Genomic DNA, 144179 nt, shown 5'->3' with positions numbered 1-144179 from the left:
AATGGCAGAGCAGGCTCGACGGGCCAGATGGCCGACTCCTGCTCCTACTTATGTTCTTATACATATATTTATAAATGATTTGGATTTGGATGCAAATGTAGGTGGTCTGATTTGTAAGTTTGCAGACAAAACGAAAATTGGTGGAGGTGTAGATAGCGAAGAAGGTTGTCAAGGATACAGCTGGATGTACATCAGCTGGAAAGTTGGGCAGAACGGCGGCAGAAGGAATTTAATCTGGACAAGTGTGAGTTTGTGCACTTTGGGAAGTCAAATTCTGCTAGGACATATAGAGTAAATGGCAGAGAACTTAGGAGCATCGATGTACAGACAGACCTTTGGTGCTGGTCCATATCTCCCTGAAAATGGCAACACAAGTAGAGGGGGTAGTGAAGCAGCTGTTTGGTATGCTTGTCTTCATAAGGTATTGAGTATAAGAGTTAGGGGGTCAGGTTACAGTTGGTTAGACCACAGTTGGAGCATTGTGTCCAGTTCTGGTTGCCACGCTGCAGGAAGGATGTGTTAGCAATAGAGAAAGTGCAGAAGAGATTCACCAGAATGTTGGAGGAATGGAGGGCTGTAGTTACAAGGAGAGATTGGACAGGCTTTCCCTGGAACATAAGAGCCTGAGGGGTGACCTTACAGAGGGTTATAAAATTATGAAAGGCATAGTTAGGATAGATAGTCTTTTTCCAAGGGCAGGGGAGTCTAGAACAGAGGGCAGAAACATAAAGAAGATCTGAGGGATAGGTTTTTCACACAGGGTGGTGAATATCTGGAATGAGCTGTCAGAGGAGGTGGTGGGGGCAGATAAAAATTACAGCATTTAAAAGGCATTTGGACAGGTACCTGGATAGGAAAGGTGTAAAGGGCACCGGCCTAATGCGGGCAAATAGGATGTAGATAGGCATCATGGTCAGCATGGATGAAATGGGCTGAAGGGCCTGTTTCTGTGCTGTACGGTTCTATGATCCCATGTCTCCCCATCCAAGATGTCTTAGATCTTTTTATAGCTCCAGTAAATTGTCTGTGCTAATTACTGTGCTTATAGCAAAGAGTGGCACGGTAAACAGATATGAGTGGAAGACATGTAGTGTAGGACACTAGTGTTGGAAGTGTATTGAAATGCCGAGCTGTTGGGGAAACTCACCAGATATAATGCATAATAGTGCATGTCTCAATAATCAGACTGTCAATTTCAGTCAGATCGCTTTAATTAAAGGTCTAAGGTCTCCAAAGGCTCTAAAATACTCTATGTTAGCGTTTAGTGGATGACAGTTATGTGGCAGAAGACCAAGAGGGATTTGCTTTGGAACCCATTACAATTATTAACATGATTTTCATGGAACTAATTAGATGAATGCACATTTAGCATGGTAGATGGGATACTTACTATTTCCAAAGACTTTGATCAGACATACAAGGTTATTAAACTTTGTCTGGCAATGGGAACAGATCCACTGTGTAACATTGTTGTCATCCCTGGGCACTTCCTCCCACTGCCACTTCATCAGCCTTTGTGTTTCCTGTCCCCAAGCAAGCAAGGCTTGTGCGGATCTCTCTGAAGTAATAGAAAGGCAACGGGATGTGGTTGACAGGATCAAGAGTACTACACAGGGTGATTAGTCAACAACTGCATTGTTTTGGTCTCAATCAAGCCACTTGAACAAGTGGGGATTAATAAGAAAATATCAGCAGTTAAAGCAAATCATGTGCAGGGCATGTTTGTGGGGGTGGAGCAGAGGCACACAGGGGCTTTGCAGACAGTGCAGCTGTCTCACAGCTTCAGAAATCCAGGTCTGATTGTGACCTCCGGGTCTGGCTGTGTGGAGTTTGCACGTTCTGCCTGTGACAGCATATGTTCCCCCGCAGGTGATCTGGTTTCCCCCCACACCCCAAAGGCATGCTAGTTGTTAGTTTAATTGGCTGCTGTAGATTACCCCAAGTGGGTGGTTGGACAATCAGTGGGGTGTTAATGGGCTCATGTAAGAGAACAGGTTATAGAGAAATAAGATTTTAATTATAAAAAGCATGTGAGATGTGGTATTTCAGGAGTAAAGTACAAGATTATAGGTTCTGGAGTAGAAGCATTAAGATGCCCATGGAATAGAGAAGGTGGTGAGGGAAAATGATAGGGGGCAGTGCACATGCTCCATCAACAGTGCTGAGGTGGAGAAGGTTGAGAGCTTCAAGTTCCTCGGAGTGAACATCACCAATAGCCTGTCCTGGTCCAACCACATAGACGCCATGGCCAAGAAAGCTCACCAGCACCTCTACTTCCTCAGAAGGCTAAAGAAATTTGGCATGTCCCCGTTGACCCTCACCAACTTTTATTGATGCCCCTATCCAGATGCATCACAGCTTGGTATGGCAACTGCTCTGCCCGAGACCACAAGAAACTGCAGAGAGCTGTGGGCACAGCTCAGCACATCGTGGAAACCAGTCTCCCCTTCATGGACTCTTGTCTACACTTCCCACTGCCTTAGGAAAGCAGCCAACATAATCAAAGACCCCACCCACCCCCGATATTCTCTCTTCTCCCCCCTCCCATCGGGCAGAAGATACAAAATCCTGAAAGCACGTACCACCAGGCTCAAGGACAGCTTCTATCCCACTGTTATAAGACTATTGAACAGTCCCCTAGTATGATAAGATGGACTCTTAACCTCACAATCTACCTTGTTATGGCCTTGCACCTTAGTGCCTACCTGCTCTGCACTTTCTCTGTAACTGTGACACTTTATTCAGCATTCTGTTATTGTTTTCCCTTGTACTACCTCAATGTACTGAGGTAATGAAATGATCTGTATGGATGGCATGTAAAACAAACTTTTTCACTGTACTCCAGTACATGTGGCATTAATAAACCAATTTACTAATTTATTTAAAATATTGAAGGGTATAGATGAAGAGAAACTGTTTGTATTATCAGAAGAGTCAAGAACTAGGGGACACAGAGTGAGGTGACAGACAAAAGAACAACACAAGGAAAAGCATTTTTCCCCACAATAAGTGATTAGGGCTTGGGTTGCACTGCCCACTGGACAGATAGTTTTTTTTCTGTACTTGACTGCACCTCACCCCCACTGTACACCTACTCTATGTCCCATCCTGCTGCCAAATCAGTTTAAAACCTCCCCAACAGCACGAGCAAACTTCCTAGCAAGGATATTGGACCCATTCCAGTTTAGGTCCAACCTGTCCTCCTTGTCTAGGCTCCACTGATCCCAGAAATGTACCTAATGATCAAAAATACAAAATCTTCCCTCCTGCACAATCCCTTTAGCCACACATTCGTCAGATTTATCTTCCTATCCTATATTCAGAAGCGCATGGCACTGGAACTAATCCAGAGATTACAATTTGCTCTTTAATCTGCTACCTAACCGCCTGAATTCACTTTGCAGGACCTCATTCCTTTCTCTGTACACATCATTGGTACTGACAGGTACCACAGCCACTGGCTGTTCACCCTCCCCCTTCAAAATTCCCTTCAGCCACTCCGAGACATCTGTAGAGAACCTTACCTGCAACCCTATGCCTTGCAGATGGTGGAATGATTAGGAAATTAAGGAATTGAGCTCCTCGCTGCAGCATACACAACCTTTGACATGCTCTTGAAGCCACAGTAATTAAGTCTAAGCGAGGAAATTTTATGGTCCTTGATAATCCCCAAGGTATTGCCACTGGCTAATTGACAAAGGCTTTTGAATACCAAGGGGAAATAGTTTCACAATGCAGATGGTAATTATCAAGGGTTAAAGGCAGGTGATAGTAACTGAATGTATCATGCCATGTCCTCCTAAGACCTGCTGTATTTGGACATGGATTACTACTGTTCGTGAACTGAAGAAGGGTTGTTTTTGTGGGACATCTTCAAGAGGTGGTGCCTCAAGAAGGCAGCATCCATCACTAAAGACCCTCACCATCCGGGACATGCCCTCTTCTCGTTACTATCATCAGGGAGGAGGGACAGGAGCCTGAAGACCCACACACAATGATTCAGGAACAGCTTCTTCCCCTCTGCCATCAGATTTCTGAATGGTTCATGAACACACAAACCCAAACTTGTTATTCCCTTTTTGTTTGCAATACTACTTCTGTAATTTACAGTAATTTTGCACTGTACTGCTGCTGCAAAACAACAAATTTCACGTCATAGGTCAGTGATAATAATTCTGATTCTGACCAGTGGTGTACAACAGGGATGGGTTCTGGAATATTTACTGTTCATTACATACACTAACAATTTAGATGTGATTGTAGAAGGTATGATTGGTAATCTTACAGACGACTGGGAAAGTGTTGTGTTGTTGATAGTGAGGAGGGTAGTCTTAGGCTACAGGATAGCATTGATGTGCTGGTAACATGCGGAGGGCAATGGAAGTTGAAAGTTGATCCTGGTAAATGTGAGGTGATGCATTTTAGGAGAACTAATAAGGTTGTGATGTACACATGGAATGGTAGGGTCCTTGTCTACTGAGGAACAGGAGAACCTTGAAGTGCATATCCAAAGATCCCTAAAGCCGGCAGTACGGGTAGAAAGGTTGATAAAGGAGGCATCTGTGATATCAGCTGTGGAAATGACCATAACAGAGAAATTATGGTACAATTTTATAAAACATTGGTTTGACCATAACTGGAGTACTGTGTGTAGTTCTGCTCACAATATAGGAAGGATATGATTGCACTGGAGAGGGCACATGGGAGATTCAACAGAATGTTGCCTGGGGTGGATAGTTTCAGTAACGAAGAGAGGCTGGTTTGTTTTCCTTGGTGTGAAGGAACTGGAGGCAGGATCTGATTGAGCTACTCAAAATTATGAGGTGCATTGATAAGGTAGATAGTAAGAAACTTTTCCTGATAACAGACATGTCAAAAAACCAAAGGGTTTAGGTTTAAGGTTAGGGGTAGGAAGTTTAGAGGGAATCTAAGCAGGGATTTATTGGAATCTAGAACACACTGCCTGAGAGGTGTTACACTCACTCACTCCCTGACACACATAATCCCTGACACACTCAGGGGTAGGAAGTTTAGAGGGAATCTAAGCAGGGATTTATTGGAATCTAGAACACACTACCTGAGAAGGTGTTAGAGACATTTAAGAAGTACCTAGATGAGAATTTCCATTGCCAAGGTATAGAATGCTCTGCATCAATCACTGGAAGGTGAGATTAGTATTGACAGGCAGGTGATAGTTGGTTTGGGCATGGTGGGCCAAAGGCCTTTTTCTGTGATGTTGGACCCTATAATCCTAAAGGCTATAAATCTAAAATACACCATGTACACCTCAGAATGAATGGGCTATGCAAGCTTCTTGAATGCATGGTATTGTCTACTAGATCTTTTATTTGTGTTCATATCCGATCACAAGATCACAAGGGAGCAGAAGCAGGCCATTCGGCCCATCGAGTCTGCTCCAAAGGGAAAAAGAAATGGGGAATGGGGAGAGAAAAAAAACCCTATTCTAATCCCAATTTCTGGCCTTATCCCCATATCCCTTGATACCCTGACTATTTAGATATCTATCTATCTCTTCCTTGAACGCCCCCACTGATCTGGCCTCCACTGCTGTACGTGGCAAGGAGTTCCACAAATTCACCACCCTCTGGCTAAAGAAATTTCTCCTCATCTCTGTTTTGAAACTGTACCCTCTAATTCTAAGATTGTGCCCTCTGGTCCTGGACTCACCCAACAAGAACAGCCTAGCCACATCTACTCTGTCCTTTCCTATCAACATTTTAAATGTCGCTATGAGGTCCCCTCTCATTCTTCTGTACTCCAGTGAGTACAGTCCAAGAGCCGACAAACGCTCATCATACGTAAGCCCTTTCATTCTGGGAATCATCCTCGTAAATCTCCTCTGAACCCTCTCCAACGTCAGCACATCCTTCCTAAGATGTGGGGCCCAAAACTGCACACAGTGTTTCAAATGAGGCCTCACTAGTGCCCCGTAGAGCCTCATCAACACTTCCTTACTTTTATACACTATACCTCTTGAAATGAATGCCAACATAGCATTTGCTCTCTTTACCACCGATCCGACCTGGTGGTTAACCTTCAGGGTATCCTGCACAAGTACCCCCAAGTCCCTTTGTATTTCTGTACTTTGAATTTTCTCCCCTTCTAGATAATAATCTGCCCATTTATTTCTGTTTCCAAAGTGTACAACTGCACATTTCTCAACATTGAATCTCATCTGCCATTTCCTTGCCCATTCTCCTAAACTATCTAGGTCTCTCTGCAACCTTCCTGTCTCTTCAATACTCCCTACTTCTCCACCTATCTTGGTGTCATCCACAAACTTAGCCACGAAACCATTTATTCCATTATCCAAATCGTTAATGTACAGAGTAAAAAGGAGTGGCCCCAACACCGACCCCTACGGCACACCACTAGTAACCGGTAACAAACCAGAACGAGATCCTTTTATTCCCACCCTTTGCTTCCTGTCAACCAGCCAATGCTCCACCCATTCTGTTATCCTACCCGTAATTCCATGACCTCTCATCCTATTAAATCAGTCTTTTGTGAGGCACATTATCAAATGCCTTTTGAAAGTCTAAATACACAACATCTACCGCCTCTCCCTTATCCACCCTACCTGTGATTTCTTCAAAAAAACTCTAATAGGTTGGTCAGGCAGGATCTTCCCTTCACAAAACCATTTTGGCTAGGACCCATCTTGCCTTGCGCCTCTAGGTATTCCATAACCCCATCCTTGAGGATAGATTCCAATAATTTTCCCACCACTGACATCAGACTAATAGGTCTGTAATTTCCTTTATGCTGCCTCCCACCTTTCTTATACAACGGAACTACATTTGCGACCCTCCAGTCCTCCAGAACCATGCCAGAATCTATTGATTCCTGGAAAATTATCGCCAAAGCCTCCGCTATCTCTAAAGTCACCTCCTTCAGAACCCGGGGATGCACCTCATCCGGTCTGGGAGACTTATCAGTCTTTAGCCCATTTAGTTTTCCTAGCACCTTCTCCCTAGTAATCTTAACTGAACTCAGTTCCATTTCGTGAGACTCCTGACTAACTGGCACATTGCTGATGTCCTCCACGGTGAAGACCGATGCAAAATATTCATTCAATTCCTCTGCCATTTCTCGATCATCCATTACAATACCTCCTGCACCGTTATCAATTGGTCCTATATCAACCTGTGTCTTTTTTACTCTTATAATACTTATGTATTTAAAAAAACTCTTAGTATCCTTTCGAATGTTATCCGCCAACTTCCTTTCATAATTCATCTTTTCTTTCCTAATGACCTTCTTAGTTTCTCTCTGTAGGTTTTTAAAAGCTTCCCAGTCTTCTGTTTTCCCACTAATTTTTGCTTCTTTGTACACCACCCCTTTTGCTTTTATTTTAGCCTTCACCTCTCTCATTATCCACATTTGTGCCTTTTTTCCCATTCAAAACCTTTTTTTCTTGGAATATATCTATCCTGCATTTTCCTTATTTCCTGTAGAAATTCCTTCCATTTCTCCTCCGCCGTCCCTCCAGCTAGTTTACTCTTCCAATCAATTTGGGCCAGCTCCTCTCATACCACTGTAATTTCCTTTGTTCCACTGAAATATCGATACACCAGTTATCAGTTTCTCCTTCTCAAACTTGAAACTGAACTCAATCATATTGTGATCACTGGTTCCCAGTGGTTCCTTTACCTTTAGTTCCCTACTCACCTCTGGTTCATTACATAGCACCCAATCCAAAACAGCCAATCCCCTGGTGGGCTCTTCAACAAGTTGCTCCAGAAGAATGTCCCTTAGACATTCCACAAACTCACTCTCCTGAGTTCTACCGCCTTGCTGGATTTCCCAGTCCACCTTCCTGTTAAAATACCCCATAATTATCTTCACATTGTCACTCTGGCATGATTTTTCTATCTCAAACTGCAACTTATCGTCCACTTCCTGACCGCTATTAGGCACCTGTATATGACTGCTACTATTGTCCTTTTACCCTTGCTATTTCTTAGTTCCACCCATAAGGATTCCACCTCCTCTGACCCAATGTCCTTCCTTTCTATTGATTTTATATCACTACTAATCATCATGGCCACACCTCCCCCTCTGCCTACCCGCCTATCCTTCCTATACACTGTGTACCCCTGGACATTCAGTTCCCAATCACATCCATCATAAAGCCATGACTCGGTGACTGCCACAATGTCATATTTGTTAACCTGTAGTTGTGCCACTAGGTCACCTACTTTATTCCTAATGCTACGTGCATTTAAATATAGTACGTTTAGTCCAGTATGTTATTGATTTTGTTGTACTTCTATTGTTCAGCAGATTATCCTGACTTTCCACTTTCAATCTCAATATTCAGGAGGATTGATAACCTTTACTGGCTGCTGAAGGGTTCTGCATTCACCTGGAATATGGGGTATCATGTGCTGTCACTCATTTCCTGAAGCCTCCAGGAATCCTGTAGTATGGCCAAATTTGTGTGCCCGTGTTGCCTGCTATTCCTACCGACAGAGAATGAGACAAACTCCCTTCTACTTTAGTAGAGAGCAAACCTGTTAAGACCATAATAACCATGAGGATTATGAAAAAGAGTAGGCTGTTCAGCTCCTTGAGCCTGCTCCATCATTCAGTTAGTTAATCTGATGTTCCTCAAGTTGACCTTCTTGCCCTTTCTGCATGTCCCAATTACCTTATTGATTAGAAATCTTTACATCCAGGTCTCATTCTTCTAAACTCCAATGAGTAGAGTCCCAACCTGTTTAATGTTTCCTGGTAGGACAATCCCTCCATACCCAGAATCATCCTAACCTTCTCTGAAATAGTATCCTTCCTTAAAACAGGGGACCAAAAACTGTTTGCAGTACTCTAGATGTGGTCTTACTACTGTTGTGCACAGTTGCAGTAAGACGGCTCTATTTTTATACTCCAAAGCATTTAACATAAGAGCCAGCTCTACATTAACATTCCCTCTGCTGGATGTGTGCTAGCTTTCGGAGTTTCACGCCCAAGGACCCAAAATCCCTTTATGCTGCAGATTTCTGCAATTTTTCTGTTTAAGCAATACTCAGTTCTTTCTAGGATGTCCCCTCTGCTCTTTCAGTTCAGATGAAGGATCTCGACCAAAACATCAACTGTCCATTTCCCTACACAGATGCTGCCTGACCCACTGAGTTCCTCCAGCAGCTAGTTTTTTGGCTCTTCCTTCCAAAGTGAAGGTCTTCACATTCTCCCATGTTATATGGGGGCAGCACGGTAGCTTAGCATAACGCTATTACAGCGCCAGCGATTGGGTTTCAATTCCTGCCACTGTCTGTAAGGAGTTTGTATGTTCTCCTTGTGTCTGTGTGGGTTTCCTCCCACATTCCAAGGACATACACCCATTTTAACCCACTAACCTGTAATTGGGTGGCATGGCCTGTTCCCATACTGCATAAATAAAGTTTTAAAGAGTTTATACTCCATTTGCCAACTTTTTGCCCATAAACCTTTCCTACTACCTTTCTCCCCCCACCCGAGAACTTGTTTTATTCTAAAATAAACTTTTATTCATCATTAAAAACAAACCATATACAATAATAAAACCACAAACCTTTACATTCTTTACAGATCAATCATTAATGTTACCTTTTCATATAAAAACCCAGCACCGATGCCACTCATGTGGCTCCCTGGGGTACGACCCCAATCCCATATTTACAATATTTAAGGGGCTTTCTCACCTGACCCCCTCCCTCCCCAGTGGCAGAGGAACCCTAAACCTTCTCTCTGCTGTTTGCATCCTCCTCATAACTTGCCTTTCCACCTACTTTTGTGTCATCTGCAAAATTGGCTATCATACATTGGTTTATTCCTCCTAGTCATGGTATCACAGCTGGAAAGGTGTGCTGCAAGTTGTGACAATGGTCATATATTAGACATGTTATGTTTTTGACCAAACATTTGGTCACCTAATATCCTGTTCTTCTCACTTTTTATCTATAATTCTGAAACTGCTTGGGGCACTTAAGTTTGTAGGCAATGTTATGTAAATGCTTTTGTGGTCAAGGTGTTCATTTGGCAAGTCTCTGGCCAGAGGATCTGGTTTCCTGCCCCTCCTGTACTGAGGTTTATCATTCCAGTCAGACCATCAAATCAAAGATCCTTGCAAAGGCTTACATTTAAACATACTGCATTAAAAATTTACATCCACCCTCAAAGCTTTACCATTGTCCAATTGTCTTTTCAAATAAGCCTTTGTTTGCTCTCCTGTACCACATGGTTTGTTGTACTTTATTCTCCTCCCCTGCTCTCTATGTCCACACCCACCCCTCACACACACAATTACTAGTCCAGTATTAATGGGAATCTGAAAATACTACTAAAGACATCTGAAACAGACTTGTATCTCTGCCTAGCTGTACACTGAATGTACTTCCCTTGCATTTTGATCAGATGCCAAAGTAGAAGAGCAAAATGGAGATGGCTCAGTTTTGTATCTGAAGTAGTCAAAATTGTAATGATAAAAGTTACACAAGTTTTGTAAGCAGTTTTCTACTAACACATTGTAGTAGAACAGGGACTATTATAATAAGTAGCAACTTTGTAAAAGATAAGTAAAGAGGAAAAATGAAATCTGCAAAAGTGCCTCACACCATGATCCTAAGGACAATGGCTAGGAACCATTCATTGGATACTTTTAGTCTGGCTCTATTGTGAAACAGAATTCAGTTTAACAAACAGTCATGCCATTGGACTTCACCTTTTGATGAGCTAAACATGGACACTAATGCCTTATTTTATCCCCTGCAAAAGCTTGTAAAAATTGGACAAAAGTAATTTCCCTGAATGTGGTGTCACAGCTAGATAATGGAGGAGTTCCCTGAAAACAGTATCATGAGTAGACAGGGTAAAGGCAGCATTTGGCACACAGGCCTTCATCAGTCAGGGCATTGAGTACAGAACTTGGGATGTTATAATGCAGTTGTACAAGACATTGGTGAGGATGCACTTGGAGTATTGTGTTCAGTTTTAGTCATCCTGTCATAGGAAAGACATTAAGCTGGAAAGTGCAAAGATTTACAAGAACATTGCCAGGACTCAAGGGCCTAAATTATAGGGAGAGGTTGGGCAAGCTAGGACTTCATTACTTGGAGTGTAGGGGACTCGAGGGGTGACCTTAGAGGTGTACAAAATCATGAAGGGCATTGATAGAGTGAATACAGTCTTTTGCCCAAGGTTGGGGAAATCCAGTTCTTGAGGGCATAGTTTTAAGGTTAGGGGAAGGTTTAAAAGGGTCCTGAGGGGAACTTCATGACCCAGAGGGTGGTGCATATATGGAATGAGCTGCCAGAGGAGATGGTTGAGGCAGGTAATTTACATTTAAAAGGTACTTGGACAGGTACATGGATAGGAAAGGTTTAGAGGGATATGGGCCAAACAAAGGCAGATGGGACTAGCTTAGATGGGTATCTTGGTTGGCATGGACCAGTTGGGCCAAAGGGCCTGTTTCTGTGCTGTAATATTCATAATGGAGGTCTCATTTTTTCCATGATTCTTTGCACAAAGCTTTTAACTTTCTATGCAAGTTAAAAGCTCTTTCTGCAAAGAATTGTGGAAAAAATGAGACCTCTATTTCCTATTGGGAGTTGCATAAAGAGCTCATCACTGAACTGATTACTGGGAAGTACATCATGTTTTAAACAAACTCTTAAAGCCTGGATTGTGGTCACTTCTCCTAACTGATGCTCTGTCCCAATCAAGTCCTGTGCCTCAAATGGCCTCATATCAAGGAGGCAGAGATGGCAGTATGCTTGTCCAAAAAGATCCCCTCTCATTCTTCTGAGCGTAAATATAGGCCTGATTGTACTCCAGTGACTATTGGCCTAATCCTTCCTCATACATCAGTCCTGTCATCCCAGCAATCATTCTAATAACCCTTTGTACCCCTTTCATGGCAAGAATTAGAATCAGATTTATCATCAGTGATTTACATGTAAAACTTTTGTAGCAGCAGTAGTGCAAAGACAAAATTACTATAAATTACAAAATTAAATATATAGTTCAAACAAACAGGAATAATGAGGTAGCATTCATGGACCATTCAGAAATCTGATCATGGAGGAGGGAAGAAGCTGTTCCTGAATTGTTGAGTGTGGGTCTTCAGGCTCCTGTACCTCCTCCCTGATGGTAGTAACGAGAAGAGGGCATGTCCCAGATGAGGGTCTCAGTGATGGATGCTGCCCTCTGGGGGCATTGTCTCTTGAAGATGTTAATGATGGTGAGGAGGGGTTGTGACCACGATGGAGCTGGCCGAGTCTACAACCCTCTTGCAATCCTGTGCATTGGAGCCTCTGTACCAGGCAGTAATGCAACCAGATAAAGAAATCAAAACTTCACACTAAACTCCAGGTGGTATCTCACCAACCAGGTCCTGTACAGTTGCAGCAAGATATCCTTGCACTTGTACATAAATCCTTGTGTACTGAAGGCCAACATACTATTTGTTTTCTTAACTGCTGGTTGTGCCTAACACTTGCTTTCAGTGACTGTTGTACAAGGGGACACCTAGGTCACACTTCACTTCCCCAAATGATCACCAGATAATAATCTATCTTTGTTTCCAGAACATTGGATTTATCCACATTAAACTGCATTTAGAACATGAACACTACAGCACAGTACAGGCCCTTCAGCCTACAATGTTGTGTTGACACTATCCTGCTCCAAGATCTAACCCTTCCCTCCCACATAGACACATGAATGATAGAAAAATAGGGGGCTAAGAGTCTCTTAAATGTCTCTAATGTATCTGCCCCCACAACCTCTGCTGGCAGTGAGTTCCATGCACCCACTGCTCTGTAAGAAAAACTTACCCCTGACATCCCCCTTATACCTTCCTCCAATCACCTTAAAATTGTACCCTTGTGTTAACCATTATCACCCTGGGAAAAAGTCTGTGTCTACTCGATCTATGCCTCTTATCTTGTACACCTCCATCAAGTCACCTCATTCCTCCTCTCCAAAGAGAAAAGCCCTAGCTTGCTCAACCTAGCCTCATAAGACATGCTCTCCAATCCAGGCAACATCCTGGTAAGTCTTCTCTGCACCCTCTAAAGCTTCCACATCCTTTCTTTGAGGTGACCAGAACTGAACACAATACTCCCAAGTGTGGTCTGACCAGAGTTCTAGAGCTGCAACATCACCTCATGGCTCTTGAACTCAATACCTGACTAATGAAGGCCAATACTATACACCTTCTTAACAACTATCAACCTGTGTGGCAACCTTGAGGGATCTATGGACATAGACCCCAAGATCCTTGTTCCTCCACACTAACAGGCCTGCCAATAACCTTGTATTTTGCCTTCAAATTCAGTCTCCCAAAGTGCATCACTTCACATTTTTCCATGTTGAACTCCATCTACCACTTCAGCCCAGCTCTGAATTCTATCAATATCCTGTTGTAATCTACAGCAACCTTCTACACTATCCAGCACACCACCAACTTTTGTATCATCAGCAAACTTACTAACACACCCTTCACATCCTCATCCAAGTCATTTATAAAAATCACAAAGAACAGTGGTCCCAGAACAGATCCCTGTGGAACACCACTGGTCACCGACCTCCAGGCAGAATACGCTCCATCTACCACCACCCTGTCTTCTATGGGCAAGCCAATTCTGAATCCACACAGCTAAGTTTCCCTGAATCCCATGCCTCCTGAATTTGAATAAGCCTGCCATGAGGAAACTTATCAAACACCTTACTAAAATCCATGTACACCACATCCACTGCTCTACCTTCAATGTGCTTTGTCACATCCTCAAAGAATTCAATCAGGCTCGTGAGGCAGGACCTGCCCCTTAAAGCTATGCTAACTGTCCCTAATCAGCCAATGCTTCCCTAAATGCCCATAAATCTTATCTCTAAGAATCTTCTCCAGTAATTTGCTCACCACTGAAGTAAGACTCACTGGTCTATAATTCCAAGGGTTATCCTTACTTCCTTTAAGGAAAAGGATTTGCCACCCTCCAATCATCGAGCACTACTCCTGTGGCCAGTGAGTACGCAAAGATAGTCAAAGGAGCAGCAATTTCTTCCTTAGCTTCCTGTAATAACCTTGGATATATCCTGTCCAGCCCTGGTGACATCTATCCTAATGTCTTTCAATAGTTCCAGCACATCCTCTTTCCTCACATCGACATGCCCCAGCATATCAGCCTGTCGTACACCGTCCTCACAAACGTCAAGGTCTCTTTCTGGTGAATACCAAAGCAAAGTATTCATTAAGGACCTCCCCTACCTCTTCTGACTCCAGGCACATTTCCTCTTATCCCTCATCAGTTCTACCCTCACTCAAGTCATCCTCTTATTCTTCACATACATGTAGAACACCTTGGGGTTTTCCTTAATCCTACTTACCAAGAACTTCTCATGCTGCCCTCTAGCTCTAAGTCCATTCTTAAGCTCTATCCTGGCTACCTTGTAACTCTCCAGAGCCATCTGATCCATGCTTTCTAAACCTTAGGTAAGCTTCTTTCTTCCTCTTGAAGAGATATTCTACATCTCACATCAACTAGTTCCTTCACTCTACATCCTTACCCTGCCTCAATGGGACAAAGCTATCTAGAGCCCCATGCAAGTATTCCTTAAACAACCTCCACATTTCTGCTGTGCGCTTCCTCAAGAACATCTGTTCCCAATTTATGCTCCCAAGTTCCTGCCTAATAGCATCATAATTTCCCCTCCCCCAGTTAAATACTTTCCCATATAATCTGCTAAGGCAATTGTAAAGGTCAAGGAGTTATGGTCACTATCTCCAAAATGCTCTCCCACCAAGAGATCTGAAACCTGATCAGGCTCATTACCCAGTACCAGGTCCAGTATGGACTCTCCTCTCGTCAGCCTGTCAGGAATCATTCCTGGACACTCCTAACAAACTCCACCCCATCTATCCCCTTTACACCAAGGGGGTGCCAATCAATATTAGGGAAGTTGAAGTCACCCATGACAACAACCCTGTTATTTTTGCACCTCTCCAAAATCTGCCTCCGGATCTGCTCCTCAGCATCTGCTGCTGCTACTTGGGGGTCTGTAGAACACTCCAGATAATGATCACTCCCTTCCTGTTTCTGACTTCCACCCACACTGACCCAGTGGACGATCCCTCCAGGACATCCTCCCTTTCTACAGCTGTGATACTGTCCCTGATCAGCAAAGCCACCCCCCCAACCTCTTACCTCCATCCCTGTCCCTTTTGAAAAATCTAAACCCCAGAATATCCAGCAGCCATTCCTGCCCTTGCAACAGCCAAGTCTCTGTGATGGCCACCACATCATAGTTGTAAGTTCATCACCCTTGTTCCTGATACTTCTCACATTAAAGTAGACACTTCAACCCATCCAACTGACTGCAATTCTGCCATTTCAACTGCCTATCCTTCCTCACAGTCTTTCTACACTCTGCATCTACTTGTACAGATGATGAACCAAGCTCTGACCTATCAGTCTGATTCCCATCCCCCTGCCAAACTAGTTTAAACCCTCAAGTTCTACCAAACCTGCCCACAAGAATATTAGTCCCCTTCTAGTTCAGGTGTAACCCATCCTTTTCGTACTGGTCAAACCTTCCCCAGAAGAGATCCCAATGATCAATAAATCTGAAACCCTGCCCCCTGCACCAATTTCTCAGCCACACAGTCACCTGCCAAATCATCTTATTCTTACACTCACTGGCACAGGCAGCAATCCAGAGATTACTACCCTTTTCAGCTTCCTACCTAGCTCCCTATATTCCCTCTTCAGGACCCTCATCTTTCCTACCTATGTCATTGGTACCAATACGTACCACAACTTCTGGCTATTCAACCTCCCCCTTCAGAATGCTATGGGCCCAATCCAAGACATCCCTGACCCTGGCACCAGGGAGGCAACATACCATCCAGGAGCCTTTCACATCTGAGAACCTGTCTGCCCCCTCCCTTACTATGGAATCCCCTATCACTACTGCTCTCCTCTTCTCCCCCCTTCCCTTCTGCACCACACAACCAGGCTGTGGCTTTCCTTTGGTAGGCCATCCCCCCCAAAAATATCCAAAGCAGTATACCTGCTATTGAGGGGAACAGCACTATTGAGGGTACTCCACACTAACTGCCTATTCTCCATCCTCCTGACAGTCACCCTACAACCTTGGAGTGACTGTCTGCTTGTAGCTCTTGTCTAATGTACTCCTCAGTATCCCATAGGAGTAGAAGTTATCCAGCTGCAGCACCAGTTCCCTAACACTGTCTGCAAGGAACTACAGCTGGATGCACCTCCTGCAGATGTAGTTATCAGGGAGACTGGATGTCTCCCAGAACTCCCACATCTCACAAGCTGAACACACCACTGACCCTGGAGCCATTCTCACTGCTCTGCACTACAGGGAACACCAACACAAAGAAAGAAACTTACCAGAGACTTACCGTCACCACTTCTCACAGAAGCCTCTTGAACCAAAACCTCAACTTCTCCCACTCCAACACTGGTCCACTCACACAATGGCCACCTGCCTTACCTTTATTTGCTGCTGTTAATAAGCCAATCAGCAGGTAACAATCTGCAAATGTGCCTCGTTTAGACTCTTGCAAGGTGAAACTCACCAGCTCAGGCACAGACCTCTTTTCAAGTGTTTGCTCACTCATCCAATTTGTCTAAATCATTCAGAGCCTCTGCAACTTCCTCACAGCTCACACTTTCCCCAGCTTTGTGTCATCTGCAAACTTGAAGATGTCACTTTTAGCTTCCTCATCCAAATCATTGATATATATATTGTGACTAGCTGGGGTTGAAGCACTGATCCCGTCACCCGGAAAAGGTCCATTCATTCCTACCCTCTGTTGTCTTTCTCTTAACTATTTAATGTCAAGGTCAAAGTCGAGTTTATTGTCAGACGCACAAGTCCACGTGTGCACGGGTGCAATGAAAAGCTTACTTGCAGCAGCATCACAGGCACAGAGCATCAGATAAGCAGCATTCACAAGAAAAACATAAATTAAACATGTAATACATAATTTTTACAAGAAAACACAATTAGAACAAAAAACAAAGTCCATTTTAGCGCAAAGTTGTCATAGTGTTGCTAAACTGTAGTGATTAGGGTTGTGCTGGTTGGTTCAAGAACCGAATGGTTGAAGGGAAGTAACTGTTCCTGAACCTGGTGGTGTGGGACTTCAGGCCTCCTGCCCGATGGTAGCTTCAAGAAGATGGCATGGCCCGGATGGTGGGGATCTTTGATGATGGATGTTGCCTTCTTGAGGCAGCACCTCCTGTAGATACTCCCGATGGTGGGGAGGAATGTGCCCGTGATGTATTGGGCTGAGTCCACTACTCTCTGCAGCTTCTTACATTCCTGCGCATTCGAATTGCCGTCCCAGACCGTGATGCAACCAGTCAGGACAATTTCAACAGGACATCTGTAGAAGTTTGTTAGAGTGTTCGGTGACAAGCTGAACCTCCTTAACTTCCTAAGAAAGTAAAGGTGCTGGCATGCTATTTCTCAATCTACGCCAGTAATTTACCCTTTATATTAGACCTTATGAAGACCTTTTATGAAATGCCCACACACTCTCTGGAATGCCAAACAATGACTTATTTAAATGTTTTAGTTTGACCCAAAGGGAAGTATAAACTGGTTTATAAATGTCAGATTTTTCTTTCCTAAATCTAACTTCATCCATTTAGCACTCTATATAAATTATTCATTGATGTCTAAAAATAATTAACTGAATGTGCAAAATATTCACCTTTGTCTTTCCACAGCTGTCTGCCTTCTTTCAGCATAACCCATTTTTATATAAGTATCCTTATGTAACAAAGATATTTATGAATATTTGATGGCTGCATTGCAGACTACTTTTGGAACAGAAAAAAACATATCTGGTTCTCCGATAGATCAAAAGATTGAACATGCAAACATCATTAATTTACGCCTTTTAGGAATTTGACTGGTTTGGTGTTCTTTACTCAAGTAAAAGATATTTTTCATGTGCAAGATGTATTTTATTTGCTACCCTTGCTCCCTGATCTTTTGCTTGTACATATATAGCTAGGCTATGCATAACAGAAAGATCATTGTGCAATGTTCTCTTATTTTCCTTTGGTATAAGAAATGATCTAATTGAGCTTTTCTGATGATTAAAAGAGTAGGTAGAGACTACTCCTTCCAGTGAGGCACTCCCTTGACATTAGAGCTAACCCATTCTGGGTTACTGACAGTCAGGAAGCAGTTCCTCACACAAAGCACAATGGAAATTTGGATCTTTGCCTTAAAAGACTGTGGAGACAGAGTTTAATTGAACACTTAAAAGCTCAGGCATCTGGGAAACCCCATCCACACCCTATCAGACATATTCCCTTTGTCTAATTCATCCCTTCCCTGTCCTCTGTGCAAATTAAAACTAACTTGTTTTCCTCCTTCCCAACTGTTGATCATGGATCTTTGTTAACTCTATCATTCCCTCCATGGATGCTGTCTGACCTGTTGATTATTTCCAGCATTTTTCTCTTTTATTTTGAAAACTGAGATTGATAGACTTTTGTTTGTTAGATGGAGATATTAAGTTTAATGGAATCAAGGAGCTAAAGTAAGTTAAGATCAGCCACAATCTGCTTAAATAGTGAAACATGATTGAAGGGCATAATGTTGAGCAGACTCCTTCTGTTCCAATGTTCCTTCCCTTCATCATATATCTTAATGATCTGGAGGAGAATGTGAACACAGAACGTAGAACACTACAGCACAGTGCAGGCCCTTCGGCCCACGATGTTATGCCGACACTTTATCCTGCTCTAAGATCTATCTAACCCTTCCCTCCCACATAGCCCCCCATTTCTCTATCATTCATGTATCTACCTAAGAGTTTCCTAGATGTCCCTAATGTATCTGCCCCCACAACTTCTGCCGGCAGTGCGTTCCACACACCCACCACTGTGTAAAAAAGCTTAAAATGTGGGTGGCATGATTTGTAAGTTTCAGGATGGTACCAAAGTTGGTGGTATAGTGAACAATGGAGAAGGTTGTCTATGGCTACAACAGGATCGAGATCAACTGGAGAAGTGAGCAAGAGAGCGGCAGATGGGATTTAACTCAGACAAGTGCAAAGTGATGCATTTTGGGAAGTTAAACCAGGCCAGGACTTACACAGTGGATGGCAGGGCCCTGGGGAGTGTTACTGAACAGTGAGACTTTGTGGTAGGGTGGCACGGTAGAGCAGCGGTTAGCATAGCGCTATTACAGTGCCAGTGACCCGGGTTCAATTCCAGCCACTGTCTGTAAGAAGTTTGTATGTTCTCCCTGTGACTGCGTGGGTTTCCTCCAGGTACGACTTCAGGATTGAAGGGCGCCCATTTGGAACAGAGATGCGGAGAAATTTCTTTAGCCAGAGAGTGGTGAATCTGTGGAATTTGCTGTCACGGGTGGCTGTGGAGGCAAAGTCATTGGGTGTATTTAAGGCAGAGATTGATAGGTATCTGAGTAGCCAGGGCATCAAAGGTTATGGTGAGAAGGTGGGGGAGTGGGGCTAAATGGGAGAATGGATCAGCTCATGATAGAATGGCGGAGCAGACTCGATGGGCCGAATGGCCGACTTCTGCTTCTTTGTCTTATGGTCTTACGGTGCTCCGGTTTCCTCCCACATTCCAAAGACATAGGGTTAGGAAGTTGTGGGCATGCTATGTTGACGTTGGAAGTGTGGCGACACTTGCAAACTGCCCCCAGCACATTCTACACAAAAAGATGCAATTCACTGTGTGTTTTGATGTACATGTGACTAATAAATATTAAATATTAAATCACATAGTTCCCTGTAAGCTGTGACACAGGTAGACAAAGTGGTGAAAAAGATGAGTGATGTGCTTGCCTTCATTGGCCAAGGCATTGAGTATAGGAGTTGGAATGCCATGTTACAGTTCCTCAAATTGTTGGTTAGGCTGCACATGGAGTATTGTCTGCAGTTCTGGTCGCCATCCCATAGGAAGGATATAATTAAGCTAGAGAGGATGCAGAAAAGATTCCCAAGGACGTTGCTGGGACTGGAGGATATGTGTTATAAGGGGAGACTGGATAAGCTGGGACTGTTTTCCCTGGAGCAAAGGAGGCTGAGGGGTGACCTTCTAGAGGTTTATAAATCATGAAGCACTTGGATAGGGTGGTCACAGACTTTTTCCCAGAGTAGGGGAGTCTAAAACTGGAGGGCAGAGGTTTAAGTTGAGAGGAGAGAGATTTAAAAGGGATCTGTGAAGCAAGTTTTTCACACAGAGGGTGGTGTGTATGTGGGACAAGCTGCCCGAGGAAGGTGGTTACAACTACAATGTTTAAAAGACATTTGGACAGGTCCATGGATAGCAACGGAATAGAGGGATATGGGCTAAATGCAGGCAAATGGGATTAGTATAGATACGCATCTTGGTCAACACGGACGAGTTGGGCTGAAGGGCCTGTTTCCGTGCTGTATGACTCTATGACTCTATTTGATTTCCCAGATTCGCAGTATTTTGCCTTAATTACCTGGCTGAAGGGAGTGGTCTCAGCATTGTTCATTGTCATTTACTCCTGCAGAGAAATTTATCCCGAAAACATCATCTTTAAAATGTCCTAATAAAAATATCAGAGGCAAAGGAAAAAGAATTAAAGTTACATAATTACAACAGTGGTGTATAGAATGGTCTTAATGGTGTGATTTCCTCCTTAGGTAGTTCATAAGGGGAATAACACAGTTCTGCTGTTGTTACTCTGTGAAAGTTACATTTTGAAAGCAAGATTCGGTTTAAAGAAGCCAGAAATGAGTTGCCTAGTCAATCATACCCAAAAGTTTTTTTGGAGACACAAGAGTCAGCTGATGCTGGAACCTGGAGCACAAACGATCTGCTAGGAGGAGCTCAGCAGGTGCAGCAGCGTCTGTAGGGGAAAAGAATTGTCAACTTTTCGGGTCAAAACCCTGCATCATGACTGCAGAACCAAAAGTATTTTGCTTATTCAGATGATACAGTGATTTAATACACCAGTCTACATGGGGGGATCGGCAGTGGAGAGAGTCAGCAGTTTTAAATTCCTGGGCGTTAACATATCAGGTGACCTGTCCTGGGCCCAGCACATGGATGCAATCACAAGGAAGGCCCGCCACAAGTGTCTTTACTTTCTTAGAAAGTTAAGGAGGTTCAACTTGTCACAGAACACTCTAACAAACTTCTACAGATGTACTGTTGAAAGTATCCTGACTGGTTGCATCACGGTCTGGGACGGCAATTCAAATGCTCAGGAACATAAGAAGCTGCAGAGAGTAGTGGACTCTGCCCAATACATCACAGCACATCCCTCCCCACCATCGGGAGTATCTACAGGAGGAGCTGCCTCAAGAAGGCAACATCCATCATCAAAGATCCCCACCATCCGGGCCATGCCATCGCCTCACAGCTACCATCGGGCAGGAGGTACAGAAGCCTGAAGTCCCACACCACCAGGTTCAGGAACAGCTACTTCCCTTCAACCATTTGGTTCTTGAACCAATTGGCACAACCCTAATCACTACTTCAGTACAGCAACACTACAATCATTTCTTTCTTGTAAAATTTGGTATAATTTATGTTTAATTTATGTTTTTCTTGTGAATGCTGCTTATCTGATGCTCTGTGCCTGTGATGCTGCTGCAGGTAAGTTTTTCATTGCACCTGTGCACACATGGACTTGTGCATCTGACAATAAACTTGACTGTGAACTCTAGTTTGCATCGTAATAAAAATGTGTAGTCTTTTTTGATATTTCAAATAAATGTCTAAAATTACAAATGAGCATACTCTTTTGAAGAAGTATGCCCATTTGTAATTTTAGACATTTATTTAGATCAAACCTTGGATGACAATAAACTATCAATATTCATCACGTGGGTCTTTGGGTCTTTAAAATTGATTTTACTGCCCTTGGGTGTGAGAGTATAATCAGCCAGAGTTCCTACATGTGATTTCTGTTGAGTGATCCTTGCCAGATGAAAATACATCAGATTTATCATAAGCGACATTTGCAGACAAATAATCTGCCAGTACTCTCCGAATTGAACAAGACATGATGGCAGGACCTTTTATGAAAGGGAGGGGGAGACTGTTGTGGATTGAGCAAATTGATTTGCCAGACCTTGATCTGAAAATTAATGTGGTAGCCCAGATTCATCATGCTGACTCTCAACTCTACAGCATTACAGAGTAATGGATTCAGATTTCAGAGTTAATTCCTAAACCAAAGCCTTTCAACAGGGGAAACCCATGAACACATTACATGGGGTTCATTAATGATTTTATAATTGTATGATTTTTCCCCTGGTGATTTTCAGTAATTCCCCTGTATGTATCTGGAGAGGTGGGGAGCAAAACGAAATTATTGTGTTGTATACCTATTGTATACAGTGACTAAATAGTCAGAATCTTTTCCCTGGGGAAGAAATGTCGAACACCAGAGGACATGCTTTGAAGGTTAGAGTGGAGGGAGATTTAAAAGTGACGTGAGGGGCAAGTTTTTTTACGCAGAGAGTAGTGGGTGCCTGGAATGGGTTACCAGGGGTAGAAGTGGAAGTAGGTAGTTTGGTGGCTTTTAGGTAGACACATGAACATGAAGGGAATGGAGGGATACGGATGGTACGCAGGAGGAGGACATTTAGTATAAATTGGCATCAAGATCGGCACAACACTGTGGGCCGAATGGCCTGTCCAGTGCTGTACTGTTCTTTGTTCTATATTCAGAACCTGAAGCAAATTAAAATGCTGTTTAGGGTGATCACAGCACACCTTCCCACAGAGTCTAATGATTAGTCAGCTGGAAGACCTTTAAAACTTGACCATAAAACTCCCCATCACAAGAACACTTGAGGCCATTCCCCTCCCCACACACAAATGCAGGATGAAAATTTCAATGGCTTGAGCTGGCAGACCAGTTGTACATGTGTAGGGTGGAGTGGCAGGTTTCTTGTGATGACCTGATCAGCATGCAAATTGTACTACAAAGGCAGTTCAGGATGATTCACCACTCAGTGTTAGTCTCATCACTGCAACAAAGGAGATGGGAGATCTGAATGATGAGGCCCCATCACTTTGCATATTTTTGAATTAAACAAAAGATGCATTAGACCCCACACAATGACTGCTTGACTCCAATTCCTTCATCAAGAGGAGGAAGAACATATGGTGCCAAATATTCCCTACAGATGGGGAGATAAATGTTGATTTGGCCCATCAAACAAATCTTAGACCAAAGGCTATTTCCTGTGGTATTGGCAGAAGCCCAGAAATAGGTTGTTTGCCTGTCCTCTGTAAAAAGTAACAAAAACTCAAAGGAGAATTGGAGGAAACTAGCAACAAATTACAAAAGGCTCTTTAATAGCTGCAAGGTCTTTGATAGGTCAGGACAAATGAAATGACTTGTACTCTACAGCATTACAGTTGCCAAGCAAATAAAAAAATTGTTAAATCCCAGCCAAACCTCTGGATAATTAAATGCCTATTTACAAGCTTCATGCTTAAATATACACTGAGTGTCTCGTCTAGGTACAATCAAAGCAAAAGCCCTAACAATTGTTCACCTATATTTGGAAGAACATTTCAGTGAAGGTCATACAACGAACCTACTCTTGGGGATTATATCTCACATAGATTAAATCATAAGGAAATGTCTTATGAGGATAGGTTGAGTGAGCTCGGGCTTTTCTCTTTGGAGAGAAGGAGGTTGAGAGGTGATTTGATAGAGGTGTACAAGGTGATAAGGGGCATAGATCGAGTGGACAGTCAGAGACTTTTTCCCAGGGCAACAATGGCTAACACGAGGGGGCATAATTTTAAGGTGATTGGAGGAAGGTATGAGGGGGACGTCAGGGGTAAGTTTTTTACACAGAGAGTGGTGGGTGTGTGGAACAAATTGCCAGCAGAGGTTGTGGGTGCAGATACATTAGGGACATTTAAGAGACTCTTAGATAGACACATGAATGATAGAGAAATGGAGGGCTATGTGGGAGGGAAGGGTTAGATAGATCTTAGAGCAGGATAAGATGTCGGCACAAAATTGTGGGCCGAAGGGCCTGTACTGTGCTGTAATGTTCTATGTTCTATGAAAGTGCACAGTGTCTTTACTTTCTTAGGAGGTTAAGGAGGTTCAGCTTGTCACCGAACACTCTAACAAACTTCTACAGGTGTACTGTTGAAAGTGTCCCGACTGGTTGCATCATGGTCTGGTATAGCAATTCAAATGTGTAAGAAACTGCAGAAAGTAGTGGACTCTGTCCGATACATCACGGGCACATCTCTCCCCACCATCGGGAGTATCTACAGGAGGCGCTGCCTCAAGAAGGCAACATCCATCGTCAAAGATCCCCACCATCCGGGCCGTGCCATCTTCTCGCAGCTCCCATCGGGCAGGAGGTACAGAAGCCTGAAGTCCTACACCACCAGGTTCAGGAACAGCTACTTCCCTTCAACCATTCGTTTCTTGAACCAACAGGCAAAACCCTAATCACTGCAGTCTAACAACACTGTGACCACTTTGATCACTTTGCACAATGGACTTTTTTTGTTCTAATTGTGTCCTTGTAAAAATTGTGTATAATTGATGTTTAATTTATGTTTTGCTTGAGAATGCTGCTTACCTGATGCTCTGTGCCTGTGGTGCTGCTGCAAGTAAGTTTTTCATTGCACCTGTGCACACATGGACTTGTGCATCTGACAATAAACTCGACTTTGACTTTGAAAGAATGCACAGATCTAATTAAAAAAATAAGATCTTATTATTGCAGCATTTGGCTCCTGAATGGAGAATACTACCTTTACTGCTCTTTTGTGGCTAATATTCTGCAGTAAGACCTTTCCCTGTGAAAATTTTGGCTCACACGTCTGCCGGCCTCACACATTGCAAGTAAAAAGTCTGGAAAAATGTCATAGCTGTACAATTTTCAATTGTTTATACATAAGCAGAAGAATCCTTCTGTGGAATGCTCTGAGCTGGTTTGACGTAGAGAAAACCAGCTTGGCACATTTCACCTTGGCAGCTCAATCCCCACTCCCTACTGGAGCACAGTGCAGGCATGTTGCAGATAATTCGGATTCAACTATCTCAGGAGCCCCTTTTGCTTTTTTTAATACTCAAAACTGAAACCTTGTGTAGAAATATCAGGACAAAATACAAGCAGAATAGGTCTCCTCAAGGTTCTTTTTCTTTCATATGATGATTGAGCTGTATTACAATATTTATTTAATACACTAAATCAGAGGATTTAATGTCCATCCAACGATGCTGTGCAGACCCATAGAACCATAGAACCATACAGCACAAAACAGTCCCTTCGGCCCACCGTGTTGTGCCGTCCATCAAACCACCCTCACACTACCTAACCCCTTCCTCCTGCATATCCCTCTATCTCACACTCCTCCATATGCCTATCCAACAAACTCTTGAACCTGTTCAATGTATCTGCCTCCACCACCACCCCAGGCAGCTCATTCCATGCACCAACCACTCTCTGGGTGAAAAACCTCCCCCTGACATCTCCCCTGAACCTCCCACCCATAACCTTAAAGCCATGCCCTCTTGTCTTGAGCATTGGTGCCCTGGGAAGGAGGCGCTGACTGTCTACTCTATCTATTCCTCTCAATATTTTATGTACCTCTATCATGTCTCCTCTCATCCTCCTCCTTTCCAATGAAGAAAGCCCTAGCACCTTAAGCCTCTCCTCATATACCATACGCTCTAATCCAGGCAGCATCCTGGTAAATCTCCTCTGCACCCTCTCCAATGCCTCCACATCCTTCCTATAATGCAGCGACCAGAACTGAACACAGTACTCTAAGTGTGGTCTAACTAGAGTTTTGTAAAGCTGCATCATCACTTAGCGGCTCTTAAACTCAATCCCACGATTTATGAAAGCCAACATCCCATAGGCCTTCTTAACTGCTCTTTCCACCTGTGAGGCAACTTTCAATGAACTGTGAATATGAACCCCCAGATCCCTCTGCTCCTCCACACTGCCAAGTACCTTGCCATTCACCCAGTACTCTGCCCTGGAGTTTGTCCTTCCAAAGTGTACCACCTCACACTTCTCTGGATTGAACTCCATCTGCCACTTGTCAGCCCAGCTCTGCATCTTATCAATATCCCTCTGTAAGCTCCGACATCCCTCCACACTATCCACAACACCACCGATCTTAGTGTCGTCTGCAAACTTACTAACCCAGCCTTCCCCCCCCTCATCTAAGTCATCTATAAATATCACAAAAAGTAGAGGTCCCAGAACCGATCCCTGCGGGACACCACTAGTCACTGCCTTCCAATCCGAGGGCACTCCCCCCACCACTCCTTAACCACCTGCTACCTTGAATCAGTGCGTGATAATGATACCTCCAATAACTTCAATTCAAATTTAAGAGATTACTAGATAAGCATATGGAGGAATTTAAAATAGAGGGATATGTGGGAGGAAGGGGTTAGATAGTCTTAGGCGAGGTTTAAAGGTCAGCACAACATTGTGGGCCGAAGGGCCTGTATTTTGCTGTACTGTTCTGTATTCTAACTGCTGGGTAGGGAGTTCCAGGATCCTAGCCAAGTAAAAATAAGGAATGTATTTCCAAGTCAGGCTGATTCATTATCTTTTACTCAACAAAGCTTTGAAATTTTCAAATGTTCCCATCTTCAGCAAATTTATATTTGGAGCATGCATTATTTGACTACCACATTTTGTCTGAAAATACTACAATGCCTGGCACCACCTCTTAAATGGTTCAGCACTAATTTGAAAAGTGCATCAGTGTGAATTATGATTATAGACATCATATGTCAAGCACATTCAATTTTTTAAGAAAATAAGGAAACAAACAATACTTCAGATCCCCTTTACATCTTATGTGAGTTTTATTTCTCTATATTTTTAAGGTTGCATTTTAACACACAGATTTCCCTAACAAGTAAGCTAGTTGTTCAATCTTCTGCTATTACACAACATATTTTAAAACATTTTTCTTTCTTTCCATTACTTAGACCTAGTAAGGATAAGTATGCATTAATATAAGATGCTCTGTGAAGTCTCCCTGGTCAATATTCCAAAGTACGATGACTGCTTGTGGGAATAATTTACTTGTGATTTGTTCACTGAAGGTAGATATTGAGTTATAAGGAGGGCTGGCGAGACTGGGAATGTTTTTCCTGGAGTGTAGGAGGCTGAGGGGTGACCTTATAGAGGTATATAAAATCATGAGGGGCATAGATGAGGAGCATGGTCTTTTTCCCAGGGCAGGGAAGTCTAAAACCAGAAGTCATAGGTTTAAGGTGAGACGGGAAAGGTTTAAAGGGGACCCGGGGGGGCAACTTTTTCACACAAGAGGGCAGAGAGTATATGGAACGAGCTGCCAGAGGAAGTGGTAGAGGCGGGTACAATGACGATGTTTAAAAGATGCTTGGACAGGCACATGGATAGAAAAGGCCTAGAAGGATACGGGCCAAATGCAGGCAAATGGGACTAGCTCAGATAGACATCTTGGTCAGCATGGATGATTTGGGCTGAAGGGCCTGTTTCTATGCTGTATGACCCTACAAAAACTGATTTGGTAAAACATGGTGATTGTAGAACATCTTGAAAATATATGTCATTTTGCTTGTTCCGGAGAGACCAAAACTTGCCTCAATGAACTTTAGGTAAAGTTTGACCCTTTGGAGTGGATTCCCAGTCAGGAAAGGTATCTGAGGCTGGGCACTTCTGTATTTTCATGTCTGCTGTTATCTGGAAGTCTCTCCTCCCAATCTCTCTTGCTCTTTTCCATTTTCATTTACTGGCATTGCTCCCAGAGATTTGTCAGTGAAAAGCATATCACAACCGTGTGCTCCTTTCAGCAAAGTTTCATATTCAAATTTTAATCATAGAGATTTTAATTTAATGAGCAACTTCCAGATTAGATTTCATCTGAGGGGAAATGAACCAGCTCTCCATCACTTCTTGGGAAATACCATAAAATGAAAGTCTCCTCTTAAAAATGTTTGTAACCTTCTTATCTCCCCACGCTGACACAGCAGCTGGATGGAGAGTACTACCTTCAAAGAATAAAGAGTATCCTTCAATTTAGACATACTTCCTTCAATCATACAAAAACCAGGGTAAGTACTGCCCGTAACTAACTTTACACAAAAGAAGCAAGGGTATGGTTACAAATAGACTTCATTTAGAACACAAGATTAGAGATATTTAACGATACTTACAAATGTAGGATGTACTTCAATGCACATGTTTGTCTACTTCACTCACTGGAAGTGAGGATTAGCAGTATTGCATCCTGTCAAATTACGTGTTCCAAAAATTGTTCTCAGGAATATAGACAACAAAATATGTTCAAGCAACAAATAATTGACTGTTCAAAGTCTTCAAAATTATTGGATTAGTTTAAATTCTCAAATATAAATAATTCGTATTCTCAAGGGAGATCCATAATTCATAATGTTTGAGTAGATAATCTGTTCAAATATTAATGATGAAGCACAATGTGCCTTGGCAGTCTTTTGTTTTTATGGATTCTTCGCTGTGTAGTGGGAATGGGAATAGCTCACTGTTAGCTTTTGAGAGATGAGCCTGCTGAAGAACTTTCAGATTTCCTTTCTTCGTAAAGTGAATGTTCTGGATTGTCAAACAGTGCAAATGGAAGGAGATGAACTGGACAGTGGCAGCTCTTTCCAATTCCTTGGAGTCATGCTCAGTCATTATCGTAGATACATTCTAAAATGACAAAATCAAATGACACAATGGGATGAGAAACCTGAATACTGAAAACTGCCGTCCAGAGGGCCAAAGATGAAACGAGATATGCAAAACTTTGGTTAGAAAGATTAGAGAACCTTAAAACTCCTTAGGAGAAAATCTGATTGTAACCTTTATGGGTACTGATTAGAAAACTGGGAAAAAATTCAATTACTTGGTAACTAAAGGACTTAAGTTTAGACCAATGTGCTGTCCAACAACCAATCTTAAAATCATTGCAAACACTCTTCATCTCCTCTTCTTAGAAGTTTAAGAAGAATCGGCAGGTCATTGAAGACTCTGACAAACTTCCACAGATGTCCAGTGGGAAGCATCCTGACTGGTTGCACCACAGCCTGGGATGGGAGCTCCAACGCACAGGAACACAAGAGGCCACAGAGAGCGGTGGGACTCAGCCAGCTCCATCACGGGGACAGCTCTCCCCACCATCGAGGACATCTACAAGAGGCGACGTCTCAAGAAGGCGACATCCATCACTAAGGACCCTCACCATCTGGGACATGCCCTCTTCTCGTTACTACCATCGGGGAGGAGGTACAGGAGCCTGAAGACCCACACTCAACGACTCAGGAACAGCTTCTTCCCCTCCGCCATCAGATTTCTGAATGGTCCATGAACCCATGTACACTACCTCGTTATTCCTTTTTTCCCTCATTTTATTTATTTTTGTAATTTATAGTAATCTTATGTCTTTGCACTGCACTGCTGCCACAAAACAACACATTTCATGTCACCTGTCAGCGATAATAAACCTGATTCTGGTTCTGAATAAGGAAGATTAAGGAAAATTACAGCTGTTTTTAGTCCTTGAGATTTTGTTGACTGACGCTAGTGCAAGAATGCTCGATGAATTCATATGAAGTGCCTTTTATTGCGAGGTTAATGAATCTGTTGAAACTTTGGACTGAGGAATTCCATGAGAATGCAATAAGCATTCATGTGCAAATATAACACTGTATAATTTAAAGATTTTTGTTTCCTTTGTAACTTCTTTAATGTGTGTGTCTTTATACTCCAACATTTTAATAAAGAAATGCATACACTCCGAAATAAACCAAGAAGGCAGATTATTACATGACTCCATTCATGGTGTAGAGTCTCAGTGGTGGTGGGTGTTGATTTAAGAATCAGATCTGCAATGTTGTAACCTAATTTCCAATTCTACATTGGCACCGAAGCATTGTTATGCATCCTGAGCACAATCTTATTGACACACAGATAGTTTTGGTTGGCTTAAAGTGGCATTGAGTACGGGAGATGCTGGGAATCGTGGTTCAGCATCTAGAAGGCTGGGAAACACCAACTAGTTTGTGGCCGCTGGTCAGAAAGATACCTTAAGTTATCTTTTGACCAAATAATTGTAAATTAATTTTTACGGAGAAATGCTGGTGAAAGCCCAAAATACAGGACAAAAAGGAGTGAAGGAGATAACACGTAATTGTTAGATAATGACAAGCTTGATAGATTATGAAAGAAAGTTAAAGCTGAGGGAGGTAACGAGTTCCTCAGTTTGAATTACATAGAATAATTTTAATCAACTTGATATTTCACCACATGAATAGTGCTGGTCTTTTTTTCTCCTTATTGCAATCGCTTTGTGCCTTTCTGCAGTCTCTGTCTGAGAGAGACAGCAGTCAGACTACTCTTAATGCTAACCTTTAGAACCCATTTAAGAAATTTCCAAGTAGATTTCCTCTGTAACCATTCCTGCCCCTCCCTTTATAATAGAGTGCCTGCCTTCCCTTGCTGTATCCCAAGTGGAATAAGGAAGATTAAGGAAAATTGCAGCTGTTGCTTGTATCCTGTTTCTCTTGCATGGTTAGCATGACTTCACAGAAGCCTGTCCTGGATTGTTGACAGATTGCAGAAGTTTTAGAATGGACTACATCTTTCCTGACCCATTAATAAATACTACACCTTACACCCCCAGGTCTCCTAATGATTCTTTACATACCTGCATCAATATCATCGTAGATCTCGCCATCCATTTCTGCATTTCTAAAAAGAAAAAAAAAGTGTTTCACTTAATTTTCTCTAGAAACTCTACCTCGTCATTCCTCTATTGCACAATTTTATTTATTTGTTTTTTGGTAACTTCTAGTAATTTTTATGTCCTGCACTGTACTGCTGCCGCAAAACAACACATTTCACAACATATGTCAGTGATAATAAACCTGATTCTGATTTGGAACATTAATGAGAAGCATCTTTACTTTGTTACACAGCTGTCATGTTTTATTTACTTCACCTTCACTCTGTACAACCCTGAAGAAAGCCCACATCCTGTAATAAATAATAATAGCGATCAGATAGGGTAACACTTACAGTGGTTTCCTGGATCTTTTTTGATGACCTTTGCAGGTTCAAAAAACAATTTTCCAGTGTTCTAACTTCAGATTTCTTCTTTCTTTGTAGCAGCCTTGCGAGCTTTAAAATTTGCCTCCTCTGGTAGCTGCTCAAGCAAGGAGCTTCAGAACTCATGGTGCTGAATTGCAACTAACTCAGTACATCAACTCATCTTCCTCTGCCCCAGATATTTGCTGTGAGTACTGGTGATTGGTTATTTATGGTATAATGACTGCCAAGTATGAAAGTCATGGACTTGTAAGTGGTGAGTGTATTTGAATAGCTCAATTGTATTGAAAATGGATCATCCAAATTCAACTACTTAAGAGCATACTAGTCCAATAGACAAGTAACACTTGAGACAGGACTAATATTCCAAGGAACGTAAATTCAAATGCCAATATGTGAGTTTAAAAATTGAGCTATAAAAATCAATTGGAGTTAATATGAAGCTCTTTAAAAAAAACTAGCCGGTTCACTGCAGTGTTTCAAGAAGGGAAATTTATCACTCTAACTCTGACCTGTGTATGACTCCAATCCCATACCACTATGTGTGACTCATAGCTTCATCTGTGGTCAGTAGTGCTTCAAGAAAGCAGTTTACCATTAACTTCTCAAGACGGTTAATGAAGAAAAATAAAAAAGCAGCCCTTTCAATTGCATCAACACACACAAAGTGCTGGAGGAACTCAGCGGGTCAGGCAGCATCTATGGAGGGAAATAAAAAGTCGACGTTTCGGGCCGAGAACCCTTCATCGGGACTGGAAAGGAAGAGGGCAGAAGCCGGAATAAGAAGGTGGGGGGAGGAGAGAGGTGAGTCCAGGTGAGAGGGGGATGGTAGGGGGGTGGGGGCGTGGGGGGAAGATGTAATAAGCTGAGAGGTGATGGGGAGAAGAGGCAAAGGGCTGAAGGAGGAGGAATCTGGAAGGAGAGGACAGTGGACCATGGAATAAAGGATGGGGGACTGGAGGAGAGGAGGGCAGGTCATCAAGGTGGGGGAAGGGAGCCACAGGAATGAGGGAAGACAAGCAATGGGGGGCAAAAAGAAGGGGAGGGGGTTACCGGAAGTTAGAGAAACTGATGTTGAGGCCATCAGATCAGAGAATCCCAAGGCGGAATATGAGGTGTTGCTCCTCCAACCTGCGTCTGGCCTCAACGTGGCGGGAGAGGAGGCCGTGGACAGACATGTCAGTGTGGGAGTGGTATGTGGAATTGAAGTGCGTGGCCACCGGGAGGTCTTGGCTGTTGCGGCGGACGGAGCGATTGTACGATTGGTGCATACAAGACTATACTCCTTTCCCTTTTTGGAATATCGCGAACCTTAATACTGGTTGTATCGAGAAGTTACAAAGGAAATGAGGCAATACACAAAATTAAGTCTCCTGGATCCTACTGGCACAACCATAAATTGTGGCTTGATGCACCGGAAAATAATGCTGGACAATATTGGTAGCATATGGAGGAGAAATATACAGAATAAATATTGGTTTATATTGTGTGCAACATTGTGATAGTGTCAACAAGAAAACACATCTTTTTATACATTTGTTTTTCAGGATTTGGATGACACTGGCAAGAGCAGCATTTATTGACCACTTCTGAGTGCCCTTGAGAAGGTAATGGTGAACTGCCTCCCTGAACCACTGCAGTCTTCTGGAGAAGGTGTTCCCTGGAGGCACTGTTAGGTTGGGTTCTAGGATTCAGAGCCAGTAATACATTTCCCACTCAAGATGGTGCCATGACTTGGATGATAACGTACAGGTGGTGGTGCTTCCACGTTTCTGAAGTCCTCAAGTAATTGTAGTGCATTTTGTAGACAGTATACACTGCAGAACCTTGTATGCTGGTGGCAGAGGGTGTGAATATGTACAGTGGTTTATCAAAAGGTGGACAGAGCCAAGCTTCTCACAATCTACCTTGTTGTGACCTTGTACCTTATTGTCTACCTGCAATGCACTTCCCTGTAGCTGTGACACTTTACTCTGTATTCTGTATTGTTTTACCCTGTACTACCTCAATGCACTGTGTAATGAATTGACCTGTACGATCGGTATGCAAGACAAGTTTTCACTGTACCTCGGTACAAGTGACAACAATAAGCCAATACCAATACCAAAACCAAATGTTGGAACTGCACTCATCCAGACAAGTGGAGAGAACTCCTCCACATTCCTCCTGTCTTGTATCTTGTCGATGCTGGAAAGTCTTGGGGGTGTCAGACGATGAGTCACTTGCTACAGGATACCCAGACTAACCTGCCTTAGGTCTTAGTTTAGGAACCATAACAGGATGTTGCAGGATAGAGATTTTGTAAACAGCGTTTGAAAGGTTGAATTTAAATTAAAGATCAGGTTCTTGAAGTTGATAATCCTTAAATGACTTCCAGTGCCAGAGGCAAAGTTTGAATATGCTGCCTGAAGTGTGTACCTCAGTTTCTCGATAGATTGGGAAAATTGTAGCACTGGCTCCAGGGATTCCAATTATAGGGATGGATTGAGGTAAGAAAGGTAAACATCGCCTTTAGAGATATGATTAGAAGTCAGCAGACAAAAATGTTTTATCCAGTAAATGCCAAGGAGATTAGTAGGCACCAGAGCTTGGCATTGCTACCAGCCAGTGCGGGGGATAAAAGCTGTAACTTGTCAGCTAGCCTACAGCCCTTGCCATCTAAGTAAAGTTATTTGCAGTCAACTTAGAACATGGAGACAGTATCAACATCCTTTAGGCCACACTTGACCTATTATGTCTCTGGCATGCTCCTATATTAAAGATACGGTCCTTGTTCAATAAAGCTGCCCCAATGTTTATCTGTTGTACTTCATATGATCATTGATCATAGAATCATAGAATCGTATATAGCATGGAAGCAGGCTCATTCGGTCCAACACATCCATGCTGACCAGTGGGCACCCTGTCATATTAATCCCATCACCCATAGCCCTCTGTCCCTAAGTGATTCAAGAGCACATCTAGGCACTTCTTAAATGCTGTTCAATTACCCAGCTTCAGCCAATCTCTCAGGCAGTGCACTCCAGGTACTCACTACTTATATGCCCTCTAAATCTCTCCCCCCTATGTCCTCTAGTTTTATCTCCCTCTGACATGGGGAGAAGTTTCCTGCAGTCTGCCCTCTCTGTACCCCTCATCATTTTATATACCTCAGTCATGTCCCCTCTCAACCCCCTCCGCTCCAGGGAGAACAGACCCAGCCTCTCCAGTATATCCCTGTAACTGAACTGCTCCATCCCAGGCAACACCCTGGTAAATCTCCTCTGCACCCTCTCCAGCACTATCACACCTTTCCTGTAGTGTGGTGACCACAAGAGCGCAAGGTACTCCTGCTGAGTCTGATGAAGGCTGTATAAAGTTGGAGCATAACCTCCCTGGATTCACTTCACTGACTAATGAAGGCCGGTATTCCATATGCTTTCTTAGCCATGTTATCTATCTGCTTTGGATATGGACTTGTACTCCAAGGTCCCTCTGTTCCTCAATACTCCCCTAAGTGCTACTCAGGTGTATGTCTTAGCCCCATTACAATGCATCACCTCATATTTATCTGGATTAAAACTCCACCTGAATCTTTCATCCATTTCAGCAACACATCCATCTCTCTTCAGCCAAAGCCTACCTTCCACACTACCAACAACTGCACTAATCTTCGTGTCATCCGCAAACTTACTGATCACCCCTCCCACATCCATATCCAAGTTATTCACTTATACTACAAACAGCAAGAGTCCCAGCACTGATCCTTGTGGGTCACCACTAGCTGCAGGCATCCTAACCCTCTACCATCACCCTCTGTCTCCTATTGCCAACCCAATTTTGGGTCCAGTTTGCCCAACTTGTCCTGGATCCCATGGGCCCTTAACCTTTTGTAAACCAAATCTCCCGTGTGGGACCTTGCTAAAGCTTTAGGAAAGTTTGTATAAATCACACCTACTACCCCTGCTCTCATCAGTACACATTATTGGCTCTTCAGAGAATTCAATCAAATTGGTGAGACAGGATCTTCCCTTGACAAACCCATGTAGCCGTCTTTGATCAGTCCCTAACTTTCCAAGTGATCATATAGTCCTCTCCCTCAGAATCTTTTTCCAGTGTCTTCCCTCCCACTGACGTTAGGCTCATGGGGTACGTATAATTACCAAACTTTTCCCTTGCTGCCTTCCTTGAAAAGAAGGACCACGTTATGCCGTCCTCCAGTGTTCTGGTACCTCACCTGTGTCCAGCAAAGATTTAAAATATCTCAGCAGAGCCCCAGCTCTCTCTTCTCTTGCCTCCCATAGCAGCCTGGGATAATCCTATCCAGTCCTGGGGGTTTATCACACTTTTAAGCCAGCCAAGGCATTGAGTACCTCCTCTTTTATGTATGAGAGACTTTCACCCACCCCTTCACTGAGCTTCTGCCATCTACAAAGTCCTGTTTTCCTTGGTGAGTACCAATAAGAAGTATTCATTTAGGACACCCATCTATACTGTCTGTACAGCTTGCCTTCGTTGACCCTAATTGCGTCCCACTTTTTCCCTGGTTATTCTTTTGTGCTTAGTATTCATAGAACACCTTACAATTTACCTTTAATCCTGTCCGCTGGTGATTTCTATGACCCTCCCTAGCCTTCCTAAGCACCCTCACTACTTGTTTTATGTTGACAGACCTCCCCAACATTAGCTCCCTATATCTGTCATATGCTCCCTTTTTTTCTCTTTATCTAACCTTCAGTATCCCTCAAACATCCAGAGTTCCCTGTATTTGTAACATCTGGCTTTATCCTTACAGGAACATGTTGGCCTTGAACTCTGCTATTTATCCTTTGAATACTTCAGTTATTCTTGCTCTTTCCATTTAAGAGCTGTGGAAAGCTGTGAATGTTATGTTTAATTTTTTATACTGCACGAAATTAACTTTGTTTCCATCTCTTTTTTGGAACAGCTTCTATCCCACTGTTATCAGACTCTTGAATGGACCCCTCATAAGCTAAAAGATGAACCCTTGAACTATTGATCTCTGAACCTATCTTGTCGTGGCCCTTGCACCTTATTGTCTGCCTACACTGCACTTTCTCTGTAACTGTAACACTTTATTCTACATTCTGTTTCCCTTTTTACTACCTCGATGAATTTATGTACGGATGATCTGTCTGGATGGCACGCACCACAAAAGTTCTTCACTGTATCTCTGAACATGTGACAATAATAAACCAATACCAACACTCCAAATTGAACAGAAAAAGCTCAAGGAGAAGGCTGAAAAACAATCAATCGATAAAGAGTTTATCCCATTGGGACCCTTAGACAAGAAATCACAGTTATTTTATTGTGACGTGTACTCACCCTGTTACTAAGTTGACTTTTTGAACATATCCAACTGCAGGTTTTTGAAAAAGAAGAAAAAGAATTATATCAGTAACATACAGGCTGACACTGCACCACAATAGGAAATGTTAAAAATAATAAACAGATCCATCAGCTTCCATATCAGGGCACTTTTAATCCTTTCTGTCTAAGAGAATCACTTCTTCATTCCTTCCAACTCTTCTGTTTGTTTGAACAAGTGTGAAGGACACCCACAGGAAGTCACTGGGTGCCTTTGAAGATGTGCTTCTTCTGAGGCACGTCCTTGGGGTCGAGGATAATTTGTTTCCACTCCAGCTCTGTGGGTTATGAGGTGACAGATGAGGCCAATCTGGGACCTGCAAAGTCTGCTACAGAAGGGGCAGAAGGGTTTGGTGGCACGGACAGCTGGGTGGTTGGAAGGTGGTGCCCTCCTTGTGCCATTTATACTTGGCTTTACTTTCTTAGAAGGTTCAGTAGGTTTGGCTTATCACCGAACACTCTAACAAACTTCTACAGAAGTGCTGTTGAAAGTGTCCTGACTGGTTGCATCACGGTCTGGGATGGCAATTCAAATGCACAGGAACGTAAGAAGCTGCAGAGAGTAGTGGACTCTGCCCAATACATCATGGGCACATCCCTCCCCACCATCGGGAGCATCTACAGGAGGAGCTGCCTCAAGAAGGCAACATCCATCATCAAAGATCCCCATGGCCATGCCATCTTCTAACAGCTCCCATCGGGACTTTGTGTGTGCTCCCCATGCATGGATTCAAGGTTGTCAATGCTATCCTCAATGTACCTTCTCCATTCTGAACAGTCATGAGTTGAGGATTCCCAGAGATCAAAGGGCATTCTGCATTCTGTTATTGTTTTCCCTTGTACTACCTCAATGCACTGATGTGATGAAATGATCTGTATGGATAGCATGCAAAACAACGTTTTTCACTGCACCTCAGTACACGTGACAATAATAAACCAATTTACCAATTTATGTTACCCTTTATCGAGTGGGCTTTGAGAACAGACTTGAGTCGTTTCCTCTCCCTGTCTGTAAATCTCTTGCCCTGACTGAAGTTGGAATAGTTGGTCTGCTTTGGGAATCAGGCGTCAAAGCAACGTACAGGTAAATAGAGCCTTCATTCCGGGAATGTTGGCCCAGGAGAGGATGCTGACGTTGTCTTGCTTATCTTGCCAGTGAACATTGGCGGGATCTCTCCAGTTCTTTGGGATGCCTGATATCAGTGGTGCAGGCTCAGAAGGTCATAGTTGGAATTATTGATGCCTGGTAGACCATTAGCTTTGTGCCACATCCGAGGGCTTTTATATTCAATCAACCTTTTCCTCATTAGCTAACATCTGTATTGTTGCACTGAAGGTAATGATGAATTTCATCACCGATGACTACCTCCGAGATATGGGATGTGGTACGTATCTCCTAGAGTCTCGTCATGGACTATCATCAAAGGGCAGTGTTGTATAACAGGGTCAGGTTGGTAGAGGGACTTTGTTATGCTATGTTAAGTATAAGGCTCATTCTCTCAAACAGCTCAATGAAGTAAGATCGCCAAAAGAAATAAAGGTCTGTTGGAGGAGCTCAGCGGGTCGAGCAGCACCTGTGGGGGGAGAGGAATTGTTGACGTTTGGGTCAAGACCCTGCATTTGAATCCAAAACGTCAAAAATTTCTCTGTAACTGTAATACTATATTCTGCATTCTGTTATTGTTTTTCCTTGCACTACCTCAATGTACTGCAATATACATGCAAAATAAAGTTTTTCACTGTACCTCAGTACACGTGACAATAATAAACCAATTTACCAAATTAATTCCTCCCCCCCCACAGGTGCTGCTCGACACGTTGAGTTCTCCCAGCAGTTTGCTTTTTACTCCAGATTCCAGCATCTGCAGACTCTTGTATCTCTTCATCCTGCCATCTAAACCAAGACCTGAAATCTCTCAGACATGATGGAGGCATTTGCAATTTAAAAGAATTTACCACTTTTATCATGACCTTCTACTTTAGGTCCAGAAACATCAAAAATCTATTCAGCTATTACTAGCAATGGGTAACCCTATATAATCTGTAGCTTAACTAGTAAATGTGCCGGATTGTAAAGTACTAAGAGAAGGAGATCACGAGTACACCAAACACATTGTGAATTGAGTTCTCTGTCTGATGAGCCAATGAACCAAGATTCATTTGAGACACTAAGATTGACATTTGTGGTCCTGGTGGAAAGAAATCTATTTAAGTTGCCTTCTGCAACTGACTGAAGATATGAGCTTTGTTACAAATTCCTCCACATCCTCACACATCCTCTTACATATCCACAGTTTCCTCTGCTAGTATCTGCACTGCCTAAGCTCTGGAAATCCCTCCTCATCTCTTCCTTAATGATGCTCTCAAAAACATACCTATTGGCCCAATACCCTATGTGACTCAGTTTCAATGTTTGTCTCATAATGCACTGGTGAAACAATGTTAAGGGTGTTATGTATATACAATTTGCTGTGTTTGTGGTGTAAGATAAGATAAGATAAGATAAGATAAGATAAGATAAGATAAGATAAGATAAGATAAGATATCTTTATCAGTCACATGTACATTGAAACACACAGTGAAATGCATCTTTTGCATAGAGTGTTCTGGGGGCAGCCCGCAAGTGTCGCCACTCTTCCAATGCCAACATAACATGCCCACAACTTCCTAACCTGTCCGTCTTTGGAATGTGGGAGGAAACCGGAGCACCCGGAGGAAACCCACGCAGACACAGGGAGAACATACAAACTCCTTACAGACAGCGGCCGGAATTGAACCCAGGTCATTGGTGCTGTAATAGCATTACGCTAACCGCTACACTACCGTGCGAGGTCCCTCAAGTAAAATTGTGTGTAAACACACGTCTTGGCCCACTTGTGAAGAATAAGTTTCCCAGAATGAGTATAGATGATTAAAAGAGAAAATTAAAGAATAAAAAAATCTCATCAAAGTTTAAGATGCTATTTACTAAAACAAATGAAATAAACTTACATTTTCCATCTTCGTTCCGGCAGAGCAGTTTAATGTCATCAGTGTGCTGTATAATGTCTAAAATTTCACCTGCTTTCACTGGTAGGTCTCGGTTGCCCCATTTCTTATTACTTATGTTTTGAGCGACTTGAGTAGTTCCTAGAACTCTGATTTCTCCATCGTACTGTTTGAGGGGGAAAGCAAAGGTTATATGCTTTTTTGAATTTCTAGAGTGAGAGGCCATTAAGTGAATAACAGACAGTAATGTCCAGTCATTGGTTATGTGCTTGTGCTGCAGGTAAATGAGTTATTTCTAACCGTTAGTCATTGTGAGAGTACAAGATCCTTTCCTGGACCCCACAAAGGCATTGAAAATGACTAATGTGTAAAGTACCTGTCTGTTGCCTAACTTTACAAAGATAGACAATTGTGGGTTGCAATACCATACCACAACTAGTGCTCATAATCTCGTCTTAAATTCATTGCAGGGCTGCAATGAGATGTTAAAAAGAGTTGTCAAGTTTGTGGGTGGTTTAGAGAGGATGTACAATGGGAAGACAGTCACCTTAGCAGATGGTTCAAGGACCAGGAGACTCAGTTCTTAAAGTTCAGACAAAAGGTGCGAGGGGAATGTGAGGGAAAACAAACACTGTACTGCAAAAGTAATTATGATCTTGAATTCACCCGTGAGGCTGGTGGAATCAGAATCAATCAGGTCCTTCAAAAGGTGATTATATAGGCACAGGAAAGGTCAGAGAGATGAGGGTTGCTCTCTGGGGCTAGCAGACATTCATTGGGCTGAATGGGTGACTGTGCATAATGTTCAATGATTCTATGCAAATTTGTAAGGTTATAGTGGAAAACCAGAGAATTAAGACTACAGGTCATGAACGGATGACTTATGGACACCCCTACTACATATGAATGAGCTCCCATAATAGTATTAAACTCAAAAGTCTGACGTACGTATATACGTTCACTCCTGTGAACAGCAGAACTAGTTTACCCTCACTCCACTTTTTAGTGAGTGCTCTTTCTTATCAGCCTCCTGACACCATCCATTACAATACTATGGAGGTATGATTACTGTATTGAGTGATTTTTTTTTGTATTTTCCAATTTATGGTCAAAATTGACTTATGGACATCTTTGAGTATGGAACTGTTTGTTACCCAGAGGCAGCCTGTAATTGGATTTCTCTTTCAAAGAGATGCTGTAAAATACTGAGCTGAATAACCTCCTGTGCTGTAAATTTTCTGACGTTATGCTGCATTTCTATTGTATGTCTGTATTTCAGAGAAAAGGGATATTTAGGGGCAATTTTTACGTAACAGAAACACATGAACTCATCATACGTATTACCCAATTTCAGCCTCCAATAAGATTTATCTTCCATTGAGTCTGTCAGTTTCCTTAAAGGCAGAGATAGAGTAGACAGCTGGTATCTTTTTCCCAGGATTGAAATGTCTAATACTAGAGGGCATGTATTTAAGGTGAGAGGGGGTAAGTTCAAAGGAGATGTGAGGGGCAAGTTTTTTTACAGAGAGTGGTGGGTGCCTGGAATGCACTGCCAGGGGTCATGGTGAAGGCAGATAGCATAGGAGGGTTCAAGAGAGTCTTAGGTAGGCACATGAATATGCAGAGAAGGGAGGGATAGGGTCAGTGTGCAGGGAAGAGGGATTAGATTAATTAGGAGTCATTGGTTTAATTAGTTTGGGACAACACTGTGGGCCGAAGGGTCTGTTCTGTGCTGTAATGTTCTATGTTCCATGTTCCATGTTCTATGTTCCGACTGGAAAAATAAGGTCAAGGGCTTAAAGTTCAAAACAATTAAGGAAAAATATCTAACACTTACTTTAAATTTTTTCCTGAAGTCTTTTTCCTCTTTCTCTAACTTTTTGATTTTTTTTGGATCCTTTTCATCTTTTTTGCCTTTATTTGGTGTTCCCATTTTCAAACTGTTCAAAAGACAAAGAACATAACTTTAAGGTCTTTGACTTTCACCCAAAACTTATGTCTAGGGTCTTTCTTACTGCATTTTCCACACACATCCCAGTGGATCAGATCAACCATCCTCCCATGCTGTGCCTGATCCCGTAAAAAATTCACCAATACCATACTAGACTCAGACTGAAAGTCATAAAGCTGGAATCTAAAATAAAAATGGAAAATGCTGGCGATACTCAGCAAGTCAGGCAGCATCTGGGGAGGGAGAAAAAGGATCAAATTTGTAGGTCAATCACTCGCCATTACAACAGGAAGAATGAGAATGCAAAAGTGTTTTAATCACAGGGAGGGAAGGTCCTCGTTTGACCGTCTTTGACTGTGTAAGGTGGTTTGCCAGCAATGCTCTAAAGCTTCACTGGGTTCATTTTAATGTTTAGGAGTCCAGCACAACAATGTATTAGTCACCTTCCAGGTCCTATATTCCACCGCAGGCCACTAGCCCTATAGTACAGAGCCAGACACATTCTGTGGTGGGGCAACAATCATGTAGAAGAAGCCAAGCTCAAATTGACTGCACCCCAGTACTTTTTCCCCCCTCAGTGTATCAGGAATATAACCTGTGAAGTAGTTAGGAGCTGTTTTAAGTCTAACCATCAAGTGTCCCTTTAGGATACTGCACAACACCAGAAACATGAGTGTGAACATCGCATGCTCCATGCCTTATGCCAGTTAAAATTACAACTGGAATGCAGATCATGCTCTGGGTTTCCAGTTTGCCCAGTAGTACGTGCCCAGAAAGGCATGTACTCCACTCATTATTGGGTAGGTCCATTTAGAAATGGCTTGAGCTTCAGGATATATGCCTTCCAATCTCATTTATGAGATTAGCGCTGATTTAAGCTAGTTAATGTCATATATTCACAGTTACACAGCACGGAAACAGGCCCTTCAGCCCAACTCGTCTATACCGGACAAGGTGCCTTCCTCAGCTAGTCCCATTTGCCCGCGTTTGTCCCATATCCCTCTGAACCTTTCCTAGCTGTGTACCTGTCCAAAATGTTGTAACTGTACCCGCCTCTACCACTTTCCACATACCCACCACCCTCTATGTGAAAAATTTGCACCTCAGATCCCCTTTAAATCTCTCCCCTTTCAGCTTAAACCTATGCCCACTATTCTGGGAACACAGCAGTGACCACCCAACTTATCTCTGCCTCTCATGGTTTTATAAACCTCTATAAGGTCACCCCTCAGCCTCCTTCGCTCCAGGGAAAATAGTCCCAGCCTGTCCAGTATCTCCTCATAACTCAAGCCCTCCAGTTCCTGCAACTTTTCTGCACTTTCTCTAGTTTAATCACATCCTTCCTATAGTATGACGACCAGAACTGCACACGGTATTCCAGGTGCATCTCCTTAATGTATTGTACAGCAGTAAATGGATGTCCCAACTCTTGTATTTAATACCCCATCCGATGAAAGCAAGTGTGCCATAAGCCTCCTTCACCACCTTGTCTACCTGTGTCGCCACTTTCAGGGAACTATGTACTTGAATCCCCAGGTCTCCCTGTTGTAAAACACTCCTCAGGCCCTTTCCATTCACTGTGTAAGTCGTGCCACGGTTTAACTTCACAAATGGTCCCAATAAATGGACTGGAGATCATCAAAATTTCAAATCATCAAAACCAGCAGACAATGTGAGAAATTCCACTTTGACTTTCCAGTTGCTTTTGTGATAAATCAGAAAACTTCTCCCACATGTTGATCAACTCATTTCCTGTAATCCCACTTGCTTGTACTGTCTGCCCAAGTGTGAGGAATCATGAGTAATCAAACTCTGATGTTCTTCTGCTATTCATCTTAAAAGAAATAAAGTGATCCATATCCAGCATCCCAAAAGTCCAGTTTCTTTTCCATTCATTCTTAAACTAATCAAACCTCTTCCCATTCATTTCCATTTTATATCAGCACATTTCCATTCACTCCCGTAGGAAAGGCATAAAATGCTTGAGTCATTTTCTATCTAATGATTGGCAGCAAACCATAAACTGGTGATTGGGACTTCGAAATAATCTTGCAAACCTAATCTCTCTCTGTATGTCAAAGTTGAGTTTATTGTCAAATGCCCAAGTACATGTACACACAACTCCGAGACCTGGGACTCAACACCTCCCTTTGCAAGTGGATCCTTGACTTCCTGACTAACAGACCGCAATCAGTGAGGATAGGCAGCACACCTCCACCACGATTATTCTCAACACTGGTGCCCCACAAGGCTGCGTCCTCAGCCCTCTACTCTACTCCCTATGCACTCATGACTGCGTGAGCAAATTCTGCTCCAACTCCATCTACAAGTTCGCGCTGTTATAAGACTATTGAATGGTTCCCTAGTACGATAAGATGGATTCTTGACCTCACAATCTACCTCATTATGACCTTGCACTTTATTGTCTGCCTGCACTGCACTTTCTCTGTAACTGTAACACTTTATTCTGCATTCTGTTATTGTTTTACCCTGTACTACCTCGATGCACTGTGTAATGAAGTGATCTGTATGAACGGTATGCAAGACCTTGGTACAAGTGAAAATAATAAACCAATTCCAATTCCAGTTCCAACCACAATGAAAATCTTACTTGCAGCAGCATCACAGGCACATAGCATCAGACAAGCAGCATTCACAAGAAAAACATAAATTAAACATAATTTTTACAAGAAAGAACAGAATTAGAACTAAAATAAAGTCCTTTTTAAATTCAGTTCATGTTTCTGGTTCCCTGGTTTTATTTCAGTTTGAATTGTTGAATGAACAACAGAATGGGGTGTGATACAAACAGTTGTAAATCAAATAGCTAGCACATGCAGTTCACTGATTTGCTGATCCAAGTGTGACTTTTCTTGACAAAGTGTGGCTGTAAGCAAATGGAAGGATACCACCTTCCTTCCCATTGTTTGCCAGAACAACCAAGGACAGCACTGGAGACACAAGAGCCTGCAGATGATGGAATCTGGAGCGACTCAGGGCAAAGTTTAAAGGAGATGTGCGGGCAGGCTTTTTTAACACAGAGAGTGGTGGGTGCCTGGAACGGGCTGCCGGGGGTGGGGGTGGAAATGGTGCGATAGTGGCTTTTAAGAGACTTTTAGATGGGCGCGTGAATGTGCAGGGAATGGATCATGTGTAGACAGAAGAGATTTAGTTTAATTTGGCAATGTGCTCAGTTTAGACATTGTGGGCCGAAGGGCCTGTTCCTGTGCTGTACTGTTCTATGTTCTATGTTCGATGTTCTATGTTCTAACTCCTGCCAAAGGAACTTTACAATTCTCTCCCCACCCCCACAGATGTTGCTCGACCCACTTTAGTTCCTCCAGCAGATTGTTTGTTGCTAATACCGGCAATGCTGACCGCTACGCCTTTTGCAGCACTGCTGTCAGTCACGCTGAGGTGTTGCAGCCATGGATGGAGGCAGTAGGGGCCCATTCCCACCGCAGGTGTCCCGTGCAGTGCTCCATACTCATACTGGAGGCCAAAGGCTTGCCTGAAACATTGAGAATCGGCAGCGAGTATCTTGCATTTGGGAATCTTTTAAAGTTGGAGTGGGCTCGTTCTGAGTTAATTCTTACATTATTTTAATACATAAAAGGAAGCCATTTGGCCCATCAAATCCATGATGGCTCGAGAGTAATCCCATCCACCCACTTGTTTCCCTGCAACTTATTCTTGTACATTCACATCAATCACTAATCCTCACTCCAATTCTCCTGCAGTCGATCTACAATAGCCAATAAACCTCCCAACCCGCATGTCTTTGGGACGTGGGAGGAAACCGGAGCACCCGAGGGAAACCCACACGGTCACAGGGAGAACGTGCAAACTCCACACAGACAGCACCGGAGGTCAGGATCGAACCCAGGTCTCTGGAGCTGTGAGGCCGTTGTGAAGACATAGTGAAAGAGAAGTTCAGGAGTTACACTGATTAATCTGTAACAAAACCAGAGAAGGCTGGAAACTCTCAGCAGGTCAGGCAGCGTCTGTGGAGAGAGAGACAGTTAACGTTTCCGTTCCAGGACTGTGATCAGAGTTCCGGACCTGAAACGTCAAACTGTTTCTCTTTCCCCAGTTGCTGCCTGGCCTTTTGAGTTTCCAGCCTTTTCTAGATGTGGTTTAGATTTCAAGCATCTGCAGTCTTTAAATTCCCATTCACTGATTCATGTATCTTCAGTCATTAGCAGTGGTATGCCTTTCGAGGAAACGTTAATATATTATGCATGTCTTGCGTAAGTGTTCTTAATAGTCTCAATGGGACTACAAAATAATATAGTACAAAGGGAGCATAGAACAAACCACTGGAGGAATTCAGCGGGTCAGGCAGCATCTGTGAGGGAAGTGGACAGTCGACACTTGGTTCCTCCAGCAATTTTTTTTTGTGCCAGATTTCAGCATCTGCAGTCTCTTGTGTCTCCACAGAACAAAGCGATCTGGGGGTCCGAGTTCATGAAACACGAAAGGTTGGATAGCAGGTACAGGTAATTAGAAAGATTAGGAAGGCTAACGGAATGTTGGCTTTTATTGTGGGAAGTCGTTACAATTACCAGCCTTTCTCTTGGAATTTCCAATATCTGCATTTCACAATCAATTCTGGTATCCTAAAACAAACAGTCTGTTCATTGTGGGATCTTGCTGTTCACAAAACTAGCAGCCAAATTTTCTGCATTTTAATACTTCAAGAAGCCAGTGAAACACTAGCCATTATCATGACAGGTTGTAACAATTGTCTTAATTCTTACTTTTCCTTGGTTTCTACCAGAGTCGTCAAGTCGTACAGCATGGAGACAGGCCCTTCAGCCCAATTGGTCCATGCCGACCAAGATGCCCCATCCAAGCTAGTCCCATTTGCCAGTGTTTGGCCCATAACCTTCTAAACCTTTCCTATCCATGTACCTGTCCAACTGTCCTTTAAAGGTTGTTAGTGTACCTGCCTCAACTACTTCCTCTGGCAGCTCTTTCTACATAGATACCATCCTTTGTGTAAAAAGGTTGCCTCTCAGGTTCCTATTAAATCTCTTCCCTCTCACATTAAACCTATGCCCTCTAGTTCTTGATTTCCCCAACCCTGGGAAAGATACTGAGTGTATACCCCTCACCAGCGTCCTGTACAACCGCACCACAACCTCCTTACTTCTATACTCAGTGCGCCGACTGACAAAGGCCAATGTGCCAAAAGCCTTCTTCACCACCCTGTCTACCTGTGACTCTACTTTCAGGGAACCATGTACCCCAGGGTCCCTCTGTTCTACAAAACTCCCCAGGGCCCTGCTGTTCACTGTGTAAGTCCTACCTTGATTTGACTTTCCAAAATGCAACACTTCACACTTATTTGAATTAAACTCCATTTGCCATTCCTTGGCCCTCTTACCCCGCTGATCAACACATGCTGTAATTTTTGATAACCTTCTTCATTGGCCACTACTAAATGAATTATTGAATATGAGATGAAGTATGTAAAAAGACAGACATTATAAAGATTGTCTGATTAAAGGTAGGAAATGGGTCTAATTCAAGAATACCTGAAGCTGTAAACAAAAGGATAAAGAGGGAATTGCAGAAAATGCAAGAGGAGGTTTTGACAGCCGGTTTTGATGCTGGTCATTGACTGAAGTGTTAACTTTGTTTCTCTATCCTCAGATACTGGAATTGGAATTGGTTTATTATTGTCACATGTACCGAGGTACAGTGAAAAGCTTGTCTTGCATACCGATAGTACAGATTGATTCATTACAACAGTGCATTGAGGTAGTACAAGGGAAAACAATAACAGAATGTGGAATAAAGTGTTACAAGTCACAGAGAAAGTGCAATGCAGGCAGACAATAAGGTGCAAGGTCATGACGAGGTAGATTGTGAGGTCAAGAGTCCATCTTATTTTACTAGGGAACCTTTCAATAGTATGACATGGAGTTGTATTAGATTACCACATTCTTGCAATTATAAGGACAAGGAGAAGGTGATCACCATGAATGACTACTTTCTGAAATATTCACCCAAGAAGAACTAAAAACAGTCCCCCATTAAATGAAACACAAGGGATTCGGTGGTCCAGTGATTTAGGACCATTCAGGTGAAGTACATGAAAAAAAAACCTGCAGACGCTGGCAATCTAAAGTAAAAACAGAAAGTGCTGGAAATACTCAGCAGGTCAGGCAGAGAAGCAGAGTTAATGGTTTGGGTTGATGACTCTACGTCAAAACTGGGAAGGAGACAAAAGAAGCTGCAGGGAAGTTGGGGGAGGGGGTGTCTCTGATGGGGTAAGACCGGGGTGACCACGGGGATAAGCTGTAAATAGTGTGATCTGGTCAGTGAGTGAATGGGAGCAGTTAGAGAGTGAGAACACGGACAAAAGAATGTGGGAATTGTGAAATGCGGAGCAGGGAGCCCTGCCCGGCAGGTCAGGGCACCTCCTCCACTTCCAAAGAAAAATGAAAGGACAAAAGGAAACAAATTCAATCTGAGCCAATATAACAGATGGATGACAGATACAGACCAAGTTACCTGAAGTTGTAGAATTCAATACTGAGTCCGGAACTCTGCAAAGTTCCCATGTGGAAGATGAGGTGCTGTTCCTCCAGCTTGTGTTGGGCCGTGTTGTAACAGCGCAGGAGGTCACAGACTGACAGGTCAGAGTGGGAGTAACTTGGGGAGTGACACCAACGGGAAGCTCAGGGACTGAGGTCCTGAACGCAGGTGACACCTGGTCAGCGTCTGGTTTCTCCAGTGGAGAGGAGACAACAGTGTGAACACTGGGTGCAGTTCACTGGATTGGAACCGAGCATTTGCTGGGTTCAGAATTACTGCTTCAGTTCACCTGGTTTTGAGTTTCGACCCACTAATCTGATCAGACTACATAATATCATTTTCCACTTCACCGTTGTTAAAGTAAGTTTAGCATTTCAAAATGTATGGATAAAGTACTGATGAAAGTCGACTGGAAGGGGTTTGTTAGAAATATACAGTCACACCATGGTGTCACAATCTTTTTAAATGGCTAAGCAGTGTTGGTTCTCCCCCTGATCGTCAAGCATTTTCAAATAAGTAGTAACTTGTGGTGGTCAACCCTAGGAATTCTGGTGCTTGATATTTTAGAAGCTGTTTGAGAATTAGATCGTAGATTGAGAGCAGACAGATTCCACACCTCCTTTAGTCAGTTGACCTTTGAAGATTGCAAGCACCTTTCAGGCTCAGCTTCACTTAAAGTGGTTTCAGCTTCAGAGAAGTGAGACTCCATCCCCCAAGGTCAGATTGAGGATCAGAAACTTATAGGGCCACTTGGATTTGAGGAGGAGGAATTTACAAGGATTATGAATAAAAATAAGGCTGTGGAGAAAGGATGCTAGGTTTTACCAAGATCCACCACAAACACAACAGGCTAAATGGTCTCCTGTGCTACACCCAGGATACTTATTTTAAGTGGCTCAGCTGCCAAGAACTGATTATCACAAGGGAGGGTTGATTGTACCTGAATTCGGGTGGCGGGGGTGGGAAGTCATCGGCACCAACATCATCATAGACGTCTTCGCCTGCTGTGAGAGGAGGCAACGTGAATTCCATAGCTACTGAGAAAAGATGTTTTACCACAGGAAAACCACAGTCACCAGACACAAACTCCCCATATGCCACAGGCTACTGTGTGACAATCATGTGTCATCAAACATGATACAATTGGTTTACTTTGCAAAAACCACTGCTCCCCAAGGTTTACTCCTTTTCCGACAAGTTTAGTCGTCTATTTTTTTTACTGTTGATTACAGTGGGTGGAGTGATGTGAGGGGTGTGGCAATGAGAAACTCAGGATGAGAGTCATAGAGCAACACAGCATGGATACAGGCCCTTCGGCCCAACCAGTCCGTGCCCACCCAGCTAGTCCCAATTTCCTGCGTTTGGCCCATATCCCTCCCTCCGTGTACCTATCCAAGTGCTTCTTAAATGATACTGTTGTACCTGCCTCACCCACTTCCTCTGGCAGCTCATTCCAAATACTCACCACCATCTGGGTGAAAATGTTGGCCCTTGGGTCTCTTTTAAATCTTTCCTCTTTCACCTTAAACCCATGCCGCCTAGTTTTGGACTCCCCTACTCTGGGGAAAAGCCTGTTACCGTCCACCTTATCTATGTCTCTCATAATTTTAAACACTTCTATAAGGTCACCCCTCATTCTCCTACGTTCCAAGGAATAGTTCATCAAGGATGAGTTCAGCAAGTTGTTCCCTCAATATTACCAGTAACAGCCCTTACTGCGAAGCTGACGTCAACCCTTGCTGAAACCGTTCACGTTGGATACACAGCTTGCAGTTTAAATGAAGTAATAGTCTCCCAAAGAAAGTGCGCAAGGGTCATCCAGGAAGGAACCTGAATGCTCCTTCTGCACTTTATTTGGACATCTGTTTCAGGTGAGTGGAAGAAAGTTCAGGGGAGATGTCAGAGGTTTTTTTTCACAGAGAGTGGTGGGTGCCTGGAACACACTGCCGGGGGTGGTGGGAGAGGCTGATACAATAGGGACATTTAAAAGATTCTTAGGTAGGCTCATGGATGTAAGTAAAATGGAGGGTTATGGGCTGTGTCAGAGGGAAGGGTTAGATTGATCATGGAGTAGGTTTATGTAGGTCAGCACAACATCATGGGCTGAAGGGCCTGTACTGTGCTGTACTGTTTTATGTTCTATGTTCCAGGTATCACCACCCTCTGTGTAAAACTCTGTCCCTCTGATCCCATGTAAACCTCCTTCCCTTCACCTTAAACCTACACCCTCCTGTTTTTGATATCCCGGCCACATGAAAAAGACTTTTACTATCTACCCCCTCTATCCCTCTCATAATTTTCTACACCTCTATCAGGCCACCCCTCAACCTCCTTCACTCCAGGGGAAACAAACCCAGCCTTTCCAAGCTCTTCTATAGCTAAATCCCTTCAATCCGCACAACATCAGGACTTCAGGAAGGGGGGTGCGGTGCACACGCTCCCGTTTACATCAGTGGTGCTGAGGTCAAGAGGGTTGAGAACTTCAAGTTCCTAGGAGTGAACATCACGAGTAGCCTGTCTTGGTCCAACCACGTAGGCGCCATGGCCAAGAAAGCTCACCAGCGCCTCTACTTCCTCAGGAGGCTAAAGAAATTTGGCATGTCCCCTTTGACCTTCACCAATTTTTATTGATGTGCTACAGAAAGCATCCTATCCAAATGCATCACGGCTTGGTATGGCAACTGCTCTGCCCGGGACCTCAAGAAACTGCAGAGAGTTGTGGACACAGCTCAGCACATCACCGAAACCAGCCTCCCCTCCATGGACTCTGTCGACACTTCTCGCTGCCTCGGTAAAGCAGCCAACATAATCAAAGACCCCACCCACCCCGGACATTCTCTCTTCTCCCCCCTCCCATTGGGCAGAAGATACAAAAATCTGAAAGCATGTACCACTAGGCTCAGGACAGCTTCTATCCCAGTGTTATAAGACTATTGAATGGTCCCCTTATATGATAAGATGGATTCTTGACCTCACAATCTACCTTGTTACGACCTTGCACCTTATTGTCTGCCTGCACTGCACTTTCTCTGTAACTGTGACAGTTTACTCTGTATTCTGTTATTGTTTCACCCTGTACTACCTCAATGCACTGTGTAAAGAATTGACCTGTACAATCGGTATACAAGTTTTTAACTGTACCTCGGTACATGTGACAATAATAGGCTGATTTACCAATTTGCCAAATTTACTAATTTACATCCTGGTGAATCTCCTCTGCACCCTCTCCAGCAGAATCATATCCTTAAATTCATGAGTTAGAAATTCAGGTCTAATTCCCGCTTTGATCCACACCCACTCAAGGTTACTGGGATTGACTGTTCTTAATCCTACACTGCATTTCATCCCCTCCACGGCCCCACAACGTTGGGATATAGCACTCCCAGTCCATGGTGAAACTCATGGCTGTGCTGCTAGTGAAGTAACAGTGGTCCTGGTGGGAATGTAACATGAGACCCCTGATTCCACAGCACAGAATTACAAACAAACAGGAGCACAGTATCACATTGGAAATGGCCTTACCTGCTGCAAGCTCTGCTGTTGTAGGGATGGACCTGGGGAAAAGAGGAATGCACAGAGATTTATCCCACAGCATGGAACAGTCCATGGGGAATGAGAGAGGCGAAGGAATGACACTTAAAACGTTAGATACTGGTGAGGTGGAGGCAAGATTTAATCAGGTTAATAACGGTTAGAAGAACAGACACGGGAACATTATACAAACCCAGTTAGAGATTGTCCTTCCAAAGTAATTCAGAGATTCAATGCTCAACCTGGCAATGATGGAACAGGACTCCGAGGAGAAGTTTAACTGAAGTTCAAAATCCAGGCAAATGCCAAGACCCGTAACTTAAAACTATGAATGATGCTGTCTGAATGAAATTCTTCCTTTTAATTTTAACCTGTCTTTTCAGACACTTGAAGTTGCTAATTCTAATCATCTGTGCTTTGTAACTGTGTATACCTCGACCAGGATTTTGGTTGCAGGAATTTTATAAGGTGTGACCAGCTTAATGTTGCTTCAAAGTGTGGTAGGCAGATCAAGTTTCTCAACAGTGTAGACAGGACTGCCAACAATTAAAGACTTCGATTGATGCTGGGCTCATTTCTTTCGCTCTCTCCTCATAAGATTATCTGTGATATATCCAGGAGATGGCAACCTTTCACCGTGTGAACAGGAGCTGGTGTTAAAACAGCACCGTGTCACATCTCAGAAAGGGCTCAAAGTACTTCCTGTTTCATGAACCACATTGTTCATTTATAGTTCTCCTTGGCCAATGAAGCAATGCAGAAAAGGACAGGAGCCCAGACTGGTTACCTGACCCAGGAAAGTACTCTGAGAAATTAAAAAAAAGGAAGCTGTTGTAAATCTGAAACAAAAGCAGAGAGAATGCTGAATTACTCAGCAGATCAGCATCAGTTCTCAGGCAAACAGAGTTAACATTTCAGGTCTGCCATTCTTTAGCTGAACAGTTCTAATTAACCTGAAATGTTAACCCTGTGCCTCTCTCCACAGGTGCTGTCCGACCTGCTGAGTATTTCCACTTATTGAAATAATTCCGACTCTGAGGTAAATGCTCTCAGGGGACTAATTCTGGGACAGAAATCATTAGTGAACCAAATGGGTTTTAATAGCAATCTAGCCGACTCTGCCACTATAACTGATACTAGGCTCCTTGTTTCCAGAATTATTTAATTACTCTTAGCAATGTGGAGGAACAGAGGGATCTTGGGGTCCACGTCCACAGATCCCTCAAGGTTGCTGCACGGGTCGATAGGGTTGTTAAGAAGGCGTATGGTGTGTTGGCCTTCATTAGTCAGGGTATTGAGTTCAAGAGCCGCGAGGTGATGTTGCAGCTCTATAGAACTCTGGTCAGACCACACTTGGAGTATTGTGTTCATTTCTGGTCGCCTCATTATAGGAAGGATGTGGAAGCTTTAGAGAGGGTGCAGAGGAGATTTACCAGGATGCTGCCTGGATTGGAGAGCATGTTTTATAAGGATAGGTTGAGTGAGCTAGGGCTTTTCTCTTTGGAGAGGAGGAGGATGATAGGTGACTTGATAGAGGTGTACAAGATGATAAGAGGCATAGATCGAGTGGACAGTCAGAGACTTTTTCCCAGGGCGAAAACGGCTAACACAAGGGGACATAATTTTAAGGTGATTGGAGGAAGGTATAAGGGGGATTTTAGAGGTAAGTTTTTCACACAAAGAGTGGTGGGTGCTGGCAGAGGTTGTGGGTGTAGATACATTAGGGACATTTAAGAGACTCATAGATAGACACATGAATGATAGAGAAATGGAGGGCTATGAGGGAGGGAAGGGTTAGATAGATCTTAGAGCAAGGTAAAATGTCGGCACAACATTGTGGGCCGAAGGGCCTGTACTGTGCTGTAACGTTCTATGTTCTGTGCTCTATTTGAGTTCCCCAGCCGCTGTGGTGAGACTTTAACTCTTGTCACCAGGGTAATAATTCAGCAAACTAAACATCCCACGACTATGTCCCTGCAATGAACAAGCCCCTAGCAGTCCTGTACGAGACATCTACAGCAGACAAGTAGGCAATTGCTTGAAATGGATAAACAGTCCCTCCTAGTCCAGCTTCGATCGGGTCATAATTCACAGTTAAATGGTTGATGATCCAAGTGAATGGGAGCTTAGTTTTAACAGTTTTGTACTTGGGACAATTTCAAGGGAATTGCCCAAGGACGCTAAGAATAAACCACATCATACAGACGAGGAGTGACACCTGGGCTCAGGGTTAAGGATGGCAGACTTCCTTCTCTGAAGAATTTCACTGAACTGACTGGGTTTGACACCATTTACTGGTGATATCCCATTAACGATCAGAGTGGGATTGCTTGTCCAGTCCTCACCGAGGAGGTGGGGGGGGGGGCAGAATTATTTTCTAACAAGTGGGCAGAGATTATGCAGAGGTAGACCATACACCAATTAGCCCAGGTGACTGATGGAGGTTGTTGGAGTGACAGTGAGATAATAACTTGAGAAGATGCAAGCAATAAAATAAATGGGACAGACTGAATGGAAACTGAACCATTGCCTTTGTAGTCTGCCCTAACTGAAAAGTTTGATTGGGTTAGAGTCAGTCTGCACATTGAGAAACTGGTGCTGCTAATCAATAAGTCAGTGCCAGTTCTCCATGCAGTTAGCACACAGTCTCCAATGTATTAGTACCAGATGGAGTTATTAGTAGGTTGGTGATCTCGCTATGTGGTATCTTACGGGAGCCGGCGTTCACTGTTTTCACCCTGAATTTCACTGCTCTCCTTTTCTTTCGCCTTTTTGTCTTTGACGTCTGTCTCCAGCTTCTTCTTCTTCAAGAGTCCCCAGGACCAGGACCCAAATTTTGAGGCATCCTGTGACGCAGGGCTTCAAAGTATGCAGGGCGTTATTACTGGTTAACAAACCCCGGGTGCCACTTGGACTACCCAAAACCCTTTGATCCCAAACGCTACGACTGGGTTGCTGGTAAGACATCCCCAAACTCTGACTTTACAACAAGGATCTCAAATTATAATTTATTCAACAGCTTGATCTTTGATAGAAGTCTTTTTCATGTAAGTAAAGCTCATAAACAATCAGACTAAACATCCCCACCATCCCGGCCGTGCCATCTTCTCACAGCTCCCATCGGGCAGGAGGTACAGAAGCCTGAAGTCCCACACCACCAGGTTCAGGAACAGCTACTTCCCTTCAACCATTCGGCTCTTGAACCAACCGGCACAACCCTGATCACTACAGCATAGCAGCACTATGACCACTTTGATCACATTACATTAAAATGAATTTTGTTTTTTTTGTTCTAATTGTGTTTTTTTTTTCTTGTAAAATTTGCATAATTTATGTTTAATTTGTTTTTCTTGTGAATGCTGCTTACCTGATGCTCTGTGCCTGTGATGCTGCTGCAAGTAAGTTTTTCATTGCACCTGTGCTCACATGGACTTGTGCATGTGACAATAAACTCGATTTTGACTTTGACTAATACCTGTAGCAGCACATAAAAAGTTGGAGGGACTCAGTGGGTCGGGCAGCATCTGTGGAGGGAAATGGACCGTCGACGTTTCAGGTCCAGATGCAGGGTCTTGACCCAAAACATCGACTGTTCATTTCCCTCCACAGATGCTGCCTGACCAGCTGAGTTCCTCCAGCATCTTGTGTGTTGCTCCAGATTCCAGCGTCTGCAGTCTCTTGTGTCTCCTGACTGATACCTGTCTTTACAAATTGCGATCTTGCTAACTCGGTGTGTTGGAATTCAAAACACGTTTTTTTACTGAGAGAGTGGTGGATGCCTGGAATGCGTTGCCTGATAGGGTGGTGGAGGCAAATTCACTGGGGGCTTTTAAGAGGGTCTTGGATGGGCACATGAATGAGAGGAAAATGGAGGGATATGGGATTTCTGCAGGTTCGAAGGGATTAGCTATGTCGACACAACATTGTGGGCCGAAGGGCCTGTTCTGTGCTGTACTGTTCTATGTTCTATGTTCTAAGACACGAGGATGAGATTCCAAGTGGTGGTGTGCAACTTGCACCTTGGCATTATGTTACTATGATATAATGTCCTTGTGAATGCATTCAGAGCAATGGGAGCTGTGTTCTGTTCTGGTGAACGTGCAGTGGATTAGTGATGTCAGGATCTGGGTCATTGATTTCCAGAATCAATAGTGTCATGACTCACATCCAGACCCCAACTCTACCAATGACCAGGAATGACTTGAGGTCTTGATTTATATGGCACAAGAGATTTTCCCCACAATATTCCTCGGCAGGTCCAGCCAAACATTCCCATGGTCCGGAGGATGGTTTAAAGTGTCAGGGCTTTGCAATGAATCTCAACCTCCAACCCATGTGCCCACTCCCCTCTGATGCCCGATTTATCTGCAGCCTGTCTGGTCCGGGTGTTGATTCAGCCATTGGATCACTCGCTTCACAGAGGTTCCACGAGGGCAAGGAAACTCACTGACAAAAGTCAAGTCAAGTCTGACCACAGACATGGTTTAGCCCTCACATATCTTTTATCAGGAGGATGGAAGGGCTGACTGAAATCAACTCCGCCCCTCACTGCAACCCCATGTGAAATCAGTGTTTCCAACCAAGCACATGGCTGCTTGGGTTCAAGTTCTCCCCCCAGTCCTGCAATGAATCACTGTCCACTTACTTAATGTCTTCAGGTATTTCATCCACATCATCGTAGATTTCTTCGCTGATGGGAGGCGGAGGGAAAGCCCCTGTGATGGACAATGAGACACAAAGCTATCAGGTCCTCAGCTGCAGAGGTACATGAACCACAGTCACACTGAGAAGCTTTCTTCAGTGGAGATCCCAGTTTACAGATGGGGAACAGAGGGTGAGAAGGGGATTGGGAGCAATACCTTCCCTCTGAGGGTAATCGATCTGTGGAACGAATTGGCTTGGGGGAGAGTCACAAAGCTCAGGAAATGTGCGAACATATTCCCAGCCTGTAAGAACCTGACAAAGTCAGATTTAGCTGCAGTGTGGAGAAAGCCTGTCAATGCCATGGAGTAACCCATGGAACACGGCTGGGCAGCTGAAGGTCAGATGGTACAAGTCCTCAGCATGGATCTCCGTATCTGGGAGGGACCACATGGGCTTCCCATGGGTGCTCCGGTTTCATCCCACATCCCACAGAAAATGCCGGCTGGTAGGTTAACCGGTCACTGCAAATTGTCCCTCGTGTAGGTGCGTGGAGGGAGAATCAGAGGAGTTGATGGGCATGTGAGAGAGAGAGTGGGGAAATGTGGAGGAGGATTGGTGGTGTCGCACTGAGAGTTGGCTCAGGTACGATGGGCTGAATGGCCTCCTTCTATGTCGTAAGGAAATACCAGAGGGTAAAATGCAGTAGAAGGAAATGGTCCTAAACAGCAGCTGATGTTATACTTACCACTTCCACTTGCACTGTTATTCCCGGTACCTCTGGAAAATGCAATGGAAAGAAGGTCCAAATTAGCAACAGTTTTAAACAGAAGAAATATGGCACTTCAGTGGACATGGGGCAGCTGGCTCACTGTTCGCCCAGATAAGGCAGCGTTTGTGGCTGTGACGCTCACACTGCCTGGAGTGGCCATTGGCCACAGTCAGTGCTGGGTGTGAGATGGATTTGGAAGTCCATCCAGTATCTTACACACACACATCGTACACACACACATTGTACACACACGCACACACGCACGGTGTACACTGTGGATGAACTCTTCTGTCGAGACATAATTTCTGCCAGAAGGTTATAAATTATTAGAGGCACAGATAGAGTAGACAGTCAGAGTCTTTTTCCCAAGGTAGAAATACTAAATAGCTTGGATACTAGAGGGCATGCATTTAAGGTGAGAGGGGGGAAGTTTAAAGGGGATGTGTGGGGCAGGTTTTTTACACGGAGCGTGGTGGGTGCCTGGAACGGGCTGCCAGGGGTGGTGATGGAGGCATTTAAGAGGCTCTTCAGTACAGGGAATGTAGGAATTATGTAGATTACGTAGGCAGAAAAGATTCGTTTATTTAGGCTTTTAATTATTAGTTTAATTAGTTCAGCACAACACTGTGGGTTGAAGAGCCTGTTTCTGTACTGTACTGTTCTATGGTCTATAGATAAGGTAGACAGTTCGAATCTTTTTCCCATGGTAGAAACATTGAATACGAGAGGACATAGCTTTAAGGTGAGAGGGGGGAAGTTTAAAGAGGATGTGCAGGGTAAGTTTTTTACACAGAGAGTGGTGGGTGCCTGGAACGGGCTGCCAGGGGTGGGGGTGGAGGCAGATATGATATTTAAGAGGCATTTAGACAGACACATGAATGTGCAGGGAACAGAGGGACGCGGATCATGTGCAGGCAGAAGGGATTTAGTTTAATTTGGCATCGTGTTCAGCACAGACATCATGTGTCGAAGGGCCTGTTCCTGTGCTGTACTGTTCTGTATTCTGTGTTCTATAACTAAGCCTAGAAATAAACTAAGCCCAAAATCTTGACCTCAGTCCCATTCCACCATTGTCTACTCCTATCAACGTACACAACAACGCACATCAGTGCACATTACGTCCACTCCCTCATCTGCTGGTCCAGTTTCCCCTTCATTGCATCCCTGCTATTTTCCTCACAGACAACTGGGATCAAAGTGGGGGTCTCTGGAGGAATACAGAGTGTGTAGGAGAGAAATTAAGAAAGAAATCAGGAGGGCAAAAAGTAGCCGTGAAACATCCCTGGCAAGTAAGATTAAGCAGAATACAGAGACATTCTGTAACAATATCAGAAGCAAGAAGGCAACCAGGGAAAGAGCTGGTCCCCTTAGGGATCAAATGGGTAACGTGTGGAGCCAGGAAGGACAGGGGAGGTACTAGTGAACCCTTCTCATCAGCATTCACATGGACAGACGTGGAAGGTAGCGAATTCAGGGAGGGGTGCGTGGACAATCTGGAGCAGGTCAGCATTAAGGAGGAGGAGGTGTTGGATGTCATGGTGGTGAATCTGTGGAATTCGTTGCCACAGACGGCTGTGGAGGCCAAGCCATTGAGTGTATTTAAGGCAGAGATTGATAGGTTCTTAATTGGTAAGGGGGTTAAGTGTTACGGGGAGGAGATGGGAGAATGGGGATGAAAACATCAGCCATGATTGAATGGCAGAACAGACTCGATGGGCTGAATGGTCTAATTCTGCTCCTATAGCTTATGGTCATGGGATACATAAGGGTGAAAAAATTTCCCCTCACACTTCATTTTTCCCTTCAATCAATCAATCTTTTTCTGCCCCTTGCTGAATTCTAAAATGCTCCTGATCTGTTATTGTTTTTACCCAGTGCTACCTCGATGCACTGTGTAATGAATTGACCTGTACGATCGGTGTGCAAGACAAGTTTTTCACTGTACCTCGGTACAAGTGACAATAATAAACCAATACCCCAGGTCTGCTGCTTATTTTTGAGCAATTTTACATGCCTCCTCCTTGGATCAGACATGATCCCTAATTTCCTTGACAAGCCTCCTGCATGACTTAGTTCTGTGGCAGGCAGGAATGAGTAATTGTTGTTCATGTTTACAGTCTTGAAATATTATCCAGTGCCTGTCTACTGTCAGTCATTCAATCAAAGTTGCTTTCCCTGGAGGACATTCTTGCACCAGATGGGTTTTTGCAACATCGCTTTGTTTGTTTTTAATTCCAGATTTATTTAATTACTCACTTCTAAACTGGCCAGCTGCCGTGGTGGGATTTGAACTCTGAATCAATGGTCCAGAAGTACTGCTGCCAGCCCACTACACCATCTCCCCTCATACTCCTCCTCCTCCTCCTCCTCCAATCCTCCAGTCCTATTGTAAGAAATAGGAGCAGGGATAGGCCATTCAGCCCCTCAATCCTGCTCCACTGTTCATCAAGGTCATGCCTAATCTTGTGCCTCAGTGCCAATTTCCTGGCCTATTTCCATATCCCTTGTTTCGCTTATGGGCCAGAAATCGACCATTCTCTGTTTTGAATGAATACAAAGACTGAACCTTCACAGTCTCCGGGGCAGAGAATTCGAAAGCTTCACCATCCTCTGAATGAAGAACTTTCTCCTCAGCTCAGTCCTAAGCAGCCTTATTCTGAAACAGAGCAGGCACAGTGGTGTAGTGGTTACAGAGCCAGCGGCCCGGGGTCAATTCCGGCCGCTGTAAGGAGTTTGTGTGTTCTCCCCATGTCTGCGTGGGTTTCCTCCGGGTGGTCTGGTTTCCTCCCACATTCCAAAGACGTATGGGTTAGGAAGTTGTGGGAATGCTGTGTTGGCGCCGGAAGCGTGGCGACACTTGCGGGCTGCCCCCAGAACACTCGACACAAAAGATGCATTTCACTGTGTGTTTCGATGTACATGTGACTAATAAAGATATCTTAAACTGGCTCTTCAACTGAATCCTCAGCCAGGGAGAACAACTTCTCTGCATCCAAGAATTTTGTGAGTTTCAATCAGATCCCCTCCTAGTCTTATAAACTTTGGAGAACCTACTCAATCTCTCCTCATTCAGTCAACTTGCCATTCCTGGAACCAATCTAATGAATCTTTTGGCACACAATCCAGTTTTTAATTTATACCTCTGTGAACCTCCTTAGGTTGTGTTTCCACATTAAGGGTGCTCTACAGAGGCATAGAGTTGGTGTTCTAACCTGAATTAGCAATGGATTATTGAGTCTGCCTTGGACGTTGACTTGGCTCATCTACCAACGTTGTTGGCTCTCCACAACCTTCCCAAGCTGATTGGGTTTGAGTAATGAACCCTGGCCATGCCAGTGATGGAATAAGAAGGAAGTAGCTAATAAAGTCACACAGCACAGAAACAGGCCCTTCAGCCCAACTGGTCCATGCCGACAAAGATTATGGCCTAATTATGTTCCTATATTTTATGGCCTATGTTCCTTCCCTGGGGCTCTGAGAAGCCCTCCTTACTGATCCTGATTTAACCCGGACAGGCCACAAAGGCCAAGAACTGAAACTGGAGGGGCTGTCTTAAAGCAGGCAGATTGGCGTCCTGCACCGTCATAAGGCCCAGTTGAGACAGGAAGAGTATCTGGAACAGAAGAGGCAATTCAAGCTAAGAATCTTTCCATTCCTTGTCGCTACAGAAGGATCCGGATGTTAAATGCAGACTTTAATGCGGCGTGAACACTGAAAGATGAGCTCCCTCCATGGAGGTTTCTATCCTTACATGCTGATGTCATTGGTTGGTGCAACGTCATCGTAGAGTTCCTGATCCTGGACTGGTTGCTTTATGGCCTGACTTATGGCCGCAGATTCTTTGGCCTTGCCAATTGTTTTCTTCCGTATCTCATCGTAGTTGATGTCCACACAGGTCACCTTAATGTAGCCATCTGCAAAGGGGAAGGGAGAAAGAGGAAAGATGAATGGGTGAGTTGTAGAGATGCAAAAGCCCCACACTTAGGGTGAGAGGGGAAACATTTAAAGGGGACACAAGGGGCAACTTCTTCACACAGAGGGAGGTGGGTGTATGGAATGAGCTGCCAGAGGATGTGACATTGGAAAGACTTTTGGACAGGTACATGGATAGGAAAGGCTTAGTGGGTTATGCGCTGAGTTCGAGAGGGTTGAGAGCTTTGTTCCTGGGAGTGAACATCACCAGTAGTCTGTCCTGGTCCAACCACATGGACGCCACAGCCAAGAAAGCTCACCAGCACCTCTACTTCCTCAGGAGGCTAAAGAAAATCAGCATGTCCCAGTTGCCCCTCACCATATTTTATAGATTTACCATAGAAAGTATCCTACCCGAATGTATCACGGCTTGGTACGGCAACTGCTCTGCTGGTGACTGCAAGGAACTGCAGAGAGTTGTGGGTACAGCTCAGCCCATCACGGAAACCAGCCTCCCCTCCGTGGACTCTGTCTACACTTCCTGCTGCCTCGGTAAAGCAGCCGACATAATCAAAGACCCCACCCACCCAGAACATTCTCCCTTCTCCCCCCTCCCATTGGGCAGAAGATACAAAAGCCTGAAAGCTCGTACCACCAGGCTCAAGGACAGCTTCTATCCCACTGTTATAAGACTATTGAACGATTCCCTGGTACAATAAGATGGACCCTTGACCTCGCAACCTACCTTGTTCTGGCCTCGTACCTTGCTGTCTGCCTGCACTGCTCTTTCTCTGAAGCTGTAGCATCTAATTCTGCATTCTGTTATTGTTTTCCCTTGTACTACCTCAATGCACTCTTGTAATGAAATAATCTATATGGACAACATGCAAAACAATGATTATCACTGTACCATGGTACATGTGACTATAATAAACCAATTTACCAATTTTACTTATCAATATGTGCCAAACATGGGCAAATGTGACCAGCTCAGGTAGGTCACGTGGTTGGCGCGGAGAAGTTGGGCCGAAGGGCCTGCTTCCAGGCTGTGTAACTCTGTGACTCTACTTTGCAATGCTGAGGTACCCAGAATATTTCCACAGCAACACTGTTGATGTGCACCAGCCAATTTACACACAGCAAGATCCCACAAACAGTAATATGATAACAGCCAGACAGTCTGGCTTTGGTGGTATTGTCTCAGGGGCAATGATTATCCAGGACACCAGGTAGAACCCTCCTGCTGGAAATTGCTCCTAGTGTGTAGACGAGTGGTAGAATCTGGAGAGAATTGATGGGAATGTGGGGAGAATGGGTCACAGGGAAAACTGGAGAGAGAAAGGGATTGCTCAGCGGGGTGAGATGCCTCCTCCTGGTAAAGATCTGGGATATGACATCGTTCGGCAGTGTGTTGTTCCCAGAAAGGTCTGCTTTAACCAGACTGCTGTGTCCCACCACACAGTGACTGTCTCACTGATTCACTTCAGGAAGTGAATGGTCTATCACAAGGAATGGGATCATATGTCTTGGATGGTGGCCATATTGAAGTAGGAGGAAGTTCCACCATTTCTTTAACCTCATGCCTATTCTGGACCTCATCTGCCTTTGCTCCAGATCCCGATGGAGCTCAGTACTGACATTTTTAATTCACCCTCCAGGTGGAGCCCTTGGGTGGAGGGTGACTTCCAGATTTCACAAGGATGGTCACAATCTTTTTCCCATGGTTGGGGAGCCTAAAACTAGAGGGCACAGGTTTAAGGTGAGAGGGGAAAGATTTAAAGGGGACCTGAGGGGCAACTTTTTCAGAAAAGAGGGCAGTGGGTATATGGAACGAGCTGCCAGAAGAAGTGGTAGAGACGGGTACAATTACAATGTTAAAAAGACACTCGGACAGGTACATGGATAGGAAAGGTTTAGAGGAATATGGGCCAAACGTAGGCAAATGGGACTAGCTCAGGAAGACATCTTGGTCGGCACGGATGAGTTGGGGTTAAGGGCCTCTTTCCACGTTCTGTAATTCTATGGATGACACTAAACTAGGTGATAACGTAGACGGTGATGAAGGCTATTAAGAATTACAGTAGGATCTTGATCAGCTGGGTAAGTGGGTCGAGGAATGGCAAATGGAGTTTAAGTCAGATAAGTACGAAGTATTGCAGTTTGGAAAGTCAAATCAAGGTAGGACTTTCACAATAAATGGTAGGGCCCTGGGGAATGTTGTAGAACAGAGAGACCTTGGAGTTCAGGTACATGGTTCCCTGAAATTGAAGTCATAAGTAGACAGGGTGGTGAAGAAGGCTTTTGGCTCACTGGCCTTCATCGGTTGGGGCACTGATGTAGAAGTTGGGATGTTATATTGCAGTTGTACAAGACAGTGGCGAGGCCACACTTGGAGTATTATGTCCAGTTTTGGTCACCCTGCTATAGGGAAGGTGTTATTAAATTGGAAGGAGTGCAGAAAAGGACTTCCTTTTTTTGGCACTATTTATTTTTATAATTTATAGTAATTTTCTATCTTTGCACTGTACTGCTGCAAAACAACACATTTCACCATATAAATCTGATTCTATTCTGAACCGATCTAGTTATTAGTATTGGTTGTGGGAGTTTGCTGTTTTTTCACTGCAAACATTAACCACTCTTCATCAACGGTATTTTACTGGCTGTGAAACTTTTATAGAGTCCCTGTGACTGCTGTACAAATGTAACATCTTCCCCACAGTTTTGTTGAAGCAGGTAGTGTGTGAGAGTGTGTATCAGCTGGGGACACTGGTGATCCACTGGAAGGTTGATTTACAACATTGCCAGGGACAGGCCCTCTCTCCCCACAACTGAAACTCTTGCTTCCACACCTGGTTTTGTTTAAAGTTGCATTCTCAGAATTTTTTGCAATTATTTCAGAAATTCTGTGTGGCTGGTTCTTTCCAAACTCTCTGCCGCTTGGCTAACCTCCCAGGTGCTACCTTTGGAGACATTCAGCTCATCCATTTACTGCCCAGATTGTAATACTTTGCACTGCCCTGTTTGGTCATCATCCTTGCGTGGTCATCCCGTCCAACAATAGCTCCATTACCCCTGTAACTTCCTCCAGCCCTCAGACCCTCCAAGAGATCTATGCTCCTCCAATTCTGGCTTCAAGGACCATCCTCAATTTTCAGTGCTCCACCAGCTGCCAAGACCTAATCTCTGGAATTCCATTTCTCTTTACCCTTTTCCTAATAAGTTGGCTTCCCAACCCTTGGTCCACATTGCTTGATATCTCCCTGGGGTTTGGTTCAGTGGTTTTACGGGCTCTCGCACCTGTGACGTGCCGGGGAGTTGTCAGAGTAAAGATGCTGGTCATGTAGCATGGCTTTAACAGCGCTATACTTACATGAACCGTCCAGCCCCCTCGCCAGCCACTTGCCCTCAGGATTGTCTGTGATGCGAATGACCTCAAGGAAGTCTCCCTGCTTGCAGCTCAGCTCGTTTTTTCCGCCCTTGTAGTCCATCGTCACCTTCACGGTCTGGATCACCTCGATCGGTCCCGAGAACTAGACGGAAGGCAGAAGATTGGTTTGTAACCCTGGCGCGTGTTGAGCAAGGTTGGGATGGGGTGGTCAAGGAACGGTTTGGCTTCCGATTTTTTAAACAACCCATTTTAGATCCACGCTGCTCCAAAGTCAGAGAGGTGGGAACTAACCTCTCATCCCTCTCAAACAATGACTGAGTGCTGCAGAAGCCAAAGTCAAGGTCGAGTTTATTGTCACCTGCACGTCCATGTGTGCACAGGTGCAATGAAAAACTTACCTGCAGCAGCATCACAGGCACAGAGCATCAGATCAGCAGCATTCACAAGAAGAACATAAATTAAACATAAATTATATTGGTATTGGTTTATTATTGTCACTTGTACTGAGGTACAGTGAAAAACCTGTCTTGCAAACCGATCGTACAGGTCAATTCATTACACAGTGCAGTTACATTGAGTTAGTACAGAGTGCATTGAGGTAGTACAGGTAAAAACAATAACAGTACAGAGTAAAGTGTCACAGCTACAGAGAAAGTGCAGTGCAATAAGGTGCAAGGTCACAACAAGGTAGATCGTGAGGTCGTGAGGTCACAACTTTTACAAGAAAGAACACAATTGAAATAGAAAAAAAAGCCCATTTTAGTGCCAAATGATCAAAGTGGTCATAGTTTTGATAAACTGCAGTGATTAGGGATGTGCCGGTTGGTTCAAGAACTGAATGGTTGAAGGGAAGTAGCTGTTCCTGAACCTGGTGGTGTGGGACTTCAGACTTCTGTACCTCCTGCCCAATGGTAGCTGCGAGAAGACGGTATGGCCCGACTGGTGGGGATCTTTGATTATGGACGTTGCCTTCTTGAGGCAGCGTCTCCTGTAGATACTCCCGATGGTGGGGAGGGATGTGCCCGTGATGTATTGGGCTGAGTCCCCTACTCTCTGCAGCTTCTTACGTTCCTGCGCATTTGAATTGCCGTCCCAGACCGTGATGCAACCAGTCAGGATACTTTCAACAGAACATCTGTAGAAGTTTGTTAGCGTTAAGCCCACTGTTTGATGGACTTTTGCTCACCAATTATTATTGAATATCTCCCCATTGGAAAAGAGAAGGTCAGGAAACGACGTCTTTGGAATTCTAAATATTGACCAGACCCAGCAGTTAGACCTTGGCAGACCCAGAGGTACTGAACAAAACCCTGAGGACAAGGTCCCCTAGTTCCTTCTCTGTTTCAAGGTCTGCAGGGAAAACTTGACCTTTCAGTCCTTGGGTGTTGAGTTAAAAGATGATGTAGCTGCAGTGCAAACTGTGCGGGAGGTCCAGCAATGAAGGAGAGTCCCAGGGGCACAGAGGTGGGCACAGGTAGTGCCAACACACTCTGAAACAAAGTCGATGGATTTATTTCGGAATGCCTTGGGAAAGAGCGGTGAGTGATTTGCTTTGTCATGTGTGGGGAGTGTGGTAATCTGGGGGAGCTGAGTGAGTGCTTGCTGCAGCTCTCCCCACTCGGGCCCTTCCCTCAAATGTCTGGGTCTATCTTATTTATCATAACAACAGACAGAGGCCATTCTACCCATCGGGTCTTGCCAGTTCCCAAGGGGAACAAGCCCGTCAGTCACATCCCCCTTCACCTTACTCCCTCATACAACTCATTCAATCTCATAACTGTCAATTCCCTTTGATTATTTTGCCATTAACCTACACTGGGGGCAATTTACCGTGGCCATTTAACCAATCTGCATGTGTTTGGGATGTGGGAAGAAACCAGACACCCAGGGAGTGGGGGAATCCCACACGGTCACAGGGAGAACGTGAAAACTCCACACAGATAGCACCGGAGGTCGGGAGCGAACTCGGGTCTCTGGAGCTGTGAGGCAGCGGCAACATGAATCTTTGGAGATTCATGAACAGAGACACCAGAGACTGCGGATGCTGGAATATGGAGCAACACGCAAGATGCTGGAGGAACTCTGTGGGTCAGGGAGCATCTGTGGAGGGAAATGAACAGTCACCGTTTTGGGTTGAGACCCTTCATCAGGGCTGGAAGATAGACGGGAGACAGTCAGTGTAAAGGGGTGAGGGGAAGGGGAGGGGCAAGGACTGGCTGGTGGATCCAGGTGAGGAGGGCTGATAGGCAGATGGAGGAGGGGGGAGTGGAGATGGTGACTGGGAGGTGAGAGGTGGAGGCATCTGATGGGGAAGGAAGGTGGAGCCTGGAACCAAGTAAGGGAGGTGGGGAGGGCGGATGGGACAGTGGGGGGGGAGGGGACGCAGTGGGAGGGGTGTGTGGGTGAAGGGCAGATGGCGTGTGGAAAGAGGGTGATGGGTGATGGGCTGGATGCAGGAGGAACTGGGTAGATCAGGAGGGGAGAGAACAGGGACCGCATGTTACCGGGAGTTGGAGAATTCACTGTCCATGCCGTCGGGGTGTAGACTGCCCGGGGGGAATGTCGGGGCCTGTTCCTCATATTTGTGTTTAGCCTCACCCTGGCAGTGGAGGAGGCCGACGGACAGACAGGTCGGTGTGGGGATGGGGAGGGGAGTTAAAATGGCTGACAACCAGGGGCTCCAGAAGGCCACAGACAGAGCGAAGGTGCACGGAGAAAGGTTGCCCAGTCTGCGTCTGGTCTCACCAATGTAGAGGAGGCCACATCGGGAGCACCGGATGCGATAAATAATGGTGGAGGATTTGCATCTGAAAGACTGCCTCACCTGTGTAGGGCCCTGGATAGTGGTGAGGGAGGAGGCGTAGGAAAAGTTGTTACACTTCCAAAGGTCACAGGGGAAAGAGTCTGGGGAGGGGGAGGACTGAGTGGGGAGGGATGAGCGGACCAGAGATCCACGGAGAGAGCGATCCCTGCTGAAAACTGAAAGGGTTGGGGAGGGTAAACTGGGCCTGGGATCACGTTGTAGCTGAGGGAAGTTGCAAAGAATGATGAACTGGCTGTGTAGTCTGGTACGGCAGTAGGTGAGCAGGGGAACTATATCGCTGTATTCATGAATAGAGTTTGGTTAATCTGATCAGTCAACAATATTATTGTTGAATGCAGTTCACTGACTGGTAGAAGATAGACTGAGGTTGTGTCATGTTGAGTAATTCCTATGTTTTTTTAAAAAATTTTAAAAAATTTTATTTACAGCGTGGTAACAGGCCCTTTCGGCCCAATGAGTCCGCGCCACCCATTTTAAACCCAAATTACCCTACCCGTACGTCTTTGCAATGTGGGAGGAAACCGGAGCACCTGGAGGAAACCCACGCAGACACGGGGAGAACGTACAAACTCCTTACAGACAGTGGCCGGAATCGAACCCCGATCGCTGGCACTGTAAAAGTGTCGCGCTAACTGCTACGCTACCGTGCTGCCCCAGTTTTTAACGCCATAGGGAATGATTCTGTGCAGTCAGGCAAGGTTGGTCCGTTCAGGATCTCAGGCTGGGGCATGTTGGCACCTGTCTCCCTAAAACCAACTCACTGTGAGCACAGTTCCTCACCACAGTCTGTCCTTACAGTACAAAGTCATTTGACCATTTAGAATTTGACCATACAATGTTGATGTACAGAATGGAGTTGGTCAAAAACTGTGCCAATCAAATGAGTTCTCATTGTGGGTTTTGTTGCATCAGATATGAAAATACAGAAGTGTACAGCTCCTTTCTCTTTTTGTCAGTACATTGGCTCTAATCTTTCAATCAAACCAATGCAAACTACAACCCCTATAGAGGACAACCTGAGGTCATTTAATGTTCTTTATCCTTCGCAGTGTATGCTGGTGACAACGTGTTGGTGAATTAATGAATCACAGTCTTTGAAGCCTGGCTCTTCGACAGAAGGCTGATGGGACCCAATGATATGTTGGCTGGGGAGTCTGCTCTAATACGAAGTTCAGGTTTGGGTTATATTGGGTGTGTGTTCTAATGAAACATACAGGTTTGCGTTGGGTCAGGTGTATGTTAGGTAGCAGTGTAGGTTAGGAGGAAGATGCAGGGAGGCTTCAGTGGCATGTAGACAGGGTAAGTGAATGGACAAGGTTATGGCAGATGGGATATAATGTGGGAAAATGTGGGGTCATCCACGGATGAAGAAATAGAAAGGCAGATTATTAGTTAAATGGTTGGGAACTAAATGGTGGTGTTCAGTGAGACCATGAACCATTGAAAGTTCAACAAACAATATTTTGGCCTTCATGACAAGTTATGAGGAATGAAATTGTGCTGTAATGATAGAGCCCCTGGTGAGGCTGTGTATTGAATATTTACAGGTTTGGAGTATATCAGAGACACAGATTAACAGATTAGACACATGGATAGATTGGGATATGTGGTTAGTGCAGAAGTAAAAGATAGCCATGTTCTTAGTGAATAGTAGAGCAGGAACAAGCAGCCAAATGACCTGCCTCAGCTTCTGTGTTCTTATACTCTTATGTTCTGGGTGTGGAGGCTTTGGAGAGGGTGCAGAAGAGGTTCACCAGGATGCTGCCTGGATTAGAGGGCATGAGCTATGAGGAGAGGTTGGCAAAACTTGGGTTGTTTTCTCTGGAGCGGTGGAGGCTGAGGGGAGACCTGACAGAAGTTTATAAGATCTTGAGAGACCTAGATAGAGTAGACAGCCAATATCTTTTTCCCAGGGTCAAATTGTCTAATACCAGAGGGCATGCATTTAAGGTGAGAGGGGGAAGTTCAAAGGAGATGTGTGGGGCAAGTTTTTTTACACAGAGAGTGGTGGGTGCCTGGAATGTGCTGCCAGGGGTGGTGGTGGAGGCAGATATGATAGAGGCATTTAAGAGGCTCTTAGATAGGCATGTGGATGTGCCTACACAATGGACATCAGTGGATTAGTTTAGTTAGGCATTTAGTTACTAGTTTAATTAGTTCGGCACAACATGGTGGGCTGAAGGGCCTGTTCCTGTGCTGTACTGGTCGATGTTCTATGTTCTCAAACTTCCTTGGTTCCAAAGGAAACTACCCCAGCCTACCCAGTCTTTCCTTATAGCAACAGTTTTCCAGTGCTGGCAACATCCTTGATAAACCCCTCCGTATCCTCTCTAGTTCAATCACATCTTTCCAAGTCACATGAATGTGAAATAACTGGGAACGGATCCAGTGGGAAGACGAGGAGAATGTTTCTTTTACTCAGTGAGTTGTTATGATCTGGGATGCATTCCTTGAGAAGGTGATGGAAACAGATTTTGAAGAGAATTGCTTACATTGTCATAGAGTCAAGATATAAGATAAGATATTTATTTATTAGTCACATATACATCAAAATACACAGTGAAATGTGTCTTTTTGCGTTACTGAGAATGTGGGCAGCCTGCATGTGTTGCCACTATTCCGGCACCAACATAGCATGCCCACCACTTCCTAACCTGTACGTCCTTAGAATGTGGGAGGAAACCGGAGCACCCGGAGGAAACCCACGCAGACACAGGGAGAACATACAAACTCTTTACAGACAGCGGCTGGAATTGAACTTGGATCACAGGCGCTGTAATAGTTTTACGCTAACCGCTACACTGCTGTGCCGTCATAGAGTCATACAGCACAGAAACAGGCCCTTCAGCCCAACTCGTCCATGCCAACTGTGTAGCCCAGTGAGCTAGTCCCATCTGCCCGCGTTTGGCCCATAGCCCTCTAAACTTCTCCTATCCATGGACTTATCTAGATGACTTTTAAATGTTGCTAATGTGCCCGTCTCAACCACTATTTCTGGCAGCTCGTTCCAAATACGCACCACCCTCTGTTCCAGCTGCCCCTGATGTCCCTTCTAAATCTCTCGCCTCTGATCTTAAACCTATTCCTTCTTGTTTTTTAGCACCCCCTCTCTGGGAAAAAGACTGTGTGCTTCCACCCTGTCGATGCCCCTCATGATCTCGTACACCTTCATCAGGTCACCCCTTAATCTCCTACGTTCCAGGGAATATAGTCTACGCAACCTCTCCTTGTAACTCAGGCCCCCAAGTCAGAAAGGAGAAGAACTGTACAGCCGTGGGGAAGATCAATGGGGACAGGATGAATGCGAGAGCTTTGTCAGAGAACTGGCACACGTACGGTGAGCCAAGTGGCCTTTTGTGTTATACACTTCAGTTTTTCTGTGTTCGTTAGGCAGCTGGAGAGATCGCATCATCTCAGAGGCAGCCCATTTTCTGAGAACCAATATTCGTTTAATATTCATTGCTTTGTACTGGCCTGAAGGGACTACAGATTGCAGCAACATCCATTACCTTGAACTTCTTCCTCATCTCCTGCTCCCTCTTTTTCTCCTTCTGTTCCTTCTTCTCCTGTTCCTGTCTTCTCTTTTCCTCCTTCTCTCGTTTCCTCTCTTGCTCTTTCAGCTCCTTTCGAGACCTTTCAGAGAGAGGATATCAGCATATAATAAATCTTCTTAGCAACAGCACCTTCCAAACCCACCACCTCTACTAAAGTCAAAGTCAAAGTCGAGTTTATTGTCAGATGCACAAGTCCGTGTGTGCACGGGTGCAGTGAAAGACTTACTGCAGCAGCATCACAGGCACACAGCATCAGATCAGCAGCGTTCACAAGAAAAACAAAAACTAAAGATAAATTACACACAATTTTTACAAAAAGGAACTCACTTAGAACAAAAAATAAACAATATCTATTTTAGTGCAAAGTGATCAAAGTGATCAGTGTTGCTAAACTGCAGTGATTAGGGTTGTGCCGGTTGGTTCAAGAACCGAATGGTTGAAGGGAAGTAGCTGTTCCTGAACCTGGTGGTGTGGGACTTCAGGCTTCTGTACCTCCTGCCCGATGGGAGCTGCGAGAAGATGGCACGGCCCGGATGGTGGGGATCTTTGACGATGGATGTTGCCTTCTTGAGGCAGCGCCTCCTGTAGATACTCCCGACGGTGGGGAGGGCAGCAAAATCCTGGGGAACACCATCCCCTGGGAGTTGCCCTCTAAGCCACACACCGTCCTGACTTGGAAATACATCGCCGTTCCTTCACCGTCGCTGGGTCAAAATCCTGGAACTCCCTCCCTGACACCACAGTGGGTGTACCCACACCTCAGGGACTGCAGCGGTTCAAGGAGGCAGCTCACCACCACCTTCTCAAGGGCAACTAGGGAGGGCAATTAAATGCTGGCTCAGCCTGCGAAGCCCACATCCCCTGAATGAACATATAAAAAAGTATTCATGGATTGAATAAAGGGGAGGAACGGGAGCACAGGGTGGGGAAGGAAGGGTGCCGGAGCAGGTACTTAAATAAAAACAAAATGGATAGCTAAACCAACGTCACTTACATGTCACCTTTAATGCAGCAAAATTTCCCAAATGCTTCTTAGGAGCTTTGAAAGACTGAATATAACATTGAAGGTTTTAGAGAGGGTGCAGAAGAGGTTCTCCAGGATGCTGCCTGGATTAGAGGGCATGAGCTATAGGGAGAGGTTAGACAAACTTGGGTTGTTTTCTCTGGAGCGTCAGAGAGTGAGGGGAGACCTGATAGAAGTTTATCAAATTATGAGAGGCACAGATAGAGTAGACAGTCAGTCTTTTTCCAGGGTGGGAATGTCAAATACTAGAGGACATGCATTTAAGGTAAGGGGGGGAAAGTTTAAAGGAGATGTGTGGGGCAAGTTTTTTACACAGATGGTGGTGGGTGCCTGGAATGTGCTGCCTGGGGTGGGGGTGGAGACAGATACGATCAAGGAATTTAAGAGGCTATTAGATAGACAAATGAACAGGCAGGGAATGGAGGGATGTAGATCATGTGCAGGAAGATGGGATTAGTTTAATCTGGCATCGTGTTCGGCACTGTGACATGGTGGGCCGAAGGGCCTGTTCCTGTGCTGTACTGTCCTGTGTTCTAGGTTCTAATGCTGAGACATTGAGACAGGTGACCAAAGGCCTGGTTAGGTAGGGAGGATGGAGATGGGTGGTAGTTTGCCAGGATGAATGTATTTTTGAGAAGAAAGGTGATATTGGAAGATTTGAAAGAGAGGTTAGTTTCTGAACAGAGAGATCTCCTAGCAACACCAAATAACATGGGGACCAGGAGGGAAGATGGAAGGTCAACTTTTCAGTGAGAACAGGTTGGGGAAGCAGGAGGAGATTCTCAAGGATGAGCTGAGCTCAAAGAAGACCTTGCAGGAGAACAAATATAAATAGGAGTTCAGAGCCAGGGCAGGAAGGAACTTGGCAGTTTCAGTCAACTCAGTCAACGTGACAATAATAAACCAGTTACCAGTTATCATTCTGGAACCATAGTTCACTGGTAAATCGGTTTATTATTGTCACACGTACCGAGGTAAAGTGAAAACTTTGTTTTGCATGCCAACCATACAGATCATTTCATCACATCAGTGCATTGAGGTAGTACAAGGGAAAACAATAACAGAATGCAGAATAAAGTGTTACAGTTACAAAGAAAGTGCAGTGCAGGCAGACAATAAGGTGCAAGGCCGTGACGAGGTAGATTGCGAGGTCAAGAGTCCATCTTATCGTATTGGGGGGCACATTCAATAGTCTTATAACAGTGGGGTAGAAGCTGTCCTTGAGCCTGGTGGTAGGGGCTTTCAGGCTTTTGTATCTTCTGCCTGATGGGAGAGGGGAGAAGACAGAATGACCCGGGTGGTTGGGGTCTTTGATTATGTTGGCTGGTTTACCGAGGCAGCGAGAAGTGTAGACAGAGTCCATAGAGGCGAGGCTGGTTTCCGTGGTGTGCTGAGCTGTGTCCACAACTCTCTGCAGTTTCTTGCAGTCTCGGGCAGAGCAGTTGCCGTACCAAGCCGTCACACTATTTTGGGGGATTCCCTGCAACACTTTTCCATGAGGGCAGGTAGATAATATTTGTTCTTGTACCTTGCACACCTTTCCAATCTTCCCTGGCCTCCTTCTTCCCCTTCTATCACTCCCTTTCTTTCCTATTGTTCTGTATTTTGGCAGTGGTGCATATATTACTACCTGAATGTTTACCAGGGATGTGTTCACTGATCTACCAACTGACAGGAATAAACTCAGATCACATGATTAACGAAATTTGAATGCAACTTGTTGGCATCAGACGTTGATCTTTTACAGCTGCCAAATTGTTAAATCCCCAACTGGTTCATCTTCTTTCCCAAGGTGAGGAACATGTCCCAGCTCTCTAGCCTAGACCTGAGCATGACTCCGCTACCACACGGCACAGAACGCAGCCTTGCCAAAACCCCCAGAACACAGGATTCATTTTAGGCATTCAGTTGTACCTGTAGCTGTCCAAATCTTCGTACATTTCACCATCCGAGTCACCTTTCTGAAATCAAACAAGTGTCATGATCAGTCACAATCTTCTTAATGTTGAAGTAGGCGCAAGGAGTGCGCCTCCTGCCCCCAATTCATGTGTTCACACATATATATCACTTCACTGTCATCTTAAATTACCATATTGTTATTAACCTCTGCCCACCAAACACAGTCTTCCCCCCCACCCCCTGGCTCCTGCACACAAACACACACACCTGTTCACACATGCAGAGATGTCAATTGTGCATACCCTCAAATACATTCCCCAGTTACAACCTCAAACACACATGTTTGGTGCTGTGATGGAGCTGGGGATGTGTGTGGTCCTGTGATGGAGCTGGGGATGTGTGTGGTCCTGTGATGGAGCTGGGGATGTGTGTGGTCCTATGATGGAGCTGGGGATTAGTGTGGTCCTGTGATGGAGCTGGGGATTTTCTTATGATCTGTTTAGTGACTGGATGTGTTCAGTGGCTGTACAAATGTTCTCTGCTACATCTGAAATGTGTCATCCACGAAGCACCATCCAATAAACTAACTGCTTGTTGATATTGATCAGGAAAATCAAAGAAAATTGTGCTGTAGAAGCTGATGTGGAGAAGAAGGAAGCATCCCATAGTACCACAAGCCTTGGCATTAAAGAGGTGGAGGGCCCATATGGGATCCTTTTACAAAAATGCAGCCAGCATTTCTGCATACGTTAGATGTTTGATTGCTGATCATGTCAAAATATTGATGAGTCTGTTTCCAAAAGCACAACATGGAATTCTGTGTTAGTCCTTCAGGATTGGCAGTTGGGTTACATGAACCACAGGAGTGGTGACTGGTTCTTGACTGGAAAGGCTGGTGGGATAACGCTTGAACCTTACCTCCTCTCCACAGTTGGAAGCCATCTGCCTCCTGCGATCTGCAATGTAGAAGGAACAGGGTAAACCACGAGGAAATAGAAGTGACTCCTCAGGCTGGCTGGGAATTTCTGTCAAAGAGTCCAAGAGTTGTTGAGTGGTACAGCACAGAAACAGACCCTTCGGCCCACCTTGTCCATGCTGACCTTTTTGTCCATCTACACCAATCCCATTTACCTGCATTAGGGGCATATTCTTCTATGCCTTGTCTATTTAAGTGTCTGTCTAAATGTCTCTTAAGCACTGTGATTGTAGCTGATTCCACTGCCTCCTCTGGCAGCGTGATCCAGGTATCAACCACTCTCTGTGTAAGAAAAAAATGTACCCCTCAAATCTCCCTTCAAACTCCTTCCTCTCACCTTAAGCCTATGTCCTCTTGTTTGATACCCCTACCAAGGGTAAAAGATTCTGACTACCCTATCTATGCCTCTTATAACTTTACACACCTCTATCAGGTCACCCATCAGCCTCCTTCGCTCCAGGGAAAACAAGCCCAAACTGTCCAACCTCTCCCCATAGACTTTTAAGAGGCTGTTAGATAGGCATATGAATGTGCAGAGAATGGAGGAATGTGGACATTGTGTAGGCAGAAGGGACTAGTTCAGTTAGGCATTTAATTACTAGTTTAATTAGTTAGGCACAACATGGTGGGCTGAAGGGCCTGTCCCTGTGCTGTACTGTTCGATATTCTATGTCTATATTCTATGTTCCATGTTCTATGTTCTATAACTAAAGTCCTCCAATCCAGGCAACACCCTGGTGAATCACCTCTGCACCCTCTCCAGTGCAGTCACATCCTTCCTATAGTGTGGTGACCAGAACAGGCAGCTCTAGCCTGCCTGCTTGCTCATAGAGTCATGGAGTCATTGTGCATGGAAACAGGCCTTTCAGTCCTTCCAGGACTCACTGACCCTCAACCACCCATTTACACTAATCCCATTTTATTCTCCGCACATTCCCATCAATTCCCTCCAGATTCCACCACTCACCTGTACGCTGGGGATAATTTACAGCGACCAATTAACCCACCAACTTGTACGTCGTTGGGATGTGGGAGGAAACCGGAGCACCCGGGAGAAACCCACACGATGACAGGGAGAACATGCAAACTCCACACAGACAGTGCCAAAGGTCAGGATCGAATCCGGGTCTCTGGAGTTGTGAAGCAGCATATCTACTAGATGTACTGCTGAAAAATTACCCCCAAATCTGTGACAATTTAAATTGTGATAGAGTGTATTTGCTCAATTTACATCCAAGGTTTTATATACACACCTTCTCTTTCAGAATTGGGAATCCTTGGTGAGATGAGTCCCTTACCTTCTGGTTTCACTGGTGGAAGGGGTGGGGGTACTTGATCCACACATTGCACGTCGTCATAATTCTCCTCCTCTTCCTCTTCTGTCGTCGGGCTGTCAGGAAGGAGGAACATTAGGCAAGGGATGGATGGATGGAGCATGATTCCCTCCCTGACCCCAGTCTCAAATTTGTGCACAAGAGGCAGTTATAAACAAAGGGACTGTTTGCATTTCTGTAGCACCTCGGGAATTTCCAAAGCACTTTGCAATTAAACTCTTTCAAAATGCAATCCCTCTTACAATATAGGAAGGGAATCAGTCAAAGTTTCATAAACCACATTCAGATAGTTTATGGACGACATTAATGGGCTACAGGTGGTGACTGTTGGAACTAAATGTAGGAAGAGTTCCCAAAGGGAACTAGAGTAGGGGAAATATTCATTTGAACGCATTGAACTGTATAACAATGGCATTTACTGTACATATATATCAGCTTCTCTCTTCTCTCCAGTTCAGTGACCAGAAATAACTCCATCTACAGGTTTGCAGATGATACCACCGTAGTGGGCCGAATCTCAAATAATGATGAGCCAGAGTACGGGAAGGAGATAGAGAGCTTAGTGACATGGTGTCATGGCAACAACCTTTCCCTCAATGTCAGCAAAACAAAAGAGCTGGTCATTGACTTCAGTAAGTGGGGGGGGGGGGGGGGGGGGGGGGGGAGCACAGGCTCCTGTCTACATCAACTGTGCTGAGGTCGAGAGGGTTAGGAGCTTCAAGTTCCCAGGAGTGAACATCACCAATAGCCTGTCCTGATTCAACTATGTAGACACCATGGTCAAGAAAGCTCACCAGCGCCTCTACTTCCTCAGTTGGCTAAAGAAATTCGGCGTGTCCCCTTTGATGCTCACCAATTTTTATCAATGCACCATAGAAAATGTCCTATCTGGATGCATCATGGCTTTGGATGGTAACTGCTCTGCCCAAGACTTCAAGAAACTGCAGAGAGTTATGGACACAGCTCAGCACATCACAGAAACCAGCCTCCCCTCCATAGACTCTGTCTACATTTCTCGCTGCCTCGGTAAAGCAGCCAACATAATCAAAGACCCCACCCACCCCAGACATTCTCTCTTCTCCCCCCTCCCATCAGGTAGGAGATACAAAAGCCTGAAAGCACGTACCACCAGGCTCAAGGACAACTTCTATCCCACTGTTATAAGACTATTGAATTTTTCCCTGGTACAATAAGATGGATTCTTGACCTCACAACCTACCTCGTTGTGACCTTGCACCTTATTGTCTGCCTGCACTGCACTTTCTCTGTAACTGTGACACTTTATTCTGCATTCTGTTATTGTTTTCCCTTGTACTACCTCAATGCACTGACATGATAATAAATCTGATTCTGATTTTGATTGAAGGGGAGGGTCATGGATGGACACTAATGGATTGGAGACTCATTGGTTAATGAACGAGTAACACTCTCCAAGCCATCATTTGACAGGCTCATTGAACGGCCGTTAAAACATGCACGACTCTCTCCTGTTCACATGGTCCAGACACCCGGGATCGCCCTTTGCTTTGTTCCCGCCGCTTGACAAAATGTATCACAATCATCATTTCCGCTGAATTGTTTTGAATCTCAGGTAGGTTTGCAAAAGACAACAGGGCACTCTACAGAGCGTCCAGCTGCTGAGTGTGTGCGGTTTACCATGAAAACCTCAGGTGACCTTTCACATCCTGTCCTTCAAGTGGTCTGACATAACTTTGTGCTCCTGGTCCAACCAGCTGCTTTCTTTACCTGGTTTATGTTGTTGTCACGCACCTCGGGAAGCCCAGAGCTGCTGACATATGACATGGAACTTCTGTGTATACAAACAGCCACTCGTCCATCCCAGCCCCGATTCACCTGAACAAGGTCCTACATGGAAAGTGGGTTCGCAAAACTGATGGAATTAAAGGGTCTCTGGCATCACGGAGAGGAAACTGTACTTACCAAGATTCTTGTAAATATTCTTTGCACTCTTTCCAGCCTGTGTCATGGTCATGGCTGATCTTTTACCTCAGGCAACATCCTCCTCCGTCCCCCTGGTTTTCCCTTATCCCTCTGGCCCCATTACCCCTTCTCTTTCCCCTACCCTGCACCCTCCTCCCTCCCTTTATTCCATGGTCCGCTGTTCCCTCCTATCAGAATCCATCTTCTTCAGCCTTTGCCTCTCCCACCTATCACCACCCAGCTTCTTACATCATTCCCAATTTCCCCCCTCCTCCCCTACCTACCTACCTTCCCCCTCTCACCTGGACTCACCTGTCACCTGCCAGCTCGTGCTCCTCCCCCTCTCCCCACCCTTTCATTCTGGCTTCTGCCCTCTTCCTTTCCAGTCCCGATGAAGGGTCTCGGCCTAAAACGTCGACTGTTCATTTCCCTCCACAGATGCTGCCTGACCCGCTGGGTCCCTCCACATTTGTGTGGGTTGCTGCAGATTTCCAGCATCAGCTGTCTCTCTTGTGTCTCCATTTTTCTGCCTTATCCTTTTCATATCCAGAAATCTATCGACTTCTGTTTTGAGTGAAAATGACTGAGCGACCATGGCCCCCTGGGATAGAGAATCGCAAAGATTCACCACCGTCTGAATGAAGAAATGTCCTCTCATTTCAGTCCGAGATGGTGTAATCCCTGTCCTGAAACCGCGAACCTCAGTTTAATCTGTGCAAGAGTGAGGTGTTGCACTTTGGGAGATTGGAATCAGAATCAGATGTATTATCACTGACATACGACGTTAAATTTGTTGTTTTGTGGCAGCAAAGGTATAAAATTACTATAAATTACAAAAATAAATAAATAATGAAATGAAAAAAGGAATAACGAGGTAGTGTTCATGGGTTCATGGACTAGGAAATCAAATATTCCTGCTTGGAACTACTACAGCTGAAATCTGCAGACTCAAAGAGATCAAGTGTAAAGGGACAGTACACAGTTAATGGCAGGACCCTTAACAATGTTGATGTACAGAGGGATCTTGGGGTCCAAGTCCATAGCTCCCTAAAAGTGGCCACACAGGTTGACAGGGTGGTAAAGAAGGTGTACGGCATGCTTGCCTTTATTAGTCGAGGCATTGAGATCAAGAGTCAGGAAGTTATGTTGCAACTTTATAAAACTCTGGTTCGGCCACATCTGGAGTATTGCATTCAGTTCTGGTTGCCCCATTACAGGAAGGGTGTGGAGGCTTTGGAGAGGGTGCAGAAGAGGTTCACCAGGATGCTGCCTGGATTAGAGGGCGTATGCTATAAGGAGAGGTTGGACAAACTGGGGTTGTTTTCTCTGGAGCAGCGGAGGCTGAGGGGAGACCTGATAGAGGTTTATAAGATTATGAGAGGCACAGATGGAGTAGACAGCCGGTATCTTTTTCCCAGGATTGAAATGTCAAATAATAGAGGACATGCATTTAAGGTGAGAGGGGAAAAGTTTAGTGGGGATGTGTGGGATAAGTTTTTTTACACAGAGAGCGGTGGGTGCCTGGAATGTGCTGCCAGGGGTGGTGGTGGAGGCAGATACAATAGAGGTGTTTTAGAGACTTTTAGACAGACAGATGAATGTGCAGAGAATGGAGGGATATGGACCATATGCAGGCAGAAAGGACTAGTTTAATTAGGTGTCATTAGCTTAAATAGTTCGGCACAACATGGTGGGCCGAAGGGCCTGTGCTGTACTGTTCTAAGTTCTATGTTCTAGTTATAGACTTCTCCACCAAGAGAAACATGTTCCACTGCTATCCTGTCAAGCTCTCCAAGAATTTTATAATTTCAATGAGGTCACCCTTCCTTCTTTAACCTTTAGAGGAGAGAAACTTGGCCTATTGAATTCCTGCAGGAACCCCAACCTGGTGAATATTGACTGTACAAGAAATATATATATACAAATATATATATAAATAGTTCTGTATTAGATCCTAGATCCTTTGGCAATAAAGGCTAGCACACCATTTGCCTTCCTAATTGCTTGCTGCTCTGGCACGTTAGCTTTCAATGAAGTGTGTACGAGCACAGACTTCGATCATCATCACTACCCATCTGTAAAACACTCAGCATCTCTGCTTCCTCTGTTGAAGTCCATATCCTCACACTTTGCCACACTGTTCTCTGTACAGGTCACCCTGTTACAGGAAAGACATCATTAAACTGGAAAGACCGCAGAGAAGATTTACAAGGATGTTGCTGGGACTCAAGGGCCTGAGTTATAGAGAGAGGTTGGACGGGCTGGGACTTTATTCCTTGGAGCATAGGAGACTGAGGGGTGACCTTGTGTATAAAATCATGAGGGGCATAGACACATGGTGAATGCACACAATCTTTTTCCCAGGGTTGGGGAATCAAGAACGAGAGTGCATGGGTTTAAGGTGAGAGGGGAGAGATTTAATAGGGACCTGAGGGGCAACATCCTCACACAGAGGGTGGTGGGTATATGGAATGAGCTGCCAGAGGAAGTGCTCAGGCGGCAGGGTAGTGTAGCAGTCAGCATAACACTATTACAGCGCCAGTGACCCGGGTTCAATTCCCGCCGCTGTCTGTAAGGAGTTTGTACGTTCTCCCCTCGTCTGCGTGGGTTCCCTCCGGGTGCTCCGACATCCTCCCACATTCCAAAGATGTATGCGTTAGGAGTTGTGGGCATGCTATGTTGGCGCCGGACGCATGGCAACTCTTGCAGGCTGCCCGCAGCACATTCTCAGTAACGCAAAAAGATACATTTCACTGTGTGTTTCCATTAACATGTGACTAATAAAGAAATATCTAATATCTAAATATCTATCTACAATAACAACATTTAAAGGTCACTTGGACACGTCCATGGATAGGAAAGGTTTAGAGGGACATGGGCCAAATGCAGGCAAATGCATGCTTAGATGGGAATCTTGGTCGGCATGGACCAGTTGGGCTGAAGGGCCTGCTTTCATGCTGTGTGACTTGATGACTCTATCTACCCACTCCCTTGGCTTGTCTTTAATCTCTTGAAGCTTCTTTGCAGACTCATCACTGACGCATTCCTACGTTTCTGTGTCACCAGTGCATTTAGAAATGTTACATTTGGTCCCCTCAGCCAAGTCCTCAGTCAATATCGACTGTGGATGGCTGGGGACAAGCACCGAGCCCACCGTACCCACGGGGCACAATCTGACACAACGTCGGAGGCTGAGGGGAAACCTGACAGAAATATATAACGTCATGAGAGGCATCGATAGGGTAGACAGACAGAGTCTTTTCCCGAGGTGGGAAAGGCAAATACCATCGGTTTAAGGTGAGAGGGGGAGAGTTTAAAGGAGATGTGTGGGGCAAGTTAGAGAGCGGTGGGTGCCTGGAACGGGCTGCCAGGGGTGGGGGTGGAGGCAGATATGATAGTGGTGTTTAAGAGGCATTTAGACAGACACATGAACAGGTAGGAAACAGAGGGATATGGATCATGTGCTGGCAGATGGGATTAGTTTGGATCGGCATATACTTTGTGGACTGAAGGGCTTGTTCCTGTGCTCTACGTTCTATGTTCAACGTCCTCTAGTATTTGACATTTCTACCCTGGGAAAAAGACTCCAACTGTCTACTCCATTTATTCATCTGTTAATTTTATAAACTTCTATCAGGTCTCCCCTCAGCCTCTGATGCTCCAGAGAAAACAAGTTTGTCCAAGCTCTCATTATACCTAATACTCTCTAATCCAGCCAGCATCCTAGTGAGCCTCTTCTGCGCCCTCTCCACACCCTTCCTGTAATGGGGCGACCAGAATTGCACACAGTATATGTGCAGAAGTCCTGAAAGTAACAGTTCATATTAGTTGGTCAAGTTTATGGGATCAGAGAACTGGAAGCAGAGAATATAACATTAAAAAAGTTATGTGGAAGTTTTACAAAATCAGCTACAAATGGAGAATTGTGTTTACCACTAGTTGTGTGTATGTGTGTGTATACTGTGTAAATGTATGTTTGTTGTGTATGTGTGTCTGTGTGCCTCTGTGCGTGTGTGTGCATGTGTGTGTGTGTGTGTATGTTGTGTGTGTGTTTGTGTGCATCTGTGTGTGCATGTGTGTGCGCGTGTGTGCGTGTGTGCATGTGTGTGTATGCATGCCTGTATGTATGTGCATGCCTCTGTGTATGTGAGTGTGTTCATGTATCTGTGTGTGTGTACTTGTGTCTATCTGTGTGTATCTATGTGTGTGTGTGTGTGTGTGTGTGTGTGTGTGTGTGTGTGTGTGCCTGTATGTGTGTCTGGGTGTATCTGTGTGTGTGTGTCTTTCTCTGTGTGTGTGTGTGTGTGTGTGTGTGTGTGTGCGCGCGCGCACACGTGTGTATGTGTGTGCGCCTCTGTGTGTGTGTGCCTCTGTATGTGCATGCATATGTGTGTGTGTGTGTGCGCCTCTGTATGTGTGTGTGTGTGTGTGCGCGCGCGTGTGTGCCTCTGTGTGTGTGCGCGCGCGCGCGCGTGTGTGTGTGTGTGTGTGTGTGTGCGTCTGTATAAGAAAGTGTACATGGTATCCAGGAGTGGTGGAGCCCTGGTGATATATCCAGCACATTTGATTGGTCCATAACTCCCGGTTTGCAATCGACTGACCACAGAAGTACCAGCTTACTCACATGATGTCGAGTGGTTTGTTGGTCATAGGGCGAGGAGGCAGATTGGGCACCGGGGGCCCAGGTGCAGACAGTAGTTTACTGGCTTCTCGGTGGGAAACTGTAAGAAAGAAAATTAAAATCCAGCTCAGATCACAGGCCAAGGGTCAGAAATCATCACCAGTCATCAGAGAGGAGGGGGAATCAGGCAACAAATTTCCAGGGGACGAGACCAGGCAAAGCAGTGTTGGGGGTGGTGGGGGAGAATAAAAATACACATATCAAGTGGTTAGAGTAAGTGAATTTGGTGTTTAATTCCTGAAACGTGTAGCAGGCAGAGGTGGATGTGGGAGTGGTGTCTCCGAACTGCAAGAGAATGAAGGAGCTGGAAAATGTGATCTTGTGCCTCCATTTCACTGCCCCACTGTGAAGTCTCTTCAAGGCATGTCCACTTCTCCTCCTCTCTCCCATGGGAAGTCTGTGAGCCTCTCTCTCACTGTTCTCCCACTGGTCCCAACCCAAAACCTCGGCTGTTTCTTTGCCTTTGCAGCTGCTGCTTGACCTGCCAGTTTCTCCCGTGGTTTGTGTTTTGCAGCCAGGGAAAATATTTGGTGACAGTGAGGGTGCAGAGTCTGGGGACTGTATGGTTATGGATAAACCATCAGTTCCAGCCCTCAGACACCTGGCTGAAGATTAGAGATATGTTCAAATCCCACCATATTTACATACAGTGAACCAATGAACATGGTTTTAAAGCGGCTAGCATCGATAATGGCATTGTTGCAGAATCCCATCAGGTTCATGTAGGTTCTACTCTCCGAACCTAACCTGACTTGGCATCTGATCGACAGCAATGTGGTAGATGCGTGGGATCTGAATTTGTGTCTTTGGACTGTTAATCCATGAATCTGAATCAATAATCCAGTAATCTAACCCCTTGACGTTCAATGATATTACCATCACTAAGTCCCCCAACCTCACCAACCTGACTGTCACCATTGACCAGGAACTTCTACAGATGTAATGTTGAAGGTATCCTGACTGGTTGCATCAGGGTCTGGGATGGCAATTCAAATGCACAGGAATGCAAGGAGCTGCAGAGAGCAGTGGACTCTGCCCAATACATCACGGGCACATCCCTCCCCACCATCAGGAGTATCTACAAAAGGCAACATCCTCAAGAAGGCAACATCCATCATCAAAGATCGCTACCATCCGGGCCGTGCCATCTTCTCACGGCTACCACCAGGCAGAAGCCTGAAGTCCCACACCACCAGGTTCAGGAACAGCTACTTCCCTTCAACCATTCCGTTCTTGAGCCAACCTGCACAACCCTGATCACTACAGTTTAGCAACACTGTGACCACTTTGATCACTTTGCACTAAAATAGATATTGTTTATTTTTTGGTCTAAATGTGTTCCTTGTAAAAATTGTGTACAACTTGTGTTAAATTTATGTTTTTCTTGTGAATGCTGCTTATCTGACGCTCTGTGCCTGTGATGCTGCTGCAAGTAAGTTTTCCATTGCACCTGTGCACACATGGACTTGTGTGTCTGACAATAAACTCGACTTTGACTTGACTCATCTGGACCAATCACGTAAATACCACGGCTACAAGAGCAGGTCACAGGCTGGGTGTTGGGCAGGGAACGTTTCCCCTCCACGCCTCACCTTTCCACCATCTATAAGGCACAAGACTGGAGTGTGACGGAGCACTCTCCACGCCTGAATGAGTGCATCTGCAACAACTCACAAGAAGCTCGACACCACCCAGGACAGGGCAGCCCACTTGACTCACACTCCATCCATCGCCCGATATATTCCCTCCCTCCACCATGAGCGCACAGTGGCTGCATTGTCCACCACCCACAAAACGTACTGCAGTTAATTGCCCAGGCTACTCTGACAGCACCTCCCAAACATGCAACCTCTGCTACCAAGACAGGCAAGGGTAGCAGGCCCAGGGGAACACCACCTCCTGCAGGTTCTTGTCCAAGTCTGGTGCCATCCTCAGGTGGAAATCTCACTGCATTTCTTCATCATCATCTAACCCTGACCCTGACCCTGAGCCTGACACTGACACTGACCCTGACCCTAATGCACATTCAGGTTAGATGGCAGACTGGACCACCTGTTACACTCCCTGCCCAATACTCAGTTCTTTTGAAGACTATCTTCCAAGCCTGATGTATAACCCACAGCCAATGCAATCAAAGTTCTCTGACATGTCCTCTCAGGGTAGATATCTACCCCAACTTTAGCATCCAAGTGGACCTCCTCACAACCCACACAGGTATCAGCTAACTTTTCCTCCAACGACAACTTGCATTTAGCAAACACCTTTAACATGGTGAAGAGTCCCTCGATGCTTTACAGGAGCGATTAATTGAGCAAAGTTCGATAGTGAGTCAATAAGGTGAGATGATAAGATGGACTCTTGCCCTCACAATCTACCTCGTTATGACCTTGCACTTTATTGTCTGCCTGCACTGCACTTTCTCTGTAACTGTAACACTTTATTCTGCATTCTATATTGTTTTCCCTTGTATGACCTCAATGTACTGTGGTAGTGAATTGATCTGTATGAGTGGTATACGAGGCAAATTTTTCACTGTACATGTGACAACAATAAACCAATTCCAGGAGTTATCTTGAGGACAGATGGTGTCAGCCCACCAACATTAACAACCAGGGATGGGCAGTAAACAGTGGGCTCCCCAGTGATGCCCACGTCAGAGGGGAACTGGGAGCAAGTCCAGCAGGAACAGCCTGGGCAGTCGACGGTGCGGCTGCCTGCGGTGCATTGAAGGAAATGCCTGACGAAGAGATGCCATGAACAGAACCACTGACTCTCTCAGTTCTGTGTGTACCAGGACTGGTCAGTTTTGCTACATCCCTTCTTTACCTCTTTCTTTTATTTGTGTAGCCTGGCCCAGCTCAGCGTGTCTCAGTGGGTCGGACTCTACAACATTACAGACACAGGACACGGCAGATGCTGGAATCTGGAGCCAGAATCAAGCTGCTGGACAGGGTCCTGATGCAGGGTCTCAACCCGAAACGTCGACCATCCCTCTGCCTCCACAGATGCTGCTCGACCCGCTGAGCTCCTCCAGCAGTTTGTTTGTTGTTATACAGCATTATCCCAACCTTACAACATCAGCAACACATTACACAAATGAGCTTAACTGCCACTTAACATTATTTCACCCTATCCCTCACTTCCACCTATCACCCTCTCCCACCTCCTCCACTACTTAACCCAACCTTGTTTCAGATTCAGAACCAGATTAGTTTATTGCCATATACACCAGGGAGTGTAATGGAGCAGAGGGACCTAGGAGTACAAGTGCATAGTTTGTTGAAAGCGATGTCACAGGTAGACAGGGTGGTGAAAAAGGCATTTAGCATGCTGGCCGTCATCGGTATACATGGTAACTATAAATAAAACAATAAATACAATGACTTTTATCGATGCACCATAGAAAGCATCCTATCTGGATGTATCACAGCTTGGTACGGCAACTGCTTTGCCCGGGACCGCAAGAAGCTGCAGAGAGTTGTGGACACAGCCCAGCGCATCACGGACACCAGCCTCCCCTCCTTGGACACTGTCTTTACCTCTCGTTGTCTTGGTGTAGCAGCCAGCATAATCAAAGACCCCACCCACCCAGGTCATTCTCTCTTCTCTCCTCTTCCATTGGGTAGAAGATACAGGAGCCTGAGGGCACGTACCACCAGACTTAAGGACAGTTTCTATCCCACTGTGATAACACTTTTGAATGGTTCCCTTATATGACAAGATGGACTCTGACCTCATGATGTACCTTGTTGTGACCTTGCACCTTATTGCACTGCACTTTCTCTGTAGCTGTGACACTTTACTCTGTACTGTTACTGTTTTTACCTGTACTACATCAATGCACTCTGTATTAACCCAATGTAACTGCACTGTGTAATGAATTGACCTGTACGATCGGTATGCAAGACAAGTTTTTTACAAAACTCAGTACATGTGACAATAATAAACCAATTTACCAATACCAATACAAGTGCACAGACAATGGAATGCTGCAAAATACAGTCGTGCAAATTGAGGCAGTGCAAACGAAATGCTACAGTGACAATAATGGAAGAGGTGGAGTTAAGGGTCCGAGAACGTGGCAGCCCCACCGGGAAGGGGATGTGAGAGAGGTGACTGGTTCAGGAGTCTGACAGCAGTGGGGAAGAAACTGTTCCTGAGTCTGGACGTCGGGGCTTTCAAGCTCCTGTGTCTTCTCCCGGAAGATAGAAGAGAGAGAAGGGAATGGCCGGGGGGCAGGTACCCTTGACGATACTGTCAGCCTTCCTGAAGCTACGCATGGTGAAGGTGGACTGGATGGAAGGAAGTGATGAACCTGTGATGGACTGGCTCTTTCTCAGTTCTGATGAAGTTTCTCTCTCTACAGTGGCTGCCTGACCTGCTGAGTATTTCCAGCGTTCTCTGTTGCTGTTTTCTGCTCCTTAACTATCCCCTGGTGGTTTATGAGGGCACTCTATCAAAGAAGAAAGTGTGTTGTATGGTTGTTGGAAGGAGCCCCACCATCTCCTCAATAAAAGAGCAATAGACGTAGGTTTTAACATCTCTGTGTGTTGCTCCAGATTTCCAGCATCTGCAGCGTCTCATGTCTCTCTGGTTTTAACATCTCTCAGGGCCTGCAGTTTCTCAGGGGCACACACCACTGGATTTCCTACCTTTCCTCTAAAATCTGAGCTATGCACTTGTGACAAAGGGGAGAGCCCAGCACCCAAAATTGGTCTCCAGAATATAAATGTAAAACACTGCAGAAGCTGCAGAAGCTCCGCGGCATCTGCGGAGAGAGAAGAACAGTCAACGTTTTCAGTTGATGACCACAAAACCATGAGATAAAGGAGCAGGATTAGGCTATTCAGCCCATCGAGTCTGCTCTGCCACTCAGTCATGGCTGAGTTAATCAACATCCTTTGGTGTTCAGGACCCTGATTTAATATTAAGAAATCAGGGCATGACCCAGACCATTCCTACCGCAGCATACTAACGAGGACATGGGGTCTGTGTCTTTCTGTTTGTCCCTCTGGGGTATTTGTCTCTGCCTCTAGAAGCTGGAAAGAGTGCACAAAAGATTTACAAAGATGTTGCTAGGACTCGAGGGCTTGAGGTTGTAACAGGCACAGCAGAGCGGCAAGTCCATGCTCCCTCCTCTGTGACAACATCGTTCAGTGGCAGCAACCTAACACAGAGCAGTCCGGTCTGCCGTCCCCGCTGCGTGCAAAGCCATCTAGTTCCTCCCGGTTTGTTTCAAGCAGAACAATAATTTGCAAAATGAGGAAGCTCGAAAGAGAAGTAAAAGAAACCAGAATTAGAAGGGATAATGGAGGGCAGCAGTTGAAGATCAGTTTATATCCTCCATTTAGTTTGTATGTGGAGTCAGCGAGTCAGCCTTGACCAGGACTTCTTGAAAGAGTAGCCAGTCACCGAGTGTGACAGGGTTCATATCAGCCACGTGTCACTGGTGCTGTGCAGTCTGTACAGAGAAGGCTTCAAAGCTCGTTCCCTTGTCAACGGAAGGAACTCAGGGGAACAATGCTCCCCTTGTCCAGTCGCGTTTATTGCCATGTGCACAAGTGCGGTGAGGTACAGGTACAATGAAAGACTCGCTTGCAGCAGCATCGCAGGCACGTGGGTACAGACAGCACACAGAACACAACGTATACGTACATTGCACAAGAAAAGGACTCCGCAAAACAAGACATTGGACCCACTGGTTCCCCTCCCCACCCTCCCTCCCTTTACTCCAGGCTCCACCTTCCCCTCCCATCAGATTCCATCACCTTCAGCCCTGTGTCACCTCCACCCATCACCTCCAAACTTCTGACACTATTCCTGCCCTCATCTGCCTATCAGCCCTCCTCACCTGGATCCACCCATCACCTGCCAGCTCCTGCCCCACTCCTTCCCCCACCTTTTTGTACTGACTATCTCCCCTATTCCTTTCCAGTCCAGGCGGAGGGTCTCGACCCGAAACGCTGACTGTCCATTTCCCTCCACGGATGCTGCCTGACCCGCTGAGTTCCTCCAGCGGTTTGTGTGTTGCTCCAGCTTCCAGCCCCTGCAGTCTCTGGTGTCTCCAAGACATTAGTACCCTTGAGCTCAACCTACACTGAGCATTATCGGAGTCTGGGCGTAGGCGGGGTGGGAATGGAGGGACCCGTAAATTCTGTGATGCACGTCTCTGCAACTGCTGGAGTCCTTGGGTTGGAATTCTGTGTTGATGCTCCTTGTCCTCCACTATAATTTCAGCAGAGGGTGGATCTGCTTTTCTGCAGGCTGTCCTGGGACTCTCCCTGGACCTTACATCAGCCTCTCCTCTATGGCCACAGGGAGACAGGTTCAGGCAGCACCGAATTCTAACGGAGCTGCAGGTTCGGCAAACTCAGTTATTCCAGGGCAACACTCAAACCGCTGGAGGAACTCAGGGGGTCGGGCAGGGAAATGGACAGTCGATATTTTGGGTCGAGACCCTTCATCTGGACTGCAAGAGTAGAGGGGATAGAGCCAGTATAAAGAGGTGGAGGGAAGGGGTGAGGCGAGAGCTGGCAGGTGATGGGTGGATCCAGGTGAGGGGGGGGGATAGGCAGATGGAGGAGGGGAGAGTGGGGATAGTGACAGAGGCTGGGAGTTGGTCAGCAGAGGCGACAAAGGGCTGCAGGTGGAATCTGATAGGGAAGGAAGGTAGACCAAGCACTTGTTCCTTCTACTGCAACCCCTCCGCTCCCAGCAAACAAATTCCACCCCTCAGCCACTTATAGACACCCACAAGTCTCCCCTCCTTCACCTGCCTGTCACCTTTCCTCACCCTGGTCCACCCATCACCTGCCAGCTCTTGCCCCACTCCTTCCCTCCACCTCTTTATAGATGCTGCCTGACCCACTGAGTTCCTCCAGCTTCCCACGCCTTGCTCTAGATTCTGGCATCTGCAGTCTCTGGTGACTCAGTTGGTCCAGTGCCCACCAATAAACGAGCTAAATAGATCCCTCATCATGCTAGTTAAATTACAAAGAGGTCCCATCCAGTGCAGAAGCTGACCCTGCTATTTCAGGCAGACTTGATATTTCAGTAGAATTATTTATAGAACAGAGAACAGTACAACACAGGAACAGGCCCTTCGTTCGGCCCACTGTGTCTGTGCCGACTATGATCCCAAATTAAACTAATTCCTGCACATGGTCCATATCTCCCCATTCCCTGTTCATCTGTCTGTCTAAATGTCTCTTACACACCACTATCGTATCTGCTTCCACCCCCACCCCTGGCAGCCCGTTCCAGGCACCCACTGCTCTCTGTGTAAAAAAACTTGCCCCGCACATCTCTTTTAAACTTTGCCCCTCTCACCTTAAGCCTGTGCTTTACTTATGTCTCATTGTGCTGTGGTTGCGTTGTACTTCCTGTTCAGGGAACCACGGGTAATATGGAGAGGCTGGGTGAATCTGGCTGATCGTTGTGAGCTGTGTCAACACAGAAAGCTCAGGTGCGTTGCTCGCAGTTCCCCGCCACATCCTGTGTGACGATCACACGCACCACGTGAGCTGTGGCATCCCAGGGTTAGGTACCAGGGGTCAGTGTACTGAGCGGCAAACACTTGATTGGCGGAGTCAGTGATGGAGCCTTACAGGTATTGGCTCCACCTGCACCTGCACTTTCTCTATGGTGCACCTGTAGAAATTGGGAAGAGTCACTGGGGACTTGCTGAATTTCCCTAGCCTTCCAAGGAGGCATATTGAGGAACAATATGAGGTGGACCACAGTACAACAGGCCAGTTAGTGCGACCAGGTCCTCTCTTCAGCACAGAGTCACTGAAAGGTAACACGCCTCTCGCAGGTCACGAGAGCATCCACTCACTCCCGTCCAGCCGTTGTGTTGAACACACAGCCTGGGCTGGAAGGAGATACTTCAGCTCTTGGTCTCACAGAAACACTCGAGTTGTCAGGAAGATCAAAAATTCTAATCTGCACTCTCAGTTTTGTTGAATATCACTACAGCCCTTGCTCAGATTAACTGGCCTCTCACTCTGTGCCTCCTTATATTGTGGGGGTCAAATCCTCCCCACAATGGTTCTATTACCGCTTCATTCTCAACAGAGGTTCTACTTTACTGGAGCTGGTGGGGCGACGTGACCTGGTGACCGATGCCTTGCCTAGAACTTGCCGCGATCACCGGTGGTAGCTTTCCGAGGCTCCGTCCCCGAGCTCTCTAGGTCCTGGGAAGGTGAGGAGGAGGATACACAGTGTGTGAGGACTGGAGGGCTTGTTCAAACACCCTGGAGAGAGGAGCACAGGAAAAGTGATGGCACAGGAAGCAGGTGATCGCAAGGAGTGTGGGAAAGGTGCCAAGAACAGGGAGCAACAAGGTGCAGGAAACATTTTACTTCCAGACGGGAAAAGGGTTTGAGGGTGAGCTGCCTCAATGACTATCGCCCAGTAGCACTCATATCGACCGATATGAAGAACTTTAAGAGGTTGATTATGGCTAGAACCTTTTAAGGTGAGAGGAGGAAAGTTTGGGGGAGATGGTAGGTTCTTTACACAGAGAGCGGTGGGTGTCTGGAACGCACTGCCGGGGGTGGTGTAGAGGCTGATACAACAGGGACATTTAAAAGATTTTTAGGTAGGCATGTGGATTTAAGAAAAATGGAGGGTTATGGGATGCGCTGGAGGGAAGGGTTAGATTGATCATGGAATAGGTTTATATAGGTCGGCACAACATCGTGGGCTGAAGGGCCCGGACTGTGCTGCACCGTTCTATGTTCTGTGTTCTAGAGTTAACTCCTGCCTGAGCAAGGACCTGGACCCGCTGCAGTTCACCTACCGCCACAACAGGTCTACAGCGGATACAATCTCACTGGCTCTCCACTCGGCTTTGGAGCACCTAGACAACAGCAAAACTTACATCAGGCTGCTGTTTATCGATTACAGCTCAGTGTTCAACACCATCATCCCCTCAGTACTAATCAACAAGCTTCAAATCCTGGGCCTCTGTACCTCCCTCTGCAACCGGATCCTCGACTTCCTTATCGGGAGATCACAGTCAGTGATGATCGGTGATAACATCTCCTCCTCACTGACAATCAATACAGGCATATCTCAATATGTGCTTAGCCCACTGCTCTACTCTCTCTACACTCATGACTCTGTGGCTAAGCACAGCTCAGACACTATCTATAAATTTGCCGATGATACTGCTGTTTCTTAAAATCTTTATCTTGTCTTATTGGTAGAATCTCAGATGGCGACGAGGAGGTGTACAGGAGTGAAATGGATCGGCTGGTTGAGTGGTGTCGCAACAACAACCTCGCACTCAATGTCAGCAAGGCCAAGGAATTGATTGTGGACTTCAGGAAGGGGAAGTCAGGAGGACACACACATACATCGACAATTCCTTTCATCCCACAGATGCTGCTCAACCCGCTGATGTTCCTCCAGCAGTTTGTCTGCTCCAGATTCCTGTGTCTGCAGTCTCTTGCATCTCTTTTGTGACTTGGGTGCTTTCCTGGCACACATCCTGACAGAAAAGTCAGTGAGTGGTCTAGTGAGCACATCTAGGCCCAATTACATGGGATTCAAGATCTAACCGTTGAACAGGCACGCACAATAGCTATATTAGTGGAATGTCCTGCAAAAGTGTGAAGGCGTTTCGATTGGTCAGAAAGTTAATGCAAATGAACAACACCAGCCATGGTGAGAACTGTGAGATCGAGTCTGGGTGCTGTGAGCTTGGGTGGTGTGAACTGTTGGTCAGGTGGGGAACCCTGCTCTTGTTGCTATGGGAATTACTTACCACAGGTGCGTCAGCTCACAGTTGACAGATATTTTAATTTAGGGCACATGATCTCCGTATGCAAAGCTACAGAGCGCACAGAAAATCCAAACAATGGCACACACCAATCTCTCAACAGAACGGAAATGTTAAAAAACATCACAGAAAGGGGGTTTGCACAACAGTAAGGTGAAGGAGCAATGTCAGGAGTGCATTTTACAGTAAAAAATGCCTGTTGAGTTCTTAAAAGGAAAAACAGCGAATTCAAAATTAGAAGAAAGATTAATAGTCAATATCTCAATATGGCTTTTGGTCTGGGATGGCAATTCGAATGCGCAGGAACGTAAGAAGCTGCAGGGAGTAGTGGAGTCTGCCCAATACATCACGGGCACATCCCTCCCCACCGTCGGGAGTATCTACAGGAGGCGCTGCCTCAAGAAGGCAACATCCATCATCAAAGATCCCCACCATCCGGGCCGTGCCATCTTCTCACAGCTCCCATTGGGCAGGAGGTACAGAAGCCTGAAGTCCCACACCACCAGGTTCAGGAACAGCTACTTCCCTTCAACCATTCGGTTCTTGAACCAACCGGCACAACCCTAATCACTACCTCAGTATAACAACACTATGACCACTTTGATCACTTTGCACTAAAATGGACTGTGTTTTGTTTTGTTCTAATTGTGTTCTTTCTTGCAAAAATTGTGCATAATTTATGCCTAATTTATGTTTTTCTTGTGAATGCTGCTTATCTGATGCTCTGTGCCTGTGATGCTGCTGCAAGTAAGTTTTTCATTGCACCTGTGCACACATGGACTTGTGCATGTGACAATAAACTCGACTTTGACTTTGATTTTGACACAGATGCAAACAACTCTTCCAAGTTTAGTAGGATGCCATTTGACAGAAACACAATAGAGAACATTCTCTGGCCAGACCCTGAGATCATTAAGATAGATGGAACGTGTAGTCCTTTAGAATGAGGGGGAGGTAAAGCTACTGGCAGTAATGGCTGATTCTGTCTACTAGGAACTGATGGGTTGAAGAGATTATAGAGAGCATAGAACAGTAAGGCACAGGAACAGGCCCTTCGGCCCACAGTGTCTGTGCCAACCATGATGCCAATCCAAACTAATCCCATCTGCTTCCACATGGTCTCTATCCCTCCATTCTCCACTTATTGGAGTGTAGGAGAATGAGGGGTGACTTTACAGAGGTGTATAAAACCATGAGGGGCATAGATAGGGTGAATGCACACGGTCTTTTTCCCAGGGTTGGGGAATCAAGAACCAGAGGGCACAGGTTTAAGGTGAGAGAGGAGAGATTTAATAGGAACCTGAGGGGCAACTTCTTCACCAAGAGGGTGGTCCATATATGGAACGAGCTGCCAGAGGAAGTGGTTGAGGCAGGTACATTAACAATATTTAAAAGGCACTTGGACAGGTCCATGGATAGGAAAGGTTTCGAGGGATATGGGACAATTGTGGGCAAATGGGACTGGCTTAGATGGGAATCTTGGTCGGCATGGACCAGTTGGGCCGAAGGGCCTGTTTCTGTGCTGTAGGACTCTATGACTGATTGACACCACATTGGGATCAGGTTGTTGGCAGGCAATGGTGGAGATTGAGAAGAGAAAGGAGATGGACCACAGAACACAGCTCTGACATGAAGCTTCCAGGACAGAGACCGGCAGTTCCTGGTAACTCGAATCATGTGGTGAAGGGGGCGGAGTGTACTTCAACCACAAACATCTTCACAAACAGATGGGGGAAGGCAGACTCTGGCATCTGTGGCCCAATACAGGATACAGATTTCCCTCACAGGAAACGCTACTTGCTTTTGTTAATATTGTAGCCCTGCTTCTCGATTCCCCTGCTTGGAGTCAACATCTGTCAGACAGCTCCACTGAATCGTGCTTCCCTCTTTCTCCTGCCAGATCTTTACGTGTTAATATTCTCTGCATCGTGACTGGACTCCAGGCCACTGTGTGGGAGTGCTACAGTGCGTTAAGGAATGGAACTCTGTCACACTTTCTTCCCTACAGTGCAAAACATCAGTGTTCTTGTTCCACTGTCCCATCACACACTCCCAGGATCAGACACAGGGTGAAGCTCCCTCCACACCGTCCCATCACACACTCCCGGGGTCAGACACAGGGTGAAGCTCCCTCCACACCGTCCCATCACACACTCCCAGGATCAGACACAGGGTGAAGCTCCCTCTACACCGCCCCATCACACACTCCCGGGGTCAGACACAGAGTGAAGCTCCCTCCACACCGTCCCATCACACACTCCCGGGGTCAGACACAGGGTGAAGCTCCCTCCACACCGTCCCATCACACACTCCCGGGGTCAGACACAGGGTGAAGCTCCCTCCACACCGCCCCATCACACACTCCCAGGATCAGACACAGGGTGAAGCTCCCTCCACACTGTCCCGTCACACACTCCCGGGGTCAGACACAGGGTGAAGCTCCCTCCACACCGTCCCGTCACACACTCCCAGGATCAGACACAGAGTGAAGCTCCCTCCACACCGTCCCGTCACACACTCCCAGGATCAGACACAGGGTGAAGCTCCCTCCACACCGTCCCATCACACACTCCCAGGATCAGACACAGGGTGAAGCTCCCTCCACACTGTCCCATCACACACTCCCAGGATCAGACACAGGGTGAAGCTCCCTCCACACCGTCCCATCACACACTCCCAGGATCAGACACAGAGTGAAGCTCCCTCCACACCGTCCCGTCACACACTCCCAGGGTCAGACACAGGGTGAAGCTCCCTCCACACTGTCCCATCACACACTTCCAGGGTCAGACACAGAGTGAAGCTCCCTCTACACTGTCCCATCACATAATGGGTCTGGTGGGGATGTGGGGTGTGTGTGCTGTGGGGAGTGGGTTGTAGGAGTGTGGAGTGGTGGGGTGCAGATGTGGGTTGGCGGGGTGTTGGTGTGGATTATGGAGTTGTATGTTGATTGGCCTAAGTGGAGATCTCCTTCGAGGAGCTGACACAGGATCAACAAACAGAACAATCTCCTTCTGCACTGTAACTTGCATGACATCTGTCCTGGTTTGACTCACTCAGCTCTGCCCTTCCCCTGCCACCTCTGGTGGACCTTCCCTGGAGGGGCCATCACAGGACCAGACACCCACCTTGCCTCAGTCGAACATCACTAAAAGTAAAAAAAACTGTTGAAAACCAGTGAATTAAACTCAATTTCTTACACTTCCCATGTCTTTTCCAGGTTTGTGCAGAGACTAACTCTGGGACATTACAGAATAATCTCAAATTGGATGGCCAAGCCTTGGATTAACTTTCTCCTCCACAGGCCTTAGAGTGTCTAGTTTGGCAGTGTGACTCGGATGGAGTGGCCTGGATAGAGTGGACGTGGAGAGGATGTTTCCATCAGTAGAAGTGTCTTGGATCCGAGGGCAGAGCCTCGGAATAGAACCGAGATGAGGAGGAATTTCTTCAGCCGGAGGTTGGTGAATCAGCGGAATCTGTTGTCACAGACGGCTGTGGAGACCAAGTCATTGGGTGTATTTAAGGCAGAGATTGATGGGTTCTTGATGGGTAAAAGGGTTACGGGGAGAAGTTGGGAGAATGGGGTTGAAAAAAATCAGCCCTGATCGAATGGCGGAGCAGACTCGATGGGTCGAATGGCCTGATTCTGCTCCTCTATCTTATGGTCTCATGGACCCAGGTTGATGTGCAGACTACCAGGTGCCCTTCTGAGGTGAAACAGCACCAACTGATTCACAGCTCCTGCAGAGTTACCTTTATACTGTGAAAAATAAACCCAACTCATAACATAATTAACCAGATAACCAGTCACTTTGATCTTGCTAATGGTTGGAATTTTTGAGCTTTTTTTGTGCCCAAAGGGAGAAAATGGTCCAAGGAGTGCTTCCAGTTGACAGAGTCGGTGATCCGAAACAGCAACCTTCTCACCTCATTCCTCTGCCACTGTTTTTGCACCATCTCCAAACATCTCACAAGCAGTGACACAAATAAATGGAACATCTCACCAGCCAATCTCGTGAGGATCTGCAGTTATTAATAACACCACTACATTCTACGCTTCCTAATTTCAGAGAAAACCCAGTTACAGTAATTTACATTGTTCCTAATGTAAGTTTTAATATTCATTAATGGATATAGTCAGCCCTTTTACAATTTCCTCTTTTTTCAAAAAAAATGCAGTCCTAATTTATGTTTGCACTGTGCATGTACTGGAGCTGACTCTGAGACTCTAGTAGGTTGTACAATGGAGGCTTCCACAAAGTGAGTGCTGTCAACTAATACTGAGGCCATAAAGTATAGGAATGAATAAAAGGTTCAAGCTCAGTGAAAGGAAGGATGTGGAGGCTTTGGAGAGGGTGCAGAAGAGGTTCACCAGGATGCTGCCTGGATTAGAGGGCATGTGCTATAAGGAGAGGTTGGACAAACTTGGGTTGTTCTCTCTGAAGCGGTGGAGGCTGAGGGGAGACCTGATTGCAGCTTATAAAATTGAGGCATGGATACGGTAGACTGTCAGAATCTTTTCCCCAGGTTAGAGATGCCAGGTACTGGAGGACATGCGTTTTAGGTGAGTGGGGGAAAGTTCAAAGGAGATGCGTGGGGCAGGTTTCTTACACAGAGAGAAGTGGGTGCCTGGAATGTGCTGCCAGGGGTGGTGGTGGAGGCACACACACACACACACACACACACACAGAGGCAGGCAGACACATACACACACACACACACACACACACACACACACACACACAGAGGCAGATACTCACACACACACACACACACACACACACACACACACACACAGAGCAGGTCAGGCAGCGTCTGCAGGAAGAGAAACAGAGTTAACGTTTCCAGTTCAAAACCCTTTGTTGGCTGTGAAAATAGTGACAGAGTTAACACTTCAGTTAATGTTAACTCTGTTTCTCTTTCCACACTCGCTGACTGACTTGCTGAGTGTTTCCGGTGTTTTACGTTTCTATTTCAGGTTTTCATCATCTGCAGGATTTTGCTCCTCAGGAGTGCAGCACTCCCTCATCGAGCTGGGTCCTGGGGTAATAACGGAGAAGGCACACTTCCATGGGAACCCATGGCCATTCCATTCCTCCTACACAGCTCCCGATATTGATGCCCGCTCCATATATAGATCGCTCTGTGCGACAAAGGGTTCCTCTCTTTAGTCCTGACTCTAAAACAGAAAAATATTGAAAATGCTCATCATGTCAGGCAGCATCTGTGGAGAGACAAACAGAGGAACCAGGGGAAATTGGAGCAAGACCAGTTCATTCCTCTCCTTCACCATTCAACATGACCACGGCTGATCCTTTACCTCAGAGGTCATGAAAGGCGATCAGCCTGAAAGGTTGACCCTGTTTCTCCCTCCACAGGTGCTGCCTGACCCGCTGAGTATCCCCAGTACTTCTGTTTTAATTTCGGATTTCCAGCATCTGCAGGAATTTGCTTTCGGACCACTTCTAGTTTCCCAGTTAGAATTGGAAAACCTTTGCTGTACAGTTGTAGTTTGTCAGTGTGATTATGTCTACCATCGCCTCCCCCCACTGTTCCCATCTGTTCACCATCCTCTCTTATCTGGTTCACTCACAACCTTCCTCTCCGATCAGATTCCATCCTCCAACCTATCACCTCCCAGCCTCTGTCACTATCTGTCAGAGATAGAGATCTTAGTGACATGGTGTCATGACAACAACCTTTCCCTCAATGTCAGCAAAACAGAAGAGCTGGTCATTGACTTCAGGAAGTGGGGGGGGGGGGGGTGGGGGGGGGAACAGTGTACATGCTTCTGTCTACATCAACAGTGCTGAGGTGGAGATGGTTGAGAGCTTCAGGTTCCTAGGTGTAAACATCATCAATAGCCTGTCCTGGTCCAACCACGTAGATGCCATGGCCAGGAACGCTCACCAGCACCTCTATCTCCGCAGAAGACCAAGGATATTCGGCATGTCCACATTGACCCTCACCAATTTTTATGGATGCACCATAGAAGGTATCCTGTCCTGCATGACGGCTTGGTACGACAACTGCTCTGCCTGAGACCGCAAGGAACTGCAGAGAGTTGTGGACACAGCTCAGCACATCACAGAAACCAGCCTCCCTCCGTGGACTCAGGAAAGCAGCTAACACAATCAAGGACCGCTCCCACCCCGGACATTCTCCCTTCTCCCACCTCCCATTGGGCAGAAGATACAAAAGCTTGAGAGCACGTACCACCAGGCTCAAATACAGCTTCAATCCCACTGTTATCAGACTCTTGAACAGACCACTCATACACTAAAAGATGAATCGTTATGACCTTGCACCTTATTTATCGGTCTGCACTGCACTTTCTCTGTAACTGTAACACTTTATTCCGCATTCTGTTATTGTTTTCCCTTGTACTACCTCAAAGCACTGATGTTGTGTAATGATCTGTCTGGATGGCATGCAAAACAAAGTTTTTCACTGTACCTCGGTACATGTGACAATAATAAACCAATTCCAATATAAGTTAACGACTTGAGTGTGAACGTAGGAGGCAGGATTAGTAAATTTACAGATGACATGGAAGTTGGTGATGTCACGGATAGCGAGGAAGGTTGTCTAAGACCACAGCAGGACACGGATCAGATGAAAAGTTCGACAGAGTGTTGGCAGATGGAATTTAATCTGGGCAAGTGAAAAGTGATGCACTTTGGGAAGTCAGATTGGGGAACAGAGGCAGTAAATGCCAGGGCACTAAGGAATGTTGAAGAACAGAGGGACCTCAGGGTTCCTGTCCATAGTTCCCTGAGAGTGACAACACAGGTAGATTAGATTGTGAAGAAGGCTCATGGCATGCTTGTGTGCACAGGTCAGGGCACAGAATATAAAAGTTGGGACATTATGTTGTAACTTTACAAAACACTGGTCAGACCGCACTAGGAGTACTGTATAACTGTGTAACGTTATTTTGGGCATTCTGTTATTGTTTTCCCCTTGTGCTACAGTCATAGTGTCATACAGTATGGAAACAGGTCCTAACCCTAACCCATCCATGCCAACCATGCTGGGGTCCCAGACACCTTTTTACACCCAACACAGACCAGGCAACACACACCCCTTCTGACCCCACGTACTCTCCTGTACATTCCCCCAAAACACTTACACCCAGATCACAGTCTGCTCCCCTGACACAGCATGTTACACGTTCCACCCCCTGCCATCCTACATATATCCCTATAGTGACCTAGCTCGTCCATGCCGACTGTGTTGCCCAGCGAACTGGTCCCATCTGCCCACGTTTGGCCCACAGCCCTCTAAACCTCTCCTATCCATGGACTTATCTAGATGGCTTTTAAATGTTGCTAACGTGCCCGCCTCAACCACTATTTCTGGCAGCTCATGTATATGCACTGCCCTTTGTGTGAAGAAGCTGCCCTGATGTCCCTTTTAAATCTCTCACTTCTGATCTTAAACCTATGCCCTCTTTTTTTTAGCTCCCCCTCCCTGGGAAAAAGACTGTGTGCTTTCACCCTGTCAGTGTTCAAAGAATTACCTCAAAGTACTTATATTTTTGAAATGGATCTGTATGGATAGCTTGCAAGACTAAGTTTTTCACTGTACCTTAGTGCCTGTGACAATAATAAACCAATTCCAATACCAATCCCCCTCCTCCTCGTCTCAACGCCTCTGACGTTGGCAATCCAACTCAGGCCCGTGCTTGGAGCAAAGTTTCCACTGAGGACTGTGATGCTGAGAGGTCCCTCACTGGGGCACACACATACAGTGGTGTATCTCAGCAACCCCTGAAGTTGTGTGTGGTTACCATGTGTAACCACGGTGAATGTTTAGTATTTGTGACTTGCACCTGACTTCTTGCAACTTGTGTGCATGGGGGAATCACGCTCCATTGCCTGGTGAGAGACCTGTGTGGCTCCAACGCACAGGAACATGCATTTCAATTTCTAGCTCTGTGCATGTGGGAAAGGTTATGTATCAAAGTGCTTCAGTGCGCCTGAGGGAGGATGGATATGTGTTTGTATGTGACCACTCGGTTATGCAGCCTGAGTGTGTGGTCAAAAACTAGTGCACACTTGCAACTCGCAGCTATGAACCCTCTGTATGAACATGCTCGGCATGGTGAAAATAATCAGATGTATTTTTATATCAAACAGCAAGCTCAAAATAGCGTCAAAACACTTTGACTTTTCTTGATATCTTTTCATCTATGACCCCTTCACTCCACTGAGTCCATGCTCACTTCCTGCAGAACAATCCCATCAATCCCAATTCCCCTCCTTGTTTCCTTGTACCCTGCAATTTATTCTCTCTCACACACATAAGAACATGAGAAATAGGAGCAGGAGTTGGCCATCTGGCCCGTCGAGCCTGCTCTGCCATTCAGTAAGATCATGGCTGATCTGGCCGTGGACTCAGATCCACCTACCTGCCTTTTTCCCCATAACTCTTCATTCCCCTACTATGCAAAAATCTATCTAACTGTGTCTTAAATATATTTAATGAGGTCGCCTCTACTGCTTCCCTGGGCAGAGAATTCCACAGATTCACTACTCTCTGGGAAAAGCAGTTCCTCCTCATCTCCATCCTAAATCTATTCCCCCGGATCTTGAGCCCATGTCCCCTAGTTCTAGTCTCACCTACCCGTGGGAACAACCTTCCTGCCTCTATCTTATCTACCCCTTTCATAATTTTATATAAGATTCCCTCACGTTCTTCTGAATTGCACGTCCCTGTCAACGCCCTCTTGCTTGCTTTTTCCATCCCCCTATACTGGGGTAATTTACAGAGCCACTTGGTATTGGAATTGGTTTATTCTCGTCACATGTACCGAGATACAGTGAAAAGCTTCTGTTCTGTGTGCCATCCAGATGGATCACTCCATACATAAGTACATCGAGGTAGTAAAAAGGAAAATAGAATGCAGAATGTAGTGTTGCAGTTACAGAGAAAGTGCAGTGCAGGCAGACAAATAAAATGCAAGGGCCACAACGAGGTAGACTGGGAGATCAAGAGTTTGTCTTTAGCATATGAGAGGTCTGTTCAAGAGTCTGATAACAGCGGGGTAGAAGCTGTCCTTGAGCCTGGTGGTAAGTGTTCACAAGGTTTAGTATCTTCTGCCCAATGGGGGGGGGGGGGGGGGGGGGAGTGGGGAAAGAGGTAGGAAGGATCCTTCATTTTAATGACTGCTTTCCCGAGGCAGATGGAGGGGAGGCTGATTTGTGTGATGGATCAGCATGTCTCTGGGATGTGATCATCGCTGATGATGCCAGTGGCAATTGTACATAAGACAAAGGAGCAGAAGTCGGCCATTCAGCCCATCGAGTCTGCTCTGCCATTCTATCATGAGCTGATCCATTCTCCCATTTAGCCCCACTCCCCCGCCTTCTCACCATAACCTTTGATGCCCTGGCTACTCAGATACCTATCAATCTCTGCCTTAAATACACCCATTGACTTTGCCTCCACAGCCGCCTGTGGCAACAAATTCCACAGATTCACCACTCTCTGGCTAAAGAAATTTCCTCGCTTTTCTGTTCTGAATGGGTGCCCTTCAATCCTGAAGTTGTGCCCTCTTGTCCTAGACTCCCCTACTATGGGAAACAACTTGGCCACGTCTACTCTGTCCAGGCCTTTTAACATTCAAAATGTTTCTATGAGGTCCCCCCTCATTCTTCTGAACTCCAAGGGGTACAGCCCAAGAGCCATCAAACGTTCCTCATATGTTAACCCTCTCATTCCTGGAATCATTCCAGTGAATCTTCTCTGAACCCTCTCCAAAGTCAGCACATCCTTTCTTAAATAAGTATCCCAAAACTGCACACAGTACTCCAAGTGAGGTCTTACCAATACCTTAGAGAGCCTCAATGTCACATTCCTGCTCTTACATTCTATTCCTCTAGAAATGAATGCCAACATTGCATTCGCCTTCTTCACCGCTGACTCAACCTGAAGGTTAACTTTTAGGGTATCCTGCACGAGGAATCCCAAGTCCCTTTGCATCTCTGAATTTTGAATTTTCTCCCCTCTTAAATAATAGTCTGCCCGTTGATTTCTTCTACCAAGGTGCATGACCAGACATCTCCCACTTCCCCAGGCCACTCCACAAGATGCAACATCACACACGTCGGAGGCCATTGATGGTGGTCTCTGGAGGGGACCCTGACAGTTGAATCTGAGAAGATGTGGAAACCAGCCTTGAGACTGTCCAAGGGAACTGCGGCTGTGTAAAACTTTGGTCAGGCCACACTTGGAGCATTGTGTGCAGTTCTGGTCGACCCATTACAGGAAGGGTGTGGAGGCTTTGGAGAGGGTGCAGAAGAGGTTCACCAGGATGCTGCCTGGATTAGAGGGCATGAGCTATAAAGAGAGGTTGGACAAACTTGAGTTGTTTTCTCAGGAGCATCAGAGGCTGAGGGGAGACCTGGTAGAAGTTCATAACATGATGAGAGGCAGAGATAGAGTAGATAGTCAAAGAGTCTTTTCCCCAAGGTGTAAATGTCAAATACTTGAGAGCAAAGGTTTAAGGTGAGCGGGGGAAAATTGAAAGGAGATTGCGGGGCAAGTTTGTTTTACACAGGGCAGTGGGTGCCTGGAACAGGCTGCCAGGGGAGGTGGTGGAGGCAGATACGATAGCAATGTTTAAGAGGCATTTAGACAGGTACATGTGCAGGCAAGGAATGGAGGGATATTGACCCTTTGCAGGCAGATGGGATTGGTTTAGATTGGTATCCTGGTTGGCACAGACATGGTGGGCAGAAGGGATGTTCGTGGGCTATACTATTTGCTAACAGCTTCTTAAATCCAATTGCAGCAGCTTCCTACAGAGGTTCTGAAGCAATTGAAGTCATTTCGTAATTTTTACCACAAGCTGGTAGCTTCACTGTCTCTATTACTGGAGCTAGCCTTCGCTTCCCAGTGTTCAAGTCCCCCACTGACTGTGTCTAGATTAAGATTAAGACAGACACCAGACATGGCAGATGCTGGCATCTGGAGCAACACATGAAGCACTGGAGCAACTCAGCGTGTCAGGCAGCATCTATGGAGGGAAATGGACAGTCGCTGTTTCGGGTCGAGACCCTTCATCTGGACTCAAGATTAAGATTAATACTCTTTAGTTTGCCAATTACACATCCACTGTACGATCCGACTCCAGATGTAGTTTAAATAGTCTGATTCTCACAAAAGAGAGCACAGGTAGAGCTGGTGTCTCACAGCGCCAGCAGTCTGGGTTCAATCCTGACCTCCAGTGCTGCCTATGTGCCATCTACACCCTGTGACGGCGTGGGTTTCCTCCCAGGTACTCTGGTGTCCTGCCACATCCCAAAGAGTTGCTGGGAGGCTAATAAACTGCTGTAAATTGCACCTGGTGTGGAGGGTGGGTGAGGGGATCAGGCGAAGTTTATGGGCAATGTGTGAGAGAACAGGTTACAGGACACCAGGTGGGTTGGTGGGATTCCAATGATGAGAGTCGGCAAAGACTCGATGAGCCGAATGGCCTTGTCTTATGGCACATGGTAAAGTCATGAAATGGAAATGGGAGGAGAACATTCCCACTCCTCACACCTACTCATAGCCACACAGTTAAACAGGCCCTTCAGCCCAACTCATCCATGCTGACCAAGATGTCTATCGGAGCTAGTCCCATTTGCCTTCTAAACCTTTCCTGTCCATGTACCCATTCTGTTATTGTTTTCCCTTGAACTACCTCAATGCACTGTTGTAACAAAATGATCGACATTGAGGGCATGCAAAGCAAGTTTTACACTGTACCTCAGTACATGTGACAATAATAAACCAATTTACCTGTCTGAATATCTTTTAAACGTAGCCACCTCTACCACTTACTCTGGCAGCTCGTTCCACACACCGACCACCCACTGGGTGAAAACGTGTTTCTCAGGTCACCTTTAAGTCTTTCCCCTCTCACCTTAAACTTAGTTTTAGACAGCCCTACCCTTGGAATGAGACTGTGACCTTAAAAAGACATTAACTATACCCCTCATGATTTTATAAACCTTTATAAGGTCACCTCTCAGCCTCCTTCACTCCAGGGAAAACAGCCCCAGCCTGTCCAGCCTCTCCTCATAACTCAAGCCCTCCAGTCCCAGTAAGGTTCTCGTGAATCTTGTCTGCACCCTCTCCAGCTCAATGACGTCCTTCCTGTAGCTGGGTGACCATTCATGGTCTAGCATTCAATAAAATCACAGCTGATCCTTCACTTCAGCATCAGTTTCCTGCTTCTCCAAGGCTTAGAACACAGAACATCGAACAGTACAGCACAGGAAAAGGACCTTCGGCCCATGATGTTGCGCCGGACTAATTAAATTAGCAGGCACGGTAGTGTAGCGGTTAGCGTAACGCTTTACAGCACCAGCGACCCGGGTTCAATTCCCGCCGCTGTCTGTAAGGAGTTTGTACGTCCTCCCCGTGTCTGCGTGGGTTTCCTCCGGGTGCTCCGGTTTCCTCCCACATTCCAAAGACATGGGTTAGGAAGTTGTGGACATGCCTTGTTGGCACCGGAAGTGTGGTGACACTTGCGGGCTGCCCCCAGCACACTCTACGCAAAAGATGCATTTCACTGCGTGTTTCGATGTACACGTGACTAATAAAGAAATCATATCTTATAAACGCCTAACTAAACTAATCCCTTCTGCCTACACAATGTCCACATCCCTCCACTCTCAGCATATTCATGTGTCTATCTAAGAGCCTTTTAAACACCTCTATCGTATGTGCCTCCACCACCACCCCTGGCAGCACGTTCCAGTCACCCACCGCTCTCTGTGTAAGAAACTTGCCCTGCACATCTCCTGTGAACGTACCCCCTCTCACCTTAAATGCATGCCTTTCTAAAACCTCGTGTAATTTTAAAATAAGTCCTTTATCCATGGCATCACAAACTGCAGCTTTTGAAGAACTTGACAAAGAAACACGTCAGATGATAAACTGGATTAGAGGAGGCAGCTGAGACCAGGAGACAGCAGAGACGGCAGATGCTGGGATCTGGAGCAACACACAATCTGCTGGAGGAACTCAGCGGGTCGAGCAGCATCTGAGGGGGGAGAGGAATTGTCGACATCTTGGATTTAAAAGCCTGCATCAGGGCTGAGAGTGGAGAGGGGAGACGGTCAGTATAAAGAGGAGAGGGGGAGGGGTGAGACAGGGGCTGGAGGTGATTGGTGGACCGAGGAGAGGACAAGGTGTTGAAGGATGACGTCTGCCTCCATCTATCATCCACCTGCCTCTCTCTGAACTCCACTCCTCCTCCCCCCTCCTCCTGGTTCGATGTCCATCATCCTTCAATGTTTCCCTCTCCCCCCTCCATGAATCACCCCCAGCCCCCGTCTCACCACTCCACCCCTCCTCTTAATATTGGCCACCTCCCCTCTCCACTCTCAGTCCTGATGGAGGGTCTCAACCTGAAATGTGGACGATTCCTTTCCCCCCACAGATGCCGCTCGTCCTGCTGAGTTCCTCCATCTTGTTTGTTACCCGAGACCAGGGGTGATGGTCACCATTTGAGCTAATTCCCTCAAAACTGTCTCTTCCATTTCTTTGGGTGTGTCACCCAGGCCTTGTCCCAGCCCCAGACTGGTGGGTGAGAATCCTGCCCTGCATGGCAGATGCCCAGGTGACTTTGGCTGATCCAGCAGGGCAGATGTTCCATCTCTGCCTCCTCAGGAGGCTAAGGAAATTCGGCATGCCCCTGATGACCCTCACCAGTTTTCACAAATCCACCATAGAAAGCGTCCTATCTGGATATATCACAGCTTGGTACGGAAACTGCTCTGCCTGTGACCACAAGAAACTGCAGAGAGTTGTGGACACAGCCCAACACATCATGGAAACCAGCCTCCCCTCCGTGGACTCTGTCTACACTTCTCGCTGCCTCGGTAAAGCAGCCAACATAATCAAAGAGCCCTCCCACCCCGGACATTCTCCCTTCTCCCCCCTCCCATCGGGCAGAAGGTACAAAAGCCTGAGAACACGTACCACCAGGCTCAAGGACAGCTTCTATCCCACTGTTATCAGACTCTTGAATGGACCTCCCATATACTAAAGGTGAACTCTCAATCTACCTCGTCGTGGCCCTTGCACCTTATTGTCTACCTGCACTGCACTTTCTCTGTAACTGTGACACTTTATTCTGTATTTTGTATTTTTCCCTCGATGTACTTACGTATGGAATGATGTGTCCGGATTGCACACAAACAAAAGCTTTTCACTGTATCTTGATACATGTGACAATAATAAACTAATTACCAATAAACTTAGCCAGTTAGTTGTCAAGTTTATAAATCAATTCAACAAGAAAGACCAGACTGCGACAGGGAGTGCGCATTGATTTCCCCCAGAGGAACAGCCAGCAAATAGAGGAAGTTGTTGATGTTCTTCATCATTACCACAACTCCCAGGGGAAACAGCTGTCTGCACCTGGCTGAGGATCACCCGGTGCCAATGGCTCGCTGGCACAGTGGCACGTGGCTGAGAGGGCTCCTGTGTTATGCAGGCTAGTTCACCCAGGGCTCAACCCCCGTGGGCACCGATTCCAAGCTGACTCATCCAAACATGAGGGAATGCTCTGAACGAAACTGAAATTATTCTCGTCAACCCCTCTGCCATTTGAATCTCTCCTCTCCATTCCTCCTCCACTCCATCGTCCTCTGTGTCCTCCTCCTCCTGCCGTTCCTCACCACTCAGCTCCCCATCCCCAGTCCTGCTCACTCAGCCCTTCTGCTCCATTCCAGTTCACACTGACACAACCAAATAGCGTCGTGGAAATGACACACAGGCAGCTCACCAGCTCTCCAAGGATGGCTAAGGTGGGGAATAAATGAAACTTTGGTTTGACCACAGCTGGAGTACTGTGTACAGTTCTGGTCACCACACTGTAGGAAGGATGTGGTTACACTGGAGGGGGGGCAGAGGAGATTCACCAGAATGTGATTCACCAGGTTGATAGGCTGGTAAAGAAGGTGTACGCCACACTTGTCTTTATTGGTCGAGGCTTTGAGTTCAAGAGTTGGGAAGTTTTTTTGCAGCTTTATAAAACTTTAGTTAGGCCGCATGTGGAGTATTGCATTCATTTCTGGTCGCCCCATTACGGGAAGGATGTGGGGGCTTTGGAGAGGGTGCAGAAGAGGTTCACCAGGATGCTGCCTGGATTAGAGGGCATGAGCTATAAGGAGAGGTTGGGCAAACTTGGGTTGTTTTCTCTGGTGTGGCAGAGGCTGAGGGGAGACCTGATAGAAGCTTATAAGATTAGGAGAGGCATAGATAGAGTAGACAGTCAGGTCTTTTTCCCAGGGTAAAAAATCAAATACCAGAGGACATGCATTTAAGGTGAGAGGGGGTAACTTCAAAGGAGATGTGCGGGGCAAGTTTTTTTACACAGAGAGCGGTGGGTGGCTGGAATGTGCTGTCAGGGGTGGTGGTGGAGGTAGATACAATAGAGGTGTTTAAGAGGATTTTAAACAGGCAGATGAATGTGCAGAGAATGGAGGGAGATGGGCATTGTGTAGGCAGAAGGGATTAGTTTAATTAGTTTGGCACAACATGGTGGGCTGAAGGGCCTGTTCCGGTGCTGCACTGTTCCATGTTCTATGTTGCCTGGGCCGGAGTGTTTCAGTTGCGAGGAGGGACTGGAGAGGCTGGGTCTGTTTTCCTTGGAGGAGGCTGAGTGGGGACCTGGTGGATTATACAGAATTATGAAGGGCATAGAGGACAGGACACGTTACCTCATACCAGGGGTGTCTGATACTAGGTGGTATAGTTAGGGTAAGGAATTAGAGGTTTAGAGGGGACCTGAGGGGGATTTCTTTTCCCCCAGAGGGTGGTTGAAGTTTCAAACGCACAGCCTGAGGGGGGACGGTGGTGGAGGCAGAGATTCGTGCGACATTGAAGAAGCATCTGGATGAGCACTTGAACCACCAAGGCAGAGAAGACCATGAACTAGGTGCTTGTAACTGGGGTTGGTATAGATGGGTCAGTATGGATGTGGTGGGCTGAAGGTCCTGTTTCTGTGCTGGATGAATCTATGACTCCAAATACTGGTCCTTCTGACAACGCCTGGGCCACACATTTGTCTCTTACATTTTCTACCCTTTCAGTCTCTCTGTCTCTCTCCTGGTCTCTTTCTCTCTCTCTCCCCCCCTCTCTCTTGCTCCTTCTTTCTCTCTCCCCCTCTCTCTCTCTCCCCCCCCTCTCTCTCCCCCTCCCTCCCCCTCTGCCCTCTCTCTCCCTCCCCCCTCTTTCTCTGTTTTTCCCTCTTCCTACTCTCCCTCTCTCCCCCCTCTGTCTCTCCCCTCTCCCTCTCTCTCTCCCCTCTCCCTCTCTCTCTCCCCCCTCCCTCTGTCTCTGCCCTCCCCTCTTTTTCTCTCTCCCTCTCCCCCTCTCCCTCTGCATCCCCTCCCTCCCTTTAGAGGTTTGGCAGTGTGGTGCCAGCAAAAGGTCAGGATTGGTAAGCAGCAGACTGCGGGTTCAAAAACTGCACAACTGGCAGCTGAGAGCCGGTATTCAGGAAACAACGAGATGTGAGTGACACAACAGCGGTGACTATGTCACTGTCCAAAAACCCCAGATGGTTTTGGGGCGGATGTATTTTCCTTCTTCGTATTGGCACAGATGTGACCCACATCCCTCACCAATTTGATTGTGGGTCTTTGGCACTGTCTTCCTCAGAGGGCAGTGGAAACAGACCTTTGAATATTTGTGAGGCGGGAGGTAGACAGATTTTTGATAAAAAGTGGGTGAAAGTTTATCAGGGGTAGATGGGAGTAGAGATTTGAGTCATAGAGCAATACAGCACAGATACAGGCCCTTCAGCCCAACCAGTCCATGCCGACCATGGTGCCCACCTAGCTAGTCCCAATTTCCTGCGTTTGGCTCCCTCCAAGCCCTGCAGAGGAGGTTAAAATCAGAACAGCCATGATCTTATCAAATGCCGGGATGGACTTGAGGGGCTGAGTGGCCTACTCTCACTGCTGATTTGTATGTTCCTATGACTTCTGGTGAAGCTGCTGCCAGTTGGTACAAGGGGGACCTCAGCCAGTGAAGATGGCCACTGTCCATGGCGACATTTCACTTATTTGTATGTCACTGAGTTCACTGGTCCTGAAGAGACAGGCAGACCAGAGAAAACTCGTGGGTCTGCAGTTGTTTTTAAGTAATGTCAGACTAGGATCTTGGGTTTCCTTGTACTGGTGGACAAGATGGGCTTTTGCAACAACCCAATCTTTTACTGTGGCAACAGACAATCTGCTGGAGGAACTCAGCGGGTCCAGCATCATCTGTGGAGGGGGCGGGGGTCGGAATTGTCGACATTTTGGTTCCACCTACCACCCACCTGCCTCTGTCTCCCAACTCCACTCCTCCCCCTCCCCTATCTGGCTCCATCTACCCATCGTCTTTTACCCCTCGTCAGTCCACCAATCACCTCCGGCCCCTGTCCCACCACCCCCCGTCTCCTTACACCACCCATCTCCCCTCTCCACTCTCAGTCCTGATGCAGGGTTTCGACCCGAAATGTCGACAGTTCCCTTCCCCCCCACAGACGCTGCTCGACCCACCGAGTTCCTCCAGCAGATTGTTTGTTGCTCCAGATCCCAGCACCTGCAGTCTCTTAGGTCTCCAGTCTTTCACTGATGCTAGTATTTTATTCTGGTTTCCTTTAAATTATTTAATATCCCCACCTGCAGTGATTGGATTCTAACATGGTGTCCTAGAGTTATACAGCACGGAAACAGGCCCTTCGGCCCAACTGGTCCATGCCGACCAAGCCAGTCCCATTTGCCCACATTTGGCCCAAATCCCTCGAAACCTTTCCTATCCATGTCCCTGTCCAGGTGTCTGCTGATCTAATAGCCTAGGCTTCAGAATTCAGCAGAACTTAATTCATAGAAACCTGAGCGGCAACTTTTTCACCCAGAGGGTGGTCAGGATATGGAACAAGCTGCCAGAGGAAGTGGGTGAGGCAGGTACATTAACAACATTTAAAAGGCACTTGGACAGGTCCATGGATGGGAAAGCTTTAGAGGGACATGGGCCAAATTCAGGCAAATGGGACTAGCTTGGATGGGCGCCTTGGTCGGCATGGACCAGTTGGGCTGAAGGGCCTGTTTACGTGCTGTGAGACTCTGTGACTCTATAACTAAATTTCCGGATGTGGGCAGCACGGACAAGACTATTTATCAGCTGTCACTCAGGTGCTGGGAAATGGTTCAGGTACGGGAGGAATCCAGACAGCCGGACTATAGATCCCAGATGCGTTCAAATCTGATCACGGCAGCTGGGGATCTTTATGTAAATTATTGAAATTTTCTTATGAAAATCCTAGTTTAAAAATATCCCAGCAGCGTTACAGAAAGATAGAGGCAGCTCTGGGTCTGAAGCTGTATTGCAGGAATAGGTTGCTGACTGTTCTGGCCCTCAATGTGTTAAGTTTATAACTGAAGTGGAGTCAGGAAGCCACATGGTGCACACTGGGGCTACCCTGCATGTTCAGGAGGCCCAGCTCGGAATAGATCTTACAGAGACGGTAAGGCTGTGGTTCCAACAAGTACATTAATATTTCCTCTGTACCAAAAGAGAGAGAGAGAGAGAGAGTGCAACTGAGAGGGAGGGAGGACGAGAGAGAGAGAGAGAGAGAGAGCGCAACTGAGAGGGAGGGAGGACGAGAGAGAGAGAGAGCGCAACTGAGAGGGAGAGAGAGAGAGCGCAACTGAGAGGGAGAGAGAGAGAGTGCAACTGAGAGGGAGGGAGGACAAGAGAGAGAGAGAGAGCGCAACTGAGAGGGAGGGAGGACGAGAGAGAGAGAGAGAGAGCGCAACTGAGAGGGAGGGAGGACGAGAGAGAGAGAGAGTGACTGGTGAGGGGAGGGAACAGAAAAATCAACAGAGGGAAAAGAGAGATAGAGAGGGAAATGGAGGGGGAGAAAGGAGAGAGAGATAGAGAGAGGGAGGAGAGAAGAGAGGGAGAGAGGAACAGAGAGGGAGAAAGAGAGAGAGAAGGAGATGGAGAAGAGTGAATGGGGGGGGGGATAAAGAGAGAGTGGAAGGAGACAAGGGGAACGTGAGAAGCAGGAGCAGGCCAGTTGATCCCTTGTGGCTGTTTCACCTTTCAATAACTGTCCGCACTCTGGCCCAGACCCGCCCCCACTCCCACTTGCACTGGCTCTCTCCACTCTTCTATTCATCCCACTGAAGTGGACAAATGCTCATGTGTCACATTTCACTTCCCCGACACCTTCGTACCCACTCCCCGGTCCTCAGAGCCGCCGACAGTCTCGCCTGCCACACTGAGGACGGACGCCCCTGTGTGTCAGTCCGCTATTGAGCCCAAGTCTCTGATCCCTATTTTCCATGTCAGTTTCTTGTATGAAACTTATAGAACGTAGAACAGTACAGCACAGGAACAGGCCCTTCGGCCCACCGTGTCTGTGCCATGAACGCGGTGCCGAATTGAACTAAACCCCTTCTGCCTGCACATGGCCCATATCCCTCCGTTCCCTGCTTGTTCATCTGTCTAACAGCCTCTTACACACCTTTATCGTATCTGCCTCCACCCCCGCCCCTGGCAGCCCGTTCCAGGTACCCACCCACTCTCTGTGGAAAAAACCTGCCCCACACATTTCCTTTAAACTCCCCCCCCCCACCTTAAATCTTTTGAAAATCCAGGTACAGTACACTCCCTGATTACCCTGCAGGTTACAATTTCAAGATAAACTATTGGGTTGTCAATTGCAATCAACCATGTTAACTCTGGATAATCATATTATATTTTGTTAGCATTTCCTTAATAATCAGTCTCAGCATCTCACCAAGAGCAGATGTTGGCTCAAGAGAATGCAGTTCTCTCTCCCTCTTTCCCTCTCTCTTCTATTTTGGGCAGAAGTGTTAACTATCTGCCCACTTGCTGCTGTTTCAATGTCTGGGGATTTTTTACTAATATTATTTACCCTACAGTTTCTGGTAAATTATTTGTGTGGGATCTCTGGGGACTATTTGCATCTTTGAGAGCGAGAGAGTCAGGGAGTGAGAGGCAGAGAGAGTCAGACACTGAGAGGGGCAGCAGCTGAGGAGAGCATCAAAGGCCAGAGAGTGCAGCAGAGTCAGGCTCAGACAGCAAGTAACTGAGAAACATCTCAGAGATGAGAGACAAAAGCAAGTGAGACTGAGACAGAGTGAGAGTAACTCATGGCTGCAAGAAAAAGGGAGACAGCTCAAAGAATCCCTGTGACAGAGAATGGGAGCACAAGTAAAGTTGCAAAAGAGAAGGGAGGGAGAGAGGGGGAGAGAGAGAGAGAGAGAGAGAGAGAGAGAGAGAGAGAGAGAGAGAGAGAGTTGCAGAGAGAGAGAGAGAGAGAGAGAGAGCATGAGACAGATTAGCTGAGGTATGCACACACTACCGCAATTTGCCAAAACTGACGAGAGGATGGAGTGTTTGAGCTGGGAGCTGAGGGTTTGAAAGCAATGGGAGGGCAGCTGTTGATAACAGCACCTTGGGCACTGATACACAATGCAAGGCAAGGTAATCTCAGCCCCCGCCTTCCCCTCCCCCCCCCACGGCAGACTTCCTCCCCTCCACACGGCAATGAGCCCAGCAGCAGAGGGAGAGTCTCGACGGAGGAAATGATGGGGTAAGAATGTGCTGTCAGTCATCAGCCGGCCCCGCGTTCATTCAGTGAAATGGAGCAGGTTTCTCTGCAAGTCACACCGACCTCGACATTGCCAGTCCCATTGGGAGCAGCATTAGACAAGGTCATTCAGTCCATCTAAGGGATGTGGGCTCTGTGAAGGATCTCTATCCCCTGCTCACACCCCAAGCCCATGAGGATTCACCCTCAACCTATCTGTCTCTATGCTTTGAAAGCTCCCGTTGAAGAATCTGCACTACCCTCCCAGTCAGCTCGTGGCATCGGGCCCATGGTTGGAAAGGTTCAGCGGGATGTGGGCCAAATATGAGCAAATGGGACTCTCAGGTAGGCACCTTGGTTGGCATGGACGTTGGGCAGAAGGGCCTGTTTCCATTCTGTAATGCTCTCTGACTCTATGTGAAGCAGTGGCCTGGTGTATGTCCCAATCCCCTTCAGTCTGCTTCCTCCAGACACCAACCTTATTCCACTGGAAGCATTTTCCTCTTTATCACCCCATTAACAATAACATAAGAAAAGAAGTAGAAGTGGCCCATTCGGATATTGTTGTACAGAGGAAAAATCTTATTGAAACATAGGGTTCTGAGGGGGGAAGTGACATGGTGGGTGCCTAGAGGATGTTCCTCCTGGCAGTGGGATCTAGAGCCAAGAATAATGGGCCACCCGTTTCTGGCAGAGCTGAGGAGGAATTTCTTCTCTCCTGGTCCTTTCGATTTCTCTGCCCTGGAGAGGGGAAGTTATTGAAAATAGTCAAGGTGGAGATTGACAGAGGTTTAGACCACAAGGGAGTTGCAGGGAATGGGGAGAGAACAGGGCGGTGGTGTTGAGGCCAAGATTTAATCAGCCATGGTCTCACTGGCTGGTGGAACAGCTCATGGGGCCATGCCTTCTTCCCGTTCCTCTTTGGATGTACACAAGCCAGTTCCACATTCGATAACATCATGGGTCATCGTTTACCTCAGTATCACCTTCCCCCACTAACCCCATCACCCTCTTTCCCCACTCCATGTGCCCATCACCCACACACCCCTCCCACTGGGTCCCCTCCCCCCACTGTTCCCATCTGCCCTCCCCACCTCCCTTATTTTTCCAGGCTCCACCTTCCTCTCCTCTCAGATTCCACCATTTGCAGCCCTTTCACCTCCCACCTCTCACCTCCCAGCCTCTGTCGCCATTCCCACCATGGACTCTGTCTACGCTTCTCACTGCCTCAGTAAAGCAGCCGACATAATCAAAGACCCCACCCACCCCGGACATTCTCTCTTCTCCCCCCTCCCATCAGGCAGAAGATACAGAAGCCTGAAAGCAGGTACCACCAGGCTCAAGGACACCTTCTATCCTGCTGTTATAAGACTCTTGAACAGTCCCCTAGTACGATAAGATGGATTCTTGACCTCACAATCTACCTCATTATGACCTTGCACCTTATTGTCTGCCTGCACTGCACTTTCTCTGTAAGTGTGACACTTTATTCTGCATTCTGTTATTGTTTTCCCTTGTACTACCTCAGTGGGCTGATGGGGGGGAAATGCTCTGTATGAACAGTATGCAATACAAGTTTCTCACTCTACCTCGGTACATGTGACAATAATAAACCTGTAACAAATCCCCATCCCAGGAGACAATCTGGTGACCTTTCACTGCACTCACTCTATCACAAGTGTAGCCTTGGTCAGGCAGGGAGACAGACTGTACCTAGTTTCACTACAGCCCTATATAATTGCAGCAGGACACCTTTATTCTTGGATTCAAATCGTCTTGCAATGAAAACCCACTGTTTACCTTCTCTGTCTGCAGATTGACATTCAGTGACTCCTGTTCAAGAACTCCCAGGCCCCTCTGAACTCCACACCTGTTCCTCGCTCATCACATAAAAACCTTTCTGCTATTTCTAAGTGGATGACTTGACATTTCTCTACGCTATTTTTCATCCCTTGTTACCTTGGCCTACCTGTATCCTCCTGCAGCCTCCTCACAGACCACACTGACCCCCAAGCTTTGTATCATCATCAGACTTGGATATATTATTCTTGGTCCCCTCGACAAAATCTCCACTGTGTGGCACCTTATCGAAAGTCTTCTGAAAATACACCACATCCACTGGTTTGCCCTTATCTATTCCTCTGGTTGCAACCTCAAAAAACTTTTAACAGACGAGTTTTCTGTTCACGGTCTTGAGTGCCTCTGTTAATATCTCCTTAACCCTCCTAGATCCAAGGAGAAGCCAGCTCCACATCCCTGGAGTCCAGCCCTGTCTCAGGGGGGTTCAGAGACTGAAGACCAACCAGGATGCCTGTCCTGGCCCCTGCCCTCCTCAGTGTGTGGCCCTCTGTTGCTCTATAAGCCTTCTTCATGTCCCACTGTCTGTGGGGCGATAGGTTCACACAGTGGTGGTGGGGTTGTTCGATACAGTCGGTTCCAGTCTGGTCCAGTCGCTGAGGAGCAGATACCTTGGAGGCCTCTCCTCCTCAGAGTGCCCTAGCTCTCCCAGGATCCTTTCCTCTCACTCTCCTGTCTCACAGCTAATACAGGGCCACCATTTATCACCGAATCATAGAAACTGCAGCAGTGGAACGGGCTCTTTCAGCCCAGCTCACCTGTATTGACCAATCCCTACCTACACTAATTCCATTTGTCTGCATTAGGCCCATATCCTTCTACACCTTTCCTGTCCAAGTACCTGTCCAAATGCTCTTCAACGTTGTAACTGTATCTGCCTCCACCACCTCCACCTCCTCTGATAGCTCGCTGCAGATATTCACCACCCTCTGTGTTAAAAACTTACCCCTCACATTCCCCCTCCCCCTCACCTTAAACCTGTGACCTCTAGTTCTAGACTGCCTTAGCCTGGGAAAAAGACTGACTATCTACCTTCTCTCTGCCCCTCATAATTTTATAAACCTCTATAAGTTCACCCCTCAGCCTCCTGCACTCCAGTGAGTACAAACCCAGCCTGTCCAACCTCTCCTGATAACTACACCCCTCCATTCCGGGCAACATCTTGGTGAATCTCTTCTGCACGGTCTCTGTTGCTGCCACATCCTCCCTGCAGTGTGGCCAATGCTCCAAGCCCGGTCTAACCAAGGTTTTGTATTGGTATTGGTATTGGTTTATTATTGCCACTTGTACCGAGGTACCAGTGAAAAACTTGTCTGGCATACCGATCGTACAGGTCAATTCATTACACGGTGCAGTTACATTGGGTTAGTACAGAGTGCATTGAGGTAGCACAAGTAAAAACAATAACAGTACAGAGTAAAGTGTCACAACTACAGAGAAAGTGCAGTGCAATAAGGTGCAAGGTCACAACAAGGTAGATCGTGAGGTCAAGAGTCCATCTCATCTTATAAGGGAACTGTTCAATAGTTTTATCACAGTGGCATGTACAGCTGCAACGTGACATCCCAACCCTTATATTCAATGCCTCAGCGATGAAGGTAAAGCTACTAAAGGCCTTTTCTGCTACCCTATCCACCCGCGTTGCCACCCTCAGGAGGCCACAGACTTGCACCTCAGCGGCCTTCTGACACCTGTGCTCCTGAAATCGCTGCCGTTCAGTGTACGTGTCCTGTCAGTATTTGACATCCCAAAATGCCTCACCTCACAGCTGTCTGGATTAAACTCCATCTGCCACTGTTCTGCCCAACTGTCAGCTGATCTCTGTCCTGCTCTATCCTCAGGCAACCTTCTTCTACGTTTGGAAGAGCACTTCTGTACAGATAGACTCAGTGAATCTGCTGGTGAATAAAATGATCCCTGCTGACAGGGGTGGTGGGAGAGTTCCACTGCTGCACATGAGTGGAAGCGCACACACACACACACACACACACACACACACACACACACACACACACACACACACACACACACACACACACGTATCCCTGCTGCACACACACATGCACACAAACAAACCAAACATACTCCCTACTGTACACCCAACTACACAGACACACAAACTAAACATATCCCTACTGTACACGCAACCACACACACATACACACACACACACACACACATATCCCCGTTGTACGCGCACATACACACACCAAACATACCCCCTACTGTACACGCAACCACACACACAGACACATATCCTATCACACACATACACAGAAACATAACCCCTTATTGTATGCACACACACACGTGCATGCACGCACACATACACACACACTCAGGCAGCAGACTCTCTCACACAGACACACACACACACACACACACACACACACACAAACATAACCCCTACCACGCACACACAACACGCACACAGACAGATGCACACACACACACACCCTATTGTGCACACACACAGACACATACACAAATATAACCCCTACCACGCGCGCACACACCTCGACAGACAGACACATACACACAGACATGCTCAGACAGGCAGACAGACACACACACAACACACACACACACACACACACACACACTTAGACAGGCAGACACACAACACACACACACACACACACACACACACACTTAGACAGACAGACACACACATGCACGTGTGCACGCGCGTGCACACACACACACACACACACACACACACGCGCGTGCACACACACACACGACAAGAGTAGGTCAGAGGCTGTTATCCTGGGGGAATAATTCACCTTCTGACACTCCTAGGCCTGTCCACCCTCCACATGGCATGTCAGGAGTGAGTCTCTCCCCCAGGACACACAGCCTCTGAGGCTCTTGCTTCCCACTCTCCATGCGCCTGGGTGAGTGCAGATCCAAACCCACCCAGGACAAAGCAGCCTGCTTGATTGGCAGCTCAGCCACCACCCCAAACACTCATTAGTTCCAACATTGGCACACAGGGGCTGCAGTGCGCACATCAACAAAACGCACCACAGTTACTCACCCAGACTACTCCGACAGCACCTCCCAAACCCACCCCCTCTCCCACCAAGGGGCACAAGGGCAACACCGCTGCCTGCACGTTTCCCTCCAAAGTTGCACACCATCTTGACTGGGAAATCTATCGTCAGTCCTTCACCGTCACTGGGTCTGAACCCTGGAAATCCCTCCCCACCAGCGCTGGGGGAGACCCTTCACCAGAAGGACTGCCGCGGTTCAAGGAGGCAGCTCACCCCCACCTTCTCAAGGGCAACTAGGGATGGGGGATAACTACTGGGCTCGCCGGCAATGTCCACAGCCAGAAGATGTATTGCAATGCAGACACATGTGCAGGAATGTACACAGATTAGTACTTGGCCACTTGTGTGCATAGCAGAAAAAATGCAGAGCTTTGGTCACTAATAAAAAATAAATGACCAGCTTCTCCCACCTCCAGACATCCTAGTGGAATACAAAAACACACTGCATGCATTAATGAGGTAAATTATCACTGAGAGCTACATAGCAGCATTAACAAACAAGATTTAGCTGAGCTCAGGGCAGCCAGTGGTGCAGTGATTAGATTCAGATTCAGATCAGTTTGTCACATACACCAGGGTGCAGTGAAATTCTGTGCTGGCGTGAAACTCACAGAACGAACAGTGTACACGGTGATAATAAATACAACAAATAGAGCGACGAGCACAAAACAGCAGAAGGGAGCAGGGACTGTGGTGTGGTCTGAGGTGGTGCAGACAGACGTGCTACAGTGACCATAACGGAATAACCGAGGGAGTCCGAGAACATGGCGGCACCACCAGGAAGGGGATGTGAAAGGTGGTTGGTTCAGGAGTCTGACAGCATAGAGCAATACAGCAGGGATACAGGCCCTTCGGCCCAACCAGTCCATGCTGACCACGGTGCCCACCCAGCTAGTCCCAATTTCCTGTGGTCGGCCCATATCCCTCCAAGCCCCGTCCCTCCATGTACCTATCCAAGTGCTTCTTAAATGACACTGTTGTACCTGTCTCACCCACTTCCTCTGGCAGCTCGTTCCATATACTCACCACCCTCTGCGTGAAAGGGTTTCCCCTCAGGTCCCTTTTAAATCTTTCCCCTCTCACTCTAAACCTACACCCCGTAGTTTTGGGCTCCCCTACCCCGATGAAAAGACTGTTACCATCCACCTTATCTCTGCCTCTCATAATTTTAAACACCTCTATAAAGTCACCCCTCATTCTCCTACATTCCAAGGAATAAAGACCCAGCCTGGCCAACCTCTCCCTATAACTCAGGCCCTCGAGTCCTGGCAACATCCTCGTAAATCTTCTCTGCACTCTTTCCAGTTTAACCAGGTCTTTCCTATAACAGGGCGACCAAAACTGTCCGCAGTGCTCCAAGTGCGGCCTCACCAATGACTTGTACAACTGCAACATAACGTCCCAACTCCTGTACTCACTGCCCTGACTGATGAAGGCCAGCATGCTGAATACCTTTTTCACCACCCTGTCTACCTGTGACACTGCTTTCAATGAACTATGTCCTTGTATTCCCAGGTCCCTCTGTTCCATTACACTCCCTAGTGCCCGACCATTCATAGTACAAGTCCTACGCTGGTTTGACTTTCCAAAATGCATCACCTCACCCTTACCTCTATTGAAATCCATTTGCCGCTCCTCGGCCCACTTCCCAAACTGATCAACCCCCCCCCCCCCCCTTGTAATCTACAATAACCTTCTTCACTATCAACAACACCTCCTAATTTTGAGTCATCTGCAAACTTGCTGATCAAGCTTTTTGCACATGCATCCAAATCATTTATAGAAATACGAATAACAAGGACCCAACACCAACCCCTGCAGCACACCACCAGTCACTGGCCTCCATTCCGAGAAACAACCTTCAACCACCACCCTCTGCTTCCTACCTCCCGAGCCAATTTTGAATCCACCTAACTAGCTCTCCCTGGATTCCATGGGACCTAACCTTCAAGACTAGCCGACCATGTGGGACCTTGTCGAAGGCCTTGCTAAAGTCCAAATAGGCAACATCCATCGCCCGACCCTCATCTACTCTTTTCGTTACCTCTTCAAAAAACTCTATAAGTTTCGTCAAGCACGACTTCCCACACACAAAACCATGCTGACTCATCCTAACCAGACTCAGTGTGTCCAAATGCTGGTAGATCCTGTCCCTCAGAATTCCCTCCAGTAACTTCCCCACCTCTAACGTCAGGCTGACCAGCCTGTTGTTCCCTGGCTTGTCTTTGCTACCTTTCTTAAACAATGGAACAACATTAGCCACCTACCAGTCTTCAGGAACTTCCCCAGTGGTTAATGGTGAAGCAAATACCTCCGTAAGGGCCTCCGCAATTTCTGCTCTAACCTCCCACAAAGTCTGTGGGGAAGAAGCTGTTCTTACGTCTGCGCATCCAGGCTTTCAAGCTCCTGTATCTTCTCCCAGAAGGTAGAAGAGAGAAAAGGGGAATGGCCGGGGAGCTGGTACCCTTGACAATACCGTCAGCCTTCCTGAAGCAACGCACGGTGAAGATGGACTGTGTGGAAGGAGGTGACGAGTCTGTGACAGACTGGGCAGTGTTTACCCCTCTCTGCAGGTTAAATTCAGGCATACCAAATGAGGTGCAGGAGGACTGAGATCATGGTATGACCAGTGATGATTTCTGAGATAGACAGGGCAAAACCATGGTCAGATGTGAAAAGAACGAAGTTATAGAGTCAAGGCATTGACTATCCAGGAGCCAGGTGAGGTCAGTGAACAAGGAGGGACTGGTAGACAGGCCAAGGTACAGATTAGAGCACAGGCAGTCAGATATTGGTGTGAGGTTGCTGTTGTTGGAGAAGGAAGCATGGCATCTGACTTGCACAAAAGAAGACCCCAGAAAAAGCAATGAGGTAAACAATTAGACTGTCTGGAGCAACTAACAATCTGCTGGAGGAACTCAGAAGGTCGAGCAGCATCTGTGGGGGGTTGTCTGCATCGGTGATGTTAGATGCGGAAGGATATCGTGTGCTGGATACCAAGGCATGCTCCCCAATCTTGTCTTATTGTAATGAGACCCTTTACTAACAGCTGGGAATATGGAGAGGTCTTGGTCTTATACCTTGTTCCAAAGACAGCAAAGAGGTGTCTGCAGTGTGTACCTGGACCATGAGCCACGGCTGCCACTAGCCACACACTCCAATCCTATCCCTTGCAGGTGAACACCACAAACAGCAAGAACTCTTGTCTCCAGAGAGGTAGCACCTGAGGTGGAGGATGGGGAAGGGAGAGGCCTTATCCCTGTCCTGAGGATTATTTACAAACATCTTCTCACCGTCTGACTCCTGAGTTCCATTGACTCTGCTCTGGGACAAAGAAATCAGAAATAGATCTATCGATAGGTATCACACAAGACCTGAGTCAAAGCAAGCTCGTTCATTCAGGAAGGCACCAACCTTATCGCTGTATCTAATCTCCTCCCAACTGACAACACCCAAGACATCTGCACTCCACCAATTCAAGCATATCACTACCCCTCCCTACCAACGACAGGCATTCCCAGCTGCCTGGGGTCTGAACACAGGAGCTCCCTGTCCGAACATCTCTTCCTTACAACTTCCTTCTCCTTCTCTCGACTTCTAAAACCAGACTCTGACTGAGCTTCATGCCACAAGCCCTCGTGTCTCCTGACGCAGCTTGCAGAGTGACCATTGAATTGTTCACCCTGTGTAACCCATCAGCACGTTAAAACCCCTATAGAAATGCAAGTGGTTGCTGTATGTTCCAGGCGTTTGAAGCAGCTGTTGGAATTGGCCCACTTCCTGAGCTTCAGCATCTTAGAGGATCTGTCCTGGGCCCAACACATTGATACAATCACAAAGAAGGCACGCCAGCAGATCTACTTCATTAGGAGTTTGAGGAGATTCGGTATAACACCATGTATGTTACAAATTTCTATACATGTATGGTGGAGATCATTCTGACTGGTTGCATCACCGCCTGGTATGGAGGCTCCAGTGCACAGGATCGTAAGAGGCTGCGGAGGGTTATAGACTCAGCCAGCTCCATCACGGGCACAACCCTCCCCACATCGAGGACATTGTCAAGAGGCGGTGCCTCAAGAAGGCAGCATCCATCATTAAGGACCCTCACCACCCGGGACATGCCCTCTTCTCGTTACTACCATTGGGGAGGAGGTACTGGAGCCTGAAGACCCACACTCAATGATTCAGGAACAGCCTCTTCCCCTCCGCCATCAGATTTCTGAATGGTCCATGAACCCATGAACACTACCTCATTATTCCTTTCTTTTGCACTATTTATTTATTTTGTAATTTATGGTAATCTTTACGCCTTTGCACTGTACTGCCGTCGCAAAACAACACAGTTCACATCATCTAAGTCAGTGATAATAAACCTGATTCTGATGCTGAGACAGTAGACATGGTGGAGAAACGTTCCCCCCTTTAACCAGGGCCCACAACATATCTCAGTGGTGAAGAGGCGGGGCACGTACCTGGGGTTGGAGGGTGCTGCTTCTCCTGTGGTTTCCTGAACTGCTCCAAGTTCACTGTCGGTGGTCTGTTGGGTTTCTGGGGGGGAGGTCCCAGGGTCCATAGAGCAGGCAGGCTCTTCCGCTTGGGAGCGTTTGGATCCTTCTGTCCGTCCTCATTTTCCTGGCTCTGCACCTTGTTCTGGAACTGGCTCTGCAGCTTCATGAACTTGCTGGGTCCGCTAGGAGCGGAGGTGATCTCCTCCTGCTTGGCTCTTGGAGGGAAGCTCTTCAGGGCCGAGGGCCTCAAGTTTTCACTCTTGACCTCGCTCGCCGTGCCCACCTTGTCCTCGCCCCCCTGGCCAGGAGGCTTTGCCTGCTCGCCCACGGGTTTGAGCGGCCTGAGGGGGAAGTGCCCGCTGCTTTTCTCGTTCCCGCTCTCCTCCTTCTTAGCACCATCGGTATTTTCCTTCGGAGTGCTGGAGTGGTCATTCCAAGGCTTTGGCCCGGGCGGCTTGGGGAAGGTGGGCTTCAAAGGCCGGTCTGTGCTCACATTCCCAGCTTGGGAATTTGGCTTGACGAATTGGTTTTTGGAGAAAACTAGTTTGTTTTCGTTTGAATTTACAGGATTTAATGGTTTGGAAAAGGCCGATGGCTTGGGAAAGGTTGGATGGACTTCATTCTCTTTTTGCGTGCTTTCGGCATCCGCTGTTGACCTCAGACCAAACTTTGCAAAGGGAGACTTCTCATCCTTCTCCTCTCTCTGAGCGTTGAACGTGTTCAGGGAGTGTTTGATCCCAACGCTCGGTTTTGGAAATGGAGGCTTGGGTTCCTTGGCCTCCTGCTGAGCTTTCACAGCTGACGGCTTGGGGAAGGCAGGCTTGTCAGTGGCCGGGCTGGGTTTCTCACTGAAGGAACCAGTGGTCCTGTTCAATGGGAACTTGGATGTCGAAGAACTTTCAAAGGCAGCAGCCTTACTGGCCACGGAAGACATGTTCCTCTGGAGCTGAGTGTGGGAGGCGACGGTGAGCTTCTGGGAACCTCGGGTAGGTAGCTTCTCTACTGACTTGTCATCGAACCTTGCCAACAGTGTCTTCACGTCTGACTTGCCATTCTGAGAAACCCCAAAACAAGAGGAGGAAAGTAATAGTTAGAGGAGGCTTGGTGTGACGGTATGCTTGAACAAAAAGAGGTTATCTTGGTAATGGCAACAAAAAGGCCCTCTGATTGGTTGATTAATACAGTGTGATAGTTTCAGTTTCCTGTCATAGTTGCAAGAGGCATCCTGGCCATCTTTTGTTGTGGTCAGGACAGGCTTTGCAACAATAAGTGCAGCAGCACCCACTGTGCACATTAGCTAGACGTGCATGCAGCAGCCACAGGCTCGAGATAGGGGCACTTCCTTCCGACTCAACATCGTTTGCAAGATCAATGCTGGAACCTGCGATCAAAGGGGTGTCACAGTCTCCAGTGAAGGGGGACAGAGGGAGGAGGGAGCATGAGAGAGGGGGAGCGTGTGGGGTGGGGGGAGAGAATGAGAGAGAGAGAGAGAGAGAGAGAGAGAGAGAGAGAGAGAGAAACAGAGAGAGAGAAACAGAGAGAGAGAGAGAAAGGTGGGGAAAGAGAGAGGGGGAGAGCAAGGGAGAGAGAAAGAGAGAGAGAGAAAGGTGGAGAAATAAAGACAGACAGACAGAGAGAGGCGGGGAAAGAGAGAGACAGACAGAGAGAAAGAGAGAGAAAGAGACAGAAAGAGAAAGGTGGGGAGAGAGAGAGAGACTGAGAGAGAGCCTCCGTTGTTGGGGCAGGAGACATGTCCCTCTCTGCTTGGGGCCATCAGCTGTGTCACAAGTAGAGCGCCTGACTCCTGGGGAAGGAAGTGAGCCTGGCCCCCAAGCTCACCTGCCTGCCTCAGCCCACCTCACCCCCACACCCTTCCCCCCATCAGGCAGAACTGAATTCTGATACAGTCCACTAGATGGGTGTTGGAGTGATAGCAGCAGGCAGTACAGAAGCAGGCCCTTCGACCCACCATGTCCATGCTGGCCGTCAAGTACCCATCTACACCATTTCCATTTTCCAGCACTTGGCTCATTGGCTATTCTGCCATGGTAATTCAAGTACTTGCCTAAATTGGTAAATTGGTTTATTATTGTCACACATACCGCGGTACAGTGAAAAACTTTGTTTTGAATGCCATCCAGACAGATCATTTCATCACGTCAGTGCATTGAGGTAGTACAGGGGAAAACAGTAACAGAATGCAGAATAAAGTGTTACAGTTACAGGGAAAGTGCAGTACAGACAGACAATAAGGTGCAAGGTCATAATGACGTAGATTGTGAGGTCAAGAGTCCATCTTATCGTACTAGGGGACCGTTCAATACTCTTATAACAGCAGGATAGAAGCTGTCCTTGAGCCTGGTGGTAGGGGCTTTCAGGCTTTTGTATCTTCTGCCCGATGCGAGGGGGGAGAAGAGAGAATGTCCAGGGTGGGTGGGGTCTTTGATTATGTTGGCTGCTTTACTGAGGCAGCGAGAAGCGTAGACAGAGTCCATGGAGGGGAGGCTGGTTTCCGTGATGTACTGAGCTGTGTCCACAACTCTCTGCAGTAACTTGCGGTCCTGGGCAGAGCAGTTGCCATACCAAGCTGTGATGCATCCAGATAGGATGCTTTCTGTGGTGCATTGATAAAAGTTGGTGAAGGTCAAAGGGGACATGCGAATTTCTTTAGCCTTCTTCAGAAGTAGAGGTGCTGGTGAGATTTCTTGGCCGTGACATCTATGTGGTTGGACCAGGATGGGCTATTGGTGATACTTCCTCAATGCTATGGTGAGTAGTGTTTCGGTTGACCTTTGGTCCCCAGCACCCCAGCTAACAGCCACGTATTACTTCAGTCCACCTTTGGCCTCCTGTGTGGCCAGGTTCCAGATTCTAACCAGGAGCCTGGCCTAAAATATAATGTACATGGGTTATGGGTGCTGATGACAGTACTCGTGTTAATTGCCATCACTAAGTAGAACCATAGAACATAGAATCATACGGCATAGGAACAGGCCCTTAACACCATGCTGAATTAAACTAGTTCTCTTCTAGATATGCATATCCCTCCATTCTCTGTGTATTCATGTGTCTAACAACCTCTTAAACACCTCTATCGTATCTGCCTCCACCACCACCCCTGGCAGTACGTTCCAGGCACCCACCACTCTCTGTGTACAAACCTTGCCCCGCACATCTCCTATAAACTTTCCCCCTCTCACCTTAAATGCATTTCCTCTAGTATTTGACATTTCTACCCTAGGAAAAAAATTCTGACTGTCTACCCTATCTATGCCTCTCATAATTTTATAAACTTCTGTCGGGTCTCCCCTCAGCCACCGATGCCCTGGAGAAAACTCCCCAAGTTTGTCCAACCTCTCCTTACACCACAGACTCTCTAGTCCAGGCAGCATCCTGGTGAATCTCTTCTGCACCCTCTCCAAACCCTCCACATCCATCATTGCAGTAATGGGGTGACCAGAACTGCACACAATACTCCAAGTGCGATATAAACAAAGTTTTATACAACTGCAACGTGACTTCCTGACTTATACTCAATGCCCTGACCAATGAAGGCAAGCGTGCCGTATGCCTTCTTTACCAGTCCTGAAGAAGGGTCCTGACCTGAAACGTTGACCGTCTGCTTTTCTCCGCGGATGCTGCCTGACCTGCTGAGTTCTTCCAGCATCACCATGTTTTTCATCGAGAGTCCTTTGTTTCTCTCTCTTTACCACCCTTCTCTCCCTTTATCTACTTGTGCGGCCACTCTCAGTGAGCTACGGAGCCAATATTCTTGCAGGAGGTTCACCAGTACCACTAGAGTGTCGGGGGCGTGGGAACCAAGGCTGCAAGTGGAGGTGTTGAGGGAATGTAGATGTTATGACAAGTCGGTCTGACATGAAGGACAGGCAGGGCCAGGTAACTGAACACGGTGGGACTGATGGGCTGAAGTGTTTGTTTTCATTCAAGGAGTATTATGGGTAGGCAGATGAACTTAGAGCCTGAATCGATGCATAGAACTATGATGTTGTGGGCTTTACAGAGACTCAGAGAGAGGGACATGTCCGGCAGCTCAACGTTCCAAGGTATCGAGGTTTCAGACGAGAACTTAAGACAGGGAGGTAAAAGAGGTGGGGACTTGCATTACTGATCCGAGAGACTGCTGGACTGAGAGACGACGTACTGGAAGGCTCACCCACTGAGGCAGTGTGGGTGGGACTCAGGAATAAGAAAGGAGCGATCACTCTGATGGGGTTATACCACAGGCCTCCCAGTAGGTACCGGGAGACGGAGGAACAGATATGTAGGCCGTGCAAAGATCTAAAAGCAACATGGTTGCTGTTGTGGGTGACTTTAACTTCCCCATTGATGACTGGGATTTCCTTAGTGCAAGGGGCTTAGATGGGGCAGAATTTGTTAGGTGTGTCCTGGTGTGTTTCTTGAAACAGAACATGGGTAATTGCCCTCAAAACACGCGGAGGGGCTGCTTTAAACTCTAGTGGTCCAGCTCGTGAGGGTACCTGAGCAGAGGCAGGCGTGTGTGTTAAGGCTTGGACCTCCTTTGGTCTCCAGACCCGAGCTCCGGACGGACCCCACGGGTTGTGGAGACAATTCCCACTCCAGGAGTGAGCACAAATGTCCCGGCTGGTGCTATAGGTGCAGGACTGAGGGAGCAACGGGAGCAAGTGCTGGAGGGTGGGATGTTGTATGAAAGCCACCTTCAGGGGATGTAACAGGTCAACTCAAGTTTACTGTCATGTGCACAAGTGCGGTGAGGTACAGGTACAATGAAAAATTCGCTTTACAGGCACATAGGTACAGACAACACACAGGACAGAAATTATACAAAAAATATGCACACATTATACAAGACAGTGAAAAGAAAAAAGTGTGCAAACCAAGACAGTGCAAAAAAAAGCACAATCAGAGACAAATCCAAGGTAGCACAAGAGGTCACTAGCAGAGGATGGGGAGAGTTTCATTTCCCTGGCCAACGTTTTGCTCTATTAATTTCACCCAAACAAAATGATCTGGTTATTATCTAATTCCTGTTCATGAAGTTCACTGTGCACAGACCGTCAGTCAGGTGGTTTGTGATAGCGTAATAGTGAGTAAACTTCAAAAAGTAACACACAAAAAGCTGGAGGAATTCAGCGGGTCAGGCAGCATCTGTGGAGGGAAATGAACAGTTGATGTGTCAGGTCAGGACTGAAGGACAGAGGGGAAAGGTGTCTCCAAACTTCAAAAAATCTTTCTGGAATATCTTGATGTTGTGGAAAATAGTACAGAAATGCCTGTCCTTCTGTTTAATTTGGAATGTTATAGAGTCATTGAATGGTATGGTACAGAAACAGGCCCTTTGGCCCAACAAATACATGCTACCAGTTATACCAATCTATATTAATCCCATTTAACTGCATTAGGCTGGTAGCCTTCTATTCCTTGGCAATTCAAACACTCGTCTAGATATTTTTTAAACATTGCTCAAGTCTCTACCTCTACCACTCCCTCCGGTGGGGAGTTCCAGATTCCGACCACTCGAGAATTCCCCCTCGGATCCCATCTAATCCTCCTACCTCTCACCTTAAATCTCTGCCCTCTTGTCTTAGACACACCCAGCATGGGAAAACAGTTTTATTATCTCCCCTGTCTGCCCCATGTATAATTTTGTCTATGTCTCTCAGGTCCCCCCTCTGTCTGCCCTGCCTATCCAATCTCTCCTTGTAACTGAAATGCTCCAATCAGGCAACACCTTGCTGAATCTACCCTGATATTCCAGGTATGGCCTAACAAATGGTTTACAATGATGTGACATGGCATTCAAGCTCTCATATTCAATGTCACAGCCAATCAAGGCAACCCATGTGCCTTCTTCACCGCCTTATCCACCTGTGCTGTCACTTACAGGGACCCATGGCCTTGAACTCCAGGGTCCCACTGTTCATCAACACTTCCTGATGCCTGACCATTACTACATACGTCAGCCCTTGTTTGCTCTCCCAAGATGCATTTATCAGCATTAAACTAGCTCAGATTGGTGTCTTTGTTGCCACGGACGAGTTGGGCTGAAGGGCCTGTTTCCGTGCTACGTTACTCTAGGACTCTGCTTCCGATGCCCTCTGAGAAAGAGAGTTCCAAAGGCTCACCCTCCCCCCCGCCTCCGAGAGAAAAGCTTTCACCTTACCTTCACCTGAAATGGACAGTCCCTTTATAGTCACACAGTGACCACAATCCTACACTCTTCCACAAGAGGAAACATCTTCTCCACACCCACCCTGTTAAGATCTTTCAGTCAAGTACTCCTTCGCTCCTCTCAACCCCAGCCGATAAAGTCTAAACTGCTCAGCCTTTCCTCAGGAGACAATCCACCCCTTCCAGGTATTGGTCCAGTAAACCTTCTCTGAACAGCTCCCAACATATTCTTTCCTGTAGCACGGAGACCAGTATTGTACACGGCACTCCACATGTGGTCTCAACAAAGCATCACCTCCCTACCGTGGTTTTCAATTCCCCTCGCCTATCCTCAACTGCCCTGGAGAAGGAGCGAAGATGAGGATAAGGGGAACATCTTTCTCTCAGAGGTGGGTGAGTCTTTAGAACTCTCTTCCTCAGAGGCCGTGGGAAGCAGAGTCATGGAGTAATACATAATGGAAACAGGCCCTTTGGCCCAACTTGTCCATGACAACAAAGGTGCCCATCTAAGCTAGTCCCATCTGCCTGCATTTGGCCCATTTCCATCTACACCTTTCATAGAATATAGAACAGTACAGCACAGGAACAGGCCCTTCGCACCACATTCCAAAGATATACAGGTTAGGAAGTTATGGGCATGCTATGTTGGCGCCGGAAGCGTGGTGACACTTGCGGGCTGCCCCCCAAAATCACTATGCAAAAGATGTATTTCACTGTGTGTTTCGATGTACATGTGACTAATAAAGATATCTTATCTTATCAAACTAATTAAGCTAATGATACCTAGTCCCTTCTGCCTGCACATGGTCCATATCCCTCCATCCCTGCATATTCATGTGCCTATCTAGGAGACTCCTAAACACCTCTATCATATCTGCCTCCACTACTACCCCTGGCAGTGCATTCCAAGGCACTTTTCTATCTATGTACCTGCCCAAATGTCTTTTAAATGTTATTGTACCCACCTCAACCACTTCATCTGGCAGCTCGTTCCATATACTGACCACCCTTTAGGTGAAAAAGTTGCCCCTCACGTTCCTATTAAATCTTTCCCCTCTTGCCTTAAACCTACGCCCTCCATTTCTTGATTCCCCAACCCTGGGAAAGTCTTTGCATAATTTCAACGCAGCAGTGGATCGATTCTCGATAAGCCTGGGGGTGAAAGGTTACCAGAGGTAGACGGGAATGTGGACACGAGGCTGCAGTTAGATCAGCCTTGGTCTCATTAAATGATGGTACTGGTTCAAGGCACTGAGTGGTGCTTTAAGTGCTGGCCTTGAATAGACTGGGAAGCTGCTGGAGAGGGGGAAACTGAATGTAAAGTCAATGTACTGGGGAGGGTGCCAACCAGTCACTGTGGCCAGTGTACAATGGTACACAAACACCTCAGCTTCTCTCTGTCACTGGGTCACAGGTAGACAGGGTGGTGAAGAAGGCATCTGGCACACTGACCTTCATCAGTCAGGGCACTGAGTATAGAAGATGGGAAGTTATGTTGCAGTTGTACAAGACGTTGGTGAGGCCGCACATGAAGTACTGTGTACAGTTCAGGTCACCCTGTTACAGGAAAGATGTAACAGGATGTTACTAAACTAGAAAGAGTGCAGAAACGATTTACCAGGACGTTGCCTGGACTTGGGGGCCTGAGTTAAAAGGAGAGGTTGTGTAGACTAGGACTTTATTCCCTGGAACGTAGGAGATTGAGGGGTGACCTGATAGAGGTGTATAAGATCATGAGGGGCATAGACAGGGTGAAAGCACACAGTCTTTTTCCCAGGGAGGAGGAGCTAAAAACAAGAGGGCAGAGGTTTAAGACCAGAGGTGAGGGATTTAAAAGGGACATCAGGGGCAGCTTCTTCACACAAAGGGTGGTGCGTATTTGGAACGAGCTGCCAGAGATAGTGGTTGAGGCAGGCACATTAGTGACGTTTAAAAGCCATTGAGATAAGTACATGGAGAGGTTCAGAGAGCTGTGGGCCAAACGCAGGCAGATGGGACGAGCTCGCTGGGCAACACAGTCAGCATGGAGGAGTTGGGCCGAAGGGCCTGTTTCTGTGCTGTGTGACTCTATGAGTCTGTGACTCTGTAACATCCCATCCCTGCAAGATTGCCGGTGCTCATTACACAGACCTTAATTGTACACTGAGTGTTCATCCACACACCAGGAAGTCAGCTGGATCAGACATCAGTGATCAGACACAGGGACACACCCCTGGACAGGCCCTGGTGGGACAGGCACTTTGTGAGGCTGATCTCACTCTGCTGGGGGTGGAGGGAGGGTTTGAAACTAATGGGAGGGTGGGGGCGATGGAGGGAGGGTGCTGAAAGCTGAACCTTTCCCCGGGGGGTGGGGTTTAACATCCCAGTGGTGAGCTGCATGTATCACGGTGCACACAACCCCCCTCACCCACATACACCCATACAATCTCACCCATTCCCTCCCACATACCCCACACGCCCTCACACACACAGCCCAGCCCCTTCACAACCTGCCACACACTTCACACCCTTACACCCTCCCCAAACATCTCACACTCCCCCCACAGTCCCCGATACCTTCCCACACTCCCCCCTCGTTCCCCCAACACTACACCACACTCTCCCCCCACTATCCCCACGCTCCCTCCTCACTATCCGCACAGTTCCCCCACACTCCTTTGACATCTCCTCACTCTCCCCTCACACTCCACCGACGGTCCCCTACACTCACTATCCCCACACTCCCACTATCCCCACTCCCCCCACACTCTCCCCTCACTCCCCCACACACCTGCCCTACACTTCCCCCCAATCTCCCCCACACCCTCCTCAGACTCCCCCCTACACTCCCCCCTCACTCCCCCTGTCCTCTGCCACACTGAGAGGCCTTGCTTGAACCCTCCTCAGGTTCTAGAGCATCCCACGAGGAGCTTTACCTGGGCAGGGAGACGGCAGAGTTTAATCAGTGCCTGGTTGGGTCCATCAACAGCGCCGGGTTGTGGGACTGTCTGCTCGAAGCCGGTTGCCTCCCCAAGCTCTCTCAGACTGCAAGCTGTGTGTGTGAACAGAGCCCAGCCCAGGCAATGAGGAAGCAGTTAAGAGGAACTGTCAGAGGGGAAGCCAATGACCACTTTAAAAGAAAGAACCTTGCTAACTGCAGCCTCAGTTGAAGGGAGTGAAACAACACGAGATATATGTAAAACAAGCTGTCAGTTTATATCGCAAGTTCACTATTGGCAGCATGAAAATTTCATCACAAAACAAGACTCAGCTTATTAACCACGGAAGCCTTTCAACTTACTGCTTAATGGGAGGAGTCAGTTTAACCGGTCGAATAACTTGTAGTGGGTTTAATTTGGGATAAGGATTTACATTTAATTTGCACTGTTCACCATTGCAGAGGCCAGCAGTTCTTGTTCCTCAGAGCTGTGTACGGACTGCACTGTCAGACGTGTTTCTTTCCCTAATGTGCTTTGGAAACTTGTTGATTCAAAAGCCACCTCCTCATACCACTGAAACCTGTTGGACACACGTGCTGTCTGACCTGGGGCTGCTGTTTCACTACCATACACACCCATAAGCATCCACCCTTTCAAATACATCTACCCTTCAGCACACACACACTCTCACACATTCACTCTCGCACACGCTCTCACACTCACCCTCGCACACACTCTCTCGCACACTCACTGATGCAGCAGGTGCAGGGGAACACCGCCACCTGCAGGTTCCCCTCCGTCCTGACTGGGAAATCTATCGCCGTTCCTTCACCGTCATCGGGTCCAAACCCTGGAACTCCCTCCCCGGCAGCACTGTGTGAGCACCTTCACTGGACTGCAGCGGTTCAAGAAGGTGGATCACCCCAGCTTTGAAGGGTAGTTGGGGATGGGCAATAAGAGCTGGATTGTTGGCGTCACGTGTGTTCCATTCCCGAGAATGAATAAGGAAGAAACAAGAGCAGAATGCTCAGTCCTCAGGGATAATCCTGAGCTTCCTTCTCCCTGACCCTTCAGTTCCCCATTCACTCCCACTCTGACCTGTTGGTCTGTGCCTCCTGTTCTGTCACAGCCAGGCCCAAGCAAGCTTGGAGAAGAGCAGCTCATCTTCTGTCTGAGCACGTTGTAGCCTTCTGGACTCTTTAAGTTCAGGTAACTCAGTCTCTCTGCATTCTGCATTCTGTTTTCCTTTTTACTACCTCGATGTAATTATGTAAGGAATGATCTGTCCGGATGGCACGCAAAACAAAAGCTTTTCACTGTATCTTGGTACATGTGACAATAATAAACCAATTACCAATAACTCATAGAACTAAGCACTTCTGGGGTGCCATCCATCTGTGACTTTGGCTCAGGCTTTCTCTCTCTGTTACACAGCCTGACTTGCTGGGCATGTCCCACATCCCTGCTGTTAGCTGCACATCACACTTCTCTGTCTGTGTTCTCACTCTCTAACTGCCCCAATTAACCCACTTGACCCAATGACCCCTACAACTTATCTTCATGGCAACCCTGGCCTCGAGCTGTCACAGATCTTCCTTTGTTTTGTCGATGCCTTCCGCCACCTTCTCCAAAACTGCTTTGTGTTCCTCCCTAAGGAAGGGTTTTTCACCTGAAGTGTTACCTCAGTTTCCATCTCCACAGCTGCTGCCTGACCTTTGAATGTCTCCATTGTATTTAAGAAGATCGGGGAACTACGTTATACAGAAGGGAAGTCAGACCAGGAGAACTTCACAACGCAGCATTTAAATACCAACCAGAAACTGCGTGGCCAGGTATTCCCCTCCCACTACCTTACCCAATCAGATCTAATCCAGTAGGAAACACTTAAGGCAGCACAGTCAGTGGAGCCACTGCCTCACAGCTCCAGGGACGCCGATTCAATCCTGACCTCGGGCGCTGTCTGTGTGGAGTTTGCACGTTCTCCCTGCGGCTGTGTAAGTTTCCTCTAAGTAGTCCCACATCCCAAAGACGTGCAGGTTGGTAGGTTAACTGGCCGCTGGATATTGTGGGTGAGTGGTGGGGTTGATGACAACATGGTGAAAGTAAAATGGAATCAGGGGAGGAGATCTAGAGGGGATCTGAGGAGTACCAGAGTACCAGGTACCAGAGAGTGGGGAGTACCTGGAACACACTGCCTGAGAGAGTGCTGGAAGCAGAGTCACTGACAGCTCTGAGGACGTGTTTAGATGAGACCAAGAATTGCCCAAGCAATGAAGGCTCCGGACCAAGTGCTGGGAGCTGGGATTAATACGCATGGGTGCCCACTGGTTGGCATGGACAAGTAGGGCCGAATGACCTGTTTCCATACTATACGATTCTATGGCTCCATGATTCTTTATTTCTCTATAACAAATATAGTGCTGCTCTTCCCTGTCACGTACACAGACCTGAGAGTTACCTCCAGCACTCACATAACATCTCTCTGATATACCAGGTGCTGCTCCCGTCCCTCCAGTACACAGTTATTATACGTTATTCTCATTACTCTCTCGGTATAGATCCTCTCACAACATCTGGATCAACATATTTACTTATCAGTCACATGCACATCAAAACACACAGTGAAACCTGTCTTTTTGCGTTACTGATAATGTTCCGGGGGCAGCCCGCAAGTGTCGCCACGCTTCCGGCGCCAACATAGCACGCCCACAGCTTCCTAACACGTACGGCTTTGGAATGTGGGAGGAAAACGGAGCACCCGGAGGAAACCCACGCAGACGCGGGGAGAACGTACAAACTCCTTACAGACAGCAGCGGGAATTGAACCCGGGTCGCTGGCACTGTAATAGTGTTACACTAACCGCTACACTACCGTGCCGCCCACAAATTACAACGGTTACCTGGTGGACCCGCTGCTCCCGTAGTCGGCAGGTAGTTCTGTAGTGGTACATGTGACTACTAAAGATATCTTATCTTACATTGGTTTATCATTGTCACATGTACCGAGGTACAGTGAAAAACTTTGTTTTGCATGCCATCCATACAGATCATCTCATCACATCAGTGCATTGAGGTAGTACAAAGGAAAACAATAACAGAATGCAGAATAAAGTGTTACAGAGAAAGTGCAGTGCAGGCAGACAATAAGGTGCAAGGGCCACGACGAGGTAGATTGTGAGGCCAAGAGCCCATCTTCTCATACAAGGGGACCATTCAATAGTCTTATAACAGTAGGATAGAAGCTGTCCTTGAGTCTGATGGTACATGCTTTCAGGATTTTGTGTCTTCTGCCCGATGGGAGAGGGGCGAAGAGAGAATGCCCGGGGTGGGTGGGGTCTTTGATTATGTTGGCTGCTTTAGGGGAATTTGTGACCAGAGAGTGATGTGAACAAGGTGTAGGGACGGTCACTGTTTAATTGTAGTTGAATGGGTTGGACAGTCCCCAGCCCTGCTCGCATTTCCCGTGTAGTTTTACGTTCTTTAGTTCCCCTTCTCCACCCTTCATCCTTTCTTCTTTCAGTCTAAGATGTGCAGACACGATTGGCTATGGTTCAAGAACTCCTGTGTATCAGTCTTGTAACGGTGTTTATGTGGCTGGCCCTGCTGAGTTACTGGCCGGTGGTGACCACCCCAGTATGTTGATGGTGGGGGAACGACTGGACCAGCCACACATATACTGTGACCACAGGGACAGGTCAGAGGCTGAGAAGCTTGAGGTGGGTGCTACACCTTCTGACACCTCACCGCCTGTGTACCATCTACAAGGCCCCATTTCGGACGGTGATGGAACACTCTCCACCCGGCAGGGTGAGTGCGGTTCCAGCAACTCTCAAGAATCTCAACACCATCCAGGACAAAGCAGCCCACTCGATCGGCTCCCCATCAACCCCGTCCCCCAAACACCTCCTCCCTCCAGCACCGTCTATAAAATGCACTGCACTTACTCACCCGGGCTACCCCGACACCACCTCCCAAATCCGTCACCTCTCCCGTCCCGCCCAGAAGGACAAGGGCAGTGGCCACATGGGGACATCACCACCTGCAGCTTCCCCTCCGTCAAAGACCCTTCCTGACCTGGAAATACACCACTGCCCACCTCCTCAAGGGCAATAAATACTGACCTTGCCTGCAACACCCACATTCCACCAACACTGGGAAAAGGCACGGAAGCGTTTGACAGAGAATGATGGAGATCGGATAGAGATGTTGACAGAGAAATAGATGGAGGGGGGTAGATGGAGGGAGAGTGAAAGGGATAAAGAGAGCTGGAGAGAGATAGACAGGTGAACAGCGCCGGTCTCAGGGGGAGGGTTGGGTGGTTTGGGGAGGGTGTAACACCGACCTGTAGCTCCTGTGCCGAGGTTTTGGGAGTTGGTGGGGAGCCGGGACATGTAATGCTCCCTGGGCTGTGAGTGAACGATTCGGATAAACCGGTCGGTGAAAACTGCTCCACAGCAGCTCCCGCCGCACACGTCGCACCTTCCTGCTGAGAGGGCTGTGAAATTCTTCCTGTGGTCGACGTGTGAAACGAATGCTTTGCAGGAGAGGGGAGTGAGCCAGTGGTGAGAGACTCAGATGGCTGTCTCTGCCGCTGTCATCAGCAACAGCAACTGGATCAGGAACTCCCCTCCCATGGAGGGCTGGGCTCAATGGGAGAGCTCAGGGCTGAGACTGAGAGATGGGTTTGGGGTGACGAGGGTTTTGAAACCAAGGTGGGGAGATGGAGGTCAGAAGTGACCTTGTTAAGAACAGGATCAAGAGCCTAGGTAGCTTCTTCCTGAAGTCATAGAGTCAAACAGGCCATTCGGCCCAACTCATCCATGCCGACCAAGAGTCTCATCTAAGCCAGTCCCATTTGCGAGTGTTTGGCCCATACCCCTCTAAACCGTTCCTATCCATGGACCTCTCCAAGTGTCTTTTAAATGTTGTTATTGTTCTTCTAGAACATAGAATATAAAAGCACAGTACAGGCCCTTCGGCCCACGATGTTGTGCCGACATTTTATCCGGCTCTAAGATCTATCTAACCTTTCCCTCCCACATAGCCCTCCATTCCTCTACAATTCATGTGCCTATCTAAGAGTCTGTGTCCTTAATGTATCTGCCCCCACAACCTCTGCCGCAGTGCGTTCCAACGCGTTCTGTCACTGAAACTAGTGTAGCGGTTAGCGTAACGTCATTACAGCACCAGCAACCCGGGTTCAATTCCTGCCGCTGTCTGTAAGGAGTTTGTATGTTCTCCCCGTGTCTGCGTGGGTTTCCTCCGGGTGCTCCGGTTTCCTCCCACATTCCAAAGGCGTACAGGTTAGGAGCTATGTTGGCGCCGGAAGAGTAGCGACACTTGCGGGCTGTCCCCAGCACGTTCTTGGTGATGCAAAAAGACGTGGTTCACTGTGTGTTTCGATGTACGTGACTAATAAATAAATATCTTATATTTGCAAACCAAACCTAGTCATAAGGTCACAAAGCATGGAAAAAGGCCCTTCAGCCCACTGAGTCTGTGTTGACCATCAACCACCCATTTACACTGATCCCATTTTATTCTCCCCACACTCTCATCAACACCCCCAGATTCTACCCCTCACCCACACACTGGGGGTCAATTAACCCACCGACCTGCACGTCTTTGGGATGTGGGAGGAAACTGGAGCACCCGTAGGAAACCCACGAGGTCACAGGGAGAGCGTGCAAACTCCATACAGACAGCGCCCGAGGCCAGGATCGAACCCGGGTCTCTGGAGCTGTGAGGCAGCAGCTCTACCAGCCGCATCAGGGTGCTGCCCTTCAATATTTTCTGCACACACCCCTCCGTGCTCTCCCTGGTCTCTGACGTCGTCCAAAACTTGGGCATTGCAAGGTATCAGTAGAAGGACACACCTCTCACTCTCCCAGGACCCCAGCAGCACTGAGGCAATTGATAGACTTTAAAGGGTTAAATTACGAGAATGGCTTGTGTAGACTGGGCTTGGAAATTTAGAAGGAACTAGAGAGACCCAATCTGTGATGTTAGAACAATCGGTGATGAGGAAGAAGAGCTTTGTTGGAAATACTGTCCTTCTGAAGGGACCGAGAGCCTGTGTACTGATTCAGATTAAAATGACGACACTGCTAATTTGGATCAAGGCTATAATAGCCAATAGGGACAGTGCACAGGCTCTCAGTCCCTATTGGCCATAATAGCCTTGCTCCAAATTAGCTTGTCTCTCATCCAACTTTCCCTCTATTCCGACTTGGAAAGATATGGTTGTTCACTGGATCCTCAATTATAATTTATGTTTTTCTTGTGGATGCTGCTTATCTGATGCTGTGTGCCTGTGATGCTGCTGCAAGTAAGTTTTTCATTGCACCTGTGCACATATGGACTTGTGCAGATGACAATAAGCTCGACTTTTGATGTGGGAGCCCCTTTACCATGAGGACAACAGCAGTTCAAGAAGCAGGCACAAGAGGCTGAATGGCCTACTCCTGCTTCTGCAGGCACGGTAGTGTAGCGGTCAGCATAACGCTTTACAGCGCCGGCGACCAGGGTTCAATTCCCATCGCTGTTAGGAGTTTGTACGTTCTTCCTGTGTCTGAGTGGGTTTCCTCCGGGTGCTCCGGTTTCCTCCTACATTCCAAAGACGTACGGGTTAGGAAGTTGTGGGCATGCTATGTTGGCGCTGGAAGCGTGGTGACACTTGCGGGCTGCCCCCAGAACACTCTATGCAAAAGATGCATTTCACTGTGTGTTTCGATGTGCATGTCACTAATAAAGATCTTATCTATTTCTATTCTCCAGGGTAGATGTTTCACTTGCAGAGGTGGGGTTGGAACTCATGTCTCTAGATCAGTGGTCAAAACCCAGGCTGCCCAACTGCCATCTCCACTGATAGATTCGGCTAGAAGCCTCACCTAAACACCAGAGGGAGCAGGGGAGCGGGAAGCATTGGAGAACCTGTCGAAGATGGACCCAGCAGACTCCTTCTGGGCTGCAGAAAGCCCCAGAGAGATTCATAAAAGAAGCTCTCCAATTACCACACTGGCTGAGTGCTCATTTGTGATTAACAAAAGCACCAGGAGATTGCACATCTAAGAATGTATTGTACCTTAGAAATGACCAAGGAGTCCATCTAGGTTTCAATATCATCAGACTCTTCATCTGGGGGCTTCTGACCTGCCTGTGGAAACCACCAACCATCTGTAGCCTCTGAAAGTTTGCTCAAAGTGCCCCTTTAATTTCCTGAGCGTATCGCATTGCAAACTTCCACCCAATTGTTTACAAAGGAGGTGCCAGGCTGTTCCACGCCTGTTACCATGGAGACCACAACACTGGTGTTTTAAACATTGCTGGAGCTAAGCCTTGGTCTTAAAGGTACACCTGAGAAGGAACGCAGCTTGGCCGAATCTTGCAGCACAGAAAGACTCCACATCAAAAGTCAAAGTAGAGTTGATTGTCACATGCACAAGTACGTGTGTGCAGAGGTGCAATGAAACACTTACAGCAGCATCACATGGTCTGTCGGACCTGTGCCCGGTCCCAAAGCAAGCTTCCCTGCAGTCACTCAGTCCCTCAACCACTCTGGCAGCTTCAGTTTAACCATCTGAGTTAGCAATCTATTGATGCACTGAAAGATTTCCATAACTGGCCATGTGAGATTTAATCCCCTAAGCCTCTTTGGTTTAGTTGTTGCTCCTTGTTCCTTAGTTCTCTGAGTCAGAGAGCTGTGGGTTTGAGTCACATTAGCACTATGGACAGGCCGGTACTGAGAGCGGGCCACACTGATACCTGCTCTGCCCACAGGGCTGACAGTTTTCCTTCTATAACTGACCGCACTCCCCCTTCCAATTTTACATCCACTCCGTGTCCCATTCCCCTGCCAAGTTGGTTTAAAAGCTCCCCAACAGCACGAGCAAACTTTCCCGCAAGGATACTTGACCTGTTCTGGTTTGGGTGGAACCCGTCCTCCTCGTACTGGTCTGCCTTCCCCAGATACTTTCCCAGTGATCCAGAGATCGAAAGCCTTCCCTCCGACACCATTCCCTTAGTCACACATTCATCTGACCCATCGTCCCATTCCTATACTCAGGTGCACATTACAGGAGTAATCCGGAGACGGCAGCCTTAGAGGGCCTGCTCTTTAATCTATGATCTAGCTTTCTAAGTTTGTGTTATAGGACCTCGTCCCTCTTTTTACCTATGTCGTCAGTTCAGGTTCCACCCTGGCAGTTGTGGAATATGAGTTTATAGAACATAGAACATTGAACAGTACAGCACAGGAACAGGCCCTTTGGCCCACCATGTTGTACCAAACTAATTAAACTAGTAATTAAATGCCTAACTAAATGAATCCCTTCTGCCTACACAATGCCCATCTCCCTCCATCCTCTGCACATCCATGTTCCTATCTAAGAGCCTCTTAAACGCCTCTATTGTATCTGCCTCCACCACCACCCCTGGCAGCCCGTTCCAGGCGCCAACCACTAAAAAACTTGTCTTGCACATCTCCCTCTCACCTTAAATGCATGACCTCTAGTATTAGACATTTCGACCATGGGAGAAAGATACCAGCTGTCTACTCTATCTATGCCTCTCATATGCTTTTAAACTTCTACCAGGTCTCCCCTCAGCTTCCGCTGCTCCAGAGAAAACAACCCAAGTTTGTCCAACCTCTCCTTATAGCACATGCCCTCTAATCCAGGCAGCATCCTGGTGAACCTCTTCTGCACCCTCTCCAAAGCCTCCACATCCTTCCTGTAATGGGGTAACCAAAATTGAATGCAATACTCCAGAAGCAGCCTAACTAGAGTTTTATAAAGCTGCAACAAAACTTCCCAACTCTTGAACTCAGTGCCTTGACTAATAAAAGCAAGCATGTCATATGCCTTCTTTACTGCCCTATCAACCTGTGCAGCCACTTTCAGGGAGCTTTGGACTTGGTTCAGTTGATACTATGGAATATAGAGTCATTTGTAATACTGACCACAGTCCTCACAGATACGTTCTTTGTTGGGCAGATGCTCTGGGTGTACACTCGATGAAACACACTTCCTCTTTCTGCTACAAAGTGTGAGGAGGAAGCAGAATGAACCCCACACTCACGTCATGGCCGAGGGCGGCAGAGGTGCAGGAAGGGGAGCTCACAAACAGGAGGGACGGCGGACATGGTGATGGTGTGGACCGACAGGACGTGGTGATGGCGTGGACCGACAGGGCTGGCGTGGAGCAGCTGGGACACCTGCCCATCTTCCACTTCCCGCAGAATCTCTGTCTGAACACCTCTCTCACCCCTACCCCTCCGGTCTCAGCTTCCTTCTCTATCTCTCATTCATTACCCACCTCCCTCCATCCCCCCAACCCCAGCTCAAACCAACCCCTGACCCCTGACCCAGACTGATCTGACCCATACCAACCCCTGGTCTAGCCTGACTCCTCGACCAGCCAGCGCTAGAATGACCCCAAGCCCAGACCGACCCTTGGTCCCAACCAACCCCTGTTGCAGCCAGCTCCGCTCCAGCCCAAGCACAGAGTGAGCAGCTGATGTTTCGCTGATGTTCTGCTGTGTGTGAGCGAGCCTCTGGAATTGGCTTCAACTACACACTCATTCTCGATTTGAATACAACATGCAAATTCCACCAAGCCCGGACTGGGTCCCAACATGATCAACAAAAAAAAACAGAAGCACTCATTCGAGCGGTAGTGATTAGGAAGATGCCCTACCACAGGACACACGCACACACTCGGTTCGATCTGCATTCACACTTGTGTAGACACACTTACCATCCTTGACCCTCGCCAGGGTAACTTGTCACAGCTCAGCTTTTCCTCACCACTTAGTTCCTTTTCAAGTATGGAAGTGCAGCTTTGCAGACACTTACAGGAAACTATATCAGCACTCTCGACTTTTGCGTACAGTGCCAGGTCTAAGAATACTTGGATCCTGAGGCGGTACACAGGACTATGGGAGGGGCTTGTTTCAAATTGTGTCAGCAAGTAAACTCTAAGGTAAAACACACAAATACTCACACACATGTACACACAAGCACACAGAAACATAAACTATAGAAATATAGGCACAAATATACATTTGTATGAACACACACACACACACACACACACACACACACGTGCATGTATAGATAATTACTGCCCAATCAGCCTGCTCTCAATCATTGGCAAAGAGAAAGAAGCCATCATCAACAGTGCTGTCAAGAAGTAGCACTTACTTACCAAGAACCTACCGATGTCCAGTTTGGGTTTTGCCAATGACCACTGGGCTCCAAACCTCATCAAAGCCTTGGTCCAAGCATGAAGCAAAGTGGTACCTTTATTCATGAAGGGCAGCAGGGATAAGCCGGGTAATTACAGGCCTGGGAATCTAATGTCAGTGGTAGGGACAACATCAGAAAACATCCTGAGGGACAGAATTAACCTACACTTGGAAAAGCTGGGATTGATCGGGGTAGTGAGCATAGATTTGATGGTGGGAGATCCTGTATGACTAATTTAATTGAGTTTTGAATTTTGAAGAGGTAACTAACACATTAATGAGGGTAGTGCAGTTGATGTGATTTACATGGAGTTCAGTCGATCTTTTGACAAGGTCCCAATGGAAGGTTCATCGAAAAGGTGAGAGCCCATGGAATCCAAAGCAAGTTACAAAGTGGATCCAAAATCGGATAGTTAATAGGAGACAAAGGGTGAGGGTGGAGGGTTGCTTTCGTGGTCGGAAACCTGCGATCAGTGCGTACCACAGGGATCCAGTGGGCCCCTGACTGTTACGTACATTAACAACTTAGATGCGAGTGTAGGAAGTTTGCAGATGACGCGAGAACTCGTGGTGTTGCTGACGGTGACAAGGACACAGGCTACAGAATAATATTGATCAGCTGATAAGTTGGGCAGAGCAATGGCACATGGAATTTACTCTTGATAAGTGGGAAGTGATGCACTTTGGGAGGTTTAATAAGGGTCGGGCATCCACCCTGAATGGGAGGGCCCCAGGGAAGATTGAGAACAAGTCCATAGATCCCTGAAGGTGATAGGGTGGTGAAGAAGGCAGATGGGATACTTGCCATCAATAGCTAGAGCACACAATATAAGTTTTAGAACAACTTTATAAAACATTGGTTAGGCAACAGATAAATTTTTTTGTGCTTTTCTGGTGACCACTCTGTAGGAAGGATTGTCATCGGAATTGGTTTATTATTGTCACACACAGTGAAAAGCTTTTATTTGGCATGTATCCTGACAGATCATTCCGTACAGAATTACACTGAAGCAGAATAAAGTGTTACAGCTACAGAGAAAGAGCAGTGCAGGCAGGACAATAAGGTGCAAGGGCTACCACGAAGTAGATTGGGAGACCAAGAGTTCAAAAGTTCCATCTTTCAGCGTAGAAGAGGTTAATTCAAGAGCCTTGTAACAGTGGGATAGAAGCTGTCCTTGAGCCTGGTAGTAGATGTTCTCGAGGTTTCGTGTCTCCTGCTCCGATGGGAGGGGTTCCTTGATTATGTTGCCTTATTTCCTGAGGTGGTGGGAAGTGTGGACAGAGTCAATGGAGGGGAGGCATGTGTGACAGACTGGGCTGTGTCCACAAACTCTCTTGCAGTTTCTTGCGGTCTGGGGCACAGCAGTTGCCGAAATAAGCTGTGATGTACCCAGTATAGGATGCTTGCTATAATGCATCGATAAAACTGTGATTGCATTGGAGAGGGTGCAGGGGAGATTCACCAGGGTGTTGCCTGGAGAGTCTGGGTTTGGTTACCTTGGAGCAGAAGACCCTGAGGTGGAACCTGATATAGAAAGTGATGAGGGGCAGAGGTAGGGTAGATAATAAGAAACGCTTCCCTATGGCAGAGGTATCTAAGACGTGAGGACATTAGTTTTAAGATGAGGGGTTAGAGGTTTAGATGGAATCTGAGGAAGAACGTTTTCCCCCGGGGGGTGGGGGGGGTGTGTGGAATCTGGAACGCACTGCCTGAGGGGGTGGTGGAGGCAGAGACTCTCACACAACATTCAAGAAGTATCTGGATGAGAACTTGAATACTTGAATCACTAAGATGTATTGGACTACAGACCCAGTGCTGGTAAATGAGATTAGTATGAACAGGTCAGCGTAGACACGGTGGGCCGAAGGGTCTGTTTTGTGCTGTACATGACACGAATTCCAGGGGTGAGGCGAGAGTGGCTAGCCTTGACACCAGGCAGTGTGTGACCAAATGTGGCATCAAGGAACCCTGGTAAACCTGGTCAATGGGCATCAAGGGATAAACACTATGTTCTCTCTTTAACATTAGAACCATTGACCAGATTACCTTGTTTACAGTTTATCCCCGGGGTCCCACCCCCACCCCCACCCACCCTGCAGCTTAAACACCTTCTATTGTCTCCTTCCCAGTTCTGATGAAGGGTCTTTGATCTATAACGTTAACACCGTTTCCCTACCCACAGAGGCTGACTGACCTTGCTGAGTATTCCCAGCTTTTCTATTTCATTTTAGATTTCCAGCACTTGGAGTTTTTCTGATTTGGAGTGGTTGGAGTCATACCTCACTGAAAGGAAGACGGGTGTGGTTGTTGGAGGTCGATCATCCTGGTCCCCAATGTTCCTCAGGAGTGTCCTGGGCCCAACAACCTTCAGCTTCATTGGTGACCTTCCCTCAGTCAGAAATGCAGAAGTTGTCTCACGATTGCACAATGTTCAGTTTCCACCCCCAGTTCCTCAGCAAGAGAAGCAGTTCATGCCTGCTTGCAGCAAGATCAGACAGCATAGATCGCAGCCAGCTCAGGCATGGGTTTATAAATGGTTCATACAAACCAC

At 46.6% G+C, this 144179-nt stretch overlaps 1 protein-coding gene across 1 annotated transcript; it reads right to left on the bottom strand.

The window, feature by feature from the left end:
- Positions 1 to 26856: 26856 nt before the first annotated feature.
- On the bottom strand, positions 26857 to 141259 carry LOC127572828 (FYN-binding protein 1). Its single transcript, XM_052020482.1, has 19 exons — positions 141138 to 141259; positions 122257 to 123346; positions 82405 to 82501; positions 75804 to 75895; positions 74448 to 74485; positions 73545 to 73591; positions 70562 to 70685; positions 64211 to 64370; positions 60677 to 60839; positions 56902 to 56933; positions 56158 to 56227; positions 54225 to 54371; positions 51504 to 51535; positions 48922 to 48982; positions 41322 to 41424; positions 39488 to 39650; positions 36455 to 36488; positions 30726 to 30769; positions 26857 to 28729 (listed from the first exon to the last, which is right to left on the bottom strand). Exons 1-19 carry the CDS (start codon positions 141138 to 141140, stop codon positions 28707 to 28709), a joined length of 2523 nt encoding a protein of 840 aa, XP_051876442.1. The 5' UTR covers positions 141141 to 141259; the 3' UTR covers positions 26857 to 28706.
- Positions 141260 to 144179: the final 2920 nt, after the last annotated feature.

The sequence above is a fragment of the Pristis pectinata genome, chromosome 7 (assembly GCF_009764475.1).
Source record: "Pristis pectinata isolate sPriPec2 chromosome 7, sPriPec2.1.pri, whole genome shotgun sequence".
Classification (NCBI taxonomy): Eukaryota; Metazoa; Chordata; class Chondrichthyes; order Rhinopristiformes; family Pristidae; genus Pristis; species Pristis pectinata.
The sequence above is the reverse complement of the archived record's forward strand: the minus strand, read 5'-3'. Positions and strand labels throughout refer to the sequence as shown.

Excerpts from the sequence above, each read along its gene's own strand:
- LOC127572828 (XM_052020482.1), bottom strand. Across the intron at positions 73,592-74,447 it reads CTTCCAACTGTGGAGAGGAG|AAAGGTGACTCGGATGGTGA; the intron begins GTAAGGTTCAAG and ends GTTTGATTTCAG. Across the intron at positions 41,425-48,921 it reads CCCCCGCCACCCGAATTCAG|TTTGAAAATGGGAACACCAA; the intron begins GTACAATCAACC and ends TCTTTTGAACAG.